Source organism: Thamnophis sirtalis, unplaced genomic scaffold (genome assembly GCF_051295495.1).
Source record: "Thamnophis sirtalis isolate CommonGarterSnake01/CBP01778 unplaced genomic scaffold, rThaSir2_p1.2 scaffold_9, whole genome shotgun sequence".
Taxonomy (NCBI): Eukaryota; Metazoa; Chordata; class Lepidosauria; order Squamata; family Natricidae; genus Thamnophis; species Thamnophis sirtalis.
In genome coordinates this window covers 21700525-21844703 of record NW_028261389.1, presented here as the reverse complement: position 1 = coordinate 21844703, position 144179 = coordinate 21700525, and the positions used below count along the sequence as shown (strand labels likewise).

The following is a 144179-nucleotide window of genomic DNA, read 5'->3' as shown; positions in this document are numbered from 1 at the left end:
AATTCATAAACAGAAGCAAATCGGGGACTTTAGAATAGAATAGCAGATTTGGAAGGGACCTTGGAGGTCTTCTTGTCCAACCCAATTTAGTCAGGAATCCCTACACCACTTCAGAGAAATGGTTATCCGACATCTCCTTAAAAACATCCAGTGTTGGAACATTCACAAGTTCTGGAGGCAAGTTGTTCCACCGATTAATTGTTCTAACTATCAAGAAATTTCTCCTTAGTTCTAAGTTGCTTCTCTCCTTGATTAGTTTCCACCCATTGCTTCTTGTCCTGCCCTCAGCTGCTTTGGAGAATAGCTTGACTCCCTCTTCTTTGTGGCAGCCCCTGAGATATTGGAACACTGCTATCTTGTCACCCTTAGTCATTGATCTAAGAACCAAAACCAATGGCCACATATCTATCTCTATATTGCAACACTCAATGGGCATCTCCCTATCATGAGCATTGCAATATGCTTGACTTGGTTATTGAGTCTGCTGAATATCATAAACCATAAACTGAACAAATGCCCTGGATTCACACAATATGTTAAAACTATCTCACACTAGCCAGCATGTTGCATTCATTCCACCACTAGGTTTGCATCTGACCTAACTTAAACATATTTGTGTCCATACAGTTCCTTCCTCTTGTTCTCTAGCTTGGTCAAGCCTGCATTACCAATTAAATGGATAGGTTATTCTGTTATTGTCCCCAATTCCTTAGAAATACATATTTCAAATAAGAAATGCTTTCAAAGGATTTCAATAAGGAGCACATTAAACTTTGCCCTGAGGCTTCCTTGTGGACCTATTTAAATGGTGCCTTTCTCAATGTAATGTTCCCAGATTGATGAGTTACAACTTTAACTTCTCCATACAACTGTCCTTCGCTAGGCCTGAGGACAGTTGCTGGTTTTTTTTAAAAAAATAAACCCTCTAGAGAACCAATTTATTCACTTACCTTTTCTTGGAGTTCCTTCTCTTGTCTTTGATTATTCTCTTAATAAATCCAACAACAATATTCATGTAGAAACAGCAAGAGAAAGTAAGTATATATCCATTTTTTCATGTGAACTAAATTTGCAGCAATCAAACCATACTCGTAGTTTACAACCAGCCCAGCAAAATACGAGGCTTAATCAAATTCATGCCAGAGGGGCAGGTTTAAAACGATCAGAAAAGGCTACAAAAATAAAAACAAGGAAACAAAACAAAATCTCACTGCAACTTTTCTAAGTTCCAAAATTTTATGACAGACCTCACTTCCACCTAACTTTAAAGTAAAGTTTTCATGTTGTAGGTAATCAAAATCCAGACGTCACTTTTTTTTCCCTTTTTCCTGGATTCTAAGATACAAAAATACAAAAAAAAAAAAAAAAAAATCTGCCAAGCCTTGACTTCTGTCTGAACTTTTTCCGGTGCTCCTGCTCCCTAGCTCAACCGGGAGGAGGAAGAACAGGCCTCTGGGATAATTAACTGGCAAGTCAGCTGCTCCAAGGTAAAAGTCCACCTATTAACCCCTTCCCAGGTCTTTCTTGGACTAGCACCTGCCTATGGAAAACTATGATTCATGCAGATATTACAGTCAACTAGGATAGGCTTAAAAAAAAACATTTACAGCCTTTATGTTATGCATTTCCATTATTAATTATTTCTCTCCTGAGCAGAGAAATTAATTCAGAACAGGAGGGAGTAGTTTCGTGGATACTGGCAGAAAACTCTCCATAGTCATGAAATTATAATTATTCTCAGAATCAGTGATTCATTTGCTTGCTTTTTTTTCTGTAAACACTGTACCTCAAAATAACAGAATTGCATTCCCACACCCATAATGCAATGTGTTATGACACCCCCTGCATGCCTTGACCCCTGCACATGTGCATGCAACACCCCTGCTCCCCCAGTGCATGTGGACATCCCCACGCCCCAATTTGGGCCTAGCAGGCCTCCCTGAAGCCTCCTGGGACCAAAAATATGTGTGCAACCCTCTGCCTCCCACGCATGTGCATCTCCCGTATGTGCAGCAGAAACCGGAAAATTAGCTGGCCGGAGGGAGGCACGCACACATGTATGGTAGAGCTGAGCTGGGCAACAGCTCACGTGCCTGCAGAGAGGGCTCTGTGTGCCACCTGTGCAGTGGTGAGTTCCGGATTCCGGTATGGTTGGAACGGCCCCAGTGTCACCCACATGGACGTGCGCAGGGCACGCATGTGGCGTACTTCCCTGTGACGCTTCCGCAAGCCTCTGTGACGCTCCAGCTGCTCGGCAGAGCGTCACACAGGTGCTATAAGCACCATGCATGTTCACCGAAGCGCCAAAGGCTTAAAGCACAGGTAAGGAGCTCAGGCAGATGGGTGGGCCCTCCAGACCACTGTACTGGAATGGTACCCAGTGCTCCGGGCTGGCTCCAGTATGCCAGTACCGGGGCATACCGCCTGCAACCCACCACTGCACCTGTGGTATGTATGCCATATGTTTGCCATCATGGCCCTAGCTGATACAGTTATGTCCATACAATGCCCCACAATTTGAGAATGCATTTGCTATCAAGAGATGGTTAGATGTGGATCGCTTTGATTTATATGCATTTGTTTTAGGTTGTGGTTGTATATACGATACTGCCCCACTAACCAACTAACCACCTTTTAGCCTAGCAGATTGTTCCAATTCAAGTTCAAGTTACAGCAAAACATTGAATGCAGAGGTTGAACACAAGCTTCAGAAGGTCACACATTCAGGAGGAAGATGGTTCATTTTGAAGAAACAAAAATAATTATAATTCTGTACTTTAGCATGGTTAACATCAGCATTTCCTGATAGATTTCTGTTTCACAACTGCTGATTTGAAAACCATTCTGGTGATGCCAATAGTATTAACTATAGATAGAGAAGGACTGGATTTGGATCTATGGTCAGGTGTAATTCTCTGTATAAAATCTCTTTCCTTTAAACCAGTTATATAAGCATTAATAAACTATAGCAAGCAATTAAAATACAAAATGGTCAAAGTCCATATTACATAGTCCAGGTGCTTTCCTTTTCAGGAATTGGAACCTTGAGATAAAATAAAGGTGTGTCAAATTATACTCACTTTTTAAAATGAGATTGTTTGAAATTGATAGGAAAGAAATCAATTTTTGTCCTGAAAGAAAAATATTTTTCACTTACATTCTATAGAAAGGCACGTAGAAGTTATCTTACTTTGTTGTCTACAAAAAAAAAAAACTACTGTGTGGTAATCTTGTTTTGTTTTTGTTTTGTTTTGCCTTTATTTGTATGCCGCCCTTTTCCCTGGGGGGACTCAGGGCGGCTCACAATTCAAAAGAGGGAGGGGGAGAAGATAAACAATAGACAATACAGCATGTTAAAAAGAAAACACAACAATCGCACAATTCGAGTGGGGCTACAATCTTAACCCCAGGCCAGCCGGGACAGCCAGATCTTTAAAGCGGCGCGGAAGGACTGGAGGGTGGTGAGGGTCTGAATCTCCACTGGGAGTTCGTTCCAAAGGGACGAAGCAGCCACCGAGAAGGCTCTCCTCCGGGTAGTTGCCAGTTTGCACTGGCTAGCAGATGGAATTCGGAGGAGGCCTAATCGATGTGATCGAATCGGTCTGGTGGAGGTAATTGGCAGTAGGCGGTCTCTCAAGTACCCAGGCCCACTACCATGAAGGGCTTTATAGGTGATAAGTAGCACCTTGAAGCGCACCCAGAGATCAACAGGTAGCCAGCGCAGCTCGCGGAGGATAGGTGTTATGTGGGTGAACCGAGGTGCACCCACAATCGCTCGCGCGGCCGCATTCTGGACTAGCTGGAGTTGCCGAATGCTCTTCAAGGGCAGCCCCATGTAGAGCACATTGCAATATTCAAAATCAATTTTTGTCCTGAAAGAAAAATATTTTTCACTTACATTCTATAGAAAGGCACGTAGAAGTTATCTTACTTTGTTGTCTACAACAAAGAAACTACTGTGTGGTAATCTTAACCATGTCATGTCTCTGAAGTTTGTGTTAAAAGCAACTTTTTGAATATATAGTAGACTTTAGTACCTGGAGAATCAAGATTAATAATTTTGCCTATCAGGAAGAATCCCACAAACTTATTTTTCAAGAAATTGTTTTCTCAAAAATAATTCAAAACAGCTATTTAGAAGAGCTGTGGAACTGAGAATGTCACCATCTATTTATTGGTTGTGTCTGTATTTTTCATCATGTTTTTGTCATTTTTAAGCTATTGTGCTTATGCCAGTTTATTTTTCATTCATTTTGATTTGATTGTTTTGCACTGTGAATGTTTTGGTGTTTTATTTTTTAAGATTGTAGCATGCAATCTTAAGAGTCTCCTGTCTGCCTGGAAGAAACCAAACTAAGCCAAATTAATAAATTAATGGATATTTGTTAATTTAAAGAATACTGGCAGAACTTGTGCGGTTGGATGAAGATAGTAATTCAATAATTGGCAATTTTGAAAGAGAGAGAGAATATAGGTTTTCCTTATATTCAGCTATTGGCTGGCTTTGAATGATCAATGATTGATTAAATGTGCCTTTTGTTAGTTCTAGAATTACAAGCATATGGATGGCACCATGCTGAACATATTTTTGATCTGTAGATGGGGTGGACAATGCAGCTTTACTTTTAAATGTATTGGGAATAATTTGAAGGAGAAAGGTATTGCAGAACAATTGTTTTAACTCTAGGGACTGTGAAGAAATGGGTTCAATAGGCATGCCCACCATAATTCTCGTAGCCGCACAAATATAAAAAATAATTATAATTCAACAGTTGCACTGTGCATAATTTGGCAATGCACTTTTGCTGCATTGGATACATTTACAAGTATACATTTTGCTGTAAACTTAAATAGTTACAGCAAAATGTATACTTTATGACAAAATGCATATAAAATGAGTATATTTTTCTTTTGTTTTTCAGAAATATACACATTAAGGCAGAAATAGTACGTATTTATGAATGAACACACCTGAAACAGACATAGACGGAAAAGAATTAGCATCGCTGTCATTTAATATACAAAACATTTACAACATGCTCTCCCCTCTGTCTTACATGCATTTCAGTCTGACACATCAGTCTTAAACATGTTGGGGAAAGAATGGAATCTTGCTGTTTTAAGCAAAATACTGCAGTACATATGAGGCCATGGCCCTGCTATTATGTTGTTGTTGTTGTTGTTGTTGTTGTTTTATTCATTAAACATGAAAGTCAACTGAACATTTAAAAATGTATCATATATATTATTGACTGGCACTGATGGTTGATATGCATTGCTGACAGCATCCTAGGCATCAACCAAATATCTTCTTAAAATGTAATATGTTCCAAAATTAAGTACAGATTAATACATCTGCTAACTACAGCTAGAATAGCATTTTCCCAATGCTGGAAACAAAATAGTACCCCCTCAGACGAATTAGTGATAAAAAAAAAACTTTGGATTGTGCAGAGATGGATAAATTAACACTGAAATTAAAAGATAAAGAAGAGCCAGAATATTATGAAATTTGGAACAATTGGTAGAAATGGCTGCAAAACAAGAATAAAATTAATTAAGCCAAAAAACTATATATAAATATATATAAACTGTGTATAAAGGTGTGTAAATATAGAAGCGGAATATTATATATATGTACAGGGATGATGACACAACAATGTTGATGTCATGACTGTAAGGTGTTGTAGAAGGGAAAAAATAATTTAAAAAATCTGCAAAAAAAATGTAATATGTTCCAAGCAGCCCAGTTTTATGCAGTTCCGCTGGTGTTATTGCAGGAAGTAGCAATTTCTTGATGTCTTTATAAAATTCTTGGACATGGTGCCAAGTGCCCCAATGACAATGGATATCACTGTTACATGTTTCATCCATAATCACGTAGTTTCGATGGCCAGGTTGCGATATTTCGTGATTTTTTTCTAGTTCTTTTTTTTGACTCTGACGTCTCCTGGTACAGCGAGATCATAAATTGTACTCTTCAGGTTTCCGTGATTGTGATATTTGGTGTGTTGTGTTCTAAATGACGATCCGCCTGTAAGTTTTATTGTCATTGCACCTCATACAACGCAATTAAATGCCATCTTCACTGTACAACATACTTAAGAAAACTATTTTAAAAAATAAAACAAAAACACACATCCTTCACATTCTACACAATTGAATTGAAAACCCCTGATACTGCATTAATATTGCACTATATAGTAGAATTCAATATGGTTACTGCCCTGGGATAGAAACTGTTTTTCAGTCTATTTGTCCTTGTTTTTATTATCCTGTACCATCTGCCAGATGGTAATAGTTCAAAAAAAAAAGGGTGTCCAGGATAAGATGGATCTTTAAGAATGTTTTGAACATTTTTAAGGCAGCGGGAGCTATAGAGCTCTTCCAAGGAGGGGAGAGGGCAACTAATGATCCTCTGGGCAATGATGTTAACCCTCTTGAGCACTGCCTTATCTGCCACTATGCAATTGGCAAACCATACACAGGTGCATACTGTATATTCGAAAGTCCCACAAGATGTGGATGAGGATGAGGATTTGACTAGATCCTAATCACTGCAGTGCAACTGTGTCAAGATCATTATTCCTTTGAATGGGTAGAGAACAATAGTTTCCTCCCAACCGATGTGATGGCACTGAAGTGTTTTACATTAACACTTGAGTTACTAACACTTGCTGAAGTGCCAGGAACAGTAACTGAAAGTGGGGTGTCATTGTGATTGAAAAATCCTGTTAAAACTATATTCCAAATGTATACCATCCAAGTCAGAAGGAATGTCAATGGTGACTCAACATAGCACCCTGATGTGCCGGAAACCCACTATAATGACACCAGTTATGTTTAAAAATATCTTGAATCCTACCAAATGCACTTAGATCTTTGAAAAATGTCTCTTTCGTAAAGCTTTTCATAGGCTGAAAAGCATCCAAAATTCTCTTTTACCCAGAAATGCTCCTCAAAATATACCACAGCTATAACAAATTTATGGTCTTTCAAAATCTACAAGTAATGTGTTTCTACCCAAGCTTTGCACAGAAATAGAATATGTATGCAGATGCAACTGCGTCAGATTTATTGGTTGCACCTAAGTGCATCTGCATTGCAGATGAGGATAATACCAAGAGCAGCATAGACTACATTTGTAAAAACAATCAAATAGTAAGCAAGAATCCAGGCAAGCTTCTTTGTGCCTTTGATGTCTGGTGAACTTTCTACATGGTGCTGGAACTCCAAACTGGAAGCAGCCATGCAAAGCTACTCTAAGTGTGATAGGAAATACAAGCTTGTACAGAAGGCTCTCCAAAGTCAACAGTTCAAAGTAAGGACTGGTCAGTATGTCCTGATTTCCTGCTGTACTACCTTCATCAGGATCTGAAGCTTCAGTGTAAGAAAACCTGCAGAAAGAAAAAGGTGAAGAATATGAATATGGTGGTACAGGGCGGGGCATAACCTTTTCCTAGGGGGTCACAGCAACACTTGTAATAACAACACAAATAATTCATACACCATTCGAAAGCCCATCAAAAACTGAGTTTATTGACACGATTTAATAGTCAGTATGACCACCATTAGCCCTTCGAACAGCATTCAAACGAGGTGGATAAGAACACAACAAATCTTCAAACAGTTCCGTTCGATTTTCCAGATTTTCCAGGGCGGGGCATAACCTTTTCCTAGGGGGTCACAGCAAGATCGACAGCAGTTTACAACTTCCGCGACACCTCATTTTAAAGCCCATAAAAAACTGAATTGAATGAGCTATTAAATGTTAAATTTGTTTCGGTTGAAACTTTGAGAATGAATTTGGAAACTGTGTTGAAAAATCTGGAAAATCGAACGGAACTGTTTGAAGATTTGTTGTGTTCTTATCCACCTCGTTTGAATGCTGTTCGAAGGGCTAATGGTGGTCATACTGACTATTAAATCGTGTCAATAAACTCAGTTTTTGATGGGCTTTCGAATGGTGTATGAATTATTTGTGTTGTTATTACAAGTGTTGCTGTGACCCCCTAGGAAAAGGTTATGCCCCACCCTGTACTTTCAGTTGGTTGGATGAAGCAGTCTATACATTCATAAAATAAATGTAAATATAAATTAAATTTAAAAAGGTAAGAATAGCCTCCCTATGCTGATTGAACAGTGGTAGCTGCTCTACTGGTTTCCCAGAACTTCTCCATCATTTTGGGGGAATGTATAGTCATATGCCCTTATTGATAAATAGCTGTGGTGTAAGGTTAGACTCCAAGCTGCAACAGTTTTCTAGTTAAGGCTCATATCTATGCACAAGTCTGAATTCAAGTTCAGGAAAAAAAAATATCTGGAACCTGAATTTGTTCAAAAGAATTTTGGAGTGGGAAACTATAAGTTTAATTAAATAAATAAAAGTAGAATTGTGGGCAGAATGTTTGGAGGCAATTCCATTTGAACAATCAGAAGCCCAACAACATAATTTAGGAACCAGATCAGTCCAAGAACTACCTGTCATTTTATTATTTGTGTTGGTCTAGATCCGGAATGGCGAACCTATGGAATGTATGCCACAGGTGGCACACGGAGCCATTTGTCAGGGCACGCGAGGTGTTGCCCTGTCAGCTGGCTGGTGCACATGCGCGCACTGGCCAGCCGACTTTAGCCTTTTTTAAAGGCCATTTTTCGCCATCCCCAGGCTCCAGAGGCTTTATAGGAGCCTGGGGAGGGTGGAAGCAGCCTCCCCTGTTCCCTGCCCCCCAGAGGCCCTCCGGAGGCTTTAGGAGCTTCCCTGAAGCCTCTGGAACGGAAAAAACTGGCTCTATGGGTAAACTGGAAGTTCTGGAATGGACTTCCGGTTTGATCGTAGGGTCATTTTTCATCCTCCAGGGCCTTCAGGGAAGCCTCAGGAAGGCCCCTGAAGGCTCCAGAGGGCTTAAACTGGCCCTATGAGCAAACCAGAAGTCTATTTCTGAACTTCTGGTTTGCCCATAGGGCCGTTTTTTTGCACTCCGGAGGCTTCAGGAGCTCCGGAGGGCCTCCTGTGGGAGGCTGTTTTCGCCCTCCCCAGGCTCCTATAAAGCCTCTGGAGCCTGGGGAGGATGAAAAAAGCATGCAAAAAATGGGGGGCAGAGCTGGTCATGCACGCATGCGCACTGGGGGTTGTGCATTTCATTATGGGTGCGGCACACCCACACACGACCCCCCCTGCGCTTCCCCTGCTTTTGGCACATCAACCAAAAAAGATTTGCTGATCTAGATAGTCTTTGTGTCCCAGCCTTGCTGAATCACAGCTGAATTTCCACAATTAAAATTAGTTCTTGGACTGGACGGGTCTTTAAATAATATAATTAATATAATTGTTTTATAACAATTATTTATTTAATTGTTAATTTTTAAATTATTAAAATTTAATAATTTACAATAATTATACAATAATTTACAATACAATTATAATGTGAAATGTGTGTTATTGTTTACACAGATTAGCCTAAAACATTCTATCCAAAGTTAATTATGTAAGATGGACTATTTCATATTTGCTTATTGAGCTTTATAAATGATCCCTATATTATATATCTTAGGGATCAAATACAGGGCGGTACAGGGGGGGCAAATGCATGCGAAACCTCCTAGTAGATGATGGGCTTTTCTCCAGCATCCTGATTCCTGACCCATTTGGCTAAGCTTCCTAGAGATATCAGAAGTTGAAGCTGAGCATCACAGGGGATGTTGCTCCTGCCTTACCTTACAGTATCATATACTATGATTTTAAGGACATCATAATCCAAAATGATCAACTCACAGAAAGTTTTACGGAAGCAGTTTGGCATTGATTGTTTGATGAGCAAATAGTAAACTGGAAGACCACTTAAAACGATGGCACATCCAATGCTGATATTAACCGGGTCTGAGTAGAAAGACATTCCCACTGTGAAAAGGCAGATGACAGTAAAAGAAGTGGGAATGAAAAGAGGAACCTGGAGGGGGAGAGAGAAAGGTATGTTGTTATTAGGTAAAAATGTTTCTTGGGAGGTCTTTGTCATATTGTAATCAAAGTCTCCATCATAGTTAGAATCTGTAATGACCCGTGGGAAAGTCCTTGAGAAACAGCAGCAGCAACAGACTAGGCCACGGATGTCAAACTCCCCGTGTCACGTTGCCATCACATGACGTATCGTGATGTTTTTCCCCTTCGCAGAGCTGGAGTGGGTGTGGCCTGTGCGTGATGCATCTGGCCCCTGGGCCACCAGTTTGACACCCCTGCACTAGGATATATATAAAATGTCTCTCTCCCCCTCCCTCCCTCTCTCCCCTGCCTCTCTCTCTCTCTCTCTCTCTCTCTCTCTCTCTCTCTCTCTCTCTCTCTCTCTCTCTCTCTCTCTCTCTCTCTCTCTGTGTGTGTGTGTGTGTGTGTTCCAGCATAACTCTGGAATGCCTTGAGCAATTTCAACCAAACTTGGTACACAGATGACTTACTCTCTGGAAAAAAATACTGTGGGGTGGGAGGGCTAAGACACCCCTGTATCTGTTAAGATACAGCCTGTTGTGCCTTAAAATGGCTTCTACTATACTGCCATAAAATGGCAGTGGAGTTGCCGTGGTAATGGCTTCACAGTACTCCACAAGGGGGCTCCCTCTGGTAAGCGGGGAAATCCAACATTAGAAATTACATTTCTGGGGGCAGAGGGAAAACATTTTTCACTAATTTAATTGTTGCAGAAATCAGGGAGAAGTTGCTCTTGCTATCGCTTCTTCAGGAATTGCGATGATATTCATGGAAGGCGAGAGGACAGCCCATTCCGCACTTATGTTGCCACTTGACATCGCCATTCCTGTCTAATATAGGATTGGGATAAATAAATACACAGGCAACGCCAGGTTATCAGCTAGTGGTCAAATAAAAGGCAATTAAGCCTCCATAATTTTCTTGAACTGTAAAAGCGAGAGGGAGATATATGTATTTTCAGACTTGCAAGATTCTGTTACTATAGCCTTGGTGGAACAAAGTAACTTCAGGACTTCTTGGAGGCAAGTAAATACTGTAATTGGATTAGTGCTCATACATAACATTTGTATGCCACCCTTCATTCAAAGACCCAGGACTTAACTTCCATTAAGATAGGTAAGCGGTTATTGATCTCCTTGCCACTTTCATGACTAAACAGAAGTTTGAACCAGGGTACCTCCAGCTCTTGTCCACCACCATTTGTATATTGGCTTCAAATTAACTTGCCAATTGATTGATAATAATTCCTGTTTCTTCCGTGTTATTTTTATTATCCTGTTTTTTCAAATAATTTGCAAATTGCCCAAAGCAGCTAGGAGTTGAGTGGCATATATAATTGCAATAGCACCTAGACTCATATACTGCTTCACAGTGCTTTACAGCCCCTCTCTAAGCTGTTTATAGAGTCAGCCTATTGCCCCCAACAATTTGGGTCCTCATTTTACCCACCTCGGAAGGATGGAAGGATGGATCAACCTTGAGCCTTGTGAGATTTGAACTGCCAAATTGCAGGCAGCTGGCAAGCAGCAGAAGTGCAGTATTGCACTCTAATCACTGCACCACCACAACTAATAATAACAATGCCACTTTATTATTTGATTTATATTTGAGAGGAATTAGACCAAAGAACTCTTGATTCATCTCTCCAGAGCTAATGAAAAAAGGTAAAGCATTATGTTCCTAAGAGACTTCAAACTATCATAACTTACCTTGAACGGGCTTAATATATTAGGATAGCGACAGCGATGAACTATAAGCCCAAGCGTGGCTAGTCCTATGAAGAGCCACCGGGAAAAGCTGAAGAAGTTCAACAAGTGGTAAATATCTCCTACACAAATCATGGCTGTGACCAAAGGGAACTTGAAGAGATAAAATGAAAAGATAATAAACTAAACCATCAGAGTTTTCATTGGAAGAAGGCAGCAATCCAAAGCTAACTTTGGCTCATTTGCTTTGGACAAAACATGAAAAGAATATTGTTGTTCTTTTTCAAAATCGTTTATAGGGTTTGCACTTGTACTGCCAACAGTTTCAAGAATGCAAGATTGTTCCTGCTTTGTGAAAGGAGTTTAAATTTCAGATATTGTTTGAAATGACAATAGCTCACAGGTCAAATCCAAACCAGAAAGAAATTTCTAAGTACAATATTTTAAACTAAATAAGAACAAATCCACTGAAATATTTTATAAACCATCAACAGAAATCTATTGCCAATGTGGACTGCCAAACAGTTAATGTGTTTTAGCTGATTTGAATTTTAACATATGATCAATGCACCAGCATATTAATTGGTTCCATCAGTCTTAAAAGGTAAAATATTGCAGATGGACTGTTTCATTTAGGAATAGCACCTGGCATTTCATGAAAAAAAAGGCATTGTAGAAAATTTACCCAAAGACAGAACACATAGCTAAATCCTGCAAAATCAGATACCATCTGGATGAATTACAATCCCCTGTTAGCAATGGTCTTTCACTGCTATTAACTGCCTTTCATACTCCACAAGAATACACAACTGACTGGTGAGTGAGAGTTGTAGTCAGGAGTGGGTTCCTGTCAGTTCTAACCTCTTCTATAGAAGAGGTTCCACAAATCTACTGTGCCGTTTAGAACCGGTTCCAGCTCCCTCCCCCCGCCTGTCCCCACCACACTTGCCCCGTCCGCCGCTCACTGATTGGCTGGCTCACCAATCGCCCTGCCTGCCTCTAAGAATCCTATCTAAACCTTAAACTCTTAAAGCTGTCAAGTTTGAATACCCCTGGGGTTTTTTTCCGAAAGGGTTAGGGATGCAAGGGTCTTGTAACTTGACAGCTTTAAGACTTGCACACTTAAATGCCAGAGTTCCTGAGCAACATGACTGGAAGAGGAATTCTGGGAGTTGAAGTCCACAAGTCTTAAAGCTGTCAAGTTTGAACACCACTGGGGTTTTTTTTTCCTAAAGGGTTAGGGCTGCAAGGGTCTTGTAACTTGACAATTTTAAGACTTCAAATGCCAGAGTTTCTGAGCCAACATTTTGATTGCTAAGCAAGAGCATTATTAAGTGAGTTTCACCACTTTTTACAAGTTGGCCATGCCCACCGAGTCACATGGCAGCAAGCCACTCCCACCCGGTCACATGGCCAGAAAGCCACTCCCACAAAGCAGGCCATAAATACCATTAGATACAAGTAAAAGACTAGCATATTAATTGAAAACACTTTTTTTAAACTATGTATGCATGCATGAAGATACATATGCAGACATGCCACAATTCACCACACAATCTGGGTGATTTAACTTATTTATTTTTTTTGTTTAAGAGACTTAAATAATAATATTATTGGGAAAGGTAGAAGAAAAGATAAGAGGATGACCGACTCCACTACAGCAGTGATGGATTGATTGATTGATTTACAGAACTTGCAACTTTAGAAAAGTTGATAGCCCAAAAGTGGATAGATTACCTTGGGGAAGACCTATCTATAGTATGTAATTGCTAAGAGTCAACATTGACTTGAGGACACTAAATCATAAGCAATAAGCAATATAGACAATCATCATTATTTTAAAAGCAAAACAACACATATTCACAATTATTGGTATTACTCTGGTCAAGTTATCAATAACACAGACTGTTTGCATTATTGTCAGCTAAAGATGATTGTCACAGGCTTGCCACATCAGAGACACTGAAGTAAGAAATGCATCTGACACTATAGACAAAAAAGCATACCATTAGCAAGACGGCTGGCATTGGGGTATGGCGTTGGATGTGGATCATAGAGAAGAGGGTGGGCCATTGCCCCTCCCTGGAAGCCACAAACAATGTCCTAGAAGTAGAAAAAGGGCTGTAAAAAAAGCTCATGAATGTAAGAAACATCACTAGTAGAGCCTGGTAGATTGGAAACACATTTCATAGAGATAGTTTTATGCCATTCTTCAAATGATAGCTCTGAATGAAATCAGGCAATAATATTTTTAAAATCTAAACAATCAAAAACAGTCAGCAGAGTACCTCAAAATTCTCATTTCTCTTGTTTCAAAGGAATAGAATAGAATAGAATAGAATGTGTGCTTGGACACACAAAGAATTTGTCTTTGGTGCATTGTACATAAAAACTATAAGTAATAAATCAAGATCACAGTCATCATAAAAGACATTCATAAAAATCATAAGATATGACACCTTATTGTCATAGGATACTAAAATAAAATATGCTTTATTTTATTGGTTTTGATTTAATTAACTATTTATAGAATGATTGATTCCTCTTTTATCTAAATGGTTTCTATTTTCTAAGACATTCGGTAATTTTAGAGAAGACTGAAAAAGCCATCATTCAGGGTGTTTTATGCACAATCAAAATCTGCTCCTCCTCCTAAAAAGTTGGTAAATTTATTTCTGCTTATCAGCTGTATCAGCCCAGTTACTACTGTTTGCAAATCTAAGTTTATATATGTATGAACTTGATCAACAGTGATTTATTTAACAGTCCATGTTAAGCAAGGCAAGGCTCAGCATAATGTTCAACACCTAAAAAAAGGAGTATATCCGTGAGAAAAACACAATTTTCTCCTCCTTTGCTTCAAAACATTAGAATGGATCATCTGAAGGAGACAATGACTTCATTCCTCCTCCACTTGTCTTTTCCCCCTAAAATTCCCACTTCTCTTTTTTCCCCTACATGCATTCACATCTGTGCAGTGAAAATGAAATTAATTAGGGAGAGGAAACAGCTAACACCAAAGGCCCAAGAGGGAAGTGTAGAGATACAAAATTCATTATCGTCCATCATTTCGGTGTTCATTGTCCCTCCAATGCGCCTCTGAAACAAACAACTGTCCTTGTATTCTGTTACTCAGTTTCACAAGCTTAGAGACTGAATTTAATTTGGCATCAGCCTTGAGTTGGGAGAAACTATTAGTATCAAATGTGCTATCCTGATTACCAGTCCCTATCCTGCCTCTATGACTTTTGGGTCCTAATCATTGTCTGCCACAAGCCGTAATAATACCACTGTGACATGTGTCATGGTATTGTAGAAAGTTAGCACCCACCCTTCTCTTAGAACCGTGATGGCGAATGTACGGCACATGTGCCACAGGTGGCACGTGAAGACATTTCTTAAGGCATGCAAGGCATTACCCTGTCAGGTCCAGCACACATGCGCACGCTGGCCAGCTAATTTCAGCCTTTATTTTTGGTTTTCATGTTGAGCTGTTTTTCTCCCTCTGGAGGCTTCAGGGAGAAAAACGGGCAACCCAGAAGTCCATTTCTGAACTTCTGGTTTGTGCGTTGAGCTGTTTTTTGCCCTCTGGAGCCTCCAGAGGGTGAAAAACGGCCCAATGTGCAAAGCATAAGTTGGAAAATGGGCCGTTTCTGGCCTCTGGAGGGCCTCTGGGGGGTATGGGGAGGCTGTTTTTGCCCTCCGGCTCCTAGAAAGCCTCTGGAACCTGAGGAGGGCAAAAAATGGGTCTACCATGCCATCACGTGCAAAAAATTGGGGAGGTATTGAGCACATGTGTAGGGTTGCGCACACATGCGCAGGGGTTACACGCATGCATGTGGGGAGGGTGCATAGAATTATGGGTGTGGGCACGCACATTCATGGCCCCCTCCACATTCCCCCCGCTTTTGGCACATGATGGCAAAAAGGTTAGCCATCACTGTCCTAGAAGAATGAAATATTCTAGGAAATATTAAAAAGGCAGAATATTTCCCCTAAAAGAGAAACAGAAATCTGAAAGAACCCAGAAACTCAGCCCCAGCAGATATTTTGATCCCAGCAAGACAAAAGACTGGACCATCTTATCTACAAGGCAAAAGACCTTTAGCTCCAGGGTGATAGGATTAGCCCTCACTCAAGATCTAAACCAGGACAAAACCGTTAAGCCATAATAGGAATTGTCCAAAATCCCTTCGTTACCTCACCCAGCAAGATTCAATCAAGACTGGGGCTCAAAACAAAGTTACCCCTGCATGGCCCAATGAGAGTCTGACAACCAATCAGAATACATTTCCTTCACAGGAAGGAACAGAAAGCAGGTTCAAAGCCCAAAATTGGGTATACATCTCTTTCTCCCTTCCCCCCCCCCCATATGTTTGATTGCCCAGGACCTCAAACCATGTAGTCCTGTCCCCCGTTAAACCATCTTTCCAAACAACTTCCATGTTTCCAGTGTCTTTCTCCCCACTTGGAACTGAACCCGGATGAACCCGAACATTTCTTCCAACAGTATCATGAGATATAAAGGTAAACATTAGAAATTAGCCAGCTACCAACCTTGAAAATGTAAAAATTCCCCCATTCATGGTTCCAAAACAAGACAGGGAAACCAAGATTGGAATCACAGAGATAAGGCTTTGGAAAGCTTTCCGTGCAAAACTCTGATGGGGGAAGAAAGGCATGGTTGTAATTCACATATGTGAAACGCTGCATGAATCAACCCAGTTGCGAACAAAAACCACCAGGAGGCCTTCAGAGATGTTAGGACACCAACTCAACAGTATTCCATTTCTAGTTTTACACCTGCTTCTTCCTTATGTCTCTAATATTATAACTGCTTGCTTCATCAGTCTTTAAGAAAATCTTTGGAAATACTCTTAATTAATCTTGAAATATTAGGTGTTTGTACATATCTGTGCATGCATTGATCTATCTCTATACTCTCTATATTTTTATCTCTGTCTCAGTAGTTGTTCAAATCTGGCAACTTTAAGTTTGCGGACTTCATCTTGCAGAATTCCTCAGGCTGCATGCCAAATCCCATTTCAGAACTTTCAGTTCTACAAAAATAATAATATATAATGGAAAATTTAAAACATCTTGAGATATATATATATATACATACATACATACATACATACATACATACATACATACATATATGCATATGCATATGCATATGCATATGCATATGCATATACATATACATATACATATACATATACATATACATATACATATACATATACATATACATACATACATACATACATACATACATACATACATACATACATACATACATACATACATACATATATATATATATATATATATATATATATATATATATATATATATAAATATATATTCTGAGGTTTTCGCGGGTGTTAGTATGTAGGTCTCTAGTTGTTCGGGTTTTCTCCCGCATAGAATTGGAGATGTCTTGGCGACGTTTTGACGAAGTCTCATTCGTCATCTTCAGGCTGCTTCAGACTACTTCACCAAACACCAAACCTGAAGTAGTCTGAAGCAGCCTGAAGATGACGAATGAGACTTCGTCAAAACGTCGCCAAGACATCTCCAATTCTACGCGGGAGAAAACCCGAACAACTAGAGACCTACATATATATATATATATATATGTATGTATGTATGTATGTATGTATGTATGATAGATAGATAGATAGATAGATAGATAGATAGATAGATAGATAGATAGATAGATAGATAGATAATGATAGATAGATAGATAGATAGATAGATAGATAGATAGATAGATAGATAGATAGATGATAGATAGATAGATAGATAGATAGATAGATAGATAGATAGATAGATATAGAAATAGATGTATGTATGCATGCATGCATGCATGCATGCATACATGCATACATGCATACATGCATACATGCATACATGCATACATATATGGAGGGAGGGAGGGAGGGAGAGGGAGAGGGAGAGAGAGATAACCATGCTGTCTCCACCTGAGCCCCCACCCCTGTGTGAATATTCATACTGTTTGCTATTTCAAGGCTTCACAGAGACAAAACAAACTCTTGGGAGCCTTATTCAGTGAAACTGTGTTTAATTGCCACTTAATTGCTAAACCTCTCTTTCATCCATTGCAAATTGAACCCCCTGGAATGTCTGTGTTGAAAGGGGTGCAGTGAAGGGTGCAGTGAGGTGTGTGTGTGTATGTTAGTTTTACAATGATTGTAAAAACAGCCTTGACTTTCAACTCACCACAGCCACTGCCTGGGAGACAAGGACATCTGCTGCTGTCAATACTGTGTAATAGGAAACATTGGTGAGCATATACCCCACGATCACTGTGATTACAGACACAATCACAGCCAGAGGGATATTTCTACAAAAAGGAAAAGGAAAGAGAGACATTTGTGAGTACCTCCATAGCCCACGTCCCAGTTAAGATTTAATTCAGTTGTCTTGGACCTTATGCCCTCCACAGAGATTGGAAGTGCAGTTTTCAAATGGTGAGAAAGCATGACCAAAATTATTCAACCATCTTATGCCAGGCAATGGCTCCCCAGCTTCCATGAGAGGCCAGTTAGCGGATGAAAACCACGGAGTGTCTTAGAGTGGCAATCCCAAAGGTGCCTTTTCAAGAGGCAACTGGACTTTCTGGTTTTTCTTTAAAGATGTTTCACTTCTCTAGGTAAGGAGAGGAAGGTGGAAAGGAGAAGGAGAGAAGGAGAGGGGGTAGGAAGGGGAAGAGGAAGAGGAAGAGAGGAGTAGGGGAGAAGTATGAGGACCCGGATTGTTGTTGGGGGCGATATGCTGACTCTGTAAACCGCTTAGAGAGGGCTAAAAGCCCTATGAAGCGGTATATAAATCTAACTGCTATTGCTATTGCTAAGTAGGGGAAGAAGGAAGGGAAAGGAGAGGAGGAAGGAAGAAAGTAGAGAAGGGAGGGAGAAAAGATAGGGAAAGGAAGGTGGTGTCAAAACAGGCAAGGGATGGTAAATAAAGCAACCCAAACAGTATGTTATAATCCTGGAAATGGAATGACAAATATATAACAATGATGAATGTAAAAAAGAATAATAACTATGTGAATGTATACCTATAATTGTATATAGAGAACAAAAAATAAAAAACTTTTCAGTTAAAAAAAAAGATGTTTCACTTCTCATCCAAGAAATGTCTTCAGCTCTGAGTGGAACTTAAAGCCAAGTAAACTATCTTCTACTCCTGGGAGTAAAGAATGAAGTAAAACAGAACTTCAGAACAGAACTTAGCTCAAAAGCTCATTTAAACAATGGAAGCTCCAGATAACCGTTCCAAAGGGAGGTAAGAGTCAGGATAACAAGTAGAAGATCAATTGGCTGGAATGAAGAGGTAGGTAATATTTATATCCAATACAGGTCAGGATTATTTTTTTTCTAGTCATTGTTCTTTTGGAAATGTGTCGCCTTTATATATTCTGGGCTTCTTAGCCATATGACATAATAGAGGCCAACTTGTCCTCCACTTGGCATCCTAAAATAATTTTAAACAAATTATTGTACAGCATAATCCTAGAGCTAAATTCAAATAGCAGATGAACATGAGTAGGATAGCTTTTAAAATAATCAACCAATCAATTAATCATAATAGAGCCGGAAGGGATCTTGGAGGTCTTCTAGTCCAATCCCCTGCTCAAGCATGAGACCCTATGCCATTTCAGAAATGAAATGAAATAAAAAAAGGTAAAGGTTCTAGTCGTTCCCGACTCTAGAGGGCAGTGCTCATCTCCATTTCAAAGCCGAAGACGCAGCAATGTCCAAAGACGTCTCCGTGGTCATGTGGCCAGCATGACTAAACACCAAAAGCGCAGGGAACGCTGTTACCTTTCCACCAAACGTGGTTCCTATTTTTCTACTTGCATTTTTACATGCTTTCAAACTGCTAGGTTGACAGAAGCTGGGAGAAGTAACGGGAGCTCAGTCCGTTATGTGGCGCTAGGGATTCGAACCGGCCAACTGCCAACCTTCTGCTCAACGTGCTCCGTGTCTTATCCACTGAGCCACTGCATACTTTGAAATGAAATGACATGTATTATTATTATTTATTGTTATTAATTTATTAATATATAAATGGTTATTAATTAAAATTCATTAAATTTTCCTTTTTTGAATGTCTATCACTGCTGTCATTCGTTGCTATTAACTGCCTTTCAAGCACCCACAATTTTATAATTCAGAAACATTTGTCAGAACAATTTCTCATTTCTCTTCATGTCCATGCATTGGCTAAAGAGGTTGCAGAATCCAGTGTTTTAAATATAACATAAAGCCTCTAGAGGGAGCCAAAGTTAATATTTGGATGAGAATTGAATTAATGACAATTACACAGAGCTGAAGTATATGGACTTGTCCAGAAAACATGTGTGACTCGAAGGAGATTGAACCTTTGTATACGTTTTGAGAGTAAGGATCTATATTTCACATTGTTCACTCCCCGATTTATCTATTCTCCTCTTCATAGAAATACTACAGTTGTAGCACAGCAAAGTTTCATAGAGCTTTGCTTGAGCAGAAATTAGGGCAAAGCACGTTGGCAAAACTGCCTCATTCAGTTCCACCCCTAGCAGTTCCAATAGCCAGAAGTGCTCTAATCAGTGGTGGGTTTCAAAAAAAATTGGAACCTCTTCTGTAGGTGTGGCCTGCTTTCCGGGTCCACTGGTGGAACCTCTTCTAACCGGTTCTGTAGATTTGACGAACCGGTTCTACCGAATAGGTGCGAACTGGTAGGAACCCACCTCTGGCTCTAATATATTGCACGTCAATCAGAATAGAGCTGGAAAAAACCTTGGAGGTCTTCTAGTCCAGCCCCCTGTTCAAGCAGGAGACTTTATACCATTTCAGACACGTGACTGTGTAATCTTTTCTTAAAAACCTCCACTGATGAAGCTCCCACGATTTCTGAAGGCAAGCGGTTCCATTTGTTAAACCTTAATTCCAGGTTGCTTCTTTCTTTGTTTAGTTTCTATGTTGCTTCTGGTCTTGCCTCGCATGTGTAGAATCCTTTTCTAGCTCCTAGAACCCATTCAGACATTTGCATCGTATCCATGGTGTGGAGTGCTTGGCAATGTGCAGCTCTCGTATGTATCTTTAATTACTCTCTTCTTTTCATTATTTTTCACACATGAACTCATCAGACGGGCCCTGCAATTCGGTATGCATTGCATGTACCCAGAAGGAAGCCTTCCCTTTCAGCTTAATAGAGTTTATATCTGAACAGATGTACATAATTTGTAAAGGACTCTTAGGAAATCAATTTTAACCACAGTATATTGAAACAATGACTTGTCTATTATGCCACAGACCTGGGTTATCTATCTATATGACTGCCTCTCCCTAAGGACCTCTACCCATCCAACCAAGTCAGATAAAGTGGGTACGCTTCTAGTCCCTTCTCCTAAACATTGCTATTTGATGGGATCTAAGACCTCTGCCTTTTCCATGGCAGCCACTGCCCTACAGAACAGTCTTCTCCCTTAAGTTCAACAGGCTTCCACTCTCCTAGCCTTCCATGAAGCTTTGAAGGCCTGGCTTTTCCTCCAAGCACTGGGATAAGTTGAGGTGACTGAACTTCAGAATCCATTTTTAATTGGTTTAGTTTTTAGAGATTTAATAGGGCTCTTATGGTATTTCAGCCTTTGATTGGAAGCTGCCCAGAGTTGGTTATGAGATAGTACAAATGTTGTACAAATGTTTTTTAAAAAAATAAATAGTCTAGAACAGTGATGGTGAACCTTTTTTGGCTTGAGTGCCAAAAGCGCAGGGAGAACAGGGGGGGGGTCGTGTGCAGGCGTGCAACACCCGTAATGCTATGCACACGATCACAGCGTGCATGACCAGCAACCCCCCCCCCCCATTGTTGGCGTGCTTTTTTCACCCTCCCCAGACTCCAGTGGCTTTATAGGAGCTTGGGGAGGGTGAAAATAGTCTCCCCCCCCCCCCCCGGAGGCCCTCCAGAGGCTTCAGGCGCTTCCCTGAAGTGTCTGGAGCACGAAAAACCTCCCCTATGGGCAAACTGGAAATTTGGGAACGGACTTCCAGGTTGCTCATAGGGCCAGTTTTAGCCCTCCAGAGCCTTCAGGGCACTCAAGGAGGCTTCCCTGAAGGCTCCGGAGAGCAAAAAAAGACCATATGAGCAACCCAGAAGTGACTTCCGGTTTGTCCATAGGGCCGTTTTCATCCTCTGGAGCCTTCAGGGAAGCCTCCTGAGGGTTCCTAAAAGCTCCAGAGGGCTAAAACCAGCCCTACGAGCAACCCAGAAGTCCACTCCCAAACCGGTTTTTCATGCTCCGGAGGCTTCAGTGAAGCCTCTGGAGGGCGAAAAATGGCCTCAAAAGATGGCCGAAGTCAGAAGGCCTTGACAAATGGCTCTGCATGCCACTGTGGCCCGCGTGCCATAAGTTCGCCATCACTGGTCTAGAATCTTAGGGTTAGGTCCCCCTGAGATATCCTTAAACCTACTTTGTTAAAGTTTTAGCATTCATCTTGTAAAAAAAAATTAAAGCCAGTGGTCCTTTATAAAGCTGGAAGGAAAAAAGGACATTTTGTTCTTTATCTGCAGGGGTGTCAAACTCAAGGCATATGGGCCGAATCTGGCATGTGGGATGCTTAGATTTGGCCCATGGGACCACCCTGGAAACAGCAACAGACTGGCCCACAGGGCCTCTAACAAAGAAAATGGAGCTTAGGAGGAGCAAACTCCGTTTTAGCTGGCAGAGGGCTAGCAAAACAAACTCAAAACAAAACAAAACAAAAGGAGAAATGTTTCCCCTTTTGCATTTGAGCATGCAAGAAGGGACAAGAAAGGAAAAAGGGAGAGAGGAAAGAAGGATGCAAAGAGAGCAAGAAGGAAAAGAGGGGAAGGAAGAAGAATGAGGAGGGAAGGAAAAAGAAGAGAAGAAAGGAAGGAAGATTATAATGAGAGGGGGAGGTCTGTGGGAAGTCCTGCCTTAGCACTTGGCCACTACAGGTGCCCTCCCGACATAAGTGACATTGAACTGGCCACGGCCACCATGGCCACCACCCCCGACATCAAGTACAATCCTGATGTGGTGGCGCAGTGGTTAAATGCAGCACTGCAGGCTACTGCTAGATCAGCAGGTCAGCGGTTCAAATCTCACCGACTCAGGGTTGACTCAGCCTTCCATCCTTCCGAGGTGGGTAAAATGAGGACCCAGATTGTTGGGGGCAATATGCTGACTCTCTGTAAACCGCTTAGAGAGGCCTGAAAGGCCTATGAAGCGGTATATAAGTCTACTGCTATTACTGCTATTGCTATTGATGTGGCCCTGAATGAAATCAAGTTTGACACCCCTGATCTACACAATAGGGAACTCATGTGGCTTGTCAGTTTTCTAGATAGTGAGGGCAAAAGCATCAGCAATGATATTCGACTGCAAAATTAAAATATTACGTTTTAGTTCAGGCAGTGTTTCATCATTTCTGCCTCCCTGTTGTCTTCTTCTGAAAGTACTATGCCACAAAAATGTATCTTGTTAGGCCTGTTACTCTAGCCCAGTCTTCTCCACCAACCTGGTGTCTTCCAGATGCAACTCCAGCATTTCCTACAAACGGAGGAGTTCAGTCATCTGGAGAGGGCCAGAGTGGAAAAAAAACTGATCTGAGTCAGAATGAAGTTTCATCTTTCCAACTCACCGTTCTGGCTTCACCAGTTCTTCTCGTACAAAACTAGTTTGAAACCTGCATTAAGGGAGGAGCAAGAGACAAAAAGGGCTGTTTCAGTAACGGTGAGAAATGACGAGAAGGTTTCAGAAATATACATTAAGAATGCATACCATCCAGAGTAGGCGAACATCCCTGCATAAAAAGCTAAAGGTAGTTTGTCCAAAACGAGTCCTTGGGTATTGAAGGCATCCTGGAAATTTTCTGTACGGCCTAAAGAAAAGAGTAAAATTACAAAGCAAAGGCATCATAGCAGAAATAGACATTCTGACAATGGATAGATTAGTGCCAAAGTCAGGTTTTATTGTGTGTGTGTGTGTGCGCGCGCGCGCGCGCGTGTGCGTGTGTGTGTGTGTATGCCTGTAACTTGGTGGTATAAGATGTGATTTGCATAAGACAGGTGGGCCCAGATCAGTGGTGGGATTCAAATAATTTACCAACCAGTTCTCTGCCCTAATGATCAGCTGGGTAGGTGGGGCTCGGTGGTCATGTGATCATGTGGGCATGGCCAAGTCAATGTCACTCAGGTCGATGGGCACTTCACCTTATGGTAATAAGGGTTAACTGGAGAGGCAGTTTCTGTAAGCAGGGCAATAAAGATTAGGCTAGAAACAACACCAGAATGTTTCCTTCCTACCTTCCTTACAGGATTAGCCCTGTAAAGTGGGAAAAAACTAAAGATTTCTTCCAACAACCGGTTCTCCAAACTGCTTAGAAAGTTACCAACCGGTTCTCCCGAATAGGTGCGAACTGGATGAATCCCACTACTGGCCCAGATTCAAAACAACCATCTTGTCTAAAAAAGGATTTTGTTGCAGGAGATAAGAATATGTTCCCTCTGCTTGAAATCTCACAAGCCATTGCCAAACATAGACAATGAATGAATTATAACAACAACTACATTGGGTTAACATTACAATAAGCCATGTTTTAACTATCATTTGTTGAGTAAGTCATATTATAAACTATAATGATTGGCTTCCTTATGGAGAACTTTCTAGTCTGTTCCTGAAAATACCCTCCTCCTCCTTCTTCATTTCTGTTAAATTTTATAGGTTGCGTTCAAAGCCTTCAGTCCTCGGAAGTATTCCTTGTGTTTTTATCATTGTGCTGATTAATAGAGAACAAGAACAACAATGTGAGATACCTTGAGCTAAAAGCATCATGCCTGGGACAATGATGAGAGAAAGTGCTGCCAACTTGATGATGGATAAGATGGTCTGAAGCCGGGCACTCCAGCTGACACTCCAAGAATTTAAGATGAGGACAATGTCTAGAGGGGTAAGAAAGGGAAAGTACTTATTTATTTACTAGCTGAATATCCGTGCTCCGCTACGAAATTATATGATCGGGCTTGATAAATTGACACCTAAAAATTAATGAGTAGTTACAATTGGCCTCTCCTCTCCCCTTCTCTCCCTCAGACTGGCCCCACAGAATCCTCCCCTATCCTATCCCCTTCTCTCCCTCAGGCTCCTCTCCAAACTCTCAGCCAGCAGGCCAGATGAGTCACATGCTGGCCACACCCACATCCAAGTTTTCAGGTTGGGAGGGGGGTAGAACGTCTAACTCCTTAGCATTAGAGCATGTTAATAATTATATACACCATAATAATGCTCTGGCGGTCATTTCAAAAAATCCTTTCTTAGCAAGCACCTAGAAGCCAAGAGGAACATAGGTGCCAAATTTCAAGTTTGTAGGCTTTACGGTTCTGGAGATTTCGTGATTCCTGCGTGAGTGTTTTTGTGTTTATATATATAGATATATATATAGATATATATAGATATAGATGATAGATAGATAGATAGATAGATAGATAGATAGATAGATAGATAGATAGATAGATAGATAGATAGATAGATATGTTTGTTTGTTTGTTTGTTTGTTTGTCAAACATGTACAAGATAACAAGTATAGGTATGAACCAGGGGTGGGTTCCTGCCAGTTCTAACCTCTTCTAGAGGTTCCACAAATCTACAGTGCCATTTAGAACCGATTCCAGTTCCCTCCTCCCGCCCATCTGCACATCATCAAGATGAAGAGCGAGAAGAGGAATTCTGGGAATTGAAGTCCACAAGTCTTAAAGTTGCCAGGGGTTAGGGGTGCGAGGCTTTTGTAACTTGACAGCTTTAAGACTTGCACACTTCAATGCCAGAGTTCCTGAGCCAACATTTTGGTTGCTAAGGAAGAGCATTGTTAAGTGAGTTTCACCACATTTTACAAGTTGGCCAGGCCCACTCAGTCACACAACTGGCAAGCCACTCCCACAAAGCAGGCCACACCTACAGAAGAGGTTCTAAAAAAATTTGAAACCCACCACTGGTATGAACATAAATGTGAACAAAGGAAGTAAATGCAGATAAATGGGGAAAGTAAGACTGGGACGGTAGGCACGCTGGTGCGCTTATGCACGCCATATATACTTGGTCTACATGAGTTAAGTACACAAAATCAGCATGACTCACTATTGCGAGGGAAATAAAATGGCCAAGATTTCCATTGGGACTTACAGTAACCCAGAAGAGCAACCAGCTTCACAGCCAGGAGTGGAGCCGAACAAGGTGCAAAAAATGGTTCCAATATGTAGCGTCCAAATGCTAAGGCGACAACTGCGCTGTTGGCTGGCCTAGGGAAAAATTATACTCTCTGAGGAGACTGGAAAGTGTTACAGCACATAGTGCAACCTCCTAGTGCAGCTGATAGAGAGGATGATAAAGAGGAGAAAGTGGAAAGAAACAGCAGCAGCCACTGGGAGTGAATCTGCAAAATTCAGCTTCCCCCATTTATTTACTCTCAATCATTTTTTTTGAAGCAATCGGATATAATTGTAGACCATCAAATAATTTCAAAACCAAACATCCTCTCATAAATAGCCATAAAACATTTATTTTTGCACTGATTGGCTGTCCATAAATCCTATCTGAGTTAATCATTTTTAATGTTAATAATTGTTTAGAGCAGGGGTGTCAAACTCAAGGCCCGGGGTCTGGATCTGCGGGGTGTTTAGATCTGGACCATAGGGCCACCGGGAAACAGCAAAGGACCGGCCTGTGGTGCCTCTACCAGCGAAAACTGTTTTCTCTGGCAGAGGATTGCCGGAGGCTGCTGCAGCTGAAAACAAGGTTCAGGAGCCCGTTTTTGCTGGAAGAGTGCTCGGGCCGCCACAGGCACCCCTGACACAAGTGACACAAGTGAAGTCAAGCTGGGCACACCTACCCCAGCCACGTCTGCCCCCCACCCTTGAGGTCAAACACAACACTGATGTGGCCCTCAATGAAATTGAGTTTGACACCCCTGGTTTAGGGCATAGTACGAATATTCTGCACCTAGTATTAGGGATGTCGACAGACAGGGTGGGTGAGTAAAAAAAAAAAGACAAGATAGTACAAGCCACTGCACATTTGAAGCCCCAAGCCTTTGCTCACATGGTCATGCCTACCACTTCACTTTTGTGGCTACCCTTTGTGGGTGCTCCTGCCCAGTATTTTCCCAATTGGGACAACTGACTCTTTGCTTTTGTATTTTCTTTGTATGCTATAACATAACCTTAATTATAACATAAACTAATTTAAAAAAATTAAAAAGTTTTTTAAAGGACAGCTGATTCAGAACAAAATAAAGGGAAGACATTCTATCCTTTTGCTAATTATAAAAGGTTGTTCTTGCCTCATAAATATAACAAGTATGACAATTTGCCGAGGTCAACCTTTATTTCAGTATCCAAGTCTGCAGATTATGGTATTCCATTTGTGTTTGTGTGTTAAGTTATAGTTGACCATCAATGATTCAGAGCATTTTCTTGTTCACTATCATGTTTTCTGAGTGTTGTAATGCAGGGGGCTCCCCAAACCCCAGTCCGTGGCCCGGTACCAGGCTGTTGGGAACCAAGTCATGCAAGCAGTGGGCAGGCGTAAAGCTGCATTTGTGCAAGTGGTGTATGCAGGGGTGGGCTTCAAAAAATTTAGCAAGGGGTTCTCTGTCCAGTTGTTGGGTGGGAGTGGCCATGGCGGGAGTGGCCTAGTCGACCTCCTGCACCACAACAGAGGGGAGTTTTTGCCCTCCCCGGGCTCTAGAGGCTTTCCTTGAGCCCCTGGGAGGGCGAAAACGGCCTCCTCAGTCTCTGGAGGCCCTCTGAAGGCCAGAAACTGGTCCAGTTCCAGCCTTTCTGAACTTTCAGTAGGTCTGATTTTCGCCCTTCCTGAGCCTCCGCACCAGTGGTGGGATTCAAATAATTTAACAACCGGTTCTCTGGCTTAATGACCAGCTGGGTAGGCGAGCTCGGTGATCATGTGATTGGATGGGTGTGGCCAATTCATCATCACTCATGTTGATGGGTGCTTCACCTTAGCTGTTACAATGTAATAAAGGTTAACCAGAGAAACAGTTTCTGTTAGCAGGACAATAAAGATTAGGCTAGAAGCAACACCAGAATGTTTCCTTCCTGCCTTCCTTACATGATTAGCCCTGTAAAGTGGAAAAAACAAAGGGAAATTTCATTCAACAACCGGTTCTCTGAACTGCTTAGAAAGTTAACAACCGGTTCTCCTGAATAGGTGCGAACTGGCTGAATCCCATCACTGCTCCGCACGTGCCCTGAAATTACCTGCATCCAAAAGGGGCCGCGTGGGGACTCCTGGGAGGGGTGGGGTGGGGTGAACAAGGTCAGCCAGGTGTGGGATTTGGGGGTTCTCCGAACTGCACAGAATCTTAACTAGAGGTTCTCCCGAAAACCCTTCCCTCTGCCCTCCCACAGAGCCAGAAAGGTGGGGGAACATCTGTTATGATGGAAATGTTTACCTGATAGCAAAGTATTCAGCCCATAGAAACAGGAATCCAGGCAGAGGACCTAGAGTTTCCAAGATATAAATGTAATGGCCTCCGGACTTGGTAATTCGTGTGCCCAGTTCTGCGTAACTTAAAGCACCTGGAATGATTTAATTACAATTTTAACAAATGCTGATGAAAACTTTATATCGGAAAGGTTTGTACATTCTAAAGTGCTGTCCCAGGAAAAGAGAAAATGAGGGCTTTCCTAGCCTAAATTATAGGAGTCCCGTGTATATTATGTACTCTGTCCTAAACCTCTATGAAGGCAGAGACAGAATAGATTCAAAACAATCATTTCATGGTTAAATACATTATGTGGCCCTACCAGGTATAGAGAGGAGTTTCAGTGAAAGAAAAGACATTCTTGTACACTTGAACTCTACTGGCTTAAGCTCTATGATACATGCAGCTCTGGGGAAATGCACCCGTTTACTAAAGAAGGATTACCATTCCCAGTCTATAGCAGTTATGCTTTCTTTCCCCTGCAAGGGATGGGTACACCCAGAGGTGGTATTCAGCAGGTTGTGACCAGTTCTGGAGAACTAGTAGCGGAAATTTTGAGTAGTTCAAAATTGAGTAGTTCAAAATAAATACCACCTCTGACTGGCCCCACCCCCATCTATTCTCTGCCTCCCAAGTCCCAGCTGTTCCCAAGTCCCAAGGGAATGGGGATTTTGCAGTATTCTTCCCCTGGAGTGGGGAGGGCAGGGGTGGGTTTCAATTGTTTTTACTACCAGTTCTGTGGGTGTGGCCAGGTGGTTGGCATGTGATTGAGTGGGTGTGGCCAACTTGATGTCAGGAGGAAATGGGGATTTTATAGTATCCTTCCCCTGCCACTCCCACCAAGCCACACCACGCCCACCAAGCCACACCCACAGAACCGGAAGTTTAAAAAAATTGAATCCCACCACTGGATATCCCCATAGCAAATTAGGTGGGAATGAGAGCTAAAATGAATGAAGTGATGGTACCAGCTCCATAGAACCATGTCACATGCAGGGCGGGCCCAAATTTTTCCATTTGCAGTGGAAAAAAGAGCTATTTTGCTGCTCTCTAAACTTGCTTGGTTACTTGCAGACACTTCATTATCATGAAATCATCATGATTGATTGATTATGTGCCATCAAATCATTTTTCAATTCCCAGTGACCTCATAGATTTTCTCCATGAAGCATTGGAAGAGCCATATATATACTGTATTTTTCGGAGTATAAGTTGCACTGGAGTATAAGATGTACCAAGGTTTTGAACAGGCAAATTAAAAAAAAATTTTTTGCATTCTGCAGACCTCCCAAAAACGGCCCATTTTTTTCTTGAAAACGGGCCCATTTTTTTTAAAAAAAGGCATGAATAGCCTTTAGGAGGCTTATACAGTGCTCCTGGGGGCTGGGGAGACAAAATTGAGCAAAACAAAATGCCGGTTTTTTGCTCATTTCAGCCCTCCCCAGCCCCTAGGAGCTCTCTGAAAGCCTCCTACAGGCTATGCACAGCCATTTTGGTGAAGGGGGCAGGGTTTCAGGAGGCAAAAAATGCTGTATTCAGTGTATAAGACGCACCCAGATTTTCAGCCTCTTTTTTGAGGGAAAAAGGTGTGTCTTATACTTCGAAAAATACAGTAAGTTCCCAGTGCTTCGAATTTTAAAGTATCAAGTGATGAAAAAGTTCTCTCACAAATGAAGGCAAATACACATGTCCCAGGATAATTTGTATTTGTACAGGATAATGTTGCAGGATCCAATCTGGGTCTGTCACCAGGACCAAAGGTTTAGTCTTCCAAGCTTTCAGATTTTGGGGATCCTCAAGGAACTTCTCTGTACCAGAATGTATCATATGTGCATTCTGGTAGAGAGACGTTCTCTGAGGATGTGCTCCAGCATGAATCCGAAACTTTGGAAGACTAAACCTCTGATCTCAATGACGCAGATTGGATCCTGCAAAATGTTCTCTGTTTGATCATGTCAATCAAGACCAAACACCATTGGACAAAACCATGAGCTAGAGGTTTTCGAAATCAACTTAGTTTTGTGTGAGGAAAAATGATTCTTACATTCCAGCCTACACATTCCCAGCTAAGTTTCTAGCCCCATGTTCATGCCATGGAAACTCATCAGAAATAAAACACGGATATGACATTTAGAGAAGCTGGCTAAATGCTAGAACCCCATTGAATTGGAGTACATCATGTTTGTTTTCAAAATTGTGCCAGGTTTTCTGTAGGAAGAATCCTCACCTCTCACTGTCCCACCCCAGCCCCATACACATTTTTCATCCTGATAATGTTGGACATCTTAGAGCCTGGGGAAGGGGGAGAATATGGTAACTTGTTTTTTCCCCAACTTCTTTTCTAATTTCTGAAAATCTTGGAATTCTCTTGAACATACTGATTTCTCCTGCTTGTTTTCAATAGCAAAACTTTGGCAACTAGCCATCTTAAGTCAATACTCGATGCAGGGTTAAGAGAAAATCTTGTTGCTTTTGATTTTACAACTACATTACAGACCAGTGAGGTGAATCTCATGATTGGAATGTAGCCATGATGGCGGTTCCTCTTCCAGGTTTCTGACCCACATGCGTGTGTGACAATGAGCTGGCCTTCATGCATGCAGCAGTGCCAGAAAACTGGAAGAGGAACTTCTGTTTTCCGGCGTGAGCATGTGCGCTGACCAGCTGATCGTCACGCACGCATGTGCACTGGTAACTGGAAGTGCATTTTCCAGCATGTGCATGCCCCCTGGGCAGCTCCTCTTCTGGGGCACATCCCAGAGGAGCATGCCCATATGCATGCGCATGCACTCCCTTTTCAGCACTCAGTGCCGAAAAGGTTTATCATCCCTGGAATATAGAAAATATACAGCTTGATCAAAAGGAAGAGAAACAATTGAAAGGGAGATTATTTCCTGCTCATAAATCCAGAGCAACCAGGAATGACCTCAAAGTCCCTTGCAGAGTCTGGGCAACTGAATGGAGCTGAGTGTTTACTGGCTGGCTGCCTTCTTGTCGCCAGTATGGAGTATTTTTTCATCAGATATAGTCTCATTGCGCCCAGAGAGAGAGAAATATCAGCCATATCTAGGATTGAACTCACAGCCTCCTGATTGTGAGGCAAGAGCTCCACCTCTAGGCCACGGCACCACTGGTAGCTAGATATGACAATAGCAGCTACCAACTCAATAAGCGTCAATAACATTAGACCAACAGTTCTTCGGATCCCCTGAAAGCTGAACACAAAAGAAACTCACCACGCACCAAACATAGAGAGAATTCCACAGGCAAACCAGACGATTAGGGAGAGGCCCACATTGCCAGAGTTTTTCAGGACCCCCTTGGGGGCGATGAATATGCCACTGCCCACCATGCTCCCGATGAGAAGTGAGAAGGCCCTGAGGAGTGTGATCTTCTTCCTCAGAAAGACAGCCTCTTCTTTCTTCTTAGACTTCCCCATGGCTAGCGGGATTCTGGATCAGTAGAAGAATAAGCCAACGTCAAAGATGTTGATGCTGGTGAATGTTTTGAGGGACCATAAAGATCTTTCCTTGGTTTCTTGGCCAACCTGCATTGAACAAGGAAGAGGGTTCATTTTTAAAGTTAATAGGATAGAATTGTAATAGAAGTTTGAAGCAAATGTAACATTCTTATACTCATATTTGCATCCTGACATTAATGTGATGGTAGGGGCATAATAATCTGTTCTGGCCCCCTCCGTCCGGTAATGAACGCAGACACAGGCTTAGCTGTTTGCCATTTTTTATACACAGCAATTATAATCCTGTTGGCTGAAAGCCCAGACACGACTCACTGGCAAGAGGTTGGCAGCAACCCAGACTCCAACAGACACGGGAACACAAGGCAGACCAGATAAGGAGTTCTCCAGATTATTACGAACGGTTGTATCCTGCAAAAGGACTCCTCCCAAAGTCTCCTCTTATATACTCTCTTGGGAGGGGCCAAGCCACAACCACCTGGGCTTGATTATCTCTTATGAGTCTGTCTCCATAACTGCTGCCTCCATTTCTTCGCCCTTGCCTGGAATCAGGGACAAACTCCTTTGATCTTTCCCACTGCTCCATGCCTCAGGTGGCCAACCAGCCTCTCTGGTCCCTGCTCTTAAGGGAATCACAGCAGTTCATAAGTTAGTGACCTGGTTATTAAGTGAATCTGGATTCCCCATTGACTTTGCTGGTCAGAAAGTTGAAACAGGACACAGCAACGGTCATAAATATGAAGCAGTTGCCAAGCATCTGAATTTTTATCACATGACTATGGGGATGTTGCAAAAGTCGTAATTGTGAAAAACGGTCATAAGTCACTTTTTTCAGTGCCATTATAACTTTGAATTGTCACTAAATGAACTGTTGTAAGTCAAGGATTACCTGTTTAATGACAAGCTGGTTCAGTGTTGGTGAACCTTTTCAGCACTGAGTGCCAAAACAGGAGCATGTGCATGCACAGGTGCGCCAGAAATTGGAAGAGCAGCTCCCCAGGACACATGCGCACACTGGTCACCTGGTCTTCCAGTTTCTGGTGTGCATGTGCCACGAAGGCCGGCTGGCACCAGGGAGCTGCTGTTCCGGTTTCTGACGCTCCCACAGATGCAAAGACCAGTTGGTGGGCGCACACATGCGCACCGGAACCTGGAAGAGCAACGGGTGATGACTGGTGTGCCTGGAGAGGTGGCTCTGTATGCCACTTCCGTCATGCATGCCATAGGTTTGCAGTCACAGAGCTAGTTGGTTTTTTGTTTCCCAGCTATTAAGGAACCTCACAAAGAAGATGTTCCATCATTATTTGCAGGTTTCCATCTAATAGAGATATATGACCTTAACTCCAGCCACATTTTTTTCACTTCTTTGTTTTCCCCTATGCACATCCACCGATATCTGATTGAGAATTCACAGTTTTAATTATTTTGAAAACTTCAATCTGATCTATGGAGTTTACATGCAATCCTCATTTAGTGACAACAGTTGGCACTGGCAACTCGATCACTAACTGACACAGTTGCTAAGTAGAATATTACGTGACCGCAACTGCTTATGAGTTTATTACAGCATTATTTTTTTCATCACCATGAGAAAAGAACAAAAGTCCAAAGACTGTATGTGTTTATTTGTACAGTAATACCAAGAATGATTGTCCTATGAAACATTACAGTTTATTTATTGGCATATGAATCATTAGGAAAAAATCAGATAGATGATAGATGATAGATGACAGATGACAGATGACAGATGACAGATGACAGATGACAGACAGACAGACAGACAGACAGACAGATAGATAGATAGATAGAAAGACAGACAGACAGATAGATATAATTAGAGAGAGAAAGAATAGATGATAGATAGATAGATAGATAGATAGATAGATAGATAGATAGATAGATAGATAGATAGATAGATAGATAGATAGATAGATAGATAGATCGTAATTACAGAGAGATGATGGATGGATGGATGGATAGATAGATAGATAGATAGATAGATAGATAGATAGATAGATAGATAGATAGATAGATAGATAGATAGATAGATAGATAGATAGACCGACCATAATTAGAGAGAGATTATTGATAGATAGATAGATAGATAGATAGATAGATAGATAGATAGATAGATAGATAGATAGATAGATAGATAGATAGATAGATAGATAGATCGACCGTAATTAGAGAGAGATGATTGATAGATAGATAGATAGATAGATAGATAGATAGATAGATAGATGGATGGATGGATGGATGGATGGATGGATGGATGGATGGATGGATGGATGGATGGATGGATGGATGGATGGATGGATGGATGGATGGATGGATAGATAGATAGATAGATAGATAGATAGATAGATAGATAGATAGATAGATAGATAGATGATAGATAGATAGATAGATAGATAGATAGATATATCGTAATTACAGAGAGATGATAGATAGATAGATAGATAGATAGATAGATAGATAGATAGATAGATAGATAGATAGATATAATTAGAGAGAGAAAGAGAAGAGAGATTGGATGGATGGATGGATGGATGGATGGATGGATGGATATAGATAGATAGATAGATAGATAGATAGATAGATAGATAGATAGATAGATAGATAGATAGATAAACAGACAGACAGACAGACAGACAGACAGACAGGCAACAGAGTAGCACTAAATCAGGGTGCACTATTGATACTTCCAACTTTGTAGAGGGTATAGTTCAATGTTAATAATGAACGTGAAGCCTGGTACGGATGGGTGGCTTGTAATGGAATAATAGATCTCTTCCACCCACATTCCCAATCACAAAAGGCAAGAAATCTCCCCAATGTCTGTCTCAAGCACATTCTGTTTTGCAGAAAAGAAGAGGATAGTTCTGCTCATTTAAAGCTACATTGGCCTATGTACCAGACATTGAAAAACATGAAACCTAAGTCTGTTTCTTCTTTACTATTTTAGGGACAGATATTACTGCTTAGTTTTTGTAAAGTGAAATATCTCAATAAAGCAAATCACTTTGGCTTTTAAAGCTGATTTTTTTAAATAAAATGGATTAAAATTCAAGTATGTTAATCCTTGTTGCTACGCTTAATACTGTTCTGTATGTGAATAGTATAAATGCAAATAGCAGTAGATCCACTGACAAAATCTGACCCAAAATATTTGTTCATAGATAGATACTGTAGCTTTAACTATGTTATGTGAAATGAATAGATTTGAAAACAATAATTTGAACAGAGCCAAATGCTCCAGTGCAAACACCAGGGTTTTCCACTTGCATAGCATCAAGTATTCATTTGATCCCATCTGAGGAAACCTTAAATTTAAATTTAAGCCTTAATCTGAATGCAAATGGTTTCCTCTTATTTAGCAAAGATATTATCAGTCTTCGAACTGTCAAGGATCAGGACTATAAATTAAATTGCAATTCAGAAATATTTATTGCTCAAGCCTATACACAAGAATTTAGTCAATTACATTTCAAATCTCAATTGATAATTATCAATGGAATTCAAGGAAGCTGGACTGCTTATGGCAACGCAAAGACTCTAAACTTATGACACATTTAACTCCACCCTCAGCTCTCCCTGCTCTTCTCCATTCCTGTAAACCAGGTGACTTACAGGCATGGGATCCTAAGGAATAGGATCCTACTTGCAATCACTCTGGGCCTTGTGTCCCTGGCCAACCTAATTTGTGTAGTGGAACAGTCTAAATCTTTCAAACCAGCTGTTGCTACAAAGTCCAGGTCTTCAAGCCAATCCTCAACTTAGAGTTATGCATTAGAAAGAGGACTTATCCCGCTACTAACGGATAATTGGTTCCAGGTGCTATCTAGGTCAGTAGAAGAACACACATTTGCCCATGCCTATTCTTTTTTAGACATCTTTAAATAGATTACAGACATGGAGAAGAGGTTGCTAATATAGCTAGGGTTCCTGTGCCATGCAATAGCAATAGCACTTAGACTTATATACCGCTTTACAGTGCTTTACCACTCTCTCTAAGCAGTTTTACAGAGCCAGCATATTGCCCCCAACAACCTGGGTCCTCATTTTACCCACCTCGGAAGGAGAAAGGCTGATTCAACCTTGAGCCTAGTGAGATTTGAACTGATGGCAAACAGCCGATAGTCAGCAGAAGTGGCCTGCAGTACTGCACTCTAACCACTGCACCACCGAGGCTCTTAAGGTGCAACCCACTGGGGGGGGTGGGGTTGGCCGCCATTACTACTGGTTCGTTACTAAAAAAATTGTACGCTCACATGCACACTCAGTGCACGTGCACATTTTCATTTCAACCAATATGCGCATGTGCACAACATTAAAAAATGAATAAAAATTACATTTTTAATGAAGATTGTTCTACGCATGTGCAGAATAGAAAATCAAGGTGGCGCCGCCAATCATAGAACCGGTACGGTCACGTGTTCGCCGGGGTTACTACCTATTCAGCCAAACCAGACCAAATAGGTAGGAACCCACCTCTGCAACCCACCTTCCTGCAGCTATTAGTTGTTAGCCAGGTTATTTATACATACTCAACAGGTAAAAGTAAGGAACTGGGCTTCTTCAAAGCTATTAACTCTCAAATCCCACAGATGAAATCTACTTCCTTTCCCAGTCTGGGAATGGAGGCAGGAAAAGGAAATGACCCAATTAAAAGAGCAGTGCAGAGGAAACGATCCCCTCACTTTGGTCTGAGATCCCCCATAACACCTGTCAGCTGTTTGTGGACTACTTTTTGATCCATATGTGGAAAACCTGGAGTGAGTGTTGATTGATGACTAAATTGATTAATCTGCCCATCTGTCAGAGCTCACTTATTCTCAAACTTTATCCCCATCTCACGTTTATTCTTTCCTGCTAGCTGGTGACATTTTGTGGTAGGGGAGAGAAATAGCATCCGGAGATCCACTAATACAATGGCATGCAACAGAAAGGAGTAAAGAGGCAGGAGGTTGAAAGCAGCACCTACACAATGCAAGTTCTACCATTTTAAAATGTGTGTTCTGATGTCATGCACACACACACACACACACACCCAAATGAGCAAGCTCATGTTGTGAGACAACTTTCATCATTCTGATATGATCTGAACTAGATCTGGATTTAGAAATTTCACAACGGAGTCACTTCAAAAGAGAAGTAACACATTGCCACAAACATAGTTGATAACAGCAATAGATCTCTCTCCATCTTAAGTCTCCTCCTGTGCCTCAGAACTATACAACTTTAGTGCCTCTTAGAGAAATTACCAGAGATCTGTGACTGGCGATATATGAATCAATGGGCCCATGCTGGAGTATTGAAGCTTATGAATATCAACAAAACACAGAGATAAATTAGAAGCCTATTCATTGAAATAAAAAGTGTAACATCTGTTTTCATTTTCTTCCTCTGGGTGACAGCTGATTCTCACATTGATAAGTGATTTTTAAAACAATCAAGTGCAGAATGCCCAAGATTTCATAAGAGAAATCTTCTTCTCCCATATACCGAAAAGTAAAAGGACTCAGAATCTCGCTATCTTAAATTGCCTACATGTATATGTCTCACAAGAAAATAGAGGACCAGATGGAATTATTCTCTTATATACTTAACTTTCTTTCTAACAAATAGTATTTATCACTTACTTGCTCTTTGGGTTAACTTTTTTTATTCCAGGTTAAAACAAGAGGTGTATGACATTTTACTTGTTTATCTTTCTTCTTTACAGTAAGTGAAACTTATTGTAATGCTCTCCTTTCCCCCCAAACATTCTCTTATTAAAAACTATAGGAAAATTCTAGAAGATCTGAACATTTTAAAAGGATTATTTCACATTTACAAAACAACCTAAAGATACTGTATAGTCTGTGACCTAATGCTACCACTCCATGTTTCTTTAAATGTGAGGTGAATTTCTAATTTTGAAAACCCAAACAGTCAAAACAATTGAAAGCATCAGTCAGCATAGCCTCAGTTTAGGAGACTTGAAGGAGACAAAGGTTGTTAAGAATGGTGTTTGAGGTCCTCCCCTAACAGTTATAGAGACACAGGTATTGATGTCTGGATTGTCCTCATACAGTACAGCCTCATACTTTGCGTCCAATGTAAGAGTCAATCTTACAAAAGCCTTTACCACGTTAGATGACAACCATTCATTTTTCATTTAAATTTCACACCATTCCCATAATTTCTTAGGTTACCTACACTATTCTTAGCATACATTCATCAACTGTTAATAACAGCTCATACATAAGAAAAGGCACTTACCCAGCAAATAAAGGACCCATATAGAAATGGACCAATGGAGTGCTACTTAATCCACTGAACAATGCTGAAAATGAATTCTCTCATTTAAGTAATCTCTAACAGCAAGAATGGGGAAAAAAAACTTCAAACTTCAGGCTCCCCTAATTTAGCAAAGAGTTAAAAGAATCTTAACTTCTTTAGAAAAATAAGCAAGGAATGTGAAAACATTAAGCAGTGTAGATAAGTAGGATCACAGAACTGTTGAATAATAAGAACCAGTAAACTAGGAGCCAGACACAAGTCCCTTAGCCAAAAAAACAAAACAAAACAAAACCACACACTTTTTAGGTGCCCATTCAACTTTGGAACCAGTTGGAATCCTGTGGGAATTTATCAGAAGCTTAACATAATTATCAGTTTGGATTTTAATTATTAGAATGACTGTATGTTCAGCTTTAAAAGGTAGTTTTCTTTTTAAAGAGTCATCAAAGGAAAATCCTCTAGTTGAAGTCTATTCTAACTGAACATTACTGTCAAAGTTCAATATAAAGAATCACCAAAAAAAGTTAGGATAAAAGTTACTATCAAAAGTAAGCACGTTTTGATCTCAGTTGGCAGACTAAAAAAGGCTTCTGTTTCTACTAAATTCATACTGATGTTTTCTAAAAAATATATCTGTCATTATAAAGAATCATATGTTATGGAAATCATTATATCTTTTTAAATTCTGCATATCACTTTTTTCCACTGATGGAAAACGGCCAAGCTATCATTAACAGTAGATAAGTACTTAAAAGCAAATAATTAGCCCAGTGCAATCCCCAAAGCCAACCTTCTCAAACATTGTCCTACATACATGGTGAATTCAAGGCTACACTGGTTCAGAATTCTAGAAACTACTATCTGAAATGGACTGCACTGGGGAAGGTTTGTTGGTGCTATTACATTAAATCCTATAGGGAGTCTTTTTATAAAACGGTCAAACAAATCCAGTTGCACGTAGAAGCCAATAGTCCAATCCTCATCTTGGCTGGCAGAATTTTAATCAAGAGAGCCATCATTCTATAATGGCACACTTCTCTATCCTAGTGATAAACATATGAGGGATTATCATCTTATAGAGAAAATAGGTTTCCAGGAGCAGATGCAATTTCCCAAAGACCTGAATGTAATTTCCATAGCTCCTGCATAATTTGGATTTTTGATGCCAAGAGAAAACGATTCAACATTCATAAATGCATTACTATATATAATGCATTTATGAATATTGAATCATTTTCTCTAACTTACTATCCATTAGTAGTAGGGCCGTGGTGGCTCAGTGGCTAAGATGCTGAGCTTGCCGATCAGCTTGTCGGCAGTTTGGTGGTTTGAATCCATAGTGCTGCGTAACGGAGTGAGCTCCCATTACTTGTCCCAGCTTCAACCAACCTAGCAGTTCGAAAGCCTGTAAAAATGCAAGTAGAAAAATAGGGACCACTTTGATGGGAAGGTAACAGCATTCCGTGAGCCTTCAGCATTTAGTCATGCTGGCCACATGACCACAGAGACGTCTTCAGACAGCGCTGGCTCTTCGGCTTTGAAATTGAGATGTGCACTGCCCTCTCAAATCAGGAACAACTAGCACATATGTGCAAGGGGAACCTTTACATTTACCTTACATTAATAGTAAATCTATAATAGCTCATGTAATTAGTTGTCCTAATTTTAATTCAATTAAAATTAATCATAACCTTTTCTCTGTCCCCATCTACTTTTATTTCTTGGACCTACCAACCTTTGTGGGTATAATTCACCCCATTCAGTGGCAAAAATAAGCTTACTCTTTATCTTTCCCAAGGCCCCTGGATTGAGGAAAAGAAAAGAACCGAAAGAACTTACAATATCTCTCCCAATATCCTGCATAAGAACCCACTTTCTGCAAAACAGAAAGATAGACATGAAAATTATTAAAACTTAAATAATAATAAGCTGATGTCTCTCTTTCAGAAGAAAACTTTGATGATTCAAAAAACTTTAGAAGCCCCAAATGTTGCTTGTTTTGTTGATTTCAACACCCAGCCAACCAATCCTATTATTTTAAGGAAGTCAATAGGAAAAAAAAAAAGGCAGCCTGCTGACCCCTCTTGGCCATTTCCTTCTGTGAACAGCAGGATGTGTTGTAGATATTTCCAAAGAGATCTCCCCTTTTCCCATACGAAACTCATGACCCTCTAGTTTGTTGGTAACAAATGAAAAATAAGCCAGCCTTTATCCACGCAAGGACAAGGAGAGGTTTGCATCTCACCCTGCCACTGTTTTTTTAGCTGTGTTGAAGAAAACAAAAATAAAGGCCAGCATTCTGTAGGGGTCCAATATTGTAGCAAACAACAGCTTCCCAGCAATTTTTTATTCCGTTAACTGTTTCAGCTCCAGTAATTAGCACTTGTATTTCCCATACGAGCAAGACACCAGTAGTGCTCCCGCCAGCTTTCCTAAGTCTTAGGAATGCCTGGGGCTCTGTTTAGAAACCAAAACGCCAACCTCTTCATGGGCTTACATGGCTTTCAAAGTAGGTAAGACTCTTATTGAAGAGAATGTTGTCTATCGATAGCAAACAACAAGAGGATTGCAACAGAGCTTTCATACTCAAAGGCACATTACCAAATGCTAAAAATAGAATGGAAGGAATGTAGCTGCCTTGCTACTCTGCTCAGTTTGCTTGGAGAAGCCAAGAGCAAGTCTCAGATATTGCGATGAAGGATTTCTTAATGGGTATTTTTATCAAAGAAAAAAAAAAACACCAATCCAGACTGTTTAGAAGCTCACAATAAAAAGTTAGACAATAAAATGTGACCTACCAATTAAGCACCAATTCCCCAAAACCCCACCCTCAAAATCAAATATACAGTTTGAGCACCGCCAAAAAGAATTTCATCAAATTCTTTGGTGCCTTAGTGGTTATCCTGTTTTTTACAGCCGATATTTGCTAGCCCTTTTTGGTTTCCTTGCAAGAGAGCTTCGTAAAAGTGGGAAGAGCTCTTACGTTCCTCAGGCAAATAAAACAAAAATCTACACAGTCATAAAGGGAAAAAAATGAAAAGGTTTATTTGTTTTTGAAATATCTCCTTGCCGCCTCCCATATTACAGTATTGGCTTTGCAGATGACATTCAAACACAATTCCAATTGCAAAGATGTTTGTGAAATAGGAGTATCCAGGGAGTTTCAACCCCCCACCCCAAAAAAACCCATATTTTCATATGGACTGTGATTTTCTAGCTAAGGATGCCTGCCTACTGCCCATCAAAGTAGCTTTTTTTTCTGAGCCATTATATCAGCTTCATCTGCAGAATTTCATCACAGTTTTTCACAGCACCAGGACATGCATTATCAAGTGACAATTAAAGGAACATTTAAAACAAAAAAAAGGGATGGCAGTTCTATCCTCCGGCTTTTCTCTAACCTTCTGACAATTTCTGCTCTATGCTATCTATTCAAGACTTTTCTCTAGCTTTCACAATCTATCATCTGATAATTATAAACCCCAGCCAACATGACCAGCTGAACATCCTGGGAATTGTAATCCAACACTTCTGGAGACAGAATCTGACGTCTTTATGCCTAAAAGTTATTTCTTTCAGCATATCCAAGTTACTCACTTGTCTTTGCAGATGTCCAGCCACTAACTTGGGAGAGCACCTTAATTCTCCTCCAGGACCAAGAACAGAGCTCTACTGGAAACTTTCTCTGCTGTTGAGCTTTTAGCTCAGCTGTTATCTATTTATTAAAAAAAAAATAAGCCAAAAGGACAAGTTGCAGTTGAGCAAACATATTTTCTTTTTAACTCTGAAGCTGCTATCATCCTCATCCTCTTTTCTTAATTATTAATCAATTAAAGTTCAACTATAAGTATATGTAGATAGATAGATGATAGATAGATAGATAGATAGATAGATAGATAGATAGATGATAGATAGATAGATAGATAGATAGATAGATAGATAGATAGATAGATAGATAGATAGATATAAGGGGCAGAGTGGGAGGGGGAGAGAGGGACAGAGACAGGGAGAGGGAGAGGGACAGACACAGTGAGAGAGACAGAGAGAGACAGAGAGTTGTTTATTCCCTATATGCCAGAAAATCTAAAACAAATGAGTATATTTCTCCTTATGATTACATAATTTAGACTGGAATAATATTTGCTTACCCCTGTTTAGTGCACCAGAATACTGTTGGGCTTTCTTATTATTTATTTATTCATTATTATTCTATTCTTTCATCATTCATGAAAGATATCCAAATAGGATATCTACTTATGTACATAAAGCTGTATATTATTCATTTGCACTACTTTTGAAAAGCAAAACAAATTGTTCCCTGTTATTACTTTTTAAAATTTAAAAGGAAAACCTCTCAGAAAAGAAAGTAAGACTTTCCCCGCCAGACAAAGTGGCAACAGTTAGTAGCTAAACTAGATCAAAACTAAATAAATAGAAACACTGACCAAAGAGGGTTTGATGCCTGTGAGTAAATATAATGTCTATCTCCATCTAAACTTTAACACATTTGAGGAACAGGCGTCAAACCAGACTTGTTTTCCTTGTGCTTGACATATGATCCTCCCAAAGCTAATGGGATCAACACTTTTAGAAACAAAACTCTGCTGTCAGGAACACAGAAATAAGTCTTACTCTCTATTATATCATAAGTCACTCTATCTGGGTATTGTTTTAGATTGACTCATTGCCACTTATCAGGTATGATTTTTCTGCTATATCTGGAAATCCCAGGCTGGGATCTCCTTCATACAAGGCATACGAGCTATAGACTTCTCAGAGAATCTTGCGGATTCTTGATTCAATTCATTAGTATAGGCTGTTATTAAGAATTAATTTTCCGCACCACAGTGCCCAACGGTGCCTTTGAGAAACTCTTAGCAAGAACAGTAAGGGGAGACTGTTATTCGTTACCTTTTATTCCCCCCCCTTTTCATTATAAATCTATCTTTTCAAACATATTCATGTTATGCTTTCAGAACATTTTATAAATATCCATGAATAACTTTCTGTAGATCAATGAAAATTGATCAGTAATGGTTTGTTAGGTGATGGAAGTAGGACAAAGAGTCATAATAATAGTTCGCAAAAACATGGCCAGATTAACACCAAAGACATAGGATTGATCAGGGGTGTCAAACTCAATTTCATTAAGGGCCGCAACAGGGTTGTGTTTGACCTCAGGAGGCTGGGTGGGCATGGCCATGGTGGGCATAGCCAGCTCAATGTCACTCATGTTGGGGGCCCCTGTGGTAGCCTGGGAGGGGCTGGGGGAATCTACTTTTGCTAGTAGTTTGTTTTGCTAGCATTCTGCTAGTGAAAATTGAACTTGGGGCCTTCGCGCACACACCCTGGGCTCCATTTCCATCTCTGATGGCCTCCTGCAGCCCTCTGTCAGCAAAAAAGGTCCCTGTGTGGGGCCCTCCTGAGCTCCATTTTCACTGGCCAGTCCTTCGCTGTTTCCAGGGCAGCCCCGCAGGCCAGATCTAAGCATCCCGCAGGCCAGATCTGGCCCACAGGCCATGAGTTTGACACCCCTGGGATAGATGAATGTTTCTCAACTTTGGCAACTTGAAGATGTGAGAACATAGAAAGATGTTGCTTCTATGAAAGAAAGGGGGGGCAAACTCTTAATAATTGTCTAGATCAGGGGCCGGCAAACTTAAACCCTCAAAGAGTCATTTGGACCCGTTTCCCACAGAAAGAAGACACAGGGAGTCACAAAACCCTTCCCATGCCTGACTATTTCCTGAGCAGCCACGAAACTCTCATATGTAGTTGAATTAAACATTCTGTTTTCTTCTGAAACTTTTCTTTTCTTGGATTTAACCGGGGAGATTGAAAAGCTCAATAAATCATGTATTGGGGGGGGGTGTCACACATTGGCGGTTGTGACGCATATTTTGAGCAACAGGGAGTTGCAGCAGAGGGATGAAAGAACCACATGCGGCTCCAGAGCCACAGATTGCTGAACCCTGTTCTAGATTAACACAAAATGGAGATAAGACTTAAGAACAGACTGTGCTCATTAATCACCAACTTGGGAAAAATATATGGACTAGGGTTCATGGGAGTTGAAATCCAACATTTTGAGAAGGCACCTCGACAACAAGAACAGACATCAATTAGCCAGTTAAAGTTCGGATGTGAATCTCCTATTGTTCCCAGATAGCTTGCCAGCTTCTAAAGGTGAATGTCCAGAATAGACACTGTCTAGAGTGGACACAGTAGGTCAGAGTTCATTTCAGCCTCAGACATCTATTTGCCCTGACAGACTTCAATAATCACCATGGTTAATCACCATGCTCAAACTACAGGTAGTCCTCGTCTTGTAACAGTTCACTTCAAAGTTCTAAGTTACAACGGCACTGAAAAAAGTGGCTTGTGACCATTTTTCACGCTTATCATCATTGCAGCTGCTCCAGGGGTGGGTTCCTGCCAGTTCTAACCTCTTCTATAGAAGAGGTTCACCAAATCTACTGTACCGTTTAGAACCGGTTCCAGCTCCCTCCCCCCGCCTGTCCCCACCACGCTTGCCCCGTCCGCCGCTCACTGATTGGCTGGCTCACCAACGCCCTGCCCGCCTCTAAGAATCCTATCTAAACCTTAAAGTCTTAAAGCTGTCAAGTTTGAACACCCCTGGGGTTTTTTTCCTAAAGGGTTAGGGCTGCAAGGGTCTTGCAACTTGACAGCTTTAAGACTTCAAATGCCAGAGTTTCTGAGCCAACATTTTGGTTGCTAAGCAAGAGCATTGTTAAGTGAGTTTCACCACTTTTTACAAGTTGGCCATGCCCACCGAGTCACATGGCTGGCAAGCCACTCCCATCCAGTCACATAGCCAGAAAGCCACTCGCACAAAGCAAGCCACACCCACAGAAGAGGTTCTAAAAAAATTTGAAACCCACCACTGAGCTGCTCCATAATCACATGATCAAAATTCAGACACATGGCTACTGATTTGTATTTATGATGGTTGCAGTGTTCCAGGGCATGGGGGAGGGGGGTTGCTCCTGGCATTACTGCCGGTTTGGCGCTCAAAAACTTTTGCTCCGTGTGCATACGCATTTATACCTAAAAAGGTCTGCACATGCGCAGAATGTTAGAAAAGGGGGGGGATTACATTTCTGCAATGGAGATTGTTCTGTGCATGCGCAAAACCGAAAATCAAGATGGCGCTGCCGACAATAGAACTAGTTCGGCTGCATGGGCGGCAATTACTACCTACTCAGCCGAACCTGTCCAAACCGGTAGGAACCCACCTCTGTTCCAAGGTCGCATCATCCCATTTTCTGATCTTCTGACAAATAAAGTCAACAGATTCACTTAAACAACCATGTAACTAATTTGACAACTGCAATGATTCACTTAACAAATGTGGCAAGCAAAGTTGTAAAATGGGGCAAAACTCACTAAACAAATGTCTCACTTAGCAACATAAGTGAGAAAACCCTCAAGAATATGAGATGTCCCTTAGGCAGAGACCTCCTAGCTCCTAATTAGAAGGAAGCAGCCACATGCTGCCTTCCATGAAACCCCCAGCACACTCACACACTAAGTAGTCTTGAAATTCATTCGTCCCCTAAAAAAAAATCACCTGGTGGCTTGCATTTCATTATTGTGGCATATCCTGGCAGAGAGCAGCATTAATAATATTGTAATGATTAGGGACAGGGTGGCTCAGTGGCTAACATGCTGAGCTTGTCGATCAGAAAGTTGGCAATTCAGCGGTTTAGATCCCTAGTGCCATGTGACGGGGTGAGCACCTGTTACTTGTCTCAGCTTCTGCCAACTTAGCAATTTGAAAGCATGTAAAAAATGCAAGTAGAAAAATCGGAACCACCTTTGGTGGGAAGATAACAGTGTTCCATGCGCCTCCAGCATTTAGTCATGCCGGCCACATGACCACGGAAATGTCTTTGGACAGCGCTGGCTCTTCGGCTTTGAAACTGAGTTGAGCACCGCCCCCTAGAGTTGGGAACATCTAGCACATATGTGTGAGGGGAATCTTTACCTTTACCTTTAATGATTAAATTGGTAAGAATCACATTTGGAAGTTGTTTTTTAAGTTGTTTGTTCCCAGAATGGAAGGTTTTGCATATCCCCATTAAGGGAGCATTTGGTAAGGCAAGGTAACACAGTCATAGGTCTCTAATAATAGCCTTGGATGAGATCTACAGAAGCTTCCAAAAGCTGTTACCAAATTGTAGTTTTTAATGGAAGGAAAGCAGAAAGTATTATATATGTAATAAGAGAGTCATCATAGTGGTTATATTTAATTTTAATATTTTTTTTCTTGTTCCACTCATTGCATTCGCTACTTTTTAAAATGTGAATCCTGGCTTATCAGTTAACGTCCAAGTGTGGTTTTCGGCTTGGGTGGGGGAGGGAAATTGCACTCCATTATTATAAGGAATTCCATGATTGAATGATTCAGGGGTTCAATTATTCAAACCATGTAATTGCTCAACTGAGAAAGCCTGGAGAAGGAACATATAATTTGTTTATAATCCATCAGTCTTTTAAATAAGCCTATAAATGTTTGTAGCCTGTAATTTAATTTAAATTTATTTATTTATTTTACCAGCCTGCTGAGGGCTAAAAGAAGATGATTAGACAGTTCTGAATCTTCTGGCTATTAGCTGCACTTGGTGATTATGTTAAATGCAGATGTACCACAAATCAATCATCCTTCATCAAATTCTGTCATATATATGAGACATCTTCATAACCTAAATACTATACTCAGAAGGGTTATCTTCACAGAAATAACACGGATCCTGGTAGCACCTTTTCCTAAACCAATTTTATTAAAAGCTATAATCTTTTGTGAACTGCGGGTTTGGTATTTGGCTTCTAGGCATTTTTTGCATTTCAAATACAAACTTTTATCTAATGATGTGAGATGCCGCTCAAAGGGGCTTACGCCTTTTAATTAAATTCGATAGTAGAAAAAGGTACTACCGGCCTCTGATTTTTAGTTATGATTTTGTGAAATCAAACCTTATTATTTGCATTGCAAATATCCTGATAGCCATTGGATGACAGAAGAAACTAACGATTTCTTTGCTGGTATCTAGCCAATGATTGGAGTTTTGCAGTCCAGCTCTAGTACTCTGAAGAGCATTCTTGCATCCCTACATTCTTGTCACTTTTTTTTTAATGCACGTGCAATTAACATTTCTGAGGATCTACTTTCTTGCAACAGATGGAGATTCTTTTCCTTGTTGATTGTTGTTGTTCGCACATTCGGAGGCTACATTGAAATGTTGTTATTTGGATGATTTGTATTAATTTAATATGCTAATTTTAGAGCTCTTTTTCTGTTTAATATTCATCTTTTCTTTCTACAAAAAACAAAATCAAAGGGCATTCCATCCCTTTGTGCAAGAAGACAATTTTTCACATTTTGTGAAAAAAGGAAAGTATATATAATTATCTATGGAGATTCCCAGGCATCCAGGTCATGGTTGTCCCAAAGGTGGTTTTTCAAGAGGCAACTGGACTTACTGTTTTTTCTTTGAAGACGTTTCACTTCTCATTCCAAGAAACTTCTTCCGCTCTGAGGAAGCCGAAGAACCTTCTTGGATGAGAAGCAAAACGTCTTCAAAGAAAAACCAGAAAGCTCCTCAGAGCTGAATCTAGGTCATAGATGTATTATGGGTGGGCTGTTGGGGGTTCACATGGGCCCGGGCAATTCTCTAGCTAGGATTCTGCCCAGTTTGGCGAACCCCCAAATGCCAAACCTGGCTGGCCATGCCCACCTTGCTTCTCCCACCCCGCTCCTCCCACCCCGCCTCTCCCAGGAGTCTTCACGCTGCTTGTTCATCATGCCAGGTAAGTGCAGGGCCCACACAGAGGCTCGGGGTGGTGGTGGGGAAAATGGCCCTACCGGATGTTCCAGAAGTCCAGAAACGGGCCTGGATGAGCTTGGGGGAAGCAGTTTTCACCTTCCCAGTGGCTTGAGGAAAGCCTCAGAGCCTGGAGAGGTTGAAAAACGCTCCCCTGCCATGGTGTAGGAGGCCAACTAGGCCACGCGCACCATGGCCATGCCCACCTAGCAATGGGGCAGTGAAACCATCGCTGCAATTTTTGAAGCCCACCCCTGGGTTATACCAAAAGGGCTTTTTCAGGAGGAGCTTCTTCAGAGCTGAATAAGCTTCTTGGATGAGAAGCGAAACATCTTCAAAGAAAAACCAGAAAGTCCTGTTGCCTCTTGAAAAAAAGCACCTTTGGGATATACATAATTATGTAGTATCTACTTTGCTTCTGTATTGTTACCATATTATTATTATTATTATTATGAACAGGCAAAAGTGAATTTTGCAAATTAAAAATCTGAAAGGAGTTAACATTCCTTATTGCAAGATAAACAACACATCAGCCAATCAACAAACCTCAGTTTCGGTATTTCTGTGTCGAAATGTAAAGGTCTTTCCAGTTAAACTTTGCTTAAGTAATGAAATATGTTGGAAAACCCTTCCCTGTAAAAACACTTCCTCGTAAAACTTGATGACACTCAGAGGGTCATCGTCTTAACTTCTCTATTAGATTTCAGGTCTGCTCAATCTCAGTTTTCTATAATAGCTGGGCTCTTTTATGGACCCTGGGTAAAAATGTTCCTGCTTTCCCGATCTTCCAAAATAAGGATGAATTCAAGTCTTTTCAATATCTTCTTCTTGAAGCATTTTTAAACATCAGTTGTAAAAAAAGTAAAAGATCCAACTTAGACAGATATTGAGCTGTACGCCCACCACAGAAGAGAATTCCATATGAGTGGAGAATATGAGTCTAGGTAACACATAATCTCTATGATTGTTCCAGTTTTGTGGAACATGGGCCCTCCAAAAAAACAATAAGTTCCCTAGTTGTTGACTTTATGGAAGGCCTTGAAGAAACTTCTTCTGAAGCTGGCACTTCATATTTAAGACTGATGGTGACTGAATATAGTCTTTGTTGATTAGGTTTGGATGTGTTTTTATGCTGGGAGGAATTGATGGGTTGCTTTGGAAAGGGGTGATTTTTAAGGAATGGTTTGATTGAGGGTATCTTAGATTTACACTGCTCATTCCAAGGGGAAACTACCAAAATTTCATAAAATCTCTCAGAATATGGAAACAAATTCATTCTACATACATCAACATTCAGTTGAGGGGGAGGCTGAGAAGACCCTGAATTTGTATTAGATGATATAGTGTGTAAATCAGGGGTGGGTTGCTCCCAGTTCGGATGATTCACCGGAACCGGTAGTGGAATTCAGGTCTAGGTTTGAGTTTGAGTTTGAGTTTATTGAACACTTATAGGCCGCCCTTTCCCCTGAGGGGACTCAGGGCGGCTTACAATAATGAGGGAAGGGAGTGCAAGACAAGACATAAAAGAAAACGTGAGTAAAAAAAATTAACCATAAAAGCACAACATTCACTCAGCATTCGGGCGGGGAGAGAGTAAAGTCCTATCCCCAGGCCTGACGGGATAGCCAGATCTTGAGGGCCGTGCGGAAGGCCTGGACGGTGGTGAGGGTACGGATCTCCACGGGGAGATTGTTCCATAGCGTCGGAGCTGCAACTGAGAAGGCTCTCCTCCGCGTAGTCGCCAGTCGGCACTGACTGGCGGATGGAATTCGGAGGAGGCCTACCCTGTGCGATCTGATGGGACGCAGGGAGGTAATTGGCAGAAGGCGGTCTCTCAAATAGCCAGATCCACTACCATGGAGCGCTTTATAGGTGGTAAGTAGGATCTTGAAGTGCACCCGACGATCAACAGGTAGCCAGCGCAGCTCACGGAGGATCGGTGTTATGTGGGCGAACCGCGGTGCGCCCACGATCACTCGCACGGCCGCAGAACCAGGTTGCAGAACCAGCAGCGACCCAGACCTGCCACGCTCCCGAACTGGTTCCATTGCTGCTACTGGGCAGCCGCCATTTTGGTTTTTAGTGACTGCGCATACGCAGTTCACTGTGAATTGTTCTGTGCATGCATGAAGAACAATTTACATTGAACAGCGCGAACGCCAGTGGTAGGTTCCAGATCCCGGTGCAACAGGGCCTGGTGCCCCCACATGCATGTGCGCAGCATTCATGCACACGCACACTGTGCGTGTATGTGTCCTTACCTCCATGCCACCTCTGCGATGCCTCCGCACTGCTCCAGCTGCTCGGCAGAGCATTGTGCAGGACCTGAACACTCCTTGCCCATGTGCAGAAGCGCCAAAGAGCTCAAATATAGATAAAGAGCTCAGGCGGACGGGTAGGCCCTTGGGAGCACTGTACCGGAACGGTACCTGGTGCTCCCGGCAGGCACCGGTACGCCCGTATCGGGGCGTACCGCCTGCAACCCAACACTGGCGTACGCATTGCACGGACATTGCAAACTGGTAGTAAAAACCAACAGCAACCCACCCCTGGTGTAAATGCCTAAGAATATAATAGTGTTTTTCCTTTTATATATTTGTGCCTTCAAGGAAGGAAGTGAGGGAGAAAGAGAAAGGGAGAGGAAGAGAGGGAGAGGGAGGGAGAGAGATTGAATTGAATGGTAGTATACATTCTCCTCCTTTTTTCATTTTGCTTTGTTTTGTTGTTTTATTTTATCCATCTGAAGTCAATTTTCCATTGTCAGGAAAACTGTTCTTACATGGTGGAAGGAAAACGAAATGAAAAATTAATTAGATTTTCCTCTTTGATATCATAGTTCTCTCTCTAATCTCAAAGCTAGCTAGCCAACTTATCCAACCAAAAATGAAGGCAACAACACAAACAAAAAAAATTATGGCTGACATACCAGCGGTGTAATCCTCTGAAGTCTGCTACCAGTTTGGTGAGTTTGCTACCGAAAGCATGCATGCACGCCTGAGGCGTACCCACACAGTCAGTAATGGGATTCAAATAATTTAACAACCAGTTCTCTGCCTTAATGATTTCTTCCAACAACCAGTTCACCAAACTGCTCAGAAAGTTAACAACCAGTTCTCCCGAAGTGGTGTGAACTGGCTGAATCCCACCACTGGACGCAGTGCTAAAAAAGGAACATTTTGAAGCCTTACGAGTCTGTAAAGGTAAGTAGAAGAGCAAAGGGGGGGATCCACTGTGCCACGCGATTTAGATTAGGTAGAAAGTAGGGATTCTAACGATTCTAGCTAATATAAATGGCGCATCACAGCTGATCGTCACTCAGCTGATCGTCGGAAATAACGGTTCACCTGAACTGGTAACATTTTTTACTACCAATTTAGGTGAACCAGTCCAAACCGGTAGCATTTCACTCCTGCGACATTGCCTGCCTTCTTAATTCCCACAATTAAAAAAAAAATCAGTGGAAATGAATGAATAGTAGGCCATCTAGATACTTCTGGTAAAGTTGTGTTCCTCTGTTTTTGGAACTTGTACTTTAAACACACAAAAAACTGCATGTGTTTAGAAGAAAATCTAATTTGGAAGAGTAAGTTTTTTCTGAAAAGCCATGCCATGACCTACTACATTTGAATTCCAAGTAATTTGTCTGATTCCTGTATTTATTTTGAAATTTCTTTTCCTCCTTCTGGACTTTGAGACTTTGTGAACATACTGATATCATTAACGGAAGATACTCAGAGAATAAATAAAAGAGAACGTGATGTAAATAGTAGAGCCTGACATGTAGGCATGAAGCTTGCATGATCCACAGATGGAAGTATTGATTGCCACAGCAGAGCACTGGAGGTGGTTGGGTTTAATAGATATTACATTATCTTCATTACTTTGTTAAGATACAAGCTGTTGTGTTTCATGATGTGGAAATAATACCACCTCCATATCACCTGTTCTTCTTTCTTTTATTATGTGAAATAACAAGATAGGTCAGCTTTGCAAAATCCCAGGAATTAAAGACAAATATTTTTTTCTGATATGCTTTTTTTTATTCCCATGTCCAGTTATGCCTGGTGTATTCTTTAACAGGTAAGTATGCCGCAAATCACTCAACATTTTTATTGTGTCAATAAAAAGCAATAATGAAGAATGTAATAATAAACAGAAATCATATTGTGCGTACATACACAGGATTAACTATCTTATTTTTGTTCATGAGTACAAGGCTGAAAAATACATGTGCCATCATTTGATAATTTTTTACCTTTGGATGCGTGAAAAGAATTTCCTAAATAGATATTTCCACATGCACTTAAAAAGAATTGCATTTTTGTACATTTGCAAACTACACCTAGTCCCAAAATTCAAGAAAGACAAGTTTAGAAACTAAATTTCAGTGGAGATGAGATTTTCTGTACAAACAATTCAGTTATTATGTTGTTTTTATTTTTAAGAATACATGTAGTGCTCAACTTATGACCACAATTGAGCTCAAAATTTCGATCGTTAACCGAGACATTCCTTAAGTAAGTTTTACCCCATTTTATGATTTTTCTTACCATGCTTGTTAAGTGAATCACTACAGTCAATAAATAAGTAACCCAGTTGTTAAGTGAATCTGTCTTCCCCATTGACTTTGCTTGTCAGAACGTTGCAAAAAGTGTTCACATGACCCCAGGTCACAGCAACCATCATAAATATGAGTCAGTTGACCAAGCATCTTAATTTTGATCACATGACTATGGGGATGTTGCAATGGTCATAAGTGTGAAAAAGTCATAAGTCACTTTTTTTCAGTGCCATTGGAATTTTGAACGGTCACTAAATAAACTTGTTGTAAACTGAGGATTATCTATATGGGTAACATTTTTTCCCCTATATCTAATGTTCATATGGCTTATCCTCAAATTGAACTGGGCACATCTTGTTAAAGATAAACCCTCTGTGACTATTTTTAAACACTGTCTACCATCCTGTTTAAATTAAAGTATGGAATTATTTTGTAATCTGACTGAAGTTTCTTTGAAATATGCCCCTTATCAATAAAACTTTGGGTCAATACCCTGTCTGGGAGTTTGGCCTTGTACATACTGTAAATGAAGCCAAGGAGAGTGCATAACTACCCAAATGAAATTCTTTGGATGCAAAATTGAGAATTGGACCTGCACGTGTTTATCAGCAACTGCAGTGAAAGCACCAGCATACATCGTTCCTTAGGATTTTGGCCTCTACTTCCTATCCCACCTGATATTTTTCTTTAAATATTTGTTTACTTCATGCTCCCATTATTCCACAGAATCCCCAGCCAAACTGTGCTCTTAGCTAAGTAAAGAGAAACGAAGAGAAAGAGGAATTGATAGCACAGAGCAGAATTGCCAGACAATCAGTAACTCAAGGGGTGCCGGACATCGAAACTTTGGAGGAAACATAGAGGTGAAAATATGGGACCCTGCAGGAAGAGAAAAGCTTCCGTGGAGGAGAAGGATGCTGTTTTTCTGAGGAGAAAGATCACTCTTACTCGGGCCATTGCGTTGGCTGTGGGCAGCATGGTGGGCAGTGGGATCTTCATTTCTCCTAAAGGGGTATTGCAAAACACAGGCAATGTAGGGGTATCATTACTTGTATGGCTCGCTTGTGGGATTCTGTCTCTGTTTGGTGAGTTGTGTAGCTTTCCTTTATTTATTTTTAAAATGTTGATTTTTACATCCTGAGAAACTCAAAATATTAAAAGATAGTTAGATGATAGATGAGGGAGATAGGTTTGTTTGTGTGTGTGAGAGAGAGATGAGATGATGATAGATGATAGATGATAGATAGATAGATAGATAGATAGATAGATAGATAGATAGATAGATAGATAGATGATAGATAGATCATAATTAGAGAGAGATGATAGATAGATAGATAGATAGATAGATAGATAGATAGATAGATAGATAGATAGATCATAATTAGAGAGAGATGATAGATAGATAGATAGATAGATAGATAGATAGATTGATTGATTGATTGATTGATAGATATGATAGATAGATGATTGATTGAGATAGATAGATATTTAGATAGATGATAGATAGATAGATAGATAGATGATAGATAGTTAGATAGATAGATAGATAGATAGATAGATAGATAGATAGATAGATGATAGATAGATAGATAGATAGATAGATAGATAGATAGATAGATAGATAGATAGATAGATAGATAGATGTAGATGATAGAAGATAGATAGAAGAGAGAGAAATAGAGAAATAGAGATAATGATAATGATAGGTAGATAGATGATAGATAGATGATGATTTCCTTAAAAAATGAAATGGGGAGAGGGAGAATCTAATATTTGAGCTGATGTGGAATATGTGGCTTTTACTGACTCCCAATGATCATGCCAGTGAAACCGCAGGGGCCATTACGCACCACAGGGCAGTGAGAAACTATTGCTAGTAGAATTTGCTAGTAGAATTTCTGTGGGTTTCTACCACGGAAACATGGGCCTGTTTATGCCTCTTATGTTATGGCCTTCTGCTGCCCTACAGAATAGCTTCTTTTGTTCTCAATCCATCACTTTCATATTAAAAATGGAAGAGAAATAGGGGAAATGACAGTGTATCTTCTATTCCATGCTAATTCTTCCAAATGAACATCCATGTCCCTTTCCCCTCTCCCTGAGTTTGCCTATCACATGTTGAAGATTGAATGTGTTTTGGATGGCGTAGACCAGGGGTCTACGCCATCCAAAACACTGGCTGGGGAACTCTGGGAGTTGAAGTCCAAAGTCTTTAAGTTCCCAAGTTTGGACACCCCTGGCAGATGGGCACTGTACGCCTTGTTCCCTGAATTTCCGTTTGCATATGAGGTTTCTCTTTTCTTTGGCTCAAAACAACTCCCTCTTTTTTGCATCTATATGCCTCAGGGGTCTACACTACTTATCATTGCCAAAGAAAGAGGATGAAAGAGGGCAGCAATTTTCTAAATGTTTGCATTTACTGGTCTATATGTTTTGATGTAAATTGAGCGGCCCTTCTGTCTTTAAATAGAGATAAAATGCACTTTGCTGTAGGAAGGAAGAGGCCATGTGTGCTCAGATGCTAATGTTTGATGAAGGAGGCTACCTATCCCTATTTGTGTGGTTCTTCTTCTTTTTAAAAAATCACACATTGCTAGGTATCCCTTCAAATAAAAGGACATGCTCCAATAGAAGCTTTTCCTATGAAAAGTAAAGCAGATGGTCAGCCTATACACCTGTTAGTAAGTCAGAATGGCAGTTTGGTATAGCCCTCCAAAATTGCATATAGTGCACCTGGCATAGCAATGCTTCACAGTACTGTATAACATTTTCACAAGTAGCTGAAAGGGATACAGCAGTGGTGGGTTGCAGGCAGTACACCCTGGTACAGGCGTACCTGTGCCTGCCGGGAGCACCCGGTACTGTTCCAGTACAGTGCTCCAGAGGGCCCACCCACCTGCCCGCCCTCCTTACCTGTATTTGAACGCTTCAGCGCTTCCGCGCATGCGCATGGAGCATACAGCACCTATGCAATGCTCCAAGCAGCTGGAGCATCACAGAGGCATCACAGGAGGTAAGGACGCATGCACATGCTGCATACGTGTGCACACGTGCTGTGCATGTTCATGTGGTGGAGCCCGGGCCCCGTTGCACCATACAGGTTGCAAAGGGATCCAGAATCCACCACTGGGATACAGGTAGTCCTTGAGCCCAAAATTTCTGTTTCTAAGCAAGACAGTTGTTAAGTAAGTTCCCCCCCACCTCCATTTTATCACGTTTCTCACCACAGGTGTTAAGTGAATCACTGCAGTTATTAAGTTAGTAACACCATTGTTAAGTGAATCTGGCTTCCCTATCGACTTTGCTTGTCAAAAGGGCTTAAAAACTGATCACATGACTGTGAGACACTGAAACTCATAAATATGAACCAGTTGCCAAGTATTTGAATTTTGATCACATGATCATTCAGATGCCACAACAGTCGTAACTGTGAAAAATGGTCATGAGTGACTTTTTTCAGTGCCATTCTAACTTTGAATGGTCACTAAACAAATAGATACTTTGGAATCTACTCACAGCTTTCCAGCAAGATGTTTTCTGTCTAAATAGGATGCAGAAACATTGATGAGAGAATAGGAGATAGCCTTTTATATTAGAACACATTTTAATACCTGTTTTGCCATCATGTACTGTATTCTTTTTCGGATGGTTTAAGCTTTGGAGAGGCTAGGGAACAATCGCAAAAGAGATTAGAAAACTATTTTAAATAAAATGACTGTAGTTCTCCAGGTAAAAATCCCCCTCCCTCCCAAGCAATCTTGTGTCATTCATTTTGTTTTGTGTCATTATTTTGTTTTGATTCAAACTATTTCATAGTTGTTGATGCACAGATGAATGTTTGCACCATTTGACATGTATTCTAACCACTGCAGTGGCGCAGTGGTTAGAGTGCAGTACTGCAGGCTGCTTCTGCTGACTGCCAGCTGCCTCCAGTTTGGCAGTTTAAATCTCACCAGGCTCAAGATTGATTCAGCCTTCCAGGTCGGTAAAATGAGGACTCAGATTATTGGGGACAATATGCTGATTCTGTAAACTGCTTAGAAAGCGGTATATAAATCTAAGTGCTATTGAGTTTAGTGGAACTTTGTCCCAGGACAATGGATATGACTTACAACTCTTTTTTGTTGTTGTTGTTGTTGAATTCCAGGTGCTCTGTCCTATGCAGATCTCGGAACATGTATTACAAAGTCAGGCGGGCATTATATTTATCTTTTAGAGACTCTAGGACCATTGCCGGCTTTCCTCCGATTGTGGGCTGAATTTATTATGATACGGTAAGGATGGCTTTTCTTTCTCTTCCTTGTCTAAAAAAGGAAGGAATGCCAGATGATGGGAAGATTTATTGGGAGCTTTGTCTCTTTAAATCTCTCAATGGGGCATGTTCCAGCTGTGTTTTTAAAGGCAGACAGCTGGTGAATGGAGCACCACTGAGATCTAACAAATGTTTGGAAGGAGGGAGGGGGGAAAGCATCTGAAATGGCAGGGAACAGTGGGGAAGAACGAAGAATGGAAGCAATAATAGAGAAAGCTCTAGGGAGACTTCAGATGAAAAACAATCACAAACCAAAGACCTCTCCCTTTCAGTCATAAGATGGATGGGTTTTTTCATTTCTTGCGGGGCAGATACCACTGCCCTGCTTGCAATAAACTATAGACCTGCCTCTCTGGCTCTATAAAAAACAATTTGGGATTGATTGAATGATATTGTCCTCCCCCTCTAAGCCAGATCACTCCTCAATCAATTGAACTGTCTTCCAGGGAACATCTGGGAGCTACAGACTTGAAAGAGATTCCTGTAGCTGGTGGATGACAAGTCTTACATCTATAGAGTAGATCCACTCCTATTTCAGGCCAAAACAATGATTCTGCAAGACTCTTACTTCACCATAGTCAGAACAACCAATACAGATTTATTTCCTTTCAGCAGAGTCCACAGACAGTGTGGTTAAAAAAAAAAAGACCAAGATGGTGATTGTGATGTTGCACCAAAACTTTAGCTTTTTTTATATGTAAGGTATATAAAAATGGGTGGAGTTATAATCCCACAGTCATCTTGACTCTTTTGACCATATACTATGGGCAATCTTGCTCCTTTTCATTTTGTTATTATATTATCATAAGCCAGAAGAAGGTGAAGAGGAAAGCACACATTGCAAAAAAACCTATTATTAATATGTTAAAATTATTAGTCTCTTATGACTTGTAACATTGTACTGATAATTTAGCATGTTGGCTGAAGCTTATGACTTGGACTTTGCATTTAATTATGTGATTTATCTACTGACTGAAACCTGCTAGGCTTTAGCTAGCTTATAGAATTCACAATATAAACTAAAATACAAAAGCAATATTTAAACATTAAATGATATAGTATTTTAATTTAAATATTAAAAACAATAAAAAAATGATTAAAACCAGAAGTGGCTTATTCCACTGTAACTGAACCATCAATGTCTTACAGCAAGGTGTGGACCAAGTCCACCATTTTGATTAAATCATAAACTTTCGTCTGCCACACATTAGAAGTAGACATGTCTCATCGTCTCATTCTCCTCATAGAGGAGAAAGATGAGAAAGACATGAGTTCTCCTCATCTTCTATCCAGTCTTCCAGATGAATAATTCTGAAAGCAGACACTATTTTCACTATTTTCAACTTCATTTCACTTGCAGATTTTTCACAAGTGAGAATCCATAAGTCAAATCTGATATTCTGTCATTTCTGATTTTTATATTTCAGACCTGCAAATATAGCTGTGGTGTCTTTGGCATTTGGTCGATACCTCATTGAGCCTTTCTTTGCTTCTTGCCATGTCCCTCCTCTGGCTGTGAAATTGGTCACAATGGCAGGAATTAGTGAGTATCAGTGAATGCAAGATCAAAGTACTTGTAGTTTATTATCAATAAACAAGTATTTACTACCCAGTCTCAATGTTTTTTTAAGTATCTTTACTCTGAAGTAAGATAAACAACTGGAAGATTTAATAGCTACCAACTGCAGAATGATTCTGATCAAATCAATGATGCTAGATTTTTACAGTTGATGTACAGGAATAGTTGATGAACATAGAATCCAAAACTTGTTAAGTTGATGTCCCACTTTCTATTTCTAACATGTAATCAAGGTAGGGCAGAGTGAAAATCCTGTAGCAATGATTAGTACAAATTTAGCTTATTTGTTTTGACTATGGGTTAACACACATGATAAAACGATGTGTTTGTTTGTTTGGTTTGGTGAACACAGGCTTTGTAAACCAGGTTTTCTCTTTCATGTTTTATCTGTAGTCAGCCAACAGTGGTTTGTTCAACCAACTATCGTTTAGCCTGATTGTGAACTTGGTAATTTTTCTCAGTTCTCAGGATTTTTCTCAACCCTAGTTGTTGGGGGTGGGTGGTTTGTGGGTTGTCCAGATGTTCGTATTTTTTTTCTTTTATTGTTTTCTTCTCTTTTAAAGTACAAGCTGCCCATTATCATTCTGAAATCAGGCAGCCTCTAAATATAATAATACAAAGAAATATAAATCCCTTTGTAAATAGAAATATCCATCATTTCCCCAGATAGCAATACGTTCATGCAGATGCTTCAAAATTTGCAATCTCTCAAATACTCAGAATTGTCATGATTTCCTTAAACTTGTTCCATCCACACACATAACTGGGTATATTTAAACCACACATTAGAACCAAATTCACCCAGGTAGTTTATTCAAGGATGCAATTACTTTTTGTTCAGCCCCAATGTTAGAACCCTATTTAACTTACAAGCCACTTTTTTGTGATTATATGAGCTCTGGTGGTGCAGTTGTTAGAATGCAGTATTGCAGGCTAACTGTACCCACAGTCTGGAGCTTGATCCTCATGGGGCTCGGCCTTCCATCCCTCCAAGGTAAAATGAGGCCCCAGATTGTTGGGGGTAATATGCTAACTTTGCAAACCTTCCACAGAGTGCTGTAAAGCACTAGGTAAAGGTAAAGGTTTCCCTGCTAGTTGAGTCCTCCAGGATTGGGCGGCCTATAAATCTAATAAATTGAATCGAATTGAATTCTGGCTCTAGAGGTGGTGCTCATCTCCGTTTCTAAGCCTAAGAGCCAGCAGTGTCCAAAGACTGCTCCATGGTCAGGTAGCCGGCATGACTAAAGGCCGAAGGCGCACAGAATGCTGTTACCTTCCCACCAAAGGTGGTCCCCATTTTTCTACTTGCATTTTTTACATGCTTTCAAACTGATAGATTGGCCGAAGCTGGGACAAGGAATGGGAGCTCACTCCGTTATGCGGCACTAGGGATTTGAACCGCTGAACTGCCAACTTTCTGATCAACAAGCTCAGTGCCTTAGCCACCGAGCCACCGTGTCCCCCTATAGTAAAGCACTATGGGGTGGTAAATAAATCTAAGTGCTATTGCTATTTGTGAAATCTTCAACATCATTTTTGCCATTTTTTTACTTGCTTCCCAAATCCTTTTTCAAACTGTCCCTCAGTTCCCTTCTCCATTTATCCCCCACCTCTCAACCTCCCAATCTAACTAGACCCATATAAACAGAGGTTCACCGAGAGTTAATTAAATCCTCTAATAGGAAAGAAAGAAACAAGATAAAATACAAAGAATGGAAAAGAATTATATAGAAGTTAATATCAGATAGGGGAAATTGAAGCTCAGCATAGCTCTCCTCTAATTGTTCTAGGTTAGATGAGAGCTATGCTGAGCTCTAATTTCTGCTATCTGATATTAACTTCTATATAATTCTTTTCCATTCTTTGTATTTTATCTTATTTATTTATTTCCTATTTCCAGTCTTATGAGCATTTTATAATTACCAGCCATCCTGTAAGTCCCTAATGCCAGAAAATCTTTTTTTACCATATCTTTTTCTTTAAAAGATATATCCGTTCTTTAAGCATCATCTCTGTTAATTCTTGTTAAAATTCTATTCATCTCTAGAAGCATAGAAACAGTCGTCCTTTCTTGTGGTTGAAATAAAACTAGCTTGAAAGGAACCTCCAATTTATACCTTATTCCCCTTTTTCATAGTTTTTCTGGGAAAGATTTGAAAGCTTTTCTTCTTTGTAACGATAATAACGTTTGGAGATAAAATATAGAGTTAATCAGTCTTTTCTACATGTTCTCTAATTCCAAAATCATTTCTTTTATTCTGATCCTGGGTATTGGTTTAATGTCTGTAATATCTTTTTGAATTCTTCCAGTATCAAACACATTTTTTTGTAAAGGCAACAGAAGTCTGGACAACTTCTGAAACTTGAGAAGAAAATTATTTTCACTGAATTTATTAGCAACGTATCTACCGACATCTGTTAGATCATATTATCTAACATACCACATTCTACCTTAATATCTGTTCGTTGCTTAATTAGTTTTCTTATCAAATCAGTTTAAAGTTTCATCCTTAACAGTGATTAATTTTTGTACACGCCATGAAAACATCCTCCCCCATCAAATCTTCATTGCTAGCATGGAGTGCACTTCAGCTACCTTTGAATCATTTGTATAAGCTTCTGCCTTTTGCGAATTATCTTTGTAAGTTATCTTTTTTTACTACAAATATTGCCAATCAGTTGAATACTATGGTAGTCAAATGCAAACTGTGAAAATTATTGGAAATGCTGGATTGGTAATAACAACCAATACACCATCTTCTCTAGCGACTAGCCATCCCTCACCTCCACCACCAAGACAATCCTAAATTGATATTTCCTCTTCCAAAGGAAAGTTAGACAGAAAATTATTCAGTAATCCATGATTGAAACAAACCATGGCTTAGTGCAATGGGTGAATAAGAAAGTAATTTGAATTCAGCTTCTTCCTGTGCTCAGCTTAAAAGCTACTATTTGACACCATTAAAATCTTAGCATGTACTAGATCCCTATTTATTCAGGAATTCTAATAGTTGCATTCATGCTGCAAAAACATGTAAAAACTCTTGGGCTATAAATACCCTATATAATGTGATACCTTTGCCCATAAGAAGTTCACTGCATGGATAGTCCCCGCAAATTGGTGTAGAATTTGTGGAACAGACAACATATATATAAGCAGCTTGATGAATCATTCAGTGAGTGGGTGATGGGAAGGAAGGAAGGAAGGAAGGAAGGAAAAGAGAAAGAAAGAAAGAAAGAAAGAAAGAAAGAAAGAAAGAAAGAAAGAAAGAAAGAAAGATTGATTCTCTGGAATGTAGTTGCTTATTCAAGGCAGCTCAAAATCATCTCTTTGCATAAATCTATTAAACAACATTGGAAAGATCAGTCAACCAATATGCAGCAGCATATTTTTGCTCGTGACCCGTCAAAACTGCGCTCGACTAAACTGCACCTGATTAAACCGTGTCGCTGACGTCATCAACAGGGCGACAACAGCCAGCGCGGAGAAAGAAGGGCGCTTTAAATAGCACTTTGAAAGCAAGCCGATTCAACTTAAGGTAAGGGTTAGGTTTAGGGTTAGCTTTAGGCTTAGCTTTAGGGTTAGGTTAAGGGTTAGGGTTAGGTTTAGGGTTAGGTTAAGGGTTAGGGTTAGGTTTAGGGTTAGGTTAAGGGTTAGGGTTAGGTTTAGGGTTAGGTTAAGGGTTAGGATTCGGTTTAGGGTTAGGTTAAGGGTTAGGTTTAGAGTTAGGTTTAGGGTTAGGTTAAGGGTTAGGTTTAGGGTTAGGTTTAGGATTAGGTTTAGGGGGGGTTAGGTTTAGGGGTTAATTTTAGGTTTAGGGTTTACAGCGTGCTTCTGTCTCCGCGCTGTTGTCGCCCTGTTGATGACGTCAGCAACGCGGTTTAGTCGGGCGTGGTTTAGTCGAGTGCGGTTTTGTGGTGGAACCATTTTTTCTATGTATAGCTAATATTTTCATTAGTGTTTTTTAACTAAATAAAAAAGAAGAGTTTCAGTTCATGTTTAATTATTTTCTTAACAATTTTAAGCCATTTTCTTTTATTTCATATTTCTTATTCTATCATATTGTTGGTCCAGTATACATTCTTTTCTATTACTTAGCTTAAAAGAAGAGTTTAAAAGATCTCACCTGCGTAATTTTAAGGTAAATTACTTGCACCAAAGGAATCTGGCTTGCTTTCAGGTTTATGGGGTGCTCTTATCCAAACTGGTTGTTATCACTTTCTTCAGTTTTGCAATTAGGATATAGGAAAGAAGCCCTAACTGAAAGCATGATTAAATCGGCTTGATCATTTCTCTCTCTCTGCCAATTTAGCCTTAGCAGTAGTCCTGAACTGTTGGAGTGTGAGTTGGGCTGCCAAAGTACAGACAGGACTCACTGTCCTGAAGATGATCACCGTCGGCCTAATTATTGTTCCTGGGATCTTGGCTCTTAGAAATGGTAAGACTAATCAGAAATCTCATGAGAAATTAGATGAGAGGGAGCATCAGAAGAAAAGGAGGTTGACAAAATTACAAAAAACAAAACAACACCAAGAGGCTCTTGGAAAGATAAAGGAAAAAGAGATAGAAGACACTTAGGGACTGACCACTCTCAGAAATACTTTAATGGGTTTTTTTTTATCCTTTACTTGAAGGGTTATTTTTATCCAAGTCAGACTTAATTCGCTAGTCTAAGGCAGGAGTGTCAAACTCAATTAGATTGAGGGCTGCATCAGGTTTGTGTTTGATCTGGGGGTGGTGGCCAGGGGGCATGGCTAGCTTGATGTCATTCATATCGGAGGCCCCTGTGATGGCCCAAGCTCTCCACCAGCGAAAACAGGCTCCCAAGCTCCATTTTCTGTTGCAATGGCCTCCTGCAACCCTCTACCAGGGAAAATGAAGCTCAGCGTTTTCCCTGACAGAGTCTCCACAGGCTGGGCCTTGGAGACCCCGTGTTTCCAGGCCAGGTCTGAGAGCCAGATCTAAGCACCCTGTGGGAACGGATACGATCCACAGGCCTTCAGTTTGACACCCCTGTTCTAAGATGCCAAGAGCCTTTTTGTTCTTAAAGATTCATACATTCATTGAACTAATGTAATTTCTGCTAGCTCAGCTTTCTTGTTCTTTTTCTAGAGATCTACCTCTACAACTCCCAGAATTCCACAAAGTTTTATTATTAGAATCCAGCTTTTAGTCTCTACTAACATGGTCACTGTTAAGGGTTTTTAAGAAGAAACTAGACAGCTACTTATCTGAAACAGTGTAAGTTCTTCTCCTGCTTGAGGAGAGGGCTGGACTAGAAGACCTCCAAGGTTCCGTCCAACTCTATTCTATTCTAAGGCATGGCTGACTGAGTAAGAGAACTGGAATTATGCAACATTTAGTCTCAATTAAGTTGTCAAAGAAGGACCCATGGGGCAAGGATCCTTCACACATGCTTCTGAGATGATTCCACCAGCAATTATTTCTCCCCTTGTTTCCTGTTCTGGGTATTTTCTACTCAGAATCATCTCGAACTGATGGCAAATAAATATGTTAATAAGAATGGAAAGTTCTCCTATTGTTTAATTTCCTTGCCAGACACTGATGTTGAGACTCTCTCTCTCCTTTCCATTTACTCTACAAGCAGATTGAAATATTGTCATGCACAACAACTTCATTTCTTGCAGGGTTGTCCATAGATATGTTTTAAAAAATTGCAATGATGGCTACAATGATGAGACTGAAGCTCAGTCTATTTATGGGCAACACAATAATAAAAAATATGCAGGACTTTGACTGCACCATCATCAGTTTTTTTTAAAAATCATACCTTGTGGATACCCCAGTATCTTCAGAGGTTCTATGGGAAAAGGAGAGGGAAAACTCTAGAAGAGAATACGAATATATATGTGGGTTTTTTAAAAGAAGGTGGCTATTGATTTAGGTAGCCTTTAAATTCCAGGAATGTTAGTTGTTTACATTCTCTTGTTCAGATAATACCAAAGTTTACATTAGAAAGATGCCAGTTATAAGATAGTCATTGACAGGGGTGGGTTCCGGCAGGCACTACTGCTGGTTTGCTCATGTGTGTGCTGCTTGTGCATGCGCAGTGCAATTAAAATTGTTCTGCGCATGCACAGAACCGAAAAACAAGATGGGGCCAATAGCACTGCCCGGGGAACCAGTTCGGGGGTGTGGCGGGCCTGGGTTGCTGCTGGTTCCAGCCTCCCAGGCCGCCAAACCACTACCGGTTTGGCCGAACCGGTAGGAACCCACCACTGGTCCTCGACTTACCTTATAATTTAGTGAGTGTTCAAAGTTACAACAGCAGTGAAAAAGATGATTTATGACCATTTTCCACACTTACAACCATTGCAGCATCCCTATGATCACGATCGAAATTCAGAGGCTTGGCAACTGACTCACTCATACTTATGACGGTTGCCATATCCCAGGGTCATGTGATCCCCATTTGCAACCATCAGACAAGGAAGGTCAATGTGGAAGCCAGTTCCACTTAACAATAGTGTTATTAATTTAACAACTGCAGCAATTCACTTAGCAACTGTGGCATGAAAAGTCGTAAAATAGGACAAAATTCACTTCACAAATGTTTCACCTAGCAACAGAAATGCTGAGCTCAATTGTAGTCACAAGCTGAGGATTATCTGTATTGCTCGTTACAAGAAAGAGGAAAAATACGTTCTCCCTTTTTTTTTTAACTAGGTCATAATGAAAATTTCCAGGATAGTTTTGACACAAGTTCCTTAACACTTGAAAAGCTGCCTCTTGCTTTTTATTCTGGGATGTTTGCTTATGGAGGATGGTAAGTTTCTAAATTATGAACTTTTTAACTTTTTCCTTTTGTAAAAGGTAGAAGGGACATTGATGCACCCTCAGAGTTGTAACTCATTTCTTTTTTAAAAAAAAATCTATTTGGAAATCATCACATGTAATCAACTTTCACAAAATTCATAGCGGGATGCAAGTATCATGTTAAGCCATATGATTGGTTTGCTTTTATTTTTAAATTATGTCTATTGCCATTCCAAAGATAATTTTCCTGGATTTGAGTTTAGCATATTTTATGAGCAAACAGTATTGTTTGTATACTACGGTTTATGAGTTCATGCAATATATCAGCTGAAGCAGTAGTTGGGCAGTGCATTAATAGCCTTAAATGTTCTCTATTGCAGTGTGTCTGCTATTTTTCCCTAAATGTATCACAAACTTTTTTAAAGCTATGAGCTGCCTTTTTAAGGTTGACAGAGCCTGTCTGAATGAACTGTGAATTGCATTTCTGAAAACTTTAAATTATAACGGCATTTTTGTAATTGGCTTGATGCTGTTTATGTGATTAGGCATTAGCCAATAATTACGGCTCTCCTTTAAGATAAAATGCAAAGTCTCTACTAGAACAAACTATTTGAAGTGGATCAGGGCATATTTTGACTCTTGACTCTTATTTGTTTCAGGTTCTATATAAACTTTGTAACAGAAGAAATTGTAAATCCTAAAAAGTGAGTGTGCAACAATAATCAGCCATTTTGCATTTATTGTTGTTATCATGTGACATCTAGAGGGTGTTCTTGCCAAGGAAATTTAGTAGCTATGTATTATACAAACTACAGTCTCAACCCAGGAGAGAACTAAACAATTAAAGAGGGGAGAGAAAGACTAGAAGATCCATAAGTTTCGCAAAAATTTGTCGGACAACTGAGAAATCAGGGGATGAAGTTGAAATGTTGTAAATGAGTAAAACTGAGAAGTTAGCAGTTGTTAGAGTCCAAGAATATGCTATATATTTATATAATATATTGGATTTAAAAATACATATAATATGTAGTGGATTCAGGGGTGGGCTTCAAAAATTTCAGCAACAGATTCTCTGCCCAGTTGCTGGATGGGCTTGGCCATAGTGGGCATGGCCTAGCTTGCCTTCTGCACCATGGTGGTGGGGAGCATTTTCGCCTTCCCCAGGCTCCAGAGGCTTTCCTCGAGCCTCTGGGAGTGCAAAGCTTTCCTCCCACACACACCGGAGGCCTTCCAGGAGGCCCATTTCCCCCCCCCCTCCCCAAGCCTCCGCATGGTCCCTGCACTTACCTTGCATCCAAAACGGGCCACGTGTAGACTCCTGAAAGGGGTGGAGTAGGGTGGGCAGGGCCAGCCAGGGATGGGATTTGGAGGTTCTCCGAACCGGCCATAACGTTAGCTACAGGTTCTCCCGAACCCGGACAAACCCGTAGCAGCCCACCCGAGTGGATTTATATATCATGCCAATCCAAAATTGCTTGTCATGCACATTCATGACCAGGGAGCCGGGGGGGGGCACACTTGCGACTTGTAACAGTTCTATTCCCAAGGCTCTTTTGAAAAACTCTGCTACTCTGAGGTCAGGAAGCAGAGGGTGCAGATCGAACAAAGTCCCAGGACAAAAATCTGAACTTGGAACAAGGAGTTAGATGACAAGGAACTATCAAGTCCAGTACACCTCTGGCACGTCCATCTGGTTTTCTTGTCTTTTTATCAAAGGTCTAGGACAGCGATGGTGAACCTTTATTGGCTCACATGCCATAAGGGGAGAGCGCATGGGGGTCATGCGTGGGCGTGCCACACCCATAATGCAACACACAAACCCCCCTCCAGTGCCCATGCATGAGAGGCGCTCTCCCCCATTTTTTGCATGCTTTTTTTCACCCTCCCCAGGCTCCAGAGGCTTTATAGGAGCCCGCGGAGGGTGAAAACAGTCTCCCCACCCACCCACCCGAGGCTCTCCACAGGCTTCAGGGACCTTCAGGAGGCAGGGAAGCCTCCTGAAGGTCCCTGAAGCCTGCGGAGGGCTTAAACCGACCCCTCGAGCAAACCGGAAATCTGTTCCCAAACTTCCGGTTTGCCCATAGGGCTGGTGTTTTGCTCTCTGGAGGCTTCCAGAAAGCTCCTGAAGCCTCCAGAGGGCTTCCAGGGGGGCAAGGGAGGCTCTTTTCGCCCTTCCCAGGCTCCTACAAAGCCTCTGGAGCCTGGGGAGGGTGAAAAATGGCTTTAAAAAAGGCTGAACACATGCATGCTGGCCAGCTGACAGGGCAACGCCTTGCATGCTCTGACAAATGGCTCTGCATGCCACCTGTGGCGCGTGTGCCATAGGTTCGTCATCCCGGGTCTAGGATGAACCAAAAAGAGTTATTAGGGCTTAATTGAAGAAAGCCCATGCCTCCTAACAGCTCCTATGTCTTGATTGTCTGTTCAAATCTGCAATCAGTCTATCAAGTTTACCTGCCAACTTTGTTCAGTACTACAACCAAGAGCTAGTGCTATCTGCAGCTATCTTAAGAGTGCCATCTATTAACTTCTTCCAGCAAAGATCTCCTTTTTCTTCCCAGCATTCTGATTTTGAAGACTCTGTTATTCTTGGTCACTTCAGCAGTTCCTCTGAATAAACTCCTATTCTCAGGTTTTATTTATAACTTTACTATGACAGAGTGATTATTTTGGATCCTGGACTGTACCTTTATGTCAGACAATCTGTTGGCATCACCAAAATTGCCATAATTAAAGAGCTGTTTCAATGGAGGCAGCCAGGAAAATAACATAACTTATCAGTTCTGCATCAGAAAAAAGGAGAAAATAACAGATTATGTTAACTGGTTTGCTTGCCTTCTACTTCTGTACAGCTAAGGCTAATAGTTTAATGTAGCCTAGAGTTTACTCTGTTACAGAGTATGCATGAAATTATGCTGGCAAAAGGGTTGAACATTTTTGTTGATTCCAAATCTCCTGTTTATGTAACAGGCCTCACAGTTCAATGCTCTCACCCTTCCTATTTACCATCTACATGAGGCCGCTAGGTAAGGTCATTTGTTGAAATCCAGAATAACAGAGTTGGAAGGGACCTTGGAGGCCTTCTAGTCCAATCCCCTGCTGAAGCAGTCAGGAAATTATATCAAGGTTTTACCCGAATGCATGGAAGCTTTGTGGGTTTGGAATAGAAGGAACACTTAAGCTCAAGTCTGAGTGGCTGTGGATGTTTGGACCTCCTGTATCTGGAGTGGTTCCATTTTTAGTACTAAACAGGATTGCACTTCCCTTTTCTGGGCTAGTGCGCATTTGGGGGGGGGTGTCTCTTATTCACAGATCTTGCTTAAGCATTAAATAGGAACTATAGCTTTGAGTGCTTTTACACAAATTCATGTAGTGCACCAATTCCCATACCAAAATTGTCACAACTCATAAGTCGGTTATCTTATCGTTGGACGGTTGCAACCAGAGGTGGTATGCAGCAGGTTCTGACCAGTTCTGGAGAACCAGTAGCGGGAAATTTTGAGTAGTTTGGAGATCCGGTAAATACCGCCTCTGACTGGCTCCACCCCCATCTATTCTCTGCCTCCCGAGTCCCAGCTGATCGGGAGGAAATGGGGCTTTTGCAGTAACCTTCCCCTGGAGCAGGGAGGGAATGGGGATTTTGCAGTATCCTTCCCCTGCCACACCCACCAAGTCACACCATGCCCAGCAAGCCACACCCACATAGCTAGCAGTAAAAAAAATTGAATCCCACCACTGGTTGCAACATACTTTATATGAGATACCATTGAAGACTACTAGGAAGCTGTAGCAAGTCCAGATTTCAGGGGCACAATTGCAAGCAGGCCTCAACCTGCCTATGTAACACCTGCTCTGTACTTTGCACCAGTAAGCTTGTGGGAGCAATTTTGGTTGTATACTGCTTAAATAATGGTTACCATGTATAAAGCCCATCATGGCATACGGGCTGGTTAATCTAATGTTAGACATAGCCAAAAGATAACGTACAATTATTGCTGGACTGCATTAAAATTAAGTTTTTGTTTTTCAGGAACATTCCTCTGGCAGCAATAGTTTCCTTAATTGTTGTTACAATCTGTTACATCCTTACTAATGTATCTTACTATGCTGTCTTGACACCACAAGAAATTCTCAGTTCAGATGCAGTAGCTGTGGTGAGTGTCCTTTGCTCATTATTTGCAATTCTTTAAGTGCTGTTAGTAAAACCAGGAGTAAGAAGACATACTGGAGGGGGGGGGATCAGGTTCATTAAAAAAATAACAAATTGAATGCCTAAAGTAAACTGGTTTCATGGACCACGAAACAAGCACACAAAGCATTCAGTAAAAAAATGCTTGTGCACCTAAAAACAATCAAAATTAAATGGTTGCCATAATATTAATGAAGACATTTCTTCATGTGGAATCAAAACTCAGGAACCCCCCCCCCTCCAAAAAAAATCAAAGCTCACTGCTGTGTTTATTAGATGGTTCATCCTGGAGAGCTGACCTCCAAATAGTGGAAGATACATTCTGCAGACAAAGAAATGGAGTCATATTTATCCATTTCAGAAAGGTGGGGGAAATGATACAAGCACATGTATGCATAAGTAATACATATTCATAAGTAATGATGGATAGATTTCAGGCTACTTTCTGAGTGAAGAAATTTGCATTCTGCATTATAATGTTGTTATAAAACTTATAATAGACTGTTGTGAGTAGAAGTTGCAAGGTCACATTCTTTAAGTCTCAGTTTGTCTACTAAATAGTCCATTCATCTGAAAATTGATTCCTCTCCCCATACTCTTCAAAGTAAAGTAATAATACATCTGTCTCTTTAGTTGTCAAAATGATGGACGTGTATATCTTTGATATTTTAACTGTAAACCTTTGAAAATGCCTTAAATCTCTACCACTTTATTACTCTGGAAAACATCTAGAAATTAATTGCTCCAAAACTAAAGTACAGGTATTCTCTAAGAAACACTTTAAGGCTCCATTAAATGAACAATTAACAACAAAGTCAAGCAGGTAAAATCCTTTAAATATCTATGCATCTACATTCAATGTTCTCCTACTGATCTATTTAAACAAGAGAGCTTCTAGTAAAAGTCTCCAAAGTGCCTCTCGCAATTAAATTATGCAGGTCAATTTCATAACCATTCTGTCCAACAGCTATTAAACTATTTAAAGCTAAAGCTCTGGGTTTGATGCTATATGGCAGTGATGGCGAACCTTTTTGGCACCGAATGCCAAAACAGTCATGCAAAAACGGTGCACGCGCTTCTCAGGGCTGCACTCAGAAAAGTCAAACCTCCAGGTTCTAGCACGCATGCACACCCAAAAATCAGCTGGCTGGCAGCTGTGCAGGCTGGTTTTCAGCAGTGCTCCTCACGCAAAGGGATCGCTCTTCGGAAAAGCTGAACTTCCAGGTTCCGGCGCACATGCGCACCCAACAATCAGCTGGCCGCTGCACATGTGCACACCAGTTTTCGGCAGTGCCATGCACAGCTGATCATCTCACATGCATGTGCGCCAGAAACCCGGAAAAGAAACAGGCAAGGCTGGGTGTGCCAGGCAACATGGCTTCACGTGCCACTTTGGGTTTTGCTAAATTTTGATTGAAGCAAAATTTCAACCAAAGAAGTTTTGGGGAACTTCCTTAGTTTATTCATCTTGCTTAATAAGTTCCAATATAAGAAGGCAAATTAATGACAATGTGGCATCTTGTGGTCTTGTCACACTACCTGCTTTGGGACTTGATAAAAACAGAGGATTGGGGATCTGGACATTCAAAATGCCAGAGCCAACCTCTCCCATCCCTTTCATAGCACAAATATTCCTCCTCCCCAGTCTATCTGGACATATTTCCATCACATTTTATGTAATATCAAGATAGTTCCTTTTAGGATAATAACTGATAGATCGGGGGTGAAATGCTAATGGTTCATGCTGGTTCGCCCGAACTGGTAGTAAAAAAATGCTACCAGTTCAAGCAAACCAATAGTCAGCTGTGCAACAATCAGCTGTGCCGCACAATTTATATTCATTAGAAATCGCACAGCACAGCTGATTGTTGCACAGCTGAAGGTCGGATTTTTTCTAAAAAATATTTTATATTTTTAATACCAGTTCGCTAAAAATGCTAAAAAGAGGGAAATCCTGCTTTTTAGCGAATCTAAATCGTGTGGCATAGCTGTTACCTCCCCCTCGCTGTTCTACTTACCGTTGCAGACTCAGAAAAGGCTTCTGAGCGTCTACAATGCGCATGTGCGTGAAACGCACATTTGTGAACCGGTAGCAGACTTCAGAGCATTTCACCTCTGTGGCAGATATATAAATATCCCATATGAAAATTGAACTTGTTTCTGTTCAGATTCAGACATAAGAAATTGTCTCTCATATACATGAAAATATCCTTTGTACACCAAAGGTGATCAAATTAATACTTCCAATTGTTAATAACTCTTAATTGCCTATTGTAAACAGGAGGCACTTATCCTTCCCTTGAGATCTTCAGAAATCTCAAAGGCCTTGCCAAATTCTTGTCAATATGTGTAGCTATTTAAAAATGCCTGTTTCTTCCCTCATGCTATCAAATGTTAGCTGCTAACTGCTTTAGGATTTTCTTGACATTTGACATTTTCCTTTTATAGATATTGCTTTGTGTTCTGGTCTTTTGATTGTATTTGATCTTGGACCATAAATAATTTTGGATGGATACTTGATTTATGATTTGTTATTGTTTTCCATTATACTGAATTAATTTCATGATTATTATGTGAATAATTGTAAACTGGGCCTTACAGTTACTAGAATTGAAGCAATGGATAAATACCATTTTTTTAAAAATCAATAAAATAAATTAAAGAATACATTTGGAGATGTCAACCACCAAAAAAAATTTAAAGTTAATAAAATGAGCACTGTATTTGTCTTGCCTTTTATTACTGTGCTAGTTCTCTTGAAAGATACCTAAAGAAAGAAAAATATGTAAAATAAAAGAGTAATAATTTCTCCTTCTAAATGTTATACAAATATATAAAGGGAAGGGAAAAATAAAGATTCCTCATTTTTTTCCCCTAGAGTTTCACTGATAAAGTTTTCAAGAACATTTCTTCTGGAATTCTGATCCTTGTAGCTCTCTCATGTTTTGGTGCTTTGAATGGAGGAATATTTGCTGCATCCAGGTAAAATCTTGAAAAGTATTTTGAACACCATAAATTGGATTCTGACTCTGGTTACTGATCTTTCAAAATAATATAAAGGTATAAAAATAAATTTAAAAAGAAGAATGGAATGAGTCATGTATAAATACATAGCAGGAGTGTCAAACTCAAGGCCTGGGGGCCGGATCCCTCCTGCAGGGTGCTTAGATCTGGCCCACGGCCTGCCCTGGAAACAGCGAAGGACTGGCCCATGGTGCCACCGTCAGTAACAATGGAGCTCAGAGAGGCCACGCGCAGCCCTCCTGAGCTCCGTTTTTGCTGGCAGAGGGCTGCTGGAGGTTGTTGCGGCCAAAAATAGAGCTGGAGAGGGTAGTTGTGGCTGAAAATGGAGCCTCAATGAATGAAATGGAGCTTCAATGAGGGGCCATAAACCCCTGGCCACACCCTCTGCCTCTGAGGTCAATCACAACCCTGATGTGGCCCCCCAATTAAATTGAATTTGACACCACCAATACTATACCACAGTATACAATACTATACTGAGGTATAGTATTAGAAATATATGTTTTGGTTCCTTTTTTTCAAATAGCAATTTTATAGGGAAACTTCTAAATTCTAATGAATTATAGGAAAAACAAGCCATCACAATAAATCCTTAATATAAATAAAACATTTATGTGTGTATCCACATTCTTTAAAGAGAAGAGATGGCTATAAAAAAGAAAGATATGAATTTATGTAATGTTCTGATACAGTTTAAAGAAAAACTTAATATAGCATTGAACATACTATAGTTCTTATACTGCAAGTTTTTTTAAAAATCCAGCAAACAGATACATATCATAAGTTTACATGTGCCACAAACCAGAGATGATTGGATTCCAACAATATTTTTTTTTAAAAAAAAAAAACACTTTTTAAAAATATCACTAGCATTGCAATGATGCATTTTAACAATCTTGCATTGTTCCAACTTTCAAGAAGCAAAATATAATTCTATCACTGGACTTATGCAAGATACTATTGGGTTTTTTAAACCATAGTCTGATGAACAAGCAAGTTAGCACATAACTAAGACAAGAAGCTGTAGTTTACAAACAACAATGAAATTAATTTTTGTGCTTCACTGTAACCAATACTTGGCTTTACTTAAAGCTATCTTTATTACGTAGGATGCTGTTTGCAGCTGCGCGAGAAGGACAGTGGCCAGCTCTCTTTTCAATGATACACCTGGAAAGACACACTCCTGTCCCAGCTTTGATATTAATGGTATGAGCTTACATTTCAGAATTCTACCTCCCTGTTCTTAAATGAAGGAACTAAGAATTTGAGAATGAAGTCTACATGTCCTTTATTTAGCAGAATCCTATGTTATGATCACAGATGTTTCATTTTTTCCAAATAATTCCCCCCAAAAGCCCTTCAGCTAACATTTGATACAGGTTCTCATAATTAACATTCCCATCACTTAGATCACCAATCCAAACTAAATTGGTTTCTCTGATCTGACCTATAATCAGGTCTAAATATCTGTATTAAAAGAAAATTGTTGCTACTGTTCAATTTTGTTGAGTAAAAGGACCAAAAATAAATGTTTATATGTCCTGTTGGTTTTCTTTCTTGACCCAGTTACCTTTGGTCTACTTGATGGTGTCCATTGGTGACCTTTATGGACTTTTGAACTTCTATAGCTTCTCCCGCTGGTTCTTCATAGGACTTACCACATTGGGGTTCATGATACATTGCTATCGACATCCAACAATACTAAGACCTTTTAAGGTAGGATCAATATTGAATTAGAAACCAGAGTTGTGCTTCTAGTTTTCTGGAAGAAAGACATTAACATAGGAACATAGGAAGACATAAGTAGAAAAATAAAACACTGATTCAGTTAAGACATAATGGAAACAAATGGTTTCTTGTCCAATAAATTATTATTTCTTCTAATTTAGTGTTGTATCTTTATCTATATTCATGATCATCCTCGTTCATTCATAATTTTTTATCCTTTCGTCTCTTTCTGGATTGAAGCAAAGAAGTAAAGATCCCTAAATCTTGACTGTAGTTTGCTAATGAAATATTTAAAACATAAAATTCCATCATTCTAGTTTACAATTGATTTTTAACTGTGGAATATGTTTAATATTTAATCAGGATTAAATGTAACAATCATAATTACATATTGTGCATTGTCAACAGAAACATCAATTTATGTTCTCATTTGAATTCCCATGTTCTCAAACCAACAGTAAAGGATTCATAAAACCACACAAAAAAGAAAATCCTGCATAGCACATGAATAATTTATTGGCCGTTTGATTGGCAGGATTATATAAATATATTTTGATTGTTCTTCCTCATGTTGTAAACTTTATAGTTGCTTGCATGTTCAAAGATGGCCTGTCGATTACCTTCTGACTCGTTCTTTTAGGTGCCTCTGTTCTTCCCACTGGTATTCACAGTAGCCTGTTTCTTCATTGTGGGGACATCACTATATTCAGATCCTGTGAACACCAGTATTGGATGTGCTTTAACTTTATCTGGCTTACCTGTCTACTATCTAGTGGTTCAGAAAACTAGAATACCAGGCTGTTGTACATCAAAGTTCAGTAAGTATAGCCAGGAATACTACTATATTGGGAAGGTACCAGGTCATATGCTCACTACTCTGACTACTTACTTACTTTGTTTGTCAAACATGTACAAGATAGCAGGTATAAGTATGAACATGGACATGAACAAAGGAAATGAATACAAATAAATGGGGACAGTAGGACAGGGATGGTAGGCATGCTGGTGCGCTTATGCACGCCCTCTTTAAGGACCTCTTAAGAATGGGGTGGTATCCACGGTAGACAGTTTAAGGTTGAAGCTGTGAGGTTTTGAGGATGTAAAAATGGAGTCAGGTAGAGCATTCCAGGCGTTGACCACTCTGTTGCTGAAGTCGTATTTTCTGCAATTGAGTTTGGAGTAGTTTACCTTAATTACTTCATTGCGCCGTTTTTGCCGCCCTGCTCCACACTATTCTGTCCATGTGCTTCTTTGCACTCTACTTTGCCACTACTTGGGCAGTAGAAGGAAAAGGACATAGGGTCAGGTAGGAGTCAGGTTACCTACACAACAGGTTTCATCCTATCTCATCAGCCAGTCTCAATTCATCAGGAAGGGGAAGTATGCTACAGTCCCAAGAGCTAAATAGTTTTGACTGGTGGGATCTAGGAAGAGAGCAGGGTACAGCAGGAGGCCATTCGGGTAAAAAATGGGCTCTGTGGGGGCTGCCTGCAGGTGCCCCCGTGGCCCATTTTCGCAACAGAGGCACCGCAGGCCAGTCCTTTGCTATTTCTAGGCCAGCCCCACAGGCTGGATCTAAGCTCCCCACAGGCCAGATCTAGTCCACAGGCACTGAGTTTGACACCCTTGGTCTAGGACCACTAAATATATATGCAATAGAAATAAGTTATTAATATTCCGTCTATATAGTTCTAGAGAAAACAAAGAATATGTTCAGCAAAAAAAAAAATTGCAAGAAATTCTTAGGTGAATATTTTTCAGAACCTCTTCACCAACACGCCTATACATGAATATTGTGTTGCTGAAATTCAAATAAGCCATATGCAGTTAATGGCATTAAAATTTAATTTTAAGATAGTACCAAACAAAATAGGAATGTATTCACAAGGAAATATATGGTTCAAGAGAGCTGTAGCTCATAAAAATGTATGTCTTTTAATAAAATGTGCTAGCGTGAGAAGATGCTACTAAGCCAGTATTTGAAGCAATGTAATTATTCTTTTTTAACTGAAGGACATCAAATGATAGCGCTCTCAAAGGAAATATTTTATTGTTTCTTCTTTGGAACTATTTAGACTCTATGACAGTGAAGCTACAGATCCTGATGAAGGTGACTCTTCAGGAAGTCCAGATGCATTGAAGGAGTTGTGTATTGGAGTAAGGAAAGCAGTAGACTGCAAGGAGCCTGCAAAATCCTCACACTACTACTGTAAGGAACATGCCTCCAAGCCATTTTAAAGCAAGCAGCAAGAGATAAAATATGTGAGAATCCCTTTCCATGAATTACCCCGTTTCATTTTGTCTTTTAAAGGTATAAGACTGATCGTCTGCCCAGAAGCTTGAACAAGCAGTTTATAAGGAATAAAAATAAATCAAAACCCTTTATGAAAAACCCAACAGCAATATCTGCAGAACCTTAAGCAAGTCTTAGTTCAGTATATACAGTAACCATAATGTTCTTGTCCAATACATCACTTCCTTCTTATGATATAAATAAGGAATCTATTGTCATAGGAAATGTGGGATTGCAACTCTAAAAATGTTCAACCTTGGACAAAAGTATAGTAAGAAAATTCAGTTCAAAAATGATGTATAAAATAGAGATTGAAAATGTTTCAAGGTTTAAATTTCCACATCCAAAAGGTTCCAGCCTCAAAACCATTGCCAACCTTATCAGAAATGGTCTGCCATTGGAATATCCTGCTCTGACTCTACCAAAAGAAAAAAGTGATTTCAGTATAAGCTTTTTCTACTTACCATTTTCAGAGCCAGAACATTTTGTTAAGATTGGAATACTTCTGATGAGACTGATGTTTCTGAAATCTGGCAATTTAAATCTTGAAATGATCTGCACACTACTACTAGAGAGACATATCCCAAGTAAATATTCTACACATATGACCCTAAAAATTTAGGGCAAGTGTTGCAATCATTTGTTTTAATGTTTGTTCCATTTGTTTCTTTAAAAATATACTTGTAAGTAATTTTTGTAATGGAGGTAATCAGATTTTTTTAATTCCTTGAAAATAATAAATTATAACTGTGCATTCTGTAAATAATTGCTTCTAAGCCTTAAAGAATGCTGAAGCACTAGCCAGAGTCATGTTTAAAATCAACAACAAAGGGAACACGGTGCTTCAGTGGTGGGTTGCAGGTGGCATGCCCTGGTATGGGCGTACCATTCCGGTACAGTGCTCCGGAGAGCCCACTCACCCGCCTGAGCTCCTTACCTCTGCTTTAAGCTTTTGGCGCTTCTGTGCACATGCTGGCGCGTACAGTGGCTGCACGGCACTCCGCTGAGCAGCTGGAGTGTCGCGGGCAAGTACGACGCATGCACAGGCTGCGCGCATCCATGTGGCTGACGCCAGGGTTGTTCCAACCGTACCGATTGGAACGGAATCCGGAACCCACCACTGAGGTGATTGTATGTAAAATCTGTATCTTAAGAAATATAATTGGGAGTATGCTATCATGGCCAAACAGAAAGAGAAACCGCACAACTTTTCAACACCAGAGCAATGGCCCCAACCTTTTGGGCTTCCAGGCCCAGTTCCATGGAGAGAGGTTTTTCCAGGGACCGGAGGCGGTATGGTTTTGCGTGTTGCCTGCATCCTGCAGATGGGGCTTTGTTTGCATGGCCTGGTTTCTGGCATGCCACGGACCGGGGGTTAGGGACCCCTGCACTAGGACATATAGTCATATTACTAGTTATGTATGGGGGTTCACTAAAATCTAAACATTCATCTTTTTGCTAGTAAAATATCCATTTACCACAGTATAGTCTATGAATAATAACTGAATTTAACAAGCTGAGAAAAGAAAAAACAGTTTTAGAATTTTTATTGATACAATTGTCTGTTGCCACATTTGTGGCAAATCAGTTTTCAGATGTTATGACTTTCAAGACCTCCTTCTTATATATTTAAGCAAGTTATGGATAGTTTATGTGCTAATAAATTAAGCTAATAAAGGTGAAGCTGATTATCCACCATTTTTGAAATAATTACAACTACTTCTATTATTTTGGGGATATAGTCAGATTTCAAACTTTGCTCAAAATGAGAAATGGTAAAATCACCAAAACAAAAGTTGCAGCAATAGAAGAGATGGAATTAAGCAATACTTTTATCTTTATCTGAGTAAGCAAACAAAAAAGAAATTAAACACTTGAATGCAAAAATCAAAAACATAAGTAATACAGATTTTAATTTCCATATTATAAAGTACAGAAAGTGAAACCTATGGTCAAATACAAATTTAAACAAGTCACTTGTCCTTCCAAACAGTAAATCAGTAAGCTACCTATAAAAACAAAATTTTAAAGTAAATTTCAAACAAAATAAATACTGTACATACACTTTCCCTGCCTGCAGGCAAAAATGGAATGGGAAATTTGAGTAAATTGGGGGTAGGCGCTCTTAAAGCTGCAGCCTCCCATTTTCCAACCAAAAACTCCACATAGGAGTGTGTTTGTATAAAAAGGAGCAAAGAACACACAAATCTCTATTCAGAAAGACAGCTATTTCACCACACTGAAAAAATTGAGAATTTAGATTGACAGTAGAAAAAGGTATTGGGAAACAGACACATCAGCAAAGCACTACTACAAAACTAGCAAATATAGCCAAGACCTATCCCCTTTTTGCAAATGTAATGAATATCTTAAAAATGCCAAAGCACTGGCACAGTTAAACTTTTCCCAGCAGAAGTGATAATTCCTATTAATATATTCTCTTAAAGTGAATTATTTCATTCCCTTCTTACAGCAAGAAACTATTATGGCTTAAATTTTATATTCAAAGTTTTCTTCCAGGCAAAAATGCAGCTTTATCAGCAGCCGCATTTTGTAATCAGTGCTAATCTCATTACCATCCTGTTCTGCACAATACAGTCATTTTATTGTATACAGAACATTGCTCTTTTGGGGAAAAATGGAGCTGCAGCTCTTAATCCAGTTTAAACTACAAAGTGTAAGGCCTTTAATTCAATTTACATTTCTTTCACAAAATAAAATTGCCCTGGGTTTACCTGCTTAAGTCAATGAACAGATTTTTATGGTCTGGAAGCATGAATGCATGTTAGTATAAAAAAGTGAAAGGGGAGAGGTGTTTCTGTTTGTTTATTGCGGCACAGAAATTGTGATCAAAGAGGCACTATGCAAGGAATTGTGTAGAAAGTAATGCCTCTCAATTTCCTTCCAGTCACCAGCTATAAAGTTGGCAAAACCTGGAAGAAAGACTGGAGTTGCTTTCCATCCTAATATCCCTAAGTTTAATCATGGAAATTCTGGTGAATCAAAGTAATCTGAAGTATATAAAAAAACTTCAGTGAAATAATGTATCTTTAATTTGATTATGACATATGTTGTTACACTGAAGAACATTAATGTAATTATTTTAACTTTGACTGTGTTATTCAATCCTATCAAAAGTATTTGAAATGCATACATCAATGACAATGATTGCATAGGTAAATCTACCACAGAGATCATTTGAGGCTACACTGCAGCCTGAATTCAGTAAGCAAAGACTGTGGAACAATGAGAAATGTGGCTTAGAATGCTGCTGCTAAAATTGCTGCTCTAAAATCCTTCTGTCTTCAACATAACCCAAAACACTTTATTTTACCCAATTGGTTTAGGGAGGAAGAGGTCTAAAGTAATTCTAACCTACAGCTGAAATACTTGACTACTTATATAAAAGAATCTTTCTCTGAATACAGATTCTACTGAGGATAGAACAAACTTGTGCCAAGTTTGGTTTAAATGTCCTTTTTGCCCTCAAGAAAATAAAACAAGTAGTGGGCTACATAATTAAATTCAGACATCTGCTACAAATGTAAAATCTGGTGCAATGGTGATTTGTATAAATGAAGCAACTAGCATACAAACAAGATTGCCCACTGTAATTTCCTTGTATTACTAAAAAAAAAATTATTTGCTTCTTCAAAATTAATTTTGATAGAGATATTTAACTTTGCCTTCCTCAAAACATTTAAAGCCTAAGAAATAGCCTTACTGAGGTGATAACAGAAGATTTGCTTTAAATTGTGTTTGAAACATGAAAATCCAGAATTTTATAATCAGAATTTTTATTTTAGTAATCTAAGAAGATATATCTCTATACTCATAACAACAGAGAACAATTGATGGGGATAGGCATCTGGGAAGAAAATGAGAAAAATGGAATAGAAAATATATCTATCCAAAACTTACTCCTTCTCTCCCTCACTACCTCTTTTCTGCTGGTATGCATTTTAATGATTATGGTTCTCAGAGAAATCAGACCAGTTGTGACACTTATCAGTTATTCTGATCAATAAAGAATATATAATTTTAATGTATCATTCAGTTAATTGTAGCCTCAATGTTTTTTGCTTAACAGATGATGCTAGAATATCACAAGAAGAAATAAACTGCTTAAAAAAATATGGCTTATGAAAATTACAACTAAATCAAAACCAGGTTCTTTCTAACAGTTTTTCTGCCTAAAAGACAGAATATAGTTTAAAACACATGGAAAATACACAGTACAAGCACATATTTTAATGTACCGTAGCCCAGTTAGAAGATATGACTCTTGAAACTCTCATTTTTTTATTATGATAAAAAATGAGTTAAAACTGATAAGTAAATTTCTTCTTTTTCCAAAAACCAATGTTGAGTTTTCACCCTGTAATCAATTCTCTTGGCAATGCCAGCAGTCAAGAGGTTCTTCCAGTTTTGTTTTTTCCTACATTTGAAATTTGTATGCTAAGAAAACTGAAGAAGGAAGGAAGGTAAAAAAAAGACTTATTTTCAAAACCTCAGATATATCATAGGTTGGTATCTGTTTGGTTTTTGTTTCTTTATTCTTCAGTTTCATTCAATGTATTCTTAAATCTTTTTTATTTATTGTGACAGCTTACTTCCTAATGGAAAGTGAAATCCATTATTAAACAAATGCAATGCACTCGTGCAACTGAACTTCCCTCTCTAATTTACCCATCTGTTTTAGAAATTACCCTCAGCCCTCCAATATGATTTGAAAGGGACATGCTGCATGTGGGATAGAGAATCAGCCAGTTTTCCTGAAAAAAAATATATTTCTTCAGATTTCATTCTAGGAATATTAGCTTAATTTTTTTGGCTATCACTCTATTCATTTAAATGGGACAGTGGAAATGTCACTGAGAACTACAACCTTGAAATTTACCTAGTACCTGCAGTGACTAGTTTGATATGCAACAAAAATATAATTAGTTTAATTCAGATACGTTGGCACGCAAATGCAGAAAATACTGAATATAAAACTGTACAGCACAGAAAGGTCCTATTTTGGGACATCTAGATATGTTATTTTAGATAGGCCCAGAAGGCTGGGAAGTTTATTTAAGAAAGTCAAGCAGCTGAGTAGCTTTGGCCATGCTTTAACTCTTGATCAATAAGAAAACCAAACTACTAAAGCAGTATACCTAATATTCCTGCTCTAGTACTGAATAGCCCTCTTAGTAAAGTCAGATGATTTCCCATTTTTCCCCAAAAGAGCTTAAATATTCAACTTTATCTTACAAAAATATGATTTTTCATCTAGGTTATATACATGCATTTTAGAATCGGCATTTACTATCAGATCTTTGCCAAGCATGACATAAAGTATGTCATACTAAACTTCAAGAGCTATCAAACATATTTACATATTTACAAAAATGACTTAAGACCTTAATCAGCTGGCATGTGTAGACAATCAAACAATACTCTGCCACTATAACAGTCTTTCTTCACAAAATGTATTTAAATGTCTATAATTAAAATCAATACCTGTATTCCTACATGGGTGATGGCTATGGATTATTCTCCACATCATAGAAATAAAATAAAGGGAAGGGATAAAGCAAATGTTGCTCACATTATGCTAATTTATAATCCAGACTAAATGGTGAAACAAGAGGAGGAAATGGAAGTAATGAAGGAAGACATTTCAATGAACTAAACTATCAGAGACTTTGTATTTTAGGAGTCAGTAAAAAAGTCACCCATGGTGTTGTATAGAAAGAACTGAATCTAAGATATGCTTTCATGTCCTTAACTTAATAAATCATATAATATATCACGTCCATCTTTTAAATCTATTATCTCTATATCAAATGCTTGAATTCAGAACAAACAATGCAGCTCTCTCCATTTGCAGACAGACATTAAAGGCAAATAAAACCTTCACATTTTGACATTTTAAAATTAAAATAATTCCCCCAAAAGGTTTCAAATAAATAGCTTAAAATGAATTCAATCCTGGACAATATCTGACAAATAAATTATTGATTACCACTTTCATCACACTCTTCTGTTCATGAATTAGCTCAGACACTACCAAAGCATCAAAATGAGCCCTGAAAAACAGACCATTTTCCAATTCATAGTCTTTTCAAATATTTTCATTTCCCAAAAGTTATTGCTCAGCAGATGTGGCACAGTGAAAATGCAGCATTGGGTTTTTGTTCATCAGGCAAAGTTCAAATAAGATACATGCATTCTGCTTTAAGCAGAGGAATAAAACAGAAGCTCCAGGCACTGTTACCCTCAATACTGGTCTATGTGTGAAGAACAGCAGAAGCAGCTACTACATCAAACTAAGTATCGTACATGACCATTTCGGTTCAGTTTTAGAATTTTCCCGAGCCGTTGTTTGGCAGTTGCCATTCCTTTCTTTGGACGCTTGCCTGAAAGAGGAAAGAAACATATATATTTATGAACATTATATTATAGTCCTTACATATAATTTCAAAATTTAAGAAAACAATATTGTGGAATCATAGAATTTAAAGTAGAGATCACCTAGTCAGTCCCTTGCTCAATGTAATATTCATAATAGTATATCTAATAGATTAGCCTCCAGACTTTTTGAAGAGCTCTACAAAAAAACAGAACTCACAACTTTATGTGGCAGTCTGTTCCACTGGCTGACAGTTCCAACTGCCAGGAGTTTCTCCATGTTAACCCATTGGCTGTGGGCCTGCCCTCTCCTGTGTGAAATTTCTTCATATCTGAAGATTGGTATTGTATCCCATACATCAGTGTTTTTCAACCTTTTTTGTGCAAAGGCACACTTTTTTCATGAAAAAAATCACGAGGCACACCACCATTAGAAAATGTTAAAAAAATTTAACTCTGTGCCTATACAGCCATACAGTGTATTACTGAAGGCTGTATGCCTGTGTACTGCCCCACTTCAGTGCTCGGAACACCGAAGGAGATGCGCTGCTGGTAACACTTACCAAGTTGACAGCGCGCGTTCTCCTCGCTGCTCCGGTCCTCCGCGATTGTTGCTATGGGCACACGAATGGGACGTCAGTGACGTCCCTGCGTGCGCTACCTCCCGGCAGTCCCCGCGTTTTTAAAGTAAACGCGGGGCCGCAGGGACTTAATAGAGGCATCCCTGTGTCCCGAAAGCAACTTTCGGGACACAGAGATGTCCCGAGGCAAAAACACCCGGCGGGTGTTTTTCCCACGGCACACCTTACACTATGTCACGGCACACTAGTGTGCCACGGCACAGTGGTTGAAAAACACTGCCATACATTAATGGGATCTGCCCAAACCAGAGTAGAGTGAGGCAATTCCCTCCAGTGATCTTGATTCTATGTTCCTGTCCTCGAAGAGAACATTTGCCTTTTTATCAGCTGCTTTGAGCTGGTGATTCTGCCTTATATTTTTCATTCTATATATAGAACTTTACATTTCTCCTGGTTCAATTTCCTGTGTGGATCTTTTTGTCTAGATTTCTCTCTTTCATCTAAGTCATTAGTTATCCTCCTAGCTTTGAAGTGTTTCCTTCAATACCCTCATCCAATAACTACTAAAAATGCATTGCATAAAAACACCATAGGATCCAAGAAACAGTTTTGTGGCACATGTTGAAATTAAAGCAGCATAAATGAATACAGGTGATACAGACTGTCCATCATCTAGTTGTATTCAATCCTGACGTCATATAGCAAGGATTCCAAATGCTCCTGTAGTAGTGATGACCAGCTGTTTATTTAACGGATTTATATACTATCAGCCAAGCTGAACCATGGAACTTTGCAGTGACTGTATTACAAGTAGTAAAATGATAAAATATCTCATTTAAAACATTATAAACCAACAAATGATCAATATCAATATGTAGTATATCAAGCACCATAATATCAAAACAGTCTACACAGCAAAATTAAAACACTGAATGTAGTTTTTAAACTCCAAAAACCTTGCTGAAGGAGCAACAGGAAGAGTGGGTACAGTATATAATGGATGGATGGATGGATGGATGGAGGGAGGGAGGGAGGGAGGGAGGGTGGGAGGGAGGGAGGGAGGGAGGGAGGGAGGAAGGAAGGAAGGATAGATTAAGGGTGATTGTGGTTGTCAGGGAAGTTCTGTTCTCTTGGGCAGCTATGGCCAAAATAGTCATGGAAGCGGGGGAGATACCAGTCCTACAACAGGCCAATCTGAGTATGCTCTGACACTGACCTCACTCGCTGCTTCTTATGAACCAGAATGTTTTCATAGGAGATTGTGTTATGTTTTTTAATGGAAAATAAACACCACTTTCCAGCTTCAGAAAAGAGGCTCTATTGTGAAGACAGTAAATTATCTCAGAACTGGGACAAAGAAGATGGATGAAGACTGGGGCTAAGAATTTATATCCAATTTATTTACCAAATTTCAATTGAGGCAAGATTTGAACTGATGATTTTTCCAACATTATGCCAGTGGTTACATCGTTAAAGAAATCTGCGATATCATAGATTTGACATTTGAGCATGATAAAAACTTTGTATGAAATAATCCCCTGGGTGAAAAATACTGATGTTGAAAATTTCAAATCACATTTGAATGGACAGAACTGTTTACAGGGATGCACACTGAACCCATTTTCTAAATATTCACATTTTAAGATAACCATGTGGTACAAATGGCAACAGCAAATAAATTGGTTGCCAAAAGAAAGAACACAGATGATTACATTACCTTTTGTTGCCTGGTTGCTGATGGGGGGTGGATTTGATGCTGGCCGCTTGGTTGGATGAAGAGGTACAGTGGAAGCTTCACCATATGGTCGGTCGGAGCCGAGATCGCTGTCACTTAATCTACACTCCCCATCAATTAAGTTGCAGTCCCGCATACATTGGCTATGCTGAAAGTTTATTCCGTTATTTTGCACAGGATTCCGGTTTTCTTGAATTCTATAACAGGTTTCAGATGCAACTTCTTTCTTAACATGTTTCTGAGTTTTACCTGTCTCCTATAGATGGAGAAAAGCATTTAAATCCATAATGCTTTTAATAAAATGTTGCAAGTATATTTGTAGATTTCAGTGAACAGCACCATTTATTATAAGACACTTAACTTGATTGCTTGTAACTGGATTTATCTATACTCAAAGTTATATGCTAGAAGGGTTATACAAACTAAATAAAATTATTTATTATATTTATTATATAAAGTGGTGCAAAAGACATGAAATTAGGAATACTAAATTCATTACATATTTCAACAAATATTAAAATAAAACTATAACATCTAGTTCCATATATTTTGACATACTGAATGTTATTACAGTACATTTTCAAGCTACAATCAGAACTAATTGTTTATAACTATCTGAACTTATTTGTTATTTCATTACTTGATATTAACACAACAGATCTCTAAAAATAGTTAAATCTCCTACTTCATACCTACATTTGCATCTACAGTTTAGTATTGTATACAACAACATAATACTGAGCCCTGTGCTCTATTACAATCCCATTGAGTGTTTTACAGCTATAAAAATGCAGAACACCTCAATCTTTTAATTAATGTAGCAAGATTTACAATGTGTACATTCATATTAAACAGAAATGGATAATCTTGTTTTTTACAATCATACTCAGACTCAGCTTTGCCAATCTCAGTGGATTATGAGATTTTTAAACCAAAGCATCTATATATCAGAACCTTGGCTGGTGTAGAGAGTCACATATTTTATCAGGGAAGAACTAGAGTTATAATTAGTGAATACACAAAATGTGGCATAAACTTATTTTAAAAAGTCAAATCTGTATTTTAAAAAGTCAATATACTCACCTGAGGGCTGATTTTAGAAACTGAATGTAATGATGTAAGAAATACTGAAGCTCCCATTTCTTTTTCATTTTGTATGTGCTTGCCTGCATGGAAATGTAAAATGTTACTTAAAACATTTCAAGAATTCTGATTTTAAAAAAGAGAAGAATTCTTTTCCATTTTCCCTGCAGTGATAACAATTGTTATGATTCATAGTGTTTTGTTTACTCTATTTTTTATCCACAGTTCACATACAAGTACTCCTCAACTTACAATAGTTCATTTAGTAACTGTTCAAAGTTACAATGGCACTGAAAAAAGTGACATGACCATTTTTACACTCACGACCTTTGTAGCAGCTCCATGATCAGGTGATCAAAATTCAGATGATTGGGAACAGACCTATAGATATTACCGTTGCTATATTCCAAAGTTGTGTGGTCACCTTTGGCAATTTTTTGACAAGCAAAATCAATGAGGAACCCAGATTCACTTAACAACTGTGTTACTAACTTATCAACTGTGGTGATTAACTTAAGAACTGTGGCAAGAAAGCTCCCAAAATGGGGCAAAACTCATTTCTTAAGTTAATCACCACAGTTAATAAGTTAGTAACACAGTTGTTAAGTTAATGAATGTCTCAACAGAAATTGTGGGCCCAATTGTGGTCCTAAGTCAAGGACTACCTGTACTGTAATACAGTAATGCTTAAACATTAAGAAATCCTTTGAATTGTCACTATTTCTGCATAAATATGACCTATAACATGAACTGTTCTTTACGTAAGTTCTAAAACTAAATAAAGAGAAAATATAGAACTAGTGCTTAGAATATAACAAGGATCTGATTTTATGAACTATCCTGTGGCAAATACACCAGTCTTTTCTGATCAGCAGGCTAGGACTCCCCAAGTCAAATGTTATATGTGAACCATACTTGGACATTTAGAAGCCAAAATGATGTCTGCTGTCATTTCAGGAAGTCCTTGGGATTTGGTTTTGTTACATGTTCCTTGCACTGAGATAAAGCTATTCTACATCTAGATGCTAAATCTGACCCTGGTTCAAGATGCCTAGACACATTGAAAGGTTTCACAGTTCCTCAAAGCTCATCTCAAGTCTTCTGAGCCAAAAGGGAATGATTCCTACCACTTGCGCATTGAGCTTGCATACTTGGCGCATTCCTAATGCTAAAATTGGAATTGGCAGGAATACATGCAGGAACTTTTTTGTTCTCCATCAATGCAAAATGGAACCCTCAAACTTCCTATGGTTCCCCACAAAACTTCAGGCAGATTAATTTAGCCAATTTGCTGAAAGATTGCATCTTACATATATTCAACCAACAGGCAAGGTAGATGTTTCTTGAGGAATAAGTGATATATGTCTTTTTGAAGTCCCTTTGACCTTTGTCCTCTCTTTATTATTCATCATCATGGCATGCCCTGTGCTAAGCACACTGGGCTATAAGCATACTGCACGGTTCATGGTCCTTATATTATTATTCATATAAGTGTTTAATTTGTGCAGATCATAATATGATGCCATTCAATCAGAGGAATGCTTTTAATATAAGGTGAATTGGCCTCATCTCCAACAGACTAATTGAAAGAATGTATTCCTCTAGAGACCAAGCCCTTGAATTTAATTATTCTGAAAAGGAGTTCCCCAGTCCAACATATTTGTATCCATGGCAATACAGACCTTACAAGACTCTCTCAAGGGCATTCACCAATACAAGTTGGCTGCCACCACCCCTACTGCAAGGAATTAAATATGACATCAATGCACTCCTTTCTTTTAATGAAAGAAGAAATCAGGGTATTGTCCTTGCATGCAATCATACCAAATCCTGAACTACAGTCATCATATGCTGCATCTTTATCTGGACTGTAAATGAAGGCTGCATATTAACACTTCCTGAATCACAATCTGGATCTTTAGTCTGCACTCTTGAGATAAGAAAGCCTTTTTCCACTAAGTGCCTATTATGATTCTCAGAGAACTTTTCTCCCTACTTGCCACAAATGCATAGTCACAAATAGGGGTGGGTTCTAGCAGGCACTACTGCACATACATGCACAGTGCAATTAAAATTGTTCTGCGCATGCGCAGAACTGAAAAACAAGATGGTGGCGCCTATGGCACCACCCGGAAAACCTGTTCGGGGCAGGTTCCCAGGCCGCCAAACCACTACCAGTTTGGCCTAACCAGTCCAAACCGGTAGGAACCCACCACTGGTCACAAACACAAACACTGAAAAGTCTGATTGCTTCTACCACCGGAAAGGTTTTGTCTGTCTGTCTGTGTACTTCCTGAGTTCTTAAATACTGTACTCAACCAAAGATGATGTCTGTGAAGACTCTTTAAGAGTCAAGGAATGGCTGAATGGAAGAATTCTGAATTAAAAATTCTCCTTCCTGTAAATAAAACTGAAACATTTGCAGAGTATATGGTGGTTTGATTTGGACAGACCTATTGATGCTAGGAAATTGTTTAGAAGGATCCTTTTTGCCATAGAAACCAGGTTCTATTCTGAATAATCAATGACTGATGAATTCTCCTCCTGGCCACAGTTGCCACCTGCTTTTTCAACAGAAGCTGTGACTTGTGACTCCAAAAGCACCCTCAAGTTACGCAGAAGACTCAAATGAGGAAATGCAACCTTCACTGAAGACTAGCAGAAAAATAAGCGAGAACCTCAAGGCCAAAATAAAAAATACCATTTGGTCTTGTAAGGATAGGGTCCATATCTGTTCTGCCTCCTCTAAAGTCATAGATCTTCCAAATACTGAGTTAGGACTTTAATGGCATCACTCGGTTAGCCTAAGGCAGGGGTCACCAAACTTGGTCACTTTGAGACTTGTGGACTTCAACTCCCAGAATTCCACGAGTCTTAAAGTGGCTAAGTTTGGAGACCCCTGGCCTAAGGTAAAGCTACACAACAGGATATTAATGATATCCTGTTAATGATACTGTTGAAAACCAAAATTGGAATAGGTAAATGACCCCAAATTAGACAATATTATTGGCTTTCAGAAGGTGCTGAATTGTTTCCTTTTCACTTAGAAGTACTGGAGCCTGGTCAAAAGACACAGACTTAGAATGAACAATGTTGAACTCAAGGTTTGAGAACCAGGATGGAATTCTTTTACATATAAATCCACAACTAATTACCTCAAACGTTTGTAGCTAGACTAGAGAAATCTCATTTTGTAAATGGAAACTGTTTTGTTTCTGTTATTTTTAAACAAATGGGAGTTACAAAAACCTTACTGATCAATTGCAAATCACCAGGGTTACAATTTGTCTTCAAGCCACCCTGAAATATTCAGCAACAAGGCAACTTACCATATTCTGGTTTATAACTCTGAGAAGACATTTTATCTTTATGCCTATTTTTGGAATAGCTTCTGTGATCTGGAACAAAGCTTCTTCGGTCAGTGCTATCTGTGGTCTGAGTATGACTTGGTAAACAAGTGGTATAGTGCAATCCTGCCATTGACAGCATGCCCTGAATAGCTTCTTCCTCCATACTTGTCGAGGTAGGACATTCCCTAAAAATGGAAAAAGCAGAAGTACAGCTATATACGTATGCGTTTGTGTGTGTTCCTGTTCAATGTCATTTTGTTCAAATTATCTCTGATAATTTCTGTACTATATATCTCCTATACAATTACTCACATTTTATTTGCATTTTCATTTCTAGATGGCTTCTCTGTGATTTGAAACAGGTCCTGTGTTACTTGATTTTCCTCTTTAAAATTTGAAGTTACTTTGTGTTTTTCATCATCTCCTGAGCTTTCTGATTCCTCTAGGGAGGAGTCCTTTCGCTGGAGGAAGAGAAAATTATTTAGGCATTCCACTGATTTAATATAATCAGTGATTTAAACTGTAGTTGAGTCATCAGAAAGATAAGTAATAGAGGTGGGTTTTTTTCCTTTCAAATAACACTGTAGTGAATGTGAATAGATTGCTGAAATGCCTTAGTGCGAAGTCCTAGCTTTAACACTGTTATTTAGAACAACCCATTCAAGAGTATTCTGCAATTTAAGAATCTTCTTGAACTAATTATTCTTGATCAAATAGGTGACAGCTGTAGCCTAGAGGCTCTTTTCCCAGCTTCATTTGGTATACCAGTTCTGCTCTTTCTTGGATCAGAAGACCCTTAGGACAATTGTGGCTTGATTACTGCAATACACTCTATGTGAAGCTGCCCTTGAAATTAACTGAAAAGTTCCAATAGGTCCAGATTCAATAGCATGAACAGGCATGACTCTTGTGACACATATTTTTAGATTGCACTGGTTGCTGCCTCTACGAGTCAAGGTAGGATCACAGGTACCAATCCTACATATAGGACATATAAAGCCCTACATGGCACAGGGTCAGGTTATTTGTGGGACCACCTATTTTCTATAGTTTTTGCCTTGCCAGTTGGTGCTGATAGGCTAAACATGCTCCAGACCTGTTCAGTTAATTAGTGCTGTTTATCAGGATCCAAGAAGCATGCCTTCTGTCACAGCATTTACCCTCTGCAATGAGATCTCTGAAATCCATATGGCTTTCACTTCATTAGTATTTCATATGGTCTTGAAAAACTCCTCCCAAGTCTTGAGTTAAGATGGCTGGATTCCTTTGTTAGATGTATTTTTGCCTATGTTTTTGCAGTAAGAGACTGAATAGCATTTTATTTTATATTTTTATTGCTTGATATATTGTAAGATATTTAGTCAATTTGGAGTTGGGAAGCCCTAAATTTAAATAAATGAATATAAAGGTCAAGTATGATAGAAAATAAAATAAAAATATCCCCATATACATGAGTAATTCATACTGAATAACAATTGGGGGTGGAACAACTTGCATTTGGTGTGAATGGACTTAATTAAAGAGAGTATCCACCCACTACAGACCCTCAATTGTTATTCAATATGGATTAGTCATATTTTAAATCATGGTCATATGTTATGATCAGCCAAGAATCAAGAACATTGAACAGGAAGGCAACCATTTACAGTAAAAAGAAAAAAGCAGGAGCTTAGGCTCAGGGAAAAAAAACAAGGATTATTTTGTAAAACTCCTAATATTGCATATATTGTATTCAGTCTAACTCACTCATCTTTTAGCTAATCTTCATTTTTTTAGTCAAACACAGAAGTCGTCTTCACTATTTTTTCCGTACTTCATTTGAAACTAAATATTCTTTACCTGGTTAGTGCAATCAGGTTCAGATTCTTCTGAATCAGAAATATCAGAATACTCTGAGCTGCCATTCCTGAGTTCTGATTTCACACTTTCAAAAAACACTGGAAACAAAAAGAGGGACATTAGATTTTTCATACATATACATTATCTTTTATTTTCTTTTTCTGCCAATCTGTTCATCCCACAACAGTTCACTGCTTAGAAGCGAATAAAATTTGGTATCAGAGCACTAATAAACTGCAGTGCTTAAAATTCTTTTCTAATTTTCTCTCTTGCCCCATTCCCATAAATTCAAACTCACATCCATTTCCCTACATGTGAATGAATTCACACATCCATATGAGATAGTATTTAGAAACACCATCTCTGCCTAGATTTAGATAGAATGTAAAAATCTTAACTTTTGCTTATGTCCTAATGGATTTTAAACTCTACAGATTTTTGGTTTTCACTGGTAGTACCCATTTTAGAACTAAAATTATGAGAATATTAAAATGTTTTGAAATCATAAATAATCTAAATAGAAAAATTCAAAATAGATCCTTTAAAACCTTTGCAGCATTTAATATTGTATATTTCTAATAATTATATGGACACAGTCTTGCTCAGCATATGTAAAAAAAAGTATGTCAGATATAACAAAATCAATGTTTCTCTATTTAGTATATGAAATAATTAACGTTCCCCTGTTTAATATGCAAAAAAAGTACTAAAATTTTATCCCTCCTTCTTTTGTGGCATTGTCAATGGCAGTGAAGCTAGCCTGATTATAAAATCACATCCATTAATAATGTATATAGCAACTGGATATATAAAAATAAAGGAAGAAAAAGTATGAATTACTAATTCAAGAAAAAAAAGACATACTGTTCAGTGGTTTCTGTGTATCCGCATGGCCATCTGCCTCCTGGGACTTTGGCTCTTCTGTCTTAATAGTTCTTTTCTTCTCATCCTCATCTTCACTGTCTGCTGTGTATAGACTTGGATCTCTGAAGGGTTTGCGTTCATCTCTGTCACAAAATAATTGGTTATAAAAGATATCCATTGGAGTTTTCCCTTTATTATTTTCTCATCTTTTAAAAGAGTGATATCTAATGTTCATTATACATACTAAAAACTCTAAATTAAAAATCAGTTTAAATATTTTTCTCCTTTATAAAGTCATACTGTGTTTTTACTGATGAATTTCTGAAGAGAATGCAGAATTGTTAAGGGTTTTTTTCCTTTGATAAAAGGTTGATTTAAGTCCTTTTAAACCACTTTAAAGCACTACCCTATCAGTAGCATTAGTATTCACACTTGATATACTGAGTAGCTACCAGAGTCTTTACTTATCTCTTCTTTGAACCAATATTTTTTTTTTTGAACACAGCAGTCCATATAGCAAAAACTAGCTGGATTTAGCTTCCCTTTTATAACCAAATCTGCACAGTACTTCCTAGAGTGTTATTGATTCCATGCCAAAGTTCATTAAAAGAGAATCAGGATCCCCCACAAACCTGAATATGGCCTTACAAGTTAACAGCACATATCCTGTCCCAAATTCTTTCCTTTTAAAAAGTTACATATAACTATATCCAGTACTCTGCCTCAATCCATCAATTGAAAAGCGAACAGAATTAGCAAAATTCAACAAAACACAATTCATGTAACATTTGTTTGTTACCTAATTATTCTTCCATTTGACAGCAAAAGCCGTAAATCATTGTCTTTTGTTCTCCATTCTGGAACAGTGGAAGATGGTTGAAGTGGCTTGTTAAATCTTTCATTCAATTTATAATTTGCTGTGTCCTAAAGCAAGAAACAAAACAAGATTCCATTTTAAAAAGCTCTGTGTAATCCACATTAGTGGTGATGCAAAGTTTGTCTATAAGCAAAAGAAGAAATAATGCATTATTAATAATAACCATAACATAGGTTTATATGTACAAATGATCATGCCCAAATAGGAAATTATTAAATTCTGTACTTCATAATATCTGATCCTACTTCTATTCTCTGGATTAATGAGGCTTAGCACAAATAATTATACATATTGCATCAACATGTCAAGAAGGATATTGAATAGGTTGAGATAAGACTAATATGCTCAAGTAGAGGTTGCTGGCAGATGGCATATTGCTGTGCGAATGTGGAGAAACGCAGAGTCCAACCCATTTGTTGATCTGTCGAATGAATGCACCAAAAGTGATTTGTTTCTGGCCAACCATAAAGCTAAAAAGGAACCCTCATTTTGGCACTTTACTTTGATATGGACACGAAATAAAGAAATAAAACATGTCAAGAAAGTAGCCAACACAAGTACAGCTGGAATTGATGACCTCTAGCATTATTGCAAAACTTGATCTAGATATCAGAGTCTTTAATTATTTTCTTGGCATCCAAACGGTAAGCAATATAAAACAGCAATGGTATACTGTGGTATCAGATTGACAGAGATGGGGCTGGAAACTTATAACATAATCTTTAAAACTAAACTCTTATATTTCTTTTAATCTACATTTGCTACATTATTTGGTCTGATGTATTATGTAAGCACACAATTTTTAAACAGCAATAAATTACAATCATATCATAATATTTTGTACCCAGCCTTTTTGTATTTTATTTCATTCTAACTTGTAATACTTGCCTCTTCCCATGGGCACATTTCTAATCTCTTCAGAACTTCCCTCGTGTGGAGCTCCAGAATGTCCAGATTAGAAGGTGTTTTGATAGACTGATCTCGTAGCTTCCTTGCTCTTCTTCTGGAATGATGAATGGAGGCCAATTCACTTGATGAGTGTGAAACTTGACACACACCAGTTCCCTGAGTTTTTGTTGGTTTGTTGTTATCTTCCTTTAAGTAAAATAAAGCCATTTAGAACAGATCATTTTTACAATTTCACATTCAGATAACGATGTACCAAGATAAGAAGGGAAAGATATTGGAAAGGGCTATTCCTTCCTTTTCTTTCACTGTAACAATGGACAATCATTCCAGCAACAGTGAGAGGAAGGGCAAGATACAATTGTGGAGCCCTTGAAAATCCAGAGGAAACTTTTATCTCATCCCAAATGCAGCCTCTGGATGCCAAAAGGATATCCCTACTTTAATGTGTCTTCTTGTAAAACAGCATTTTTGAGACTGTATGCAGTATGAAATAATAGAAAATTTAACAATCCAGCTCATTAAACTAATTTCCATTTGATTCAAACCATTATTCAATCCCACCCTAATTGTTTCCCTATAAAATGATGCAAATTACCACCATCACAATTAAATGTCTTTTATTCATACCTCTACAGATCGAATTACTTTAGAAAGTTGCTTAATTAGCTGTCCAGGCCTAATATTGTCTGGAATTTCAAAGGCATGTTCTGTTACAAGCTGTAAGCAAAATAAAAGAAAATCAGCTATATTCTAAATATAAATAAAAAATGCTACTGCATTATGAAAAGTAAAAATGCTACTGCATTTTTGAAAATAAAACTTACATCTTTTTTCATCCATAGCTTTAAAGCAGTAAGTAAAGCTTTCACTCCTTGTATTAAGAATGTTTGGGGCTGAAAACCATCTTCTTTAAGCTCTAGAAATGAGAATTTAAGATTAGGTTAATATTATTTCAGTAATGTTCCATCAAGCAGTATCTACTGTATCTCAGCCTTTGGTAAAATCTGACCAAAAGATTTAAAATTATTATGAAAATAAAATGAGACTTTTGCACCAATGCAGGTTAATCAAACATGGAGTAAAACCAGAAATGTACTGGTTTTACCTTCAAACTACAGAGGAAGGACAGAGTTCTTATTGTAAACAGATGAAGATTATTTAAATATGACACATCAACAGTTATCTTAAAAACTGATTAGCAATTCCTTTTCTTATCAATTGCTTTAAATGGGATATTCTGGAACTGCATACCACAGAAGTTCGGTACCTTCTGTGAAATTTTCATACTATATATAGCCATTAAATGTTAATCCCAGTTTCCATATAATGAGAAAGTGATGCACTGCTTGCATACACAGTGTTAAATGACTGGGTTGTTACAATTATACCTGCTATTTATTATTATAGCCTAAACAGAATTCCTGACTTGTTTTCTTATCAACACAGATTAAAAATAAACAATAACAAATCAGCACATTTTGCAAGAGCTAGCATTGGAAGAATTAGGCACTGAAAGATTCTTTAAAAACCTACATAATAGCTTAGTATTCTATATATAAATGTTCTAATTTGCCATTAATTCAAAACTGTCATAAGGAGAAAAGTTGATAACTGTTTTACTTTAATAACTCAAACAATAGTGAAGGGTTACTTGTGGCCCCTTAAAATGAAAAACCTATTAAACCATAACTGCATGTACAGTTCTATCTGCATCGCATACAATATGTAGTCCATATAAAAGCTTATGCAAATTGGTTAATATAGCATAAAATTCTGTTTTTTATGCAACAAATAAGTTAGCTCTCCAGAAATTACAGCAATGAGGAAATATAGATGTTCCATTTAATTAGTTAGATAACGCTACTGATGTGAATGAGCCCCTATTCTCAGTAGATTCCAGTTCTTTGGCACAGGGTGACAGAAAGGACATAGGACCAATTTGTTTCACCTGCAAATGAAAATGCTTCTCAATTTGGTTTTTAAATTGAACTTAAACTGGGCATGGCTGCCTGGTTCAGATTCATTGTTTAGAAATTTGCATGCTCACAAGAGTATCTCTTCCATATCAAAGTACTAAACAATTTTGGTTTAGAAGTAAATTTGACATAAGACTTCCTATTATTCTTCCTTTTTTATGATCAATTTATTTTGTTTTTATCCACACTGCTGCTATCTTGATATTTACCCTGGTGAAACAAACCAGGTATCTGAAGTTTTCCTTACTTTGAATTTGAATTCAACTTGAATTTGTGATAAATACATTTACTATTTGAACTATATTATTATTGTTGTTGTTGATAATTGATAATGCCAGATAATTCTGAATGTACTGTTAACTATCAGAACCTTCCCAAGGATCTAGGTATGCTTTGTAGTGATCGTTTTCATTCAGATCTTATTTCCATAGGGCATCTTGATTCCTTACATTTTCACTATTTTTTCCGTTTGACATTGTGCCTGCCACATTTTGTCCAGTCGAAATTCCACTGCAATATCTTGACTGTTTATTATGGACAGTGTTGAACAGAAATGTTATTTCAGATGATGTTTTACCATACAGCTTCAGGTTGTCCATGTAACAGAGATGGATAACCTGGCAGATGTTTTTGATGTCTGATAACCATGGCCTAAGTTATTCAGTATTGTTGGCAATGCGATGACAAACAGTAGTGGTGATAGTAAGTCTCCTTGGAAGATTCCTCTCTTGATATTAACCTCTCCCAGTCATCGCTATTGACCAGGAACCCTGTTTTCTGTTGTGCTATCAATCCTTGTACAAATCTTCTGATGTTTCTACTGACTCCTTCAAGGCATTTGATTATCCAATCATATGGCAGGGAGTTGAATGCCTTCTTTAATCAATCTATGCTACATTCAAGTTGGTCTTTCTTCTCTTACAGTTTTCCAGATCATCTTGTCAATTAGAAATTGACTTTTTGCTCCTCTACTGTTTGGACAGTTTCAATTCTTCTACTTCTTTAATTAGAAAGCTCTGTTCTTTCTTAAGTAGAGGAGAGGGTACCTGGTTTTGGAATGAAAACAATTAAATAGTTGTCCTGGCTTCCTCTACAGCCAATTCGTCCTGGTTTGCCTCTACAATCTAAGCTGCTCCTTAAAGGCTTTCTTTGTCCTTGGTAGACCTTTGCAATTCTTACATTCTGCTTCCATGGATACTTTATTTTGTATTATAAATCAAATGTTGATTTGCTAGCCTCTGCTCTGTTATTTCTGATTCTGGATATTGCTCTTTCCAGAACTGATGCATTCATTTCAAGTATTTTCTTCTTGTTGGGCTTGATCCATAACAACAGATTATTATTTCTTTGTATTCTATCTCAGTATGTTGGTGACAGGTAAACATCTTTCCTTCTAATAGTCCTGCAGCAGCTGGCCCTAGTTGCTTAGTCAACAGCCTTGAGTTCTGCAACCTATCCAAATGTTCAGGAACTCAAACACCTAGTGCAGTCCTTGTTTACCTAAGTGATAACTGGAGCTAGTATGAGTTTCTGTAAATTACATCTCACAATATTATTTATGGGAGAGACACTCTTTGTCTGACAAGAGACCTGTCCAGAATAGCTGAACCTCTGGCATAGCTTTCATCTTCATCAGTGCACACAAGCCCCACAACCATGCCAAGTTTTATTATTATTATTATCATCAACATGGAAAGGCCAAAGAGATTGGCTAGAACTCTAAATCATGCATGGGCAATCCTGCAGCTATGGGAAGCCATCTGTGCAGCCATCTGTGCCAGCACTATGCGTGTACAAATCACTAAAATTGTGCATAGTAGGATAATCTGCAGGGATAGCTATTCCATAGAGTATCTTCCCTGTGAATCATGTGCTAGCCAAACTGTTACCTGGCAAGCTTGCGGATCAGGATTTACATCGTAATAACAGCATAATCAATCCTTCCAGAAAGAGAATGGTGTAGAAGAGGTGAAAATGAGTAGGCACTTAAGAAAAAATAGTGGGAATTAAGCAGCAGTCAGTTTAGACTGGAAAAAAAATTTATTTTCATATCCATAAAACTGTACTCGGCATCATTATCTGAAGACACATCCCAGAGGGGGGGAAATGCATTTACTTCCTTTGTCAAAGCCTTTGAATAAAAGTGCAAAGGATGATATATGAAGATTTGCTACTATTTGTTAAAGTGAAAACATTTAAATTAATATAGCTTGCATAATACTTTAAGATTGAATAAATTGGCTACCCTGATTTTTCTTAATTGCAAAGTATAAATAACTTGCTTCTCTGACTATGATGTGCTCACAGACCCACTAAATCATTCTAAAAAAAGCCTACTCTCAAATCCTTCTTAAAATATTAAATTAGTTAGTTACCTTTCAAAGTTTCCATTAAGTTTTTGGCCACAAACCAACAGATGGCTTCAAAGAAAGGAAATTTGAAAAGATCTGGAGTTTTTAGTCTTTTCTCCATTTCATAACACCTAAATAAACAGAAGGATTATTTTATATAAATATGCAATCACTTCAATTTGTTCATGATGTGTAGCAAAATAAAATATTCCCTAACAACAAAAATTCATTAAAATACCTAGTGGAGTGTAGTAAAGCCTACTTGACAAGTTTTTCATAAATTCTAGGATTAAGACTTCCATCCACTGCATTCAGATATATGAATATGTTTTTATAAATTCCATGAATTCAACCATTAAGGGACAGATGTTTATTATTAGAAGTAGTTCTTGCCTGTTGACCAATGATTTAATGACTGTTCACAGTCACAATAGCCCCGGAAGTGCTTTACTGCCCATAAAGCATTTCTAGACAATGTAGAACATTATGCCGCCTCCCACAATCACAAGATTATTTGTGGTGTTTGGAAACCTGTTCACATTTATGACTTATTGACTACTGTAAGTGCTTTGAAATCATAGGATCATCATATGCTATCTTCTCTGCCGGCTTTCCCAGAAAGTCAACGGGGATGTTGGCAGGGAAGATTGCAAGTAAAGTGGACATTCCACTCCATTTTCCCAGTAGAGGATTTCCCTTCTTATCCATGTAGGGAGGGAAATCATCCCGCATGGAGGAATGGATCAGAATGCTGGCATTTGCTAATATTTACCCGACCCCTCTGGAAGTATTCTGAAATGGTTCATAGGAGAGTCGAAAACACTAGCAAACACCAGTGTTCTCATAATTATTCCTCCTGGGGAGGAGGGAGCAGAAAGAGGGCCTGAGTCCTTCCAAGGACTTGGCTTAGAAGTCCAAGTCCTCTCTCTGCCCCATGATGCCCAGGAGGTCCAGGCCCTCTCCCCAATAGCCAGTTTAACAACTGGAAGGATTTGGATTGTGGTTGTTGGGTGAAGTGATCATGTGACATATCACGTAAGGACCACTTCACTCAACAACCAAGGTTCTAGGGCCAATTTTAGTCATACGTGAAGGACTATCCTTAGTCATAAGTGGAGAACTATCAATAACTTAAATAATATTTTCAGTAATTCTAGTTTATTGTTTATTATTATTTAGTTATATGAGAACATGACAGAAAAGATGTAATATACACATAGGCCACGTAATTATATATAAATTTCTATAGGGGTATGGTATTTGCCTCCTAATTGGATGTCCAATTCAGGTGATTGCCTCTGGCATTGCTTTGTGCAGGTCTTGTAGAGAACCAGAGAATGCATGTCATGGGCAATCTGCCCAATATGTTTAATAGTTCACATATCAGCACCACAATCACAACAAGAGGAATCTTTCCATCCCTATTGATACTGGGCAGAGGCACTTCTTCCAGTATCCCACCTAATTCTATTCAATTTCGACCTGACAGAGCGAGCAGGTCAAAACTAGCTGTTTTAGTAGAGGGATGACTAATCATCAGGCCACAAGAAGATACCTTGGACCATTCCTCTCTCCAGACATTTTCAGGCTTAAGCTGGTTAGATGTTAAATGAATAGCTGTTTTCCATGCTCGGCTATGGGATTTCAATCTTGTGATGGGCTGTGCACTGCCCTGGTGAATAGGGAGGGCCTTGTTGTTCAGCATCCTTGACCATAGCCGAATGAGAGCTTGGGGAGGTATGATATTGCTAAGTATTGGTAATGAACGCACAGGAGTGGGATGCAATGTACCAGAGATAATATGCATTGCCTTGTGGAGTTGGACATCAATTATTTGGGTGTGGGCACTGTTAAGCCACATGTTGGCATCATATTTAGTTGTGGAATAAATCAAAGCCAAGGCTGTTGTTTGTAGGGTGTTAGCATCAGTACCCCAGGATATTCTAGCCTTCAATTAACTTTAATTAAAATATACATATTCATCTTTCATACCTGTTTAACCAATTTCTATTTTAATGTAATTCAGAACAATCCATTCATATGGAGATCATCAAATAATGATAATCCTTCTGTTCTTTGCAAAATATCAGCAAAATATATTTATAAAATCAGAAAATGACTTAACCTCAATATAACAAAGGCATGTGTTTACATTTGTAGAAGCAAATAGTTGGATAAAAGAGGAAATTCCAAGTCTAACCTGAGCTGCATGCCAATATTGAGGTTGTGCAAGAAGTTTCCTCCAAAAGCCATACAGTCCTGAGAAGTGAGTACAGCATGAATCCATCCTGAAACAAAAAGTTAAGTCTATATATAAACAATATTTTGTTCCCAAAAGCACAACAGAGGCAAGTTATTTTAACAACCCACACATTGTTCAAATCAAAGTTTTACCATTGTATTACTGTTATTGGACTATCAACATATTAGTATCTTTCAGTTGTGCAGTACTGGTCAGCTGTCTCAAAAGCATAACCAAAAATCTCTAAAATCAAATCTGTTTCATCTAATGGTTAAGGCACCAGGGTAGAAAGTGGTAGACTGTGAATTCAAGTGCTGTCTTAGTCATGAAAACCAGCTGTTGACTTTGGGCCAGTCACACTCTCTTACAGACAAACCGAAAGTGACTTCTGATTTTGCTCATAGGGCCGTTTTTTGCCCTCCAGAGTCTTCAGGGAAGCCTCCTGAAAGCGCCAGAGGGCAAAAAACGGCCTTACAGAGAAACCGGAAGTCACAGTTCCTGAACTTCCAGATTGCCTGTAGGGCCGTTTTTCACCCTGCGGAGGCTTCAGCGAAGATCCTAAAGCCTCCGGAGGGCCTGGGGGGCTGCTTTTGCCCTCCCCAGGCTCCTAGAAAGCCTCTGGAGCCTGGGGAGGATGAAAAAAGCACACCAAAAGCAGAGGGGGGCGCATAGTATTATGGGTGTGACATGCCCGCACACGATCCCCCCTGCGCTCCCCCCGCTTTTGGCACACGACCTAAAAAAGTTTAGCCATCACTGCCCTATCATATTATCAATGATTATACTAACTTGAAGAAATAATAATTCTACCTATGATATTTGAATAATTAAATCAATAAATATATTTTTGAAAAAAAATATTTCATTTATTTATGAAACTTATATACCACCTATCTCACCAAAGGTGACATTACAATAAATATAATTTCTATATACATTAATAGAGCATGGGGTAAACAAATAGCAGTGTTGAAATTCTGCCATAGGTTTGAATACACAATTATTGAAAATATGGTAGGAAATGTACAATATACAAATAGATAATTATTTAGCTATCTTCTAACTCTTTTTCAAATTCTTTACCTATCTCAGCTTCTATCTCCATCTTCTAAATTTAAACCTAATTGCTAAATTGAATTAAAAATTCTCTGAACATTAGTTACCAAGATCGAATACATCAATATGTTAAATGACAGAGAAATAACTTTTTACCTGTTGGAACAAACAAGGTATGTCCTTGCTTCACAACACATTTATAACATTTATCAACTTTATCTCCAAAATACACTTCACTCTGGGTAACAGATGAACTCCAGGATTCATAAATTGCCAGATTATCATTAGTAGGTTTGATCAAGTAGAAAATCTTTTCACCCTATGTATAGAAGACATTTCATTACATGCTGCACATCTTTGACAATTTTGCATTACCACCATTAATATCACATAGGACTACAACATAATGAAAGTATAGAATTTTATTGCTATTTAAACGGAAATTATTGGAGTTAGAAAAATTCTCAAATCTAACCAGTTGGTTAGACAAAATCAGAAATCTATGCAATTTACATTCAATTTTTTAAAAAAATGAATATAGTACATTTGCATATTAAAGAAATTAAAGTTTTCTTACCCAAAGAACATGATACCAAACAGAAGTGCCCCCAAAATCAATATGAAAATCTGTGTAACTATCTTGAACTCCCATTAAGCAGTACTTCTGAACAAAAGGCTTAGGGAAGACCGAGTCATCTGGCCAGTAATTTTCAACCCATGAAAGTTTTCTGGCAATTTCAGGAACTTCCACTAATTCAGACATCCTTTAAAATTCAAAACAGGAAATGCAATTTGAACAAGAATATGATTAAGGACTTTCTTAATATATGCAAATATGAAAAATCTTTCCTCTCTAGTAATATTTTGATCCATACTGCTATTTAGATTGAACAGTTAACACCAAAAATAGATAATTAGTCCATTATATAACGTATTTAATTATGTTACACATTCTTTGAAGTGGAACTTATATGGACTATAATGAGATTTGAATGAAGAAAAAATAGAATGAAAGTTTTCATCTAAATCCAAATTTTATATATTACCTGTGTATGTGTATGTGTATGTGTATATGTATGTATATATATATATGTATGTATATATGTATGTATCTCAACACAATATAATGGTTATATAGCAAAATTAATGGTCCCTTATTTCAAATTAGAACTGTTTTTCTTAGTGGTCAAAATGTTCAAGAGAGTAATGGTTAATTTAATCAAGTATTTTTGCATATTTTAAATAACTGATTCATAAAAATATGGTTATGACTATAGGTGTGTTCGTGTACGTAGTTTCAAATTGAGAAGATCAATACCTTATTGCATGATAAAAATATTTTTTCAAGCTGCTTGGATTTTAAAAAGACATATCAGGAGCCTTAATTCATAAATTAAATAATTAGAGTCATGTAACAGTATGAAATTACAGGGTAGCTTTAGTGGACTATCTTTCTAAAATATACAATATCCCACACAGGCTGATCGCTATGCAGAACTACAATATTAAATACAATGTGTTTAGCACTTAGCATTTGCTAATAGATTTGGTTTAGATACATAAATCTAGGCATCATTTTCATTTTTTTAATTAAAAAAATAAAAGGTATTTTTTTAGTAACATAACATTTTAAAAATATTTTTATTTGTCCTGCATATATTTGTCATCCCTCTCAGATAAGCCAGAGAGGAAACATAACTAGAAGAACTGAATTTTACTGAATTCTACATTAACAGAATTTTGCAAGTCTGAAAATACACTATCTCCCGCCGCCTCTTTTAACTGTTTCATCCATGAGGAAATATCTTTTCTAAATTTCTTTCTCTGACCTTTAAGCTACTGGGGGTTCCTGCCTCTCTTGTCTGATTATTTCCTAGATTGTATCTCTTCCTCATTTTCCCAAAGGTCATTCCCACAGACCATTAAACATATAAGAAAAATATATAGATAAGCCCTTTCCAAAGAAAAAGCAATTGCATTTATTCATCTTTTCAACCTAAGTTATTTAGGATAGCCCCAAGCTTTAAGTATACATAATAATCAATTATTTGCACTTATCTCCAAATTGTCATATTCTACCTTTCAACTTCATATTTCACTATTGCAACTATTCAGAAAATCTGCAATTATTGTTATATACTACAGTTTAAAATATAAGCATTTTATACATATATGAAAATTGCATACTCACTTAGTGTCCGAGAATTCAAGGCTTATCACATTTAATACTTTTGGCCTCTCGGGGTTTGTAAAATACTTAATGTAATTATGGAGCTTCATTTTGCTATCTGCTTGTCTTGCCACATCAATAACATCAATCACTTTATCACCACCTGTAAAAATGAAACATTTAAATCACTGCATAAACCAGCCAACAAAGGTCTGTAGAAATCTCAGGATTATGGGAATATAGTAATTTATGCATATGTAACTGTATCTATTTTTTCTGAAAATCCTGAAACTGTTAAAGAGAAAATATAGCTAAGTGAACCATTAATGTTTTGAGTATTCCACTCATTCAGGTTACATTAATCTCAAGACATGATATTCAAAACTTACAACTGAAACCAAAGCTTTGGAGAAATAATCTTCAAGTGTTCTCAGAAAATGTCACAACCATAAAATATTTCAGGAAAAGAATATTTAAACCCATTTATTTTCCCTTGCCCTTTTGTGTTTGAACCAGCAGTCCATACCTACATAATGTTCCACATCTAGAACAGAAAACGTAGAAAGTGGGAGCCTGAGACCTAAGCCATCTAATTTAGGTACCATAATGGGAACGTCAAACCCATGCTTTTCCAGGTATCTTTGCGTCAATTGGCTTCCATGCATTTTCAAAATGATTTCATCAGCACTAGAAAGGAAATACATGTATATTATTTTTAAAATAGAAGCAGAATTTTTAAAAAAATTTAAAAAAATTATTTTTTAAATTTTTTTTAGTTCATATTTTGAACTATAAAATTTCTGTCCTTCCCAATATTTATTATATCTGATCATTTTTAGCAAATTGCTTTAACTGATCATAATGTTAACATGTGGAACTGAAACAATTCTTTCAGAATGTCTTTAGTATTACTGGATATCTAGTTTTAACTTCCACAAATAAACACTGAAATCCTGATGAGACTCATATCCACTAGAGTAATATAGTTAAAAGCCTGAGTTCAGAATCACTATTTGAAGCAACTACATATACTTTTGAATTTTCAAATGCAATTGATCTTACCTTGGGAATGAACGGGCACGTAACTGTTTAACAAATGTTCGGGTTCCAGCTTGAACTGGTTTTGAACCATCATCATATTCTGTATAGTCATGTCTGTGCCAGTTCCTCCTCTTCTTCACTACATGGTGAAAAATGTAACCGTCAATTTAAGATAAGAGAGAATCAAATCCCATTTAGTTATGAAATTCTCTGGGAGCCTTAGTCAAAACTATTTCTCTATTAGTAAGGCATTACTCAGGGTTTTTGCTAGGATCTCATTGGAAGGGGAAAAGAATGAGGAAAGAGGAAAATGTACAATATACTACATTAATTTTTTTGGAGAATAAAGCCTTTACCATGACACATAATACAAATGTGAATTCTACTCTTTCAATATACTGTAGTCAGATGAGTCACTCTGTTATTTTCTAATTATCCCCAAGATGTTAATTTTAGCACATATAATTGCTCGAGGTCACTGAGAGAATATTTCTTGTTGAATAGGGATTTGAATTAAGCTCCCTATTTCCTCTCAGCAAATGTAAATGAATTTCAGATCTGATCCTGCCACCAGTAAATTATTATTTAAAAAAAATCTTCATCCAGAATAAAAGGAAATATTTTTAAAGATATAAGAAAAACTGTATACAGCTTCATACAAATGACTGCAGTTATATCAACATCCTAAATTGAAATGTTATAATACATTAAAAAATTGTTAAACGACAAGATTCAGTATCATGCCAAACAGAATATATTACAGATACACTTTTGATCATTTGCAGTCTGCTGTGTTGGTGCAAGATATTGGTATGGTAACATGTAACTGTAGGCTTTGAACAATTCCACCTAGATGTTTCTTGCTCACTAAAGCATCCATTATTTCTGAACCAAAAAATTCTATTGCTACAATTATGTCAATGAACAGAATTGTATTACAAAGTTTAAACTTGCCTTTCAAATGTACCAGTTAAATTTTGCTATACAAAGGAACTCTGAAAACTTAATTTTAAAATCCATATGAGCAAATTCTGCTTATCAATGTTGTGAATACAACTTTAGAGTAATTGGAACCTAGCAGTAAAGGTTTACATTTGCCTGGATATGTCTATAAAAGACTAATATTACAAGATCGTCTGCGTTGAAAACTGTTTTCAATATTTTCAAATTAAAGTTGTCCTCATAGTGTAAACCAATTTATTTAACAGCTTGCCATGGGAACTGCAGGAGTTTCTGCATATCACAACAGATGGGGATGAATGCCACACTTTCAAAAACTCAAACAGTTTATATTCAATAGCAGCTGCAAAAGAAACATTTAGGCATAGCCCTGGTATCCATGTTGTATTTATCAATCTTCAGTATGCATATTTGTATGTAAACTACACATATCATTTTATCCAAATGTATACAACTGTTTCTTCAAATTCAACCACCACTTTAGATAATAACCAATGGTATTTGACAGTTTTTAGACAGGCAGATGAATTACAGAAAATGTAAGACAAAGCCTCTGAGGTAACTGATCCCAGCTAAAAATATACATTAACAGCCACAAATAATCACAGCATACAAAGTATATATTAAAAGGTAAATGATTACTTCATAGAAGGTGCTCAATATTGACACTAAAAAGATTTGAGTGGATTTCATAAGCACCCTTTCAACATCAAACTAATAAACTAAATTACTATTGCTGCAATCTAGTAGATTTGAATACATCTGTTGCACAGATGAACATAACATACATTAATCAGCATTAAATTGTTTTTGTATTTGAATAGTGACTCAATTTGAGATTTAGATGGCAGCATGGGTGAATTATGTACATAAAATCATATTGGCTTTATCCCCATAGTAGACTCATAGTAATCCCTGATTGTTTTTGGGAAGGAAAAATACTGAAGCTGAAGCCACTTTGGCCATCAGATGAGAGTACTCATTGGAAAACACCCTAATATCAAGAAAGATTGAAGGCAAAAGGAAAAGGGGATGGCAGAGGATGAGATGGTTAGATGGTGTCATTGACACAATGAACATGAATTTGGGCAAACTTTGGGAAACAGTAGAGGACAGAGGGCTTGGAGTGCTATCGTCCATGGGATTGCAAAAAGTTGGACATGACTTAGTGATTGAACAACAAAAATACTTGTTCAGGGATTTATAAATTCTTCCTCAAAGGTATTTTAATCATTATCCACTAGTTTTGATAACTAGAATTGTTGGATTATGTCAATATGTCCCTTTCCCAATACATGAAGCAGAGCTCAATTTCAATTTTGTACAAGAATAGAGAAATGGTAATTTAAAAATAGAAGGAAGTAGTCACTACTTCAATTGTCACTGTCAGATCCCTTTTAATAAGTTCTGGACTGATGGTCATTTTATCTACAGTACTTACAGATATAGGAGACTCACTAAGATGGTCTGTCCTAAAAATTTATGAAACGTTCTGGGACATGACAGAACCATTGAAACCTCTGGGGCATGACAGAACCATTCAAATATGGAATGGTAAACTGAGATGGGCCACAGTCACTAAAGTCTAGACAGTTTCCTGAGGATTTACAAGAAATAAAACAGAGTAGGTGCAAGCAGCGGATATTTTGTGAAGATGATCAACTAAGGACCAAAGTACATTATTGTGCTTTTCATATGACAATAAAAAGAGGTAAAATTGTTCTTCATTGTCATCACTGCACTTTCATATAGCTATCCAGTGTAACTGTTTTATGTGGTTCAGGGACTTGAAATATCTGTTCTAGCAAATAAGATGTAGGAGCTCAAAGATATGTGCTAAGAGTATATTTACAAGACATCTTAACTTGATGCATTCTCAAACCTTTTTTACTTCATGTGATTGTGGGACCAAGTTTGAATTCTTGGGGACTACAGATATGGATACGATAATTGAAGCTGTGCAATTGACTACATATCTCCAAAAGTTGTGGTTGCTCCAACATTGTAGGATTTTAAGAATAGATTCGACAACTATCTTTCAGAAATGGTATAGGGTTTTCTGCTTGATCAGGGGGCTAGACTAGAAGACCTCCAAGATGCCTTTCAACTGTTATTTTGTTCTGTCTTGTAGGCCAGCTTGGTCTCTCCATATTCAATAAGCCTTCATGGTGTACTAGTTTCATTGCATCTTTTTCATTGTCCTTCAGATATTTATGCCATTTTTTAATCTTCTGGTGTACTTGCAGCATTCCACCCTCACCCCATTTTAGTTGGTAAGTAGAGTCTGACATGCCTCCATCTTTTTACAATTGACTCAGTCTGAGCAGTGAGATGGAATCAATGGGTCAGACTATCTAGAAATGACAAAATGTCCACTTCTCAAGAAACTCACTCTGGATGCTACAATTCTTAACAGTTACTAAAAAACTACTGGTTAGTCAGAATGTCTCCTTATGAAAATTATTTGAGAAAAGAATAACTGTACAATTTCAGATATTCATTAAAAACAGTTCATTTGGCCCTATTTTAAACAAGATTCAGGACCGGTGCAATTTTGATATAACTGATCATGCTAACCCTGTGAATCAGCTCACTGTATTAGGGGGACACCTAACTTCAAAGCCATAAAACATTTTTTAGGGAATAGGATCATGTTCCTGCAGCCTCATCACAACAAAGCTGTAAGTATCCACTCTGTCCCAAACATTGTTTAACAGATATATGAAAGTGCTAGAAGTGGTTATTTCAGTTTGCTAACAATATCAAACTGTATTTTCCTGAATCTTCCAAGCAGAAACTGCGTAGCATGGGCCAGATGGAAATCAATGAAATGAGACTTGATTTTGCAAAGTTACATTATATTGAATATAGAGTTTCCTTGAATTTCGAAGAGTGGCTATTCTAGATAAAGTTATAAGAGAAAAGATACATAGTTTAGAGGTGCTCTTAGAGTAAATATCATTTACAGGGACACAAACCATTTCCATGTCAAAGACTACATTAAGAATTCAATGGTATCATGTCAAGTTTCAAAACAGTGGATCTCAAACTGGATGAATCAGTTTCTTCTGCCTAGAATATTTTTTCCTGTAAACTCAAAAACTGGGTGAGTGATTCCCAAATTATTTTTGGCATCAGGGAGCTACCCTTGTGAAGTCTACAATGGCAAATTTACTTTATACAGCATATAAAGATATTTTCTATAAAGATTTACAAAACAAAAATAAGAGTACCAAAATTTGATTTTGCAGTTAAGCTGTTTTATATATATTCCTTCATATTCCATACCAAGGTATTATCAAGATAAAACAGTAGGTAAAATGGAATATTTTTATGGCCAGAGCAATAAGTAGAGTGAAAGGAGAGAGAAGGAGGAGGATTGCAATTATAATTATTTTTAAAAATCATCTTCTTAAATGGCAGTATACATGGCTGTCACATCTTCAGATGGACAATGATGAAAACTAGGGCACTTTGGGGGAGGGGGTGGAGAGATTATAAAATGTGTCGTTTGTTATATTTGACAAAAATCAGACCGTGCTTTTTTTTAAAAAATCTGCTTCTGAATTTCATTTGTGCATTTGAAGTAGGGGTAGTAAAAGAAAAAATGTAATTATCTTTGATTTTATCCTTCTAGTCTCTTTGCATTTAAGAGAAAGATGAACAAAGAAAAAGGAACAAAAGACAGTTCAGTTGGCTTGAATCCCAGAAGATAACCAGCTATCTGACCAAACAAGTCACTTAAGAAATAAGAAGAAAAACTCTATTTTTTATTACTTAAATATTGATAGATACTATTCAGTCTGCAAAAAAACCCTTGGCTACATTATTGTTTTGAATTGTAGACAATGACAACAGCTGCTGGATTGCAGGAGTACAACAAAGGAGGCAGCAAAATTGTTGTAAGCTTATCTGAAATAAGCTTACAACTATTTAGAAGATCATGTGGGTTTTTTTTTAAAAGAAACTTCCTTTATTTTTCTGATGTGATGCATTTCTGACTGTTTTGAACATTATGAGTGGGCTGCAATATGAGCAGGAGCAACCTATGACCTTACCTGCCAGCTTCCCCATTGACTGCCTGTGGGAAGCCAGAAGGGCAAGTCACAAACCATCAGAAGCACAAGTTGGTTGCCATGCATGCAAATCACATGATCGCAGTGTTGCAGCAATGGCCATATTTTTAGTTACATGTTTTAATTATGTATTCTGCCAAGCAAATGTTGTAGATAAAGCATATTCAACATAATCTCTCAAGTCTTTAAAAAAATCTATTAGAAATCAAGTGATCTGAAGTACTGATCTCTTGTTCAGCTCAAGTATTCTGGTAAAGTATCTTCCACTTTATTTTCAGAGTTTGGGATTAACACTAGATTTTATTTACTGAAAATGCATCTATACACTTAGACATATTTGACCAAACATTACTGGTCCCTGTATGTTTCCCAAGTATATTATTGCCGTGATAATGCAGTGGTTAGAATGCAGTATTAAAGGCTAATTCTGCTGACTGCCAGCAGTTCGATCCTCACCAGACTCAAGGTTGACTCAAGTCTTCCATCCTTCCGAGGTTGGTAAAATGAGGACCCAGAGTGTTGGGGGCAATATATTGACTCTGTAAACTGCTTAGAGAGGGCTGTAGATAACTATGAAGTGGTATATATTGCTATTATACATTACACAGCTTAATCTCTTGCACTAATCAATAGACATAGCAGATTCCAAAGGGGACAAATGCATACCTCTTTGTTAATGATGCAAACAGTTAAAGGTAAAATCAGAGTATAAATCACATTGAAATATAACTTCAAAATGACATTGCATAATTATCAAGGATAGCCATATCATCAGCTATAAAAATAATTTATATTCAGTATTGAGTCCACCATAACCGAAATTGTGCAAAATGCTTTAAAATTCATCACTTACTTAAGGAGGGTCCATGTAGAACTGCACAATTGGGACAGTGGTAAAGGTCAATATCAACAGCATGGTGCTCTTCTACTCTGACACAACTAAAAAAAAAGAGAACAAACAAATTTCAGGAACTTTATTTTAGTATCAGCCTTCCAGAAGTTAAAATTTAATCTCACTAATTAGCTCAAATGATGATTTGAGGAAGATCACTATCTCACAGTTTGGTCTCATAGAATGAGATTTTTACAATGTATTTTGACTCCAATGGACTTTGAGGAGATTGCATTTTTTAAAAAAATATGAGCAGTCATGTGGAAGTAATGCAGGAACATTACCAAAACTCGTATAGTAATCCAGTTATTTATATAAGAATATATGGAGCTCAGGGTTGAACTACCAAGTCCTTGCTGCTCTCTGACCTTGATTGTTTGCTTGCAGACATTTCCTTATCCAACTAGGTAATACCATCAGTGCTCTTCAGTGTGGGGTTTGTTCATCCAATGTATGGATGTTAACAGCCACTATGAAGGACAGACAGGCAGAGCACATCCATGAACACCAACTAGCAGTCAGAAGACATGATGAAAAGTCTTTATTCTGCAACACATGACAGATTCATCCATTGTTTCAATTGGAAATTGTGAGCATCCTAGACCAAGCTAAATCAAAAACACAAAGGAATTCCTGGAAATTTGACATTCAGACAAATCGGCCATTAATAGACACACAGAGATAACCCATGTTTACGTACTACAAATGAACAATTAAAAAACAAAGAAGAAAACAAAAAAAATATCAGAACACAGTATCTGCAGCAGCCTACGCCCAGATAAGCAGGGATTAACACCAGACATCATCAAACAACATCATATACAAGGAACTACCAAGGAGAAAACCACATCTCCATCAACAACTGACAGGGCAAACTACTGTACATAAGAAAGAAGCAAACCCCACCCTTACCAGCACTGATATTACCTAACTGGGTAATGAAATGTCTGCAAACAACCAAGGTCAAAGAGCATCAAGGAGTCTTCCAATAATCCCCCAGAGGACAGAGGAAAGCAAAGGCTAGAGCAAGTTTTGAAAAATGGATAAATCCATGAATCTAAACAAGTATCAAAACTATCCATCAATCAGCAGTAGTCTATTAGTGAAATTCAATACCAGTTTGATAAATAAATCAATATTCTTTAAATTTAAAGGCTAGAAATTTAAATTTCTAGTCTTTAAAATCAGAATATTTTTCATTAGGTGCTAAGTTAAATTTGAAATATTTTCCTTTCTTCCTTTCTTTCTTCCTTCCTTCCTTCCTCCTGTCCCCTCCTGTTCGCATAATATAATTATGTTTAATTTCAGTGGGAAGAATGTTCATAAGGCAGGCCGGTGACAGAGAAGGCACATCTCCTGAGACCCACCAAACATAGCTGATATAGTATCCACCCAGAGTCACCTTGTGATTGAGATGGGTGACAAATAAATTTAATCAATAAATTTAACAAATAAATGCTTTTTCTGGCAGATCTATTGGGGCAGACTGATGTAACTTAAATAACCCATGAAATGCCCTGAAAAGCTTTAAAGGTAAAAATACAACACCTTGAATTGGACTCAGAATCAAATTGGCAACCAAAGCAGATCATAGAGCAAAGTGTTGACATGCACTGTTGTAGGAGTACATGTAACTATCCCACGACCATTGTAGCTGCCCACAACACTGAAGTTCTCCAAGTACAACCCATGTAGAACACATTGCAATAGTCCTATCTGGAGGGGACTACGGCATGAGTAACCATGAATAAGGCCTGCCAATTCAAGAGCAGGTGCAATTGGTATACAAGAAAAAGCTGTGCAAATGCCCTTCTCTCCACACTGTATGGTAGGCCAATGGTAGGTTGATGGACACAGTGACATATTTTTTGTCTTTGCTGAAATCCATTTTCTATGTGGGAGGTTAGTGATAATATCTGACTGCAGTAGTTTGTGATCCATCCTGTTTTACAGATATATGTTCCTCGGTCACGTTTAAGATGTTTAAGATGAGTAATTTGTAATAAATGCTTAAGAGCGCTATAGGTCTGAAATCTACAGATCTCCCCTCCTTATCAGGTTTAATGATGGCTACAATTATTATTCTTTACTGCTGCATGGGTTATACTGCTCTAGACAGACCTGATGCCCAATCTGGGGATCCTCCTAGACTCACAACTCCTGCTGATTGAACAGGTGGCAGTCATGGCTAGAAGGGATGATTCAAAAATTTTTACTCATTGTGCCTTGTAAGAAAACAGCTGTTCTACTCAGCACTATGCTTTCAAACAGATACAATGAAGTACATCTAGATCAGTGATGGCTAACCTTTGTCGAGGCGTGCCAAAAGCGAGGGGAGCAGGGGAGTCACACACGTGCGTGCCAACACCCATAATGCAATGCTCTCCCCTGCACATGCGCGCACAACCACCACCACCTGTGTGCATGCTTACAGTCCTCATTGAAGCCTCCAGACTTCCACAGCGTGTGTTGGGCTGTTTTTTGCCCTTCTCAGACTTCAGGAAAGCCTCCTGAAGCCTCTAGCGGGAGAAAAACAGCCCAACAGGCAACCCAGAAATTGGTTAGTGAAATTCCGGTGGGCCCCGTTGGGCCGTTTTCCGCCCTCCGAAGCTTCAGGGAAGCCTCGAGGGCGGAAAATGGCCCAACACGCAAACCATAAGTTCAGGAACGGACATCCCTGAAGCATCCAGAGGGCAAAAAACAGCCCAATGTGCAACCCAGAAGTCCGTTCCCAAACTTCCAGTTTGCGCGTTGGGCCATTTTTCGCCCTCTGGAGGCTTCAGGAGGCTTCCCTGAAGCTCCAGAGGGAGAAAAACGACAAAAAATCAAAGCCGAAAATCAGCTTGCCAACATGCACTGGAGCTGACAGGGCAACGCCTCACCTGCCCTCAGAAATGGCTCCACGTGCCACCTGTGGCACGTGTGCCATAGATTAGTCATCACAGATCTAGATAGTCAAATTAGCCGTAAGTATAGGTTAAATGTCAACTTTCCACAATGTTCTATGCTGGCTCCACTATTTTTAATATATACACATCAATCTACCAGGTATTGCTGAAAGAAAGTTTTTATATGTTGATGACATCATGCTGATAAAATAATATGAAGACTTTAATACTTCTGAAAAAGCCCTCAAAAATGATTTTTTTTTAAAAAAATGGGTAAGTTTTTTGAAATCTGTAGGCTGAAACCCAACATTAACAAAACTGAAATTGCATGTTTTCACTTGAACAATAGGCAAGCTAACTATACACCAAAAGTGAAATTTAGGAACCAGCTGCTGAAGTTTAATCGTAATCCAAAGTATTTAGGAGTGACCCTTGACTGGTCCTTAACCTATAGGGAACACTTAATAAAAATAATGGATAAAATAAAAACCAGGAACAATACCCTACATAAACTTTCTGGCACCTGCAAGTGTTACTGCTTGAAGGATATCAGTTCTTACTTTGGTATATTCGGTGGTTTAATATTACCCTAACCCTGTATGATCAAATAGAGTTCATACAAAAACAATGGACACCCAGCTTAATCATACTATAAGGCTTATTATCAGTCACTATTGAACTGACACCTTCCAAATGGCTACCATTACTATCTAACACATCAACCTCACACCTTAGAAAAAAAACAGCCTTAAACAGGGAGTGGCAGAAGTGCAAGGCAAATCAATTATTACCTAGATACAATGATTGTCACAATCTAATACTCAGACTCAAATCTTGGCACCCGCAGTGGAAACCTCTAAGCCCGGCATGGCGAATCTATGGCACGCATTTGTCAGGGCACGCGTGGTGTTGCTCTGTCAGTTGGCCACTGCACATGCGCGCACTAGTCAGCTGAGTTCAGCCTTTTTAAAAGCCATTTTTTGCCCTCCCCAGGCTCCAGATGCTTTATAGGAGCCTGGGGAGGGTGAAAAGAACCTCACCCACCCCCCAGAAGCCCTCCAGAGGCTTCAGGGGCTTCCTATGGGCAAATCGGAAGTTTGGGAAGGGACTTTCAGTTTGCTTGTAGGGTCGGTTTAAGCCCTCCGGAGGATTCAGGGACCTTCAGGAGGCTTCCCTGAAGCCTCCAGAGGACTAAAAACGGCCCTACGAGCAAACTGGAAGTCACTTCCTGTTTGCTCATAGGGTCGGTTTAAGCCCTCTGGAGGCTCCAGGGACCTTCAGGAGGCTTCCTGAAGCCTCCGGAGGACTAAAAATGGCCCTACCAGCAAACTGGAAGTGACTCCTGAAGGTCCCTGAAGCTTCTGGAGGGCCGCCAGGGGGTGAGGGAGGCTGTTTTTGCCCTCCCCAGGCTCCTATAAAGCATCTGTAGCCTAGGGAGGGCGAAAAAAGCATGCAAAAAATGGGGGGAGTGCCTCATGCGCACATGTGCACTGGGGGGAGCGAGTGTTGTATTATGGGTGAAGCACGCCCAGGAATGACCCCCCCTGTGCTCCTCCCCTTATGGCACACAAGCCAAAAAAGGTTCACCATCTCTGTTCTAAGCAATTAGTCAGAGAAGGCTTTGATATTGAGAGAGTATGGCACCAGGAATGTGCACCTTCTAACCCAGATGTTTGTATTTGATCCAGTACAATGACCCTCCAGCTTTGATCCTCCAAGGAAAAACTGGATAACCAGATCCGAACTAACCATGGCAGGTGTTAATATTGTAAATACGAATTGGAGCTGGTTTGACTAATTGTGACTGTGGGAACACCCCACAAACTTTTCATTCCACTGATCCCTTCACGAACTACATCATCTAGAGGGCACTGCTATCCATGACTAAACAATCTAGATATTTGGCCATAAGTTTAGCCATTCTAGTAATTGCTCATACATAATTTAATTTTATTCATCATTTTTATTGTGCATTTTAAAATAATTCACTCTATTGGGTTTATATTTTCATACACATTTTATATGCTGTTTCTTTGAATTTTATGCACTAACACTGTATTCTGTTACACCATATGAAATAAACAAACAAAAAAAATGGTATAGTACTGGAACCAGTGGGCCTCGAAATCCAGACTCGCCCAGCCTTATCAAGGTTCATCTGAAGCCTTCTGTTTCTGATCCAAAATCTCAGAGCCTCTAGATACTGGGATAAGATGAAAAAATTATCTGAGTACTGATAAAAGTAAACCTTAGTCAGTATAGTATAAAGTGAAAGAACATTTAACAAATAATTTATTTATATCTTGCCCAACTCTTCTCTCCATGAAGTTATTACTTTGATTGAGGGAGGAGGGATGTTTGTATATATTCATCTGATATATGATTTTTGCAAAGACCAAAAACCCCTGACTGTGCTTCCTGAAGAACATATGTAGATAAACTCAATAGATCATAATAATGTGAATTACCCTAGGAATTAAAAACTACAAATCTGCAATACATGTACAGAATCACATTACAGGCATAGGAAATTGTTTGAAATGAAGTAGACATACTAATTTGTGCTGAACAATTGAAGTAGTTTGAAGATGATAATTCACCAATATCAATATCACCAATTTCAGGTGAAGGAAAGTTCAAGCTACTAATGTAAGTAGAAAGACAGACAGCCAATTCAATGCTACCACTACTAAATCTAGAAAATATATAATAATTATACCTAGTATCAATATCTACTATTGAGTTGTTATGATCCCCATACTCTACTATAAATTGCCTAGAGTTTTAATATTGTGGAGTGTACACATTTTTCCAATAAATAAATTAATATAACCTATTTCAGGACCTAATCTAGGAAAACAATTGCTATGAACCCAAATTCATTTGAGGCTTTTATATTACATCGAAAGTGTCTGATAATGAAACATGATGTGGGCAAAGAGATTTTTTTTTAAAAAATGAAATTGAGTATGTCATGCACTGTATGAAAACTTAAACGGGTATAATATAATACTAGAACAATAAGAAAACATATATGGATGAAGGGTTTAAAATTTACACTGAATGTAATTAACAAGAATTTTTATAAAATGAAACTCTGTGGATATTTAACACCTGATATTTAACACCTATTTATCAAAAATGTATAAAGGTATTGCAACTGTATGTTGGAAATGTAAATTTAAAGAAGAATTTTTTACCATGTTTGATGGACTTTTGATAAAGCAAAGGGATACTTGGATAAGATTCATAATTTAATATAGAAATTCTCAAAATGATTATAAAAATCAAACCAGACACTTTTGTTCTAGTGTTCCTTAATGGGTAAGGAACTTGAAAAAAATCTGGAACTTTGTTGTTATACATGTTGGCAGCAACAAGAATACTGTGTGTGCAAATTTGGAAAAATACCCTAATTCCCACAATGGAACATGGCTGGATAAAATGATAAAACTAGCAGAGATGGCCAAATTAACTGCTTTAATTAAAAGAAAAAAATACATCCAATTTCATTTCTACTTGAAAACTTTTTCTAGATTTTATCCTTGAGACAGAAAAAAATTAAACTCTGACTTTGGGATTTGCTGATACGTTTAAGGTAAAGGTTCCCCTTGCACATATGTGCTAGTCGTCCCGACTCTAGGGGGCGGTGCTCATCTTTGTGGCTGGCATGACTAAACGCCAAAGGTGCACAGAACGCTGTTACCTTCCCATCAAAGATGGTTCCTATTTTTCTACTTTCATTTTTACATGCTTTCAAACTGCTAGGTTGGCAGAAGCTGGGACAAGTAATGGGAACTCACTCCGTTATGCGGCGCTAGGGATTCAAACTGCTGAACTGGCGACTTTTCTGATTGACAAGTTCAGCGTCTTAGCTACTAAGCCACTATGTCTCTCATCACTGATAATTGTTTATTGTTATAAAAATAGCTAGAATACATTAAGCATGCAAAAATAAAAAGTTGAAGCTAGAGTCTTATTACCATTATTCAACTGCATTGAAGAAAGTTAATGCTTTCTTTTTTGTTTCCCCTTTACCGTACACTTCTCTCTTCCCACTTTTCTCCCTTACCCACTTTCCCACTATTCTTGTTTTCACTTGTATTTGTGTGTGTGTGTGTGTATGTATGTATGTGTGTGTGTGTATACACACACACACACACACACACACACACATACACACATGAAAAACTCCACAACTAGAAAAACATCAGAAGCCCAACCCCCCTCCACAGCAACTCATGAAACAATACGTAACATATCAGACAGGACCCTCACCATAGCAGAAACCAATGTCCTTTCCAAAGGATTCAACTTTGCAGTCGCCCCCAAACGCATCCCCACTGAAAACATCATATGCGGAGTTGAAGCTACCCTAACCAAAATCAACCCAGATGAAGCCAATAAAATCAGACTTGAAGTCACCAACGTCCTCTGCTCCAGCAATCCACCCAGAAGCAACTTACATAAAGAAGAACAAAAAGCACTCACCAACTTGAGGATAGACAACCACATTCTCTCAGCAGACAAAGGTAACACCACTGTGGTGATGAACACATCTGACTACCAAGCCAAACTATCCAACCCACTCCAAGACCCCGCTTACAAACCTCTAAACACAGATCCCACCACCTACCTGGAAAAAACCACCAAATCCAAAATAAAAGCCTCTCCCATCAGTGAAGAGATCCAGCAAAGAATCATCCCCAGAAAGAAATCATCCGGATGCCCCAAGCTCTTCGGCCTCCCCAAGATACACAAAGAAGGAACACCTTCAGACCCATAGTCAGCTCCATAGGCTCACCTCTACAGAATCTTGCCAAATTTCTTGCCATTTCGATAGTTTCTCTATTTCTTTATTTTGGTAATTATGGAAGCTATCGAACTAGAGAAACACCCCCATAACATGAATAAACGTGACGATACCTCCCACCTACCAGATATCTGGAAACCAGTCCTGGTCAACAAATGAGCCCCACCCTCCACCAGGCCGTTACAACACAAAACAACAATGGACACACAGACAGCACCAATCAACCAATCATGATACAACCACACAGCCAATCAATCAACTTACTGAAACAGAGCCAGCACTCCGTACACCCCCACCAAGATTTATAGAAAGACGGCAGCTCCAACCAAGCTTTAAGCCGAAAACACCAGCCTGAAGATGGCGAGTTTGGGTCCTCGCCGAAATGTTGCCAAGACAATCTCAATCTTACACGGGAAAAGACCTGAATACAACAAGACCAGCAGATAGATAGATAGATAGATGGATGGATGGATGGATGGATGGATGGATGGATGGATGGATGGATGGATGGATGGATGATGGATGGATGGATGGATGGATGGATGGATGGATGGATAGATAGATAGATAGATAGATAGATAGATAGATAGATAGATAGATAGATAGATAGATATAGAGATATAAAATCCATATTTATCCTGGCCAGTTTTTTAATCATTAAAATATTAATACTTCACCCATCAAAACAATATTTTTGCTATTACCTATTTTATGACACAATGTCACACTTCCATTTAAATGTACAGAATTAGTACAATGCAGCATTCTAAACTTATATTATCCCAAGTTGGCTATTGAAAATCTCTCAAACAAGATCAAACAGACAATCTGCTATACTGACAATATATCTCAGTGATCACTTTCTGAATGTTAATAATGCCCAGAACTTTGAAAGCAAATTTACCTTGCCTTTAATTAGAGCTAGAAACAAATAACACTGGACCATTTTTGGAATAGTATTGTACAATATAAAAGGAACAGAAATAATGCTTAAGTGGAAACATATTTACTACAGTACCACCAAGTGACTATATTTAAAGCATCACATACAGATGTTGGGAATAAATCAGAAAGGGCAAAACTGCTCAGTTGAATATAAATTTAAAAGACGGGATTGAACTCAAGTGAACTGTCAAGCTTTGGGGAACTATCTTCCAAATAAAATAAACCAGATGCTACATTAAACTCTTTTATTTAAACAACAAAAATATTTTCTTATAGTGAGCTAACAGACTTTTCTTGATACACCAAACAAGGGAACAGGTAAGAAGGAAATAGGTGGAATCTATCTTTCCAAACCTGAGAATTTACAAAAAAAAAATTCCTGCAGATTTTGGAAGGACTGCTAATGCAATCTATATTATAACCCAGTACAGTGGTAGCGAACCCGTGACACATGTGCCACAGGTGACATGCAGATCCTTCTCTGTGGGCACGTGCGCTGTTGCCCCAGCTCTGTTTTGGGTCTCTGCCACACATGTGTGCACGCCTCCCGCCAGCCAGCTGGTCTTTAAGTCTCCGTCATGCATGGGGGGGGGGGGATTTGGATGCGCAGTTTGGGCAGGGCGTGGGTGCATGCATGGGGTGTGCGTGCATGCACAGGGCGCATGCATGTACCTGCACCTTGCAGTTTGGGCATGGGCGCGCACTTGGGACATTTGGTGCCTAAAAGGTTCGCCATCACTTACCTAGTATGACACTATCTGCATATTTAAAGATCCTTTGTTACTTCATCAGTGTCATCTAATTTAGGGATGGCTCTAATATCATTTGTATTTCTTCCTCTTTCTCACTCTTTTTTCCCCTAAGCTACTGGTACTTTGTCTGAAAAACTTTTGAAACTTATTTTGCCATAACTATAACTTTAATTAGCATAGATGAGGGTACTGTTTCTATGGATTAAGATGTGTTTTCCTTTTAGTTTTCACAGCTACTATTGCTTTTTATATGAATGTAAAAGTATTGCAAGCGCAAAATGCAAGTGTGTATGAGTCTTGATAGATTCAAACAAGGTCCCAACTAGATGACGAGGATATTAAGTGTGACATCATGTGACTACATTACTTCACAGTGGCAATCGTAGCAGTCACAATTGCCATCATATAACCCCAGGACCACATGTAGCTCATTAAGCAGGAAGAGAAGGGAGTAGTCCCAGGCAAGGAACAGGGCTGGCATCCAGGTCATAGTTGTCTCAACTATTCAAAACCAACCACACTGTTCAAAAGCAACTACATTCTTTTTCCCTTGAGGAAAAAGAAGAACAAAACATTTTTCTCCCTGCCCAAAAAGCTTCATCAGTTGGGATGATCAGGTGGTGGTGAAAAGATAGGTACTGACAATTGAGATGGGATGGAAAAATTGTATTTCTTTGCTGTCATCTAGTCCTTAGTACTCTCCCTAAGAGCTCTTGAGACAACTTGGGGGGTTTATCTTTGCCCTGCTGGGTAGTTGTTTCTGCTTGATAATTCCTTGATTACAATATTGTTTCCTGCTTGATTGATTGTCTGGTATTAATCCCTGCTTATCTGGGTGCAGGCTGCTGGAGAGGATGTGTTCCGGTTATTTCAGATCAAAATCACAGAATCTGAACAAACTCAAATCAGTCATCAATTGATACACAAAGATAAGCTAGCTACTTTACACAGCATTCAGAAGAGACATTAAAAAGACAATAAAAAGAAGGAAATAAAAAACTAGAGCACAAACATACTGAAAATTATCAGAGAAGATTCTAATGTTTTACCTTGCTCATTCAATGCAAACTCAAGGAAATTGTCAGTTAGGAAACAGAGAAAGAATCACTTTGTACTAATGGAACATTGTGTAGTTTATGTTTCCTATAATAGAGTTATTAATATCTTACCTCAGTTATCATTAATCTAGTTTTTAACATTTGAGTTCTTACAAAATGAATTTGGGTTATCTAAAATGAAAAGTGGAATACATTCAATTAAATTATCTCTTGATTTCACAGCTTGATCCAGATGCATTAGCAACTTTTAAAATTTCTACATTATTTACCGAGTGACCCATAGCAAGGAAAAATGTTTACCAGTGTTATAAAAATAGTATGGGCCAATTTTACAGCCCTGGATCAATAATACGTGATCATTTTCCATTTATAAAAAGATTCAATGATATGTTTAAAAACTGAGAGTATTTTAATACCCAATATGTTTTGTTGTTTCCTTTTCTCGGTTTGTTCACGTTTTTTTAATTCCTTTTTTAAAAATATATTTCCGGCTTTGTATAGAAAAATAATAATAATAATAAAAACTCCTTAAAATCACAATACATGCACAGACTTAATTCATAGTTTTAACTGTGAAATCTAAGCCATGTCCAAAAATGCTAGAGAATTCCTGGAAATCTGGCACTCAGATCAATTGGCCAGCAACAGGAACATAGAGACAAACACATGTATGTTTGTCTCTATGTTCCTGTTGATGGCCAATTGATCTGAGCATGTGTGTGTGTCTGTGTGTATCTGTGTGTATTTCAAAAAAGACAATCCAGAGCAGAGATTAACACCAAGATTAACATTAGACTAATGATCAAGCAAACAATACCCTAATCTAGGAATTACCAACTTGGACAAACAAGGTAACAGTACACAACAGCCCAATCAAGGAACCTCCAAGACCACTCTCACCAACACTGACAAGGCAAGCCAATAGTATATAAAATGACAACAAACCTCACCCCCTAATAGCACTGATGTTATCTAGTTTGGTAATGAAATGTTTGCAAGAAAACAACCAAGATCACAGAGCACCAGGGATTCCACAAATCTTGCAATAGATTAACTTAATTGTTTGGAATACAAATAGCAATTTTAAGAATTGGTTCTAAACCATTTTCCTCTCCCACCCATTTTTTCTCTCTCTTTGACTGTGATGAACAAGAACAAGAACTGTTTTATTACCAATTACAATAAAACAATGATTTAACAGAGCAATTGAAAGGAGTGCCTATTACTCTTGATTAACCATTCAACATTGAGGGACTTTATTTAATGTAATTCATAGTAGTTTTCATAAGGACCCCATTACAAAATTTTATTAATTTTTATATCATCTCAATTGTTTTCAGTGGTGAAGAATAGTGGTCTCCAATCCCCAGGCTGTGGACCGATACTAGTCCATTGGGAACCAGTCTATGCAAGCGCACATAACTTTATTTGTGCATGCAGGGGATTAGGCTGCGCTCACAAAACCATATCCTTCCCCCACCTACCCCTGCTGGCACTTGCTGCTGCCAGTCCACACAGCCAAAAAGGTTGGGGACTGCTGGTGTAGAAGGCAATAAAATATCATAGATATGGTAAAATTAACAAATTTAACTGCCTTGACTTTGGGTACAACAGCCTTGTCTATTATTTTAGGGGATGTTGGTACAGAAATCTGGTCCTTTTGAGTCCTGCTAAATGGGAAATAAAAGCATCTAATCAAAATTTTATTGTAAATTGATTGAAAAACATAAAATGTTTTCAATTACAGTAACATGATTTTATTTCACAAGTGAGCCAAACGGAGTGTTTAATTTAATACAATATACAAGCATGAGCTTTTTAGTGGTATGAGATTTTTTAATATCTCCTGTATTGATATTGCTCTCAATTAACATAATTCTTGGAACTTTTATTCTACTTAAGGTTCCAAGACATATGTTAATTGAGAACAATATCAATAAAGTAGAATAAAAGTGGAGATGACAAAAAGGCAATGTAGAAATACTTTGAGAAGGATACAAGAGGGAAAATAATGAGACAGGAATGCAGATAATATGTATGTCAACTCCAATTCCAAAAGAGCTGGGAAGAGGGACAAATATTGAGAGAGCCTATTGCTTAACAGCCTGATATAATTTAAAAAATGGGCTGTCATCAAAGACATATAGGCTTCACAGAATAACTCATAGTATCTGATTATTACAGCTGTTTAATATCAAGCCAGATTACTGACTAGAATTCCATCCTTACAGCTCTTTAATAGAACATAAGCTTTCATTTTAAAATTCCAGGCTCAATCTCTAGCATCTCCATATATAATCAAGAAAGGCACCTGTCTGAAATATTTACATAACACTAAATAAGATGAACCACTGACATTACTGTGTAAGAAAGCTTTTGTTTCACTGCATCTCTCTCACTGTCTTTTTAATGAGTCAATAATTTGCAAGGGATATGATTGGGTGTTTCAACAAGCTTTGTCTGATATTTTAGATAATAAGCTAGTAAAATATAGAGTAGATTATATTTTTTGTGCCTGAGCTGATAAACTATGTTCATTAATAATGTTCAAAGTGAAAGACTTTCGATGCATAAAATATGATATGAAAACGACCTTTAAGTATAAAAAAGGCTATTGTATATAATTTTATTAGCAAGTTTATTTTAAACTGTTCGTAAGACATTATTTTTCAAATTGTCTTCAGGAAGAACTTACTAATAATACAAGCTGTTAACTATAGAAAGAACCAACTAACTTAGAAAGTGATACAGGTTTACCTTGACTTGTGAGTGGTCACTAAACAACTGGTCATAGTCAGAAAGGTCTTGGAAGAGGTGCTTTATGGCTCATAGTCACTTCATAAAACATTGTGCTATGAACCCCCTGGTCACAGAACCACATTTCAGGCACTTAGCAACCTGTTCATGTTTACGAATGTTTGTCAAGTGTCTTGCAATCTTCTTTGCCCTTTCCCCAAAACTCCATATAAATTTATTAAATTACAATTATATTTGACAATCCACTTAATGACGACAACTGACAGTGCTCAGATTGTGGTGGTTGAGCAAAGCAGTCCCATGGTGTCTTAACAACTGCTTCACTCAATGACCAAGATTTTGAACCCAATCATGGGAGCAAGAGAAAGACTACCTGTAAAACTTATTGATTGAGTTTATTACCAGGCTGGAGGGCCACATACTAGACAATGGAAATACTGAATTTTCCACAATAGCAAGATCAAATGAGTTTTGGAGTCATTCCCAAATTCTATGAATTTCAACGTGCATTTAAGAATAACTCATATTTTCTGAATGTGGTGCTTCCAAACCTGTTCAATTACATCTATTATCATGCCCAGGTTGCCCACAGTAATGGAAACTGTCGCCTCAAAAATGCCAAGTTGGGAATCATTAATGATGTTAAAGCAGTATTCTCTGTTAGTATGTGTTATAAACAAAGCAGTAAATCTGCCAATCAAATTGTAAAAGGAAATGCCATTCATAATTAAATATTTTATTCCTTTTTTATTATTTATGTTGTTGTCTATGCTACCTACTTTCGTACTAGTGTACCAAAGAACTAGAAAACATTATGCTATGAAATTGGTTCAACAACTATCTACACCAACCATTCAAAGTCTTATACGCGTTAGGTACAGATTAAACAAATTGAGTGTCACAGCTCTCTGGCCTTGTAACCTGATTATTAACCAAGCTTTATAGTCACTAAAAACAGCATCTGTTTTCAAAAGCAATAACCATTATTACTGTAGTTACTCAGACATATTACTAACGCAGGATCACTAACATCAGGTATCTGTAGGAGATGACCACGCTGGGCCCGAGGGTGAGGTCAAACACATCATCAATTTGGAGTCTCTATACTCCTACAAGAGACTAAAGTCCAATCCCTCTTGAATTGCATTGACTCTTATCTAGGCCCAATTGACCTTGATTATTAATTGATCAGATTGTGTATAGATAGCATGTAATAAACTTGAAGTATTTCGAACTAAACTCTTCTGGTTACTTGCACTTGACAGAATCCCAACCGAGGAAAAGCACATTGCTAGCAAACAACAAAGATATATCTAGGTACAAGGTGGATTACAAATGTTAGAGTTCATAGGGACAGGTTATCTGTTCACATTCTGGAATAAGAGTCTGTCTAATAAAGCTCTTATATTTTGTCAGAATCTATTTTCATTAGCATGGTCAAGTGATGTGCTAATTTACCTAGGCTGCAATAACTGACACTTAAGTGGCATATATAGTGGATTATGTGTCTCTTATGTAAGTAGTTTTGTTCCGCTACCCAAAATGCAATGTTCTTGCTGAAATCTTCATATTGCCATTTTCTGTATATTTAATGTGGAATAGACTTTGACAAATTAAACAAACCAATAAATTTATTTGATTGTAAGATATCATGACATTAAGATGTTGTGCAGCCTACCAAATTAAAAACTTCCCTGTTTAATTCTATTACAAAAAAATCTAGACCTGCTAATTGAAGAAAAAGTAACTACACATGTTAATAGAGATCTTAAAAGGCTAAGACAAAAAGGACTGCATGATTAAAGAAATTTTAGAACAAGAACTGTTAAGAACAGAACAGTGAAAGATACATTTAAGAAAACATAATTTTTAATGTGTATAATGAATGGCAATATGCATTATTCCCAACTGACACTAGATTTGTATTTCCCAAATTCAATGTTTCTAGGAATAATGTTGAGAAAGACAAATGATTGTTCAATGTAAATGAAAGAGTTCATAAATGACAGAAATGGATAAATAAATTGAGGTGCAGTTTAGTGTAGGTGTTGGCCCATAAACCAGGAGACTGTATGAAAACCAGCAGGGCGATGTTGAGTCCCCCACTCTTTCTGAGCCCAACCCACCTTACAGGGTTGTTATTGTGGGGAAAAGAAGAAGAAATATTATGTAAATTTGCTGTCTTGAATTAAAGTAATAAAGGTGGATAAAAATCTAATAAATATATAAATACTAAGACTAACTAAGACAATTCAAACTTCTGCCTGTACAAACATGAACCAAGTAACATGCATGCTTAAAGCCCAGTACACTTGTTGGAAGTTTTCTTTAAAAAAAATTGCATGGTGGGATGCAATATTGGGTCATGGAGATTATGATATGGATAAAATTATTGGTTAAAGTGAGACTCTCAAATTCTTGTGGATTTGATGAATTACTCTGTTAATATTACATTATGGACTAAATATTTGATACTTCATGATTTATTTATTCATCTGATATATTTAAAATATTTATACAGCTGCCCATCTTGAACCAAACTCTTGGTTGCTCACAAATCAAATTATGCACAAATGTGTTGCAAGAATAGCAAAACTCATTTACACTTGGATGGGCCATTTTAAACATGATACTAGCATGTATAAGAACTCTGTAAATACAATATTCAACACACTTTTTGATTAAATAAGCAGTTTTAACTATTTATGTGGCATGTTATACATAAATATATAACATAATAGCCAGAGAAAAATATATTATATAAATGACCATATGCCAATTAATATAATTTAAATAAATCTATAGATTTGTTAATTGCTACAAATGTAAATATACTTTATACACTGTGATTGTTCAAAGTAGGCATATGTCTTCCTCTGTCTTGTATACAGGCTAGATGCAACTACTGCAGATAACACAGCAAGAGCTGATAAAATATCTTAGTTAAAAGTAGGATTCCTAGCCTAATCTAACATTTGCATGTCGAAGCGCTAAGTAAAATATTAACATTTAGAGCAGTTAAAGACATTGTAAACATATGAAATGATTAAATGAACATAAAATGCAAACATTTACAATAAGTACAAACACATATATGGAAAGGTTCATAAGCTTTTGGAGAACTTAAATACATTAACTTAAATAATTGTTTACAATTATACTTGTTTCCAGATTAATATGCATAGGCGTATATGCAGTGAAATAAATCACCATGAAATGTAATAAGCATCTAATACCTGTATGGTTTTAGTTATAACTTTGGAAATAAAAATTTAGCAGAGACGCAACATTATTAGTCCTTGTTACGTAAATTTAAACATGGCATGGAAATAACAGCAATTTTCTGCTAGGTTTAGTTGCCAGCTATTCTAATTTCAGGAACTAATTACATATGTGAAAGCATATAATAAAATATATACAAGTTACTCAGAACAGGTTCCTATCTCTATATGTTTATGCAGCATTAAACTCCATTGATTTAACTAAAACTTGCAGGCAATATTTTAGTTTAACTGCACATAACCAAATGTATTCGTTCAAATACATATAGGATGTATGGCTTGGACTAGGATGATTTACAAGGTCCCCTCCAACTCTGTTAATCTGTAATCTGTAACCTATATGCCAATTACCATATCATACTATCCATAATGAATTTACAGAAAAACATTGAAGAATGATTTATTTTCTCCAAGAACCTTTTTTTTTAAAAAAAAAAGCATTACTGTACTTATTTTCTCAATACACCAACTATTAATTTACAATACCTTCTCACGCATACCTGTTTCAAAAGCCTGAACGTTATATTCACGTACGATAAATGGTAGAGCTTGCACCTTCCTACCGTCGCAGACAAACGCAGAACCCGGCGGGGAAGCCGCATCTGCAGGAGGAGGAGCCGGCTGCATTCTGGAAGAGGGCTCGTCAGAACGGTAGCAAAGCGTGAACAATGCAACCGCAGTAAAGACTGGGAACCAAAGCAACCGCTACGAGACCTGTTCGGTGGTCGCTTTTATTTATTTATTTTTAAGGTACTCCAGCACCTCCTCTCCCACTCTGGCTGCTTCTGAATTCCGGGGCTCTGCCTCTTTAAAATTAATTTCTCCCCGAACGCCAGCAGGGGGAGCCGAGACCGTCTCGCCAGTTCCATCGTGACTCTTGTTTTTGTTAAATGGGGGGGGGTATTTAAATGTCGTGCTGTCAATCAAAGAGCACTTCCCCTCAAAGCCGCGACAGCAGCGAGGGGTTTCCTCGGATAAATTACTCTCCGAAAAGCTGCCTCTCCTGCCAAAACTTCAACGCCAACGTCCGCCAGCCACGGGTTCCTCCAGCCCGGCAGTTGAAAGATCAAAGCCGAAAGGAGACACAAGAAGTCCCCCCGCGCCACCGGCGAGGCAGCCCTGAAACTTGTTCCTTTGTTTCAAGGTCCGTGGATACCACCACTAGCCCCGCGCTCCCCTTATCCGGGCAGAAGCGACCCAGCCTTTCGAAGCGTTCGCCTTTGGGAGGGCGCTTCTCCCTCCCGCGGGACGCGCCCACGCATAAAAGACACGCGCCTCCGCGGAGGACAAGGTCCCACGTCAGAAAAGACCCCAGAAGCCCACGAAACTCGGGCACCCGTGAGCTCCGGAGTCCCCTCGAAGCCTCCCCCCCTTCCATACCTAGAGAGCAGAGGACGGAGGCACTGACCCTAACCTCGCTACTCGTTACTCACGCACAAAAGACACGAGAACGCAGCCTGGGCTCCCCAGCGTCGTTACGAGAGACTGAAATTAGGGCACCTAAACTTTTCCGCACCCTCCAAAACTCCACCGAAAACCCCCTAAAGCTCTCCGCTAACCTTAGTTCCGGAGTCCTTATATAACTCCACATCGAAGAGGGGGGGCGGGTTGGGGGAAGAGAGACAAGAGAACAGGAGGGCGACCGCTGCTTTAAACGCCGCTGCTTCCTGGTTAGCCGAGAAGCCCTCAGCCGCCTCTTTCCTCATTGTCCTCCGTTGGTTTCATTCCCTCAGCGCCCACCGAAGGTCTCCCCCCTCACGAGAAAGTGGAAGGGACGGTGTTTCTGTTTTTGTTTTTGTCGTCTCCCCCCCACCAACCGAAAAATAAAAGGACGCGTGGCTGCCAGCCAGCCCCTTTTTACCTGCCGTGGAACCAGTCCTTGCATATGTCGCACTCGATCATGAAGCGGTTCACATCGTAGGGTTCCCGGCACACGCAATACACAGGGGTCGCGTTCGCCGCCGCCGTTCCGGCCATCTTTAAAGAACTCGCTCACTCTCTTGAGTGACTGCCTCAGCCACCCTGCTCTCCAGTCTCGCGCCCCCCCACTCCCCAACTCTCCGCCTTCTCCTCCCCCTCCCCACCGCCACCACGAGCCCCAACCAACAGCCGCCGCCGGCTTAGCCAGTCAAGTCGGCAAGCACCAATAACAACAGCGCGCGTGCGGAACGCCGGCCCTTGACGCGCGCGCCCGCGCGCGCCCCAGTATCCCACATTCAGCGCGCGCCCGCCCTCCCCTTCTTCCTGGCCAGCAAACAAACGGGCGAGGGCACGCGCGATGAAAAGGAACCGTCACGTAAGGTACATCTTGGAGCATGCGCTCTGAAGAGACTATACAGCGTTGGGGAAATGACACTGACGGCGGACGCGGGTGCCGGGGAGGGGGGGGATGAAGAGGGGGTGGGAGTGGAAGAGCTGAAGAGGGCGAGATCCTAGGGAAACACCTCGGAAGCGTAGGAAGATTCGTGCGCCTCTTTCCGCTCCAAGAGACACGCGCGCGAAAAAAAAAGAAGAGATTGGGGGGGGCTGTTGCGTGAAAGAAGGGGCTCGTGCACCGTTGCCGGAAGTGTGTACAGTAAACTCTCTTTTTTTTCGGACTTGAACAGACAGCAGAGGAGAGCACGTGTCACCACACAACCCTCCCTTCTGGGGTTTGAGGGTTGGTGGTTTTTTTGTGGGCGGGGCTCCAGCTCGCTGGAACAAACGGATAATGAAGTCTCCAGCACATGGTGGCTCCGCCCCATTCCGCCTCGTCCTGCTTGAAATTCGTCACGTGAGGAAGGAAGGTGCCGCGAGGACATAGAAAACGATTTAAAAAAAAATAAAAACCAGGTTCTGTCACAGCGTCGCTCCCTCCCTCCCTCCTTCTTATGCAACCGCGCGTTGACGGGCAGAAGGGAGCGCCGCACGGAAACATCGCTCTTGACTTTGTTTCTCCGGTTTCGAGAGGGCTGAAAGAGCTCTGACAGCAATAGCTGAGCGAGCATCACCGTGTCTCCCGCCTCGGATACTTTTCTCTCAGAACTGAGCCGAAAGACAGCCCCTCACTGGGTTGTCACGTCAGTTGTTGTTTTTTAAACACTACATTATTTTTGGTCCGTCCGTTCACTCTCGGTGCCCCTAAAATAAGCCGTTACACAATTTGGATGGGGTTTCCCCGTCTCGTCAATATTTTTAAGGCATTCTGGAAATGCTGCTTATGTTTGAGCGCCTCGATGTTAAATTTGCCCTTGTAGTTTTATGCGGCGATCTCTTGCCAAGCTGAAGGGATTCAGCACCCCAAGTGCAGTAGATGGGAATGTGAAAGTAGATAATTAAATAAATGATATTAATTTTGAATGTACTTTAAACAATGTTGGGAATTTAAAATGTTAATGATTGGGGAAGGGGGATTCGTGAGATATTTTCTGGGAAGAAAAAATAGGGTAAATAACTGGAAAAACTAAAAAAAGGTGAAATACAGGGTGTACAGTGATGTTAATTAACTATATGTAAAATTGAATAAGAAATGATAAAGAACTATGTAAAGAATAATACCATGGAAGCTGCAATTGCAAAGCTATGGTTAAAAATGATTAATTTGTAAAGATGAATTAATAGTAATTGAAGACAAGAAGAAAAGAAGAAAAGAGTGCTTAGTAATGATATGTAAGCTTAAATGAATTAATGGAAAAACATAAAGGATTATATAAAAGAGATGAATATTGATAAAATGGGAAGATTAGAATTGAAACTATGATTATAAATATGATGCATATAAGATGTGACCTGGTCCACACTCTGTCCATAAAGTATGTATTGGGGGGGGGGGGGGAGAGTTGCAATAAAACTTGACTTTTAAAAAAAAGTACCCCAAGTGCAGACTGACTTGAAGTATTAGGCTAAAAGAGGGACGGTGAGATTTAGCATTTCCAGTCAATATTTATTTTTTCATGTTTATGTAGTGTATATGGGAGATGGAGACCCTTTGAGAACTGTATGCAATGAAATTACATTTTAATGTACGGCGATTAGTGTCACTCAAAGTGACAAAGTTATTCTAACTTCTGTCTTGTACTACAGAGTCAAAGGGACACCTTGTCTGAGCTTTTTAGAAATATATTCTGAAGAAAAACAAATCCACTGCATATTATGAAATGATGATCATTTAACTATAAATACCAATGCTTCAAAATAAGGGGCAATTGATATTAAGGACAATAAGATAATTTTAAATTAACATAGGATTGGTGTCTTTAACACTTTTAAGCCTATAGTTTTCAGTGAGATTTACTTCTAAGTAAATATCTTTGCAAATAAATTCTTACATATTTCATAATGAATGAATATATTGTGAACATGAATTAAAAAGAGATATTCCTTTAAATTAAAGCAAAGGCCTTTCATAAAAGTTAAAAATAATGCTTTGGGAAACTGAATATTGTAAATGAGCTACTATCCTACTTGGTGATCAGTCCTGCTTACCAGCATTGAGATTTCAATAGTAAAAGCATAGAAAGTTGGGCTAAAGTAGATCACTCAATGTGATAACTGTTCAAAATATAAATCTTACCTTGCTATGCCTCTCAAAGCAAAATGATTATGAAGAACAGATTTATATTAGTGCTATAATAGCAATGCTGCAAAAATCCAGATGACCAATAGATAGTAATCAAAAGTTTTCTGCATCTATTTGCTACTATGTAGTGATTAAATGGATTTTTTGCAGCACAAATATGGAAACTCTAGACCAAGGGTGTCGAACTCGATTTCATTGAGGGCTGCATCAGGGTTGTGTTTGACCTTGGGGGTCAGGATGGGCATGGCCAGGGTGGGCATGGCCAGCTAAACGTCACTCGTGGTGGCCCGAATGCTCTGCCAGTGAAAACAGGCTCCCAAGCGCCATTTCAGCTGCAATGGCCTCCTGAAACCCTCTGCCAGTGAAAACAGAGCTCAGGAGGGACACACGCAGCCCTCCCAAGCTCCATTTTCACTGGCAGAGGCACTGCGGGCCGGTCCTTCGCTATTTACAGGGTGGCCAGATGGGCCAAATCGAAGCACCCCACAGGCTGAATCCAGTGGTGGGTTTTAAAATGTTTTAGAACCTCTTCTGTAGGTGTGGCCGACTTTGTGGGAGTGGCTTGCCTGCCATGTGACCAGGTGGGAGTGGCTTGCCTGCCATGTGACCTGGTGGAAGTAGCTTCCCAACCATGTGACTGGGTGGGAGTGGCTTGCCAGCCATGTGACTGGGTGGGAGTGGCTTGGTAGTCATGTGACTGGGTGGGCATAGCCAACTTGTAAAATGTGATGAAACTCACTTAACAACGCTCTTGCTTAGCAACCAAAATATTGGCTCAGAAACTCTGGCATTTGAAGCACGCAAGTCTTAAAGCTGTCAAGTTACAAGACCCTTGCACCCCTAACCCTTTAGAAAAAAACCTGCAGGGGTGTTCAAACTTGACAGCTTTAAGACTTGTGGACTTCAACTCCCAGAATTTCTCCTCTCGCTCTTCATCTTGATGATGTGCGAATGGGTGGGGGGAGGTAGCTGGAACCGGTTCTAAACAGCACTGTAGATTTGTCGAACCTCTTCTATAGGAGAGGTTAGAACTGGCAGGAACCCACCCCTGGCCGGATCCAACCCCGGAGCCTTGAATTTGACACCCCTGCTCTAGACTAAAGTCACAAGGAAATTATTTGTAGATAGAACACCACGGAGCTATAAAGTATGGTCATTCTGGATAATACATCTTTCTAGCTTATTTTGTTGGATATACTTCATTGTTCTAGAAATGATAATGCCTGCAAATATTATAAGTTTCATAGATAAGATAGCCTCAAATTTCCTAAAGCTCTCAAGTTATCACTTTTTCTTATTTTTAAAGAGAAAGTTATTGATTTAGGGAACAGAAGAAGAAAACTCTAGAGTTCTCATAGATATCAAAATATTCATCTGTGAGGTCTGGAGGAGGGTGGTACTATTGAAACCACAACTTATAGGGTATTTGATTCCTAAAGTTCATTTAAAGTGGCTTGTTGTTCAGTGAAATGGTGGCTCTTGCACTTGTAGTATTGTTCAGTTAAGGGGGAAAAAACCATCTCTAACAGTGTGCTGCCATTTTGGATGGTGACTGACAGCCTGATCCTGCCTCTGAGACCAGTCCTCTCTTTGCAATGTGACAAGTCCCAGCTGCAAGGAACTCACCATCTCATAAACCAAAACCTGCTATTCAATAAGGCCAGCTGCAATCTGCTCCATTTTATGGTAATTAAAAATAGCATTTGTGCACCTGGTAGGCTGCCAGTGCAGCTGCTGCAGATATGCACTAAATTTGAATGCCTAGATGCCATACATATCATCTCATCCTTCGGTTCATCTGGAATATGCAATAGAGCAAATGTCTCTGGCTACCATTTACAAATTGTGTCAAGCTCTGTAATAAGGGATTCTGTAGTAGAATTTTTAGTGGAAGTTCAAAATGGTTGTATTTTTATTCTGAGAAATCTGCAGTGAATTTATTTTTATATAAATGTTGGATCTCATTACCTTTTGCATGAGTTGTGTTTCAGGTTTTGGCAATAAATTTCCCTGAATTCAGTTAGGTTGAACTCCATGGGATAAGCATACAGCCTTTGTGTATCATTTCTTCAGTCTTAGTTATTAGAAGAAGAAAGTAATTTTCCAGACAAATGTGTTCCTTTACCCCTTCTGACTCTTACTAGTAGTTCTTCATTGCCTAATTTTTTATCATTGGATGACTTACCTCATTTCTAATTAAGCAGATGTTGCATGTTTCATAATACTACAAAAACTTGTAAAACCTGTGAATAATGATGATACATAGATGAATATTCTACCCATAGGCAGGATTGACTCTATTGTATCAGCACATCTAAATAAGCTGTTGCTCAATTTACATGTCTACTATTATAATAAGATGGCTAAGAAATTAAACACATTGCAGCTTCTGCCAGCAGCAGGAGTACCACATGTTCCACCTATGTTTTATAATCCTTAAGCATGTCATCTGAATTTAACAAACTAATTCTGGCCTGGCTTATTAACGATCAATTAATGTTCCATAAACCAAAAGTAGGACGCATCCTGTGTTTGAATTAAAATTAATATTTAGGGTTCATTAAGAGATCAAGGAAGGAAGCAATGCTATTTGATAGGAAATTCAGCATGCCTAGAAGCAATCAGACTAAGCAATGCAAGCAGGTGCCCCATATGAATATTTTCTCTTATCATTCTTCTTTACATCTACTAGGGTCTTCCATGTTTCCAGTCTCTTCATTGAAAGGTATTTTTTGATTTCAGATGTTGAATAGTTTTTCAGCATGTCATTCTGGTGCTTTGTAGACAACATAGCAATTGGCTACTAAGCCAGGTTCAAATGCTTTTGCTGTCTAAGCCTCTAGATACCTTGGGATCATGATGTATGTCACCTTAGTTGCAAAACTAAAGCATCAGTTGTTTTTGAGATAATATTATAGTATCGTGCTTGTATGTCCAACTGACAATTTCATCTTGAGAACAGGTTATACAGTAGATGGACCTTGTGATCAATGGTAGATGTTACCTCAGCTGGTATTCTCACTGTTCGGCACCTGTCCTCTTGAATGCTCTCTGTTCTGAAATCCATGCAGCACCATTATTTTACAAACCTATTGACAATTTACCTTTACTCGGAACAATCCTGACTGAATTATAGATTGTTCAGACTTCATTTGTTTTTTCTTTTCCTTCAGACCCATTAACACACACACACACACACAAACACACACACCTTCTCCTTTAATGTTATCATACTCCCAAATAATAGTTCTGTGTACTCCTGAAGACTACACAACTTATTCTTTCAGATTAAATGTCTCCAAAAGTATATGGTAGTTATTTTAATATGCGGTGGTGAAGTTCTAATGTGCTTTGTATATATTCTGATTAGTGTAACAACTGAATGTTCTTTATAATTAGAGATTACATAACCTGTATTGGAATAATGTTGCCAAATGAAATAGAAATGAATGAAGGTGAAGATGGGAAAAGTAATATTGGTTGTTCAAGTGAAGTTCTTGATTTTTGAAGATCCAGGAACAGTTTAAGAACAAGAAACTCTTGCCAACATCATTACATTATTGTTGTTCCTGTTATTAAATGTGTGGGTGATGATCTATGTAATGTAATAGAAAAAATATAATGTAATAAACAATAAACCAAATATTAGGACATGACAGAAGCAATAAAACACTACAGATTACTAAAGGATAAAACTATATCAATTATCAAAAAACATATCACTTTGGTGAGGCTTAAAATCAGATTGTTAAAACTGTTGTAAAAACAAATGTAATAAAAGTCTACCATTAGGATCACATTTAAACAAAACATGAGTAAACTTATCTGTTTATTCATAATAAATAAACTTACCTATTTATTTGTTTGATTGCTACAAATAAAGCAAAAGAGGACAATTAAAAATCTGTAAGTAGGCCTGCACAATTCATAGAATGGGAAAGGCCAGATTGATACCCTAAAATAATTGATGGCCACAAAGGAATCCTGGGTACGAATTGTTTGGTGGTATGGCAGAAGCACTGGAGCTGGCAATGTTGTTAAGGCCTAGAGACTGTGTCTTTCAGAAGGGAAGTAATTGTGAAAAAAGACAGCAGTGCACTTTTCCCGGGGACTGTGAAGTTTGGCAGCAATTGATTATTATTTTTTTAAAGTACCAGTATCTTGTACAAGACTACTTGATGGCCCACATGTGCAAACCTGGTCTAGAAGATGTTTCAAATTTGGTAAACAACCCAATCTGCAAGAGATATCTTGAGAGTAGATTTCATGGCTGCTGAAAAAAATGTAGCTACTAAGTGTGTAACACTGGCCTGGAGGTCTGAAAGAGGGAGATGTATACTTCGTTTTTTCCACATGATAGATCTTTTTACAGAAATAATAGGGTACACCAACAAATCAGATTTCAGAAAGAGCACAACACTTTCCAAAATCCCTGAGACAGATTTTACAATGATTAAAAGCAAGGATATTTCATCTGGATTTAATTTTTTTGTCACCTTAAAAAGTATAAAACTATCCACTACAGCTCTCTGGTTTTTCTACCACATGCCAATTATAAGACTCATTTAATGGTCTTATGAGAAATGCAGTTTTATCCCATTGCACATTGTTAAATGAAATTGATGATTTACTGTGTCATGCAGACCAAAAGGTTTAATATAGTATTTCTTATTTTGAGGTTGCCTAACTCCCCAATGACTCTGAGTGGTTTCCCATGAAAAAAGCATTTAAAAGAAAGCAATGTGTATCAAAGAAGAAGGAATACAACAACCAGAAACCTGATCTTACAACGTAGAAAGAGCAAATGACACCAAAATCCCAAGAGGGCTCAGTGACCATCCTAACCCCAAGGCCTTGGAGAATAACCAAGTTTTTAACATTTTGTGAAAAATCAGTACTGTGTTAGCGGTAGAGCTCTCTAGGGAGACACTATGCCAGAGGCTGCTACAAGAAAGCAGACTTCAAAGTTGAATAGTTTGTTACTCTATGTTATAGATATCCATGATGATAGCTATTTTTATTTTGTACAACATGCTAAGGCACAATCCCCAGTTAAAGATTGATGCACAACTGGATTTTCTCCTTAGTCCTGCTGCCATCCCATTGAAAAAAGCATACAGTAAGTCAGTATAAAAAGCTATTGGAGATGTGAAAATGAATAAAAACAAGAAACAGAAGTGAGGCCATGGAACAACAACAAAAAACCATCATTTACATTAACTGGTTCTGAGTTTATTTAGATACATTACAAATGAAAATAATCAGTACCCCAGGTATGCAATGAACATAGCAAGATGCTAACTGTTAATAAAATTCATAGCTGTTTTGGTTTAGTCTTTTCCCACAAAAAGTGACATTATACCAGGGATGTGAATAATAGGATGAAAGAACAAGATTAAACCTTGAACTGGTAGAAATGTGGACAGGGATTGTTGTATTTTGGAGTATGAAGGAATTAGCTGGCAGTTTCACTGATACTTTATGTACACCATACCAGGTGTCTGGAGGAAAGGGGGGAATTAGCAAGCTATAAACTAATTAGTCTGTCATTGATATTTTGGAAAATTCTGGAACTTAAATAGGTTGATCTATAAACACTTTGGAAACTGTAGGAATTGGTAGAAGTTGATCTGAATTTTGCAAGAACAATTTTTGCCAGTTCATTGAAGATACAATAAATCTTGGCTTTCAACAAAACATTTGACAAAGTACCGCATAACATACTGATAGGTGTGAAGTAGCTAGAATAACAAATTGTTACACAGATGGCTCAAACATCATAACCAAAGACTAATCATTAATGGTTTTTCATCAAATTAGAGGGCAATATCAAATGAAGTACTACAAGAATTAGCCTTGGATCCTGTACTCTTCAATATTTTCATTAAGGTTGACTCAGCCTTCCATCCTTCCAAGGTTGGTAAAATGAGGATCCAGATTGTTGGGGGCAATATGCTGACTCTGTAAACCGCTTAGAGAGGGATGTAAAGCACTATGAAACAGTATATAAGTCTAAGTGCTATTAGTATTAATACATTAATGATGAGAAGTAAAAATTGCTTATCAAATGTGCAAATGATACAAAATCAGGGATACATTACACACATAACAAATAGATTTCAAAATTATCTTGATACTCTTAATAACACAATGATGAAATTTAGCTGAAGTAATAACAAAATTCTTCAGATAAATAAATAATCAATAAATAAATGGTAGATTATGGTATGGGAGACACTTGGCTTGGTAATAGTGCATGGGGGGGAAATCTTGAGATACAGCTTATTGTAAACTGAATGGGAGCCAATAATTCATATTATATTGATCAGACTCCATCTGGAATACTATGTCCAGTTTATGGAGACCATACTTTGCATTTTGTTTTTAAAATGGAAAGATTCAGAAATGGGCAATGGGAATGATGAATGGACTAGAATCTAAATGAAGAGAGGTTAAAAGTGCTAGGTATGTCTAGCCTTTAAAAAGACAGCTGAGGGAGCCTGCAATAATATTCTTCAAATAACTGAAAGGATATCGTAGACCTAGAAGAAGGTCCAGTTCTAGAACACATGATATGAAATAAGGAAACGTAAGTAACATAATGAAATGGTGCTCATTCCTGTTTCTTAGTTGAGAGAGCTTGTGTTGTCCAAAGACATATCTGTGGTAATTTGGCCAGAATGACTATACATCAAGACACCACCAAAGTGGCACCTATTTATCTACTCACATTTGCATGCTTTCAGACTGCTAGCTGGGCAGGAGCTGGGCAAGTAATGGAAGCTCACCAGCATATTTAATCACTGAGCCATTTTTATGAGGTGAGGATGTCACCTCATAACAATCAGTTGGAGGGGCTTAGTTCATGGGTCAGGTTAGAAATAGAGCCTTCTCATTGACAGCCTCCTATTTAGATTTAAACAATTTATAAGCAATTTACAGCCTGTTATTAGGGAAATTTGTCTCTAGGAGAGTTCAGCTGCTTCCATGCTTTCTTCTTATGGAAAACAATTGACATATCTGTTCACCCTAATATTTGCAAAATAACAAGTACTTTTAGGCCCAACCCATACATTGATTGCTATTTTTGTTTTTGCTTTTTACAAAGAACATTACATTTTTTTCACTTTTATTTTATTGTTTTATTATAGCTTTTATTATTCTTTTGTTAACTGCTCTCAACCCTTTTAGGAGGAAGATCATATGGAAATTGAAATAGGTAATAATGCTAGTTAAATATGTATAATAGTGGATATGCCATACAAGCAAACTTTCTTGCTCACCTGCCTGGAACCCACACTGCATTTCGGACATTAATACATTAGAGAGGGTCCAGAGGTATTTTACAAGAAAGTACTCATAATAAATAAATAAATAATAAGAATAATAAAATTCTTTATACCACCAGGCTTGAAATTTTAAGACTGGATAACCTTGAACTACGCTGTCTACGTTTCGACCTGAGATTAGTGCACAAGATTATCTGCCATAACCACCTACCTGTTAATGACTACTTTTACTTCAACCGCCATAACAAGGGCTATCAAAAGATACAAACTAAATGTAATCCGTTCTAATCTTGATTGCAGGAAAAACAATTTCAGCAAGAGTAGCAAATGTGTGGAACACTCTACCTGATCCTGTTAGTTCCTCTAACCCCCATACCTTTTCCCTTAAGCTGTCTACCATGGACTTTATGTGTTTCTTAAGAGGTTCCTAAGGGGGCATACATAAGCACACCAGCGTGCCTACTGTCCCTATCCTATTGTCCCCATTTATATGTACTTATTTTATGTGTTTATGGCAATGCTTTGCTTATTTATATCCATTTATTTTTGCCATTTTTTTCATGTGTCCATGTCTATGTCTATACTGATACTTGTTTCCTTGTACATGTTGACAAATAAATAAATAAATAATTCCATGAGTTGAATACCAAAAAAAAAGAAATACTTTGTAAGTATTTCCTCCTTTCTTGCATTGACAAATGGATTGTTCAGACTGCCTGAAATCAAGTTTTAAGCATAGAAAAAGTTTGGATTGAATTTGGGATTGAATTTGGGATTGATTTTCCTTCTCACAAGCTGAAGCCAAGGAAGTGAAGCTGTTTCTAATATAATTATTTATATAATTATATGATGTGTAACTGAGGGGAAAGATATGTGCCAATAATATCAACAAAGTCCTCTGATGGCAATTTCCCCTTACTTGTAATTTAGCTTCAAAACTAATCTTTCAGTTTTCAAAGATTACATGGCAGAGAAATTAGCCCTTCTTGCATATATTGAATATACATAGCTGTGTCATTCAAGGACTGATTGAGCCAAAATTTAAATGAATAACATGAATAAAAGTGGTTTTAAACTTCTTTAGAAAGAGAAGTGAAGGTATCAAGATATCTTTAATAAATATGTAAGTATTCGTATCCTATTTAGTAAAGTTGTAAATGACATAAACTTTCCTTAATTAAAAAAAACAAGATTAGAAATAAAGAAATTATCTAAAGATCAGCTAAAACCTTCAAAACTCAGCTATGTCTTTATCTATGGAGCAAAATACTGAGTCATATTTTTCCACCCACACATTCCTCACAAAAATAAAAAAGCTGAAATTTTTCAAGATTCACCCACATGTTGGCGAAGAAGAAAAAAATAGCAAGTCTCACAGTTTTGTCCCCAGGCTGCAGATTGCTCTTAGCAAATACTCAATTATAATGAAAGAAATTCTCTCCCACACATGGCCTACACATAGATGTTATTGAAAATAACTGTGCATAGTCTAATTCAACAGCATGTCTTGATTGCGCATTAGTAGAGGAGGCAAGGAAGGGGCAAGAAATAACCATTTTTGTTTAACAACATCAGAAAAAGACTCCACTGATCTCAGAAATAGAAACCATGTAATAAAACTTAAAAATGGGAGCTAGAACTGAAACTGCCAGTTTTAAAAAGAAGTAGCATCAAAGGGCAACACTCAGCTACAATACCAGGAAGCAAAAGTAAAAAAAAGAAGAACATACGAAGATTCTTCCTTAAACCGTTTTCATTCTGTTTGTATCATTTATCTATTCAACAGAATTATTTGGACATTGAGACACTATTTGTTCCATAAATAGTTGCAAAAGAAATTTTGCATTGCATATCCTTATGTAGTGATGACTTTCTTTTATGAGCAAGATCTTTATGTAACCTTTAATAATATGTACATCCCATGCAATGAATGTTATTTTCAGGAGGACTAATAAACTTGTGATACCTTAAAGACTAATAAATTTATTAGACATTCATTTTAGTGGATTCCAACCCATTTATTCAGATGCTTGGAATGTATCTTGAATTACACAGATCTTTCCCACAATCATAATGTTGGTGGCAGTAGTAGAATTGTCCATAACAAGGTCAGAGAGAAATAGCAATAGCAATATAGCAATAGCAGTAGACTTATATACCGCTTCATAGGCCTTTCAGGCCTCTCTAAGCGGTTTACAGAGAGTCAGCATATTGCCCCCAACAATCTGGGTCCTCATTTTACCCACCTCGGAAGGATGGAAGGCTGAGTCAACCCTGAGCCGGTGAGATTTGAACCGCTGAACTGCTGATCTAGCAGTAGCCTGCAGTGCTGCATTTAACCACTGCGCCACCTTGGCTCTTGAAAATAGAAAGAATGATGGTTATATTATTGACAAAGATTGTTTACAAAAACATTAGGTAATGATTTACCTGGCACATACAGAAATATTTTATCCTAAAAATAACAATTTTCTTTCAAATACCATTTTTCTTCCAAAATACAGAACTGAATCTCTCAATTAATAGCAATCCAGTGACTATATTTTGCATTCTCTCACTGAAATTCCTTTGTTTCAGAATAGTTGCTCTAAATGTAGTTGCCCAGAATCCTAGATTATTGAAATGTTATGCTAACAAATATTAAGATAAAGTAATTATTAATCATAATGACAGAGAGAGAGAAAAGCAAACGTGGTGTTCAGAATGGGGAGGGAATGGGGATTTTGCAGTATCTTCCCTTGCCACACCCACAAAGCCACATCCACAGAACCGGTAGTAAAAATTTTTGAATCCCACCACTGGAGAAAAGGTATCTAAAACTCTTAACCATAGTATGAGAATTGAGGGTTTGTGAAATGGTAGTAGATATGCAATACAAAATTGTAAATTAGAATTTACTACACAACCCATGACCCCTTGGGTCATAGTTTCAGAGATAGCAGATTCTTTGCCAGATTCCTCAATGTCTTCACACAATGGCAGAACTTCTAATATACCGGAAAAGTTCTTAAAAATTCAGGGATATATTCAGAGATGTATCTGCTTTGAAAGTAGTCCATGTTAAACTGCATAGCATAGTCAAACATCAGGAAAAGTTTTATGATATTTTGTGTTATGTCATAAAATGCTTTATGATAATTCTTATGTCAAAAGGTATTTTATAATGATGAAAGAAATGTCCTTCTGGGTTCAGCTCCAAGTGGGGAAAAAGACACTGGAGACATGGAGGCTGCTTGGAAAGATGGTTTATTGTTGGACGGGGCAACATGGCTTGAGCCCTGAACAGAAAAGGTGATCACATGCTTCAATGTTGGTGGAGAAGAAGAGAAGGGCGGAAGGAGGGGCTTGCTAGGCTTTTTATAACCTGTTTAGTCCCACTTCTCTGTTTCCTGTTCCTGTGTAAGAAATGTATTCTGATTGGTTCTCAGACTCCAAGAGCCAAGGTGGTGCAGTGGTTAAAAGCAGCACTGCAGGCTACTGCTAGATCAGCAGGTCAGCGGTTCAAATCTCACCGGCTCAGGGTTGACTCAGCCTTCCATCCTTCCGAGGTGGGTAAAATGAGGACCCAGATTGTTGGGGGCAATATGCTGACTCTCTGTAAACCGCTTAGAGAGGCCTGAAAGGCCTATGAAGCGGTATATAAGTCTACTGCTATTGCTATTGCTATTGCTATTACTCCCATGGGGCCATGCAAGGGCTACTCTCTAGGCTGTGTTTTGAATCCAGGTATGGATGAGTTCTCAGATGCTATGTGGTCAGTTGAGTAAAGGGCCAATATTATCATGCCTGTACTCCCATCCCCTCTGGGGCTGCAGTGGGGAAGTCTTTATTATGTAAAAGTGGACTAGCTTGGCCTTAATGGCCCATTAACAGTGGGGATGGGCAGGAAGCTACAGGGAACTATTCTGTCTTTTAAAACATGTTTCTTTCTTTTCATATCCAGAGAAATATTCTGCCTTTTCAATATTTCCTAGGATATTTCATTTTTCTGGGAGAGGGCTGGATGATAACTTCCCACAATAAAATTTGCCAAATTTCAATTGAAGGGGAGTGATGAGTCCCAGATTCTGGATGCACTCTGTAAGTTGACCTATTTGTGGTAAGGTATCTTTGTTCAAAACATTTTGCCCTATAATACACCATTTCACCAAGTTAAACCTTACAGGCATGAGAGTTTTAGTAGTATATAGTCTAAAGATTGCTTGGGCCATTATTATGATATTCATAGGCGCCATTACTGTCCCAGACACATGTTTCGGTCCCTATTCAATGTCTACTGGGTTTTAAACAATCCTTTCAACTTTCAAAAATATATAAATAAATGCAAAGTAACATGATCCAAGCAAAACTTTATGTCCAGCATTATCTTTATTTCCAAGAATATCCCTAGACTTCACATGATCCCTACAGCCTTTTTATAGCTATCTTTTGGCAAATACTTTTCTTGGTAGAGTCCAGAGGCAAACAGTAGGTGACAGCGGCGAGGAGAGTTTGTTCAGGAGGCAGAATGGACTAGACCAGTGTTTTTCAACCACTGTGCCGTGGCACACTAGTGTGCCGTGACATAGTGTAAGGTGTGCCGTGGGAAAAACATTTTATATATAGTAAATATAGGCACAGAGTTAAAATTTTTTAACATTTTCTAATGGTGGTGTGCCTCGTGATTTTTTTTCATGAAAAAAGTGTGCCTTTGCACAAAAAAGGTTGAAAAACACTGGACTAGACAACCCACAACCTGTTGGGTCATTGTTTCAAACGAATTTCCTTATCTACACAATTAAACAGAATCTCTATGAATAGGCGAAAAAAAGCAGTGGGAGTAGGAGTGACTTCTGATTTCCTGCCAGCTTCCCCATTGACTTTCCTTATGGAAAGCTGTCAGAAAATATTGGAAACAATGACCATGTGATCATGACTGAGGACAGCAGCATGGTGACACTAAAACAGCCACAACTTTGCCAAATTTCTGCCAGGAACTTATATTTAGTGGGTGTCAGGTAGAAGGCTTTATCTGCTGTGGTATCTGCCAGTTGGAACATTTTCCTCTCAAATATTACCATATTTTTCAGAGTCTAAGATGCACCGGAGTGTAAGACACCTTAGTTTTTGGGGAGGAAAATAGCGGGGGCGGGGGGGGAAATC

General features: G+C 38.7%; 4 protein-coding genes across 6 annotated transcripts in view; 1 reads left to right on the top strand and 3 right to left on the bottom strand.

Annotated features, from left to right (window-relative positions):
* Window positions 1-1333, bottom strand: part of LOC106542906 (protein mono-ADP-ribosyltransferase PARP12) — a 16799-nt gene extending 15466 nt beyond the window's left edge. The window contains exon 1 of the mRNA XM_087723014.1: window positions 951-1333. The gene's annotated coding sequence lies outside the window, so the exon portion shown is untranslated. The remainder of the gene's footprint in view (window positions 1-950) is intronic.
* A 5719-nt stretch (window positions 1334-7052) lies between these two features.
* Window positions 7053-41719, bottom strand: LOC106542900 (cystine/glutamate transporter). Its single transcript, XM_087723013.1, has 13 exons — window positions 41587-41719; window positions 31470-31773; window positions 28194-28320; window positions 25907-26022; window positions 24544-24669; window positions 23510-23609; window positions 23370-23414; window positions 17935-18058; window positions 16243-16346; window positions 13692-13788; window positions 11689-11838; window positions 9776-9950; window positions 7053-7397 (listed from the first exon to the last, which is right to left on the bottom strand). Exons 2-13 carry the CDS (start codon window positions 31663-31665, stop codon window positions 7333-7335), a joined length of 1425 nt encoding a protein of 474 aa, XP_087579139.1. The 5' UTR covers window positions 31666-31773; window positions 41587-41719; the 3' UTR covers window positions 7053-7332.
* Window positions 41720-53206: 11487 nt separating this feature from the next.
* Window positions 53207-77207, top strand: LOC106557360 (cystine/glutamate transporter). Its single transcript, XM_087723012.1, has 12 exons — window positions 53207-53480; window positions 56543-56669; window positions 58135-58250; window positions 62600-62725; window positions 64975-65074; window positions 65724-65768; window positions 69095-69218; window positions 72132-72235; window positions 73387-73483; window positions 73844-73993; window positions 74646-74823; window positions 76081-77207. The coding sequence occupies exons 1-12, from the start codon at window positions 53267-53269 to the stop codon at window positions 76143-76145; spliced, it is 1446 nt and encodes a 481-aa protein (XP_087579138.1). The 5' UTR covers window positions 53207-53266; the 3' UTR covers window positions 76146-77207.
* Window positions 77208-77828: 621 nt separating this feature from the next.
* On the bottom strand, window positions 77829-129224 carry KDM7A (lysine demethylase 7A). 3 transcript variants are annotated; one of them, XM_014076590.2, is made up of 20 exons: window positions 129052-129223; window positions 110658-110743; window positions 104790-104907; window positions 104254-104414; window positions 103749-103890; window positions 102135-102321; window positions 101714-101876; window positions 100460-100547; window positions 98284-98390; window positions 94757-94848; window positions 94560-94649; window positions 93912-94118; window positions 92946-93070; window positions 92147-92289; window positions 91283-91380; window positions 89756-89904; window positions 89423-89628; window positions 86094-86176; window positions 84993-85266; window positions 77829-82702 (listed from the first exon to the last, which is right to left on the bottom strand). In XM_014076590.2, exons 1-20 carry the CDS (start codon window positions 129165-129167, stop codon window positions 82608-82610), a joined length of 2730 nt encoding a protein of 909 aa, XP_013932065.2. In that variant the 5' UTR covers window positions 129168-129223; the 3' UTR covers window positions 77829-82607. The 3 variants fall into 3 exon arrangements, with proteins under 3 accessions (XP_013932065.2, XP_013932064.2, XP_087579137.1); XM_014076589.2 differs by lacking the exon at window positions 77829-82702 and having other exon boundaries at window positions 84339-85266; window positions 129052-129224; XM_087723011.1 differs by lacking the exons at window positions 77829-82702; window positions 94560-94649 and having other exon boundaries at window positions 84339-85266; window positions 129052-129224.
* Between the last annotated feature and the right edge of the window lie 14955 nt (window positions 129225-144179).

Bases quoted from the DNA above. Each gene is read 5' to 3' on its own strand.
- LOC106557360 (XM_087723012.1), top strand. From the start codon at position 53,267: ATGGGACCCTGCAGGAAGAGAAAAGCTTCCGTGGAGGAGAAGGATGCT. The intron at 62,726-64,974 runs GTAAGACTAATC...TTTTTTAACTAG, and splicing joins GATCTTGGCTCTTAGAAATG to GTCATAATGAAAATTTCCAG. The intron at 73,484-73,843 runs GTATGAGCTTAC...TTCTTGACCCAG, and splicing joins TCCCAGCTTTGATATTAATG to TTACCTTTGGTCTACTTGAT.
- KDM7A (XM_014076589.2), bottom strand. From the start codon at position 129,167: ATGGCCGGAACGGCGGCGGCGAACGCGACCCCTGTGTATTGCGTGTGC. The intron at 103,891-104,253 runs GTATGGACTGCT...TCATTTTTACAG, and splicing joins AGATGTGGAACATTATGTAG to GTGGTGATAAAGTGATTGAT. The intron at 89,905-91,282 runs GTAAAGAATATT...CTCTTCCTCCAG, and splicing joins AACCTGATTGCACTAACCAG to CGAAAGGACTCCTCCCTAGA.
- LOC106542900 (XM_087723013.1), bottom strand. From the start codon at position 31,665: ATGGGGAAGTCTAAGAAGAAAGAAGAGGCTGTCTTTCTGAGGAAGAAG. The intron at 28,321-31,469 runs GTGCGTGGTGAG...AAATCATTCCAG, and splicing joins TGGAATTCTCTCTATGTTTG to GTGCTTTAAGTTACGCAGAA. The intron at 23,610-24,543 runs GTATCTCACATT...TCTTTTCTTTAG, and splicing joins CATGATGCTTTTAGCTCAAG to GCCGTACAGAAAATTTCCAG.